The sequence below is a fragment of the Castor canadensis genome, chromosome 7 (genome assembly GCF_047511655.1).
Source record: "Castor canadensis chromosome 7, mCasCan1.hap1v2, whole genome shotgun sequence".
NCBI lineage: Eukaryota > Metazoa > Chordata > Mammalia > Rodentia > Castoridae > Castor > Castor canadensis.
Window position 1 is genome coordinate 58,740,287 of NC_133392.1, and position 107,920 is coordinate 58,848,206.

Below are 107,920 nucleotides of genomic sequence, written 5' to 3' on the forward strand. Positions count from 1 at the left end.
TTTGGTTTGGGAATCTCACGATGTAGCCAGGCAGGATTCGAACCCTCAAACCTCCTGCCTCAGCCTCTGCACTGATTGGATTACAGGCCTGTGCCACCGTGTCAACTGCTATAATACCTTTTTAAGATGAGAGCCAACGCTAAGGATAACGTCTGTTTGTAGTAATTAAAAATATTTTCTTCAAAACATGTGTGGTAAATAGCTTTGGCACCTTCTACGGTGTTTTAGATGAATCTAAACAAATTTGCTCCTGTTTCAAAGGTCGTATGTACTATAAAAGAAAGATATTTCTCTCTCCCTTCCAACCCTTCTATTATTAGCTGCTAACCAATTCTTCTCCCTCATTGAGAAAAACAGGAACCATCTGAAGAGATGTGCTACATCCTCCAATACTAAGTCTACAAAACCACAAGCACCATGTCCCATATTCTCTGCCTTTGCTCCTATTACAATGCTCCTCAAAAGCTAATTTCTCCTCTTCTGGACTGAATCCCTTTCTTGTCCCACCTTCTTAAGGAATGTGCTCCTTCATGGTCACTTCATGTACTGCATTATCACCACTTCTCTAATAATCAGTACAAAAATGTGTCACATGACCTCTACCTAAAAAATGTCCAGCAGAACCATATGCAGTGGGTGGCTCAAGCCTGTTATCCTAGCTACTTGGCAAACTGAAATTGGGAGGATCACAGTTCAAGGCCAACCCAGGCAAAAGAAATTCAAGAGACCCCCCCCCAATCTCAACCTATAGCTGGAGGTGGTGGCATGCACTTGTCATGCCAGGGAGGTGGAAGGCTGAGTTTGGGAGGACTGCAATTCCAAGCCTGTGTAGGCAAAGAAGTTCCTGAGACCCCAACTCAATGGAAAAAGCTGGGCATGGGAGTACATGCCTGTCATCCTAGCTACAGTGGGAAGCATAAAATAGGAGGGTCCTCTGTCCAGGCCAACCTGGGCAAAAAGCAAGACCCTATCTCCAAAATAACCAGAGCAAAAAGGACTGGAGGCATGGCTTAAGTGATAGAGTACCTAGCAAGCATGAAACCTTGAGTTTAAATCCCATACTGCCAAATAAAAGGAAATAATTAATTAATTAATTAATTAAATATCTTAAACAGGGGTTGGGAATGTAGCTCAGTGGTAGAATGCATTTAGCATGTGCAAGGTCCTGGGTTCAATTTCCAACAACAAAAAAGCAAATAAATAAAAAGATCAAGCAAACAAACAAAAACACTGTCTTCAGCCTACAGCTCCCTTCCATTACAACTCCAGTCCACTATCACCATATTTTCACCTCTCATTTACGCCGTAACCCACCCATGTGATATCTGACTCCTTCACTCCCACAAGGGCCACGTTTAAGTCTACCAGCAACCTCCTAGTGACCAAATCCACAGTCACCTTAGAGGATCTCCAGTCCCATGGCTTTTGAGTAGGATTTTTCCTAATGCCCAGATTTGGAGAATAAGTTCAAAAAGGAAAAAAGTGAAATCATCTATGTAATTAGCATGCTAAGAAATTCCCAAAATTTGAAGACAGACACCTCACTCAAGGCTTTCTTTTAGTAAGCCCTTTTAGGAAGTTAAGAGCTGCATGCTCTCCTCTCCTATTCATTCCCAGCTCCAACACTATAAAGGAAAAGTTAGTGGGCCTTGTTAAGAGACCTAAACCAACTACTTCCTTTCCTCTGGAAGATACCAGAGCAAAAGTGATTTAAAAAAAATAATTAATCTTGCCCCTTCCCTATTCCAAGACCTTCAAAAGGACATCAGGTCAGTGCTGGGGGAAAGGGAAATGAGATTTTAATTGCAATAAAACAGAAATATTAACCTGGACCAGACCAGTCTTTAAAGAACTGAAAATGGGGCTAAAAGTGGGCTTCAAGTGGTAGAGCACCTGCCTAGCAAATGCAAGGCCCTGAGTTCAGCCTCCAATACAGCCCAAAAAAAGAACAGAAAATGGCAGGAGCCCATCCACTGTATCATGAAGAAATGAAAAAGAACATGCAGCAGAGCAAAATGAAATGCAGTGCTTGAAGAAAACAAACTAGCTCATTCAGTAAATCAGTTGTATAATTGAACCATATGTTGATTCCCAAGTTTGTACTCTAAACAAGACCTCTCTTACAAGCCCCAGAGGGATACATACAACTATCTTCCCCATTTAGATAGCTAAAATACATTTCAAAGTTAACACGTCTCCTACAAAAAAGATTCTTGATTTTGCCTCTCAAACTTATTTCCCTATGTCATTTATATCCCAGTAAAGTATTTGTTACCATCACCCATTTGCTTAAGCAAATACCAGGAGTCATCCTTCATTTGCTATTTTCTGTTACTATCATCAACAATTTCCATTGATTCTATTCCAAAACTTATCATTGATATGTGCATTTTCTCTATCACCCTTACCCCAACTATTCAATATCTATAATCCTTTCTTTACATGGCTCCTAAATGATCTTTCAGAGCACAGCTAAGCAAATGTTATTCTCCTGCTTAAAATTACCCCTTAACTTCCTATCACTCACACAAAAATTCCACATTCTGTGCCAAATCAACAAGGCCCTTACACCTTACCTCATAGTACTCTCATTGTCTCCAGTTACATTTCCTGTTCATAAAATACCCAACCATATTCCCATAGGACCATTGCACTTGCTATTCCTCTGCCTGAAACCATTTGCTCCCATGTATTTAGATGTCTGATGCAATCTCATTCTTCATATAATCATTTATCCTCTCAGAGAGCTATTTCCTGATTAATTTATTTACTTTGTCCAGTCACATTACAACCTTTCAGATTTTTTGTTTGTTTGTTTACATTTTCTGTAAACAATAGAAAAATGGAACAAAAACTAGGATTAGTGGCAGTGTCCATAACTTCATGTTATATGCAAGTTGACTGTATTACAAATAAAGCATCAGTAGCTATGAGAATTCAGAGGAAGGGGAGAGCTATAGGAGGAGAGGTTAATCAAGGAAAATTTCCTGGATAAACTTACATTTGTCTAGATGCGGCCATGAAAGATGTCACACCAAAAGAGTGTTGTTTTATTAATTTTATTTCTCAGATATCCTTCAGATCCATACCTAATCTCCATCTTTGCAACATTTACATATTAACATTTGCTATAACAATATTTACATCTCACTTGCTGTCTTTATATGTTATATTTACTATCTAACTTCACCCCCTCCCATCACATTTTATGTAATCCAAATATAGCATTTAGGTATTTAGGTGCTAGCCATGCTATATGTAATGCTAAAATCTTTACATTTAAATTTAACTATTTCAGATCAAAGTGCTAGAGTTTACACCCTCACTTTATTGTCCTGGTAATAACAGGACAGCTAAAATGAATGTTTTTCTCCTTTACAACTTTTTTTTTTTTTTTGGCAGTACTGGGTTTGAACTCAGAGCCTCACTCTTGCTAGGCAAGTACTTTTATTACTTGAGTTACTCCACCAGTCCTGTTTTTCTCATTTAATTTTTGCAAGGTGCCAAATGCCAACTTTGGCAGCCCATCTTGCTAGTAGTCAATAACCTTAACAAGCACAGTAATTATAGTCAATCATGTCTGCTTTAGTTCATCGATTACTTTATTATTTCTTTTTCAGCTTGCAAATGAAAATTCCCAGTATACACCTTCCCAGTGACATTTTTCATTAACCACCCTATCAATCCCTTGAATATATTAATAATCCAGAGTATCTTGTACTGATGGTTCTCAAATAACTTACTCATGCAATTTTTAAATTCTCAAAGATATGGAACATCTAGAATAAAAGTAACATTTACTATCATTGTAACTTCTTATTTCAAATTACTTAAACAGGAATATATAATACTACTCCTAAAAGATTAACATACTCAATTTTTATACAGATTTTAAAATAATAAAAAAGTTGTCCTATCTTGTAATTCTAACTTCAAAAGTCTTATCTCCTTTTTCTGAGCAAACGAAGATAGTAGATTTTCTGGTTGTGCAAATGTAAAGCAAGCCTAACCTAAATGTGATAAAGGAAATGATCCAGGTGTTTCATACAGAGAAATTTATGAGTTATGTCTCTGCAGAGTTTTATTGTTTCTTAAAGGAACTGTTTGTTTTCCCTATGTGAATTTACAAAGTCCTCAAACCCATCATAACTTACACCCTCTTTATAAAACAAATATTTTTCAATGGTCCTCTTTAACATTCTGAAGTGAAATTCATAGTTACTAACTACATACTGAATATCTATATTGAGTCATTCAAATATATCTTATGTATGTCTTCTCTATATAAGAATATGTATATGTGTAAATTATGTATTTACATTTCATTATGCAAATACTCAAGCACACTTACACTGGAAGACAATAAAACTGTTTTCCCCTGATACAAGAATCACTGTGAATATGACAGCAGTGAAGGTAGAGAGATTGATAAGGGTGTTTTGTATTATCAACAAATACCACAAACAGTATTACAGTAGTGATGTGATTATTCTGAAATGGTGAATAACTCTTGAGACAATAGAGAACAAAATAAAAACAATCTTCCTTTGATATACCCAAGTGACACATTCCTAAACACTCGGGGTATATTAAAACTAAGAAAAAAAATTTTGTGTTCATAAATAAAATCATATAAGGGTGCTAGACTTAGAAAATTATAAGCAAAACATAGAGGAATATCCACTGAAATATTTGAAAGTTACATGGGATGTGGACAATTCTCCATTTTAGTGAAAGTTCCACACTTACCAAACCCTCTATGCTGCATTGGCTTGACAAAGATTCTTTACTGGACAAACTTATACACAGTTTCTGAACCTTCTCCCTGGCCCATCTGAGTGCTTCTTTATAAAATCCAGTTTTAGCAAAGAGCCTAACTAAAGTCAATTTAGCAAGATCCACCAGTAGCCCCAGATATCTGATAATCCTCAAAATCTGATCAGGTTCCTTATTTCCTGCTATATCCAGGTAATGTCTGATCTTCAGCAAAAATTCTGTTAAGTTGCTTTAACTAGAATTCCTCTTATCCCTTTTGAGTCCTCCTGTTCTTGGCTATAAATTCCTACTTGCTCATGCTGCATTAGGAGTTGAGCCCAATCTCTCTTCTCTACTATAATATCCCATTGTAGAGGTCTCTACACCTATTGCAATAGTACAAAATAAACTCTTTAGCATGCTTTAACAAGTATCACTAAGTAATTTTTTCTTCAACAATCTGCAGCCAATTACATGCCAGTTATACACTGATACTACTGTGACAATCAAAGCTATGATAGACTATTGCATGTTTACAAGAACCCCGAGGCTGAAATGAAAAAGGAAAGGGGGGGGAGAATAAGAGAAGGGTGAAGAAGAGGAAAAGGAAGAGAGATGCGGAAAAGGGAGGGAGAAAAAAAGAGGATGAATTCTATAAAAGGCTATAACTGTACTGGCACAGCACAACCTAGAATGAACTATTAAAGTATCAAATGTGGTATTAAAAGAATAATTCAGATTCCTAGGAAATTCACTAAGATAGCTGTGCAGTTCTCTGGGGAGAGGCTTTTTTTTTTTTTTTTTTTTGTCTTTTCTTTTTTGGTGCTGGGATCAAACCCAGGGCCTCACGCATGCTAGGCAAGCGCTATACCACCGAGCTACATCCCAGCCCTGTGCAGTTGTCCGGAGAAGAGGAAGTAGTGGGCAGTACCCATAAAACCAGGCCATATCCTATGATCCTTTCTCCCAAAGAGAATGGATATCCCCATTGTTATTTATTCTGAAGAAGGACTGATTATAGCACGGGGAAGCCAGGCTTTTAGCCAAAAAGAAGGAAAAGTTCTTTTTTTCTCTGAAGTCACATGGTTTGGGAACCTAGAATCCAGAATTAAAAGACAAGTTAGTGAGTATCCCACAGTGGAGAGGCAAGATGACATGTTCATAAGAGTAACAGATGGAAACAAGTTCAAGGAACACTTTTCAATGATGCCTTGAAAATGGCCCAGAACTTGAACCAGAGGGTACTGAGCCAGTTACAGTTGTAAGCTTTTATCTGTGTTGTCTTTTCTTTATCCTGCCTCTTTCTATAAGCTCTAGCTAAAATGCTATCCCATAATTGCTGGGCATGATGGTTCACATGTATAATCCACGCACTCTGGAGGATAAGGTGGGAGAACTTGAGAATTCAAAGCCAGCCTGGTCTACATAGCCAGACCCCATCCAAAAAGAAAAGCTATGCCATGAAAATTAAAGAAAAAGCCTGTGACCTGGCTGGGATGGAATGGTAGCCTGGAGACCAGGACAGGAACAGTGGTATAGCAGCAGGACAAGTACTACACAACAAAAAATACAATGGACCTCTTCCTGAGCACAACTGAGAAAGCTCTAGGATGATTTGGAAATAGCCAAAAAACACTTCAAGGAGGTAGCTCAGGCATTTAGTCGAAACTTCAGCATTGGAATCCATGCATTTAAAAGAGTATGTGGCTTTATTTTATAAACCAAATGTTGAGTCTCAGACATTTGAATTATACATAGTTAAGTCTTCAATAAGTGGCAGCTATTTTTAAAGCTAACTTCTTAGTAAGTGTTATTTACTAAATGAATATGGTATCCTAGGCAGGCTCTGCATCAATATTGGCAGGAGCAGGTGGAAGACAGAGAAGGGAGCAAGCAAGAATAGAGCTAGGAGAACTCACCAAATTAGGTAACCCCCAAGCAACAGCAGCCCAATCAAAGTGGCTTGAGGGGTCAGAGGATATGGCAAACTTGTATTTACTTAGGACCAGTTATGATGTCCAGAGATGGACAGTCTAGTGAGTGGAGCAGCAGGAGTCTCCTAACAACGTTACACTGTGTTAGGTTGTGGTGATGCCCTGGATGGTTTGTCTGGAAACTGGCAAGACTTAGGCAAGGAATCAGAACCCCAGCCAAGTTCATTGAGCAGAAGCACAGTCACCTAAATTGAACAACGGTAGAGAGTTCAGAAAGGAGGCTGTGATTCAAACGCCAGGTCTGGCACTAAAATTCTAGATCCTTGGGAACTGGGTCTGGCTGAGGCTGCACATTGCAAACCTTAGAATGTCCACAGGTGAAAAAGGTTGAGATAGGCCTTTTTTCATAATGCAGCTTTAGTCCTTCTCAAGTAATCCATACAAATGCTTATCATGTCCTGAGTTGTAAGATCCCTTTTCATATATCCTTAAGAGAAAATAACTAACTATAGCTAAACAGCTAGAGAATCAGAACCTTTTCTACAAAGTGCCTGGATATGAACGATCCTTGTTTGCATGTGCAGTGTTTTTACGTAAAAGTTTAATGCTTTATTATTAAAATAATTCATATTATCAAATAGGAGTATTAGTACTTCTCATGCATAAAGCAGGAACTTATGTTTCAGAAATTATGCATAGCAACAAGCTATTGAGATTTTTTAGGCATTCTAAACAATGACCTAATTAATACCACTGATTCAAAAATAAGGAAAATCTCAGTCACTTAAAAAAACAGGCCATGACATAATACCCTTTCAAATTCTGATTACTGATTGTGAATATAAGTAAAACTTCTGTCAGTAGTCTTAATGATTTCTTCTTCTTTATACACAAAACCATTATTTTACCTTAGAAAATAGTACAAACACTAAGAATTTTTTTTTAAATTTAAGACTGGCTTTGTAGCTCTGGCTGGCCCCCAACTCAGGATCTCCCTGCCACTTTCTCCTGAATGCTGAGATCACAGACGTGTACGACCAAGACCCACTTAATAATCAAAAGTTTTTAACTCAGTATTGGGGTTTATACCTAGGAGAATTTCACAAGACTCAGGCTATCCACTATCTTGAAGACTGTTCAGAGAAAAAGACTGATAAGGAAGATGAGTGCGGTGTTTAAAGGGGTCTGGTCTGGTAGGCCTAAGCAAGCTTTAGTTTTTTCCTAGTGGTGAGGCAAAGCATGAATCAGATGTTGTGTAGTTTTTTGCTATCCTCCTTGCTCTCCTTGAATTCTTACAGATACCTAAAAGAAATCAAATGCACAAACAATTCACAGCTGTCAGCCAATGACTTCATAGCTTCATAAATTAAGTTTATATTTCCAAACTGCCAATATTAAATATTCACTGAATAAATGAACATATTCACTCACATATTTTAAATTTTGATAAACATGGTTAAAAACCTCCTCTCTGAGTTTATTACGACAAAGACATGTGGCATAACCCAGAGTTTCACTTGGGAAGAATAAGGAGAATAAGTACATTTGTCCCCAGAAGTTTTCCATTCCGCCGATAAGCAATTCAAATCCCTCAACACTCATGATATAGTTAATAGTAGCTTCATTGCAAATAAATGATTTTTAGTCCACCTTTTAATTAATCAAATATCATCTGTATCAGATGATTCTGGTGCCCTACCCATATCTGCTTAGCTTCACTCCGATTCCACTCACAATTGGGGAAGACAATTCCTGGAGGCTGTAACGCCCTCACATGGTCAGAGTGGCACCTCACATCTTTTATTGTCTTCCGTGGGGCTTCTCCAAAGCCACAGAAGTTAGGGAGAAATAATGGCCACAATCAGTAGGAGTGAAGAGGTGGTAGATAATTGCTCTTTCGGTTGACCCTTACGTAGAGAATTTTAAGAGTCTATACAATCCTCAGTGGGTTCTAGGTAGCACTAAGCCCCAAGTGAGCTTATCAATGACCTTGATAATACCAGCTTATGCTGTATTAACCTTTCTCCCTTTCCTTACTTTGCTCAGGCGCTCACTGATGCTCCCTGTGTTGCAGTTCAAATAATCTACCTATACACAGGCTCTTGTTTTCAAGGAGAATCCATGCTTAAACTGTACCTGGAGTGGGTCTGGAAAGCAAAGCCACCTATGTTAGTTAATTCATTAACATTCAACTCACAGCCAGTAGCACTCATGTCTGAACTAAGCTTATCTAACACAAATATTACATCTAGCACATTACAGCCTCCTTGTGCTTAAATGAATACTAGATAGCACTTCAGCACTACACTTGGGAGCCATTTTAAACAGTAAAATCACCATGAAAAAGTAGAAAAACTGGCTGGATATGATGATACACCTGTAATCCTAACATTCAGGAGGCTGAGGAAGGAGGATCATGAGTTCCAGGCCAGCCTGGCTACATAGCAAGACACCGTCACAAAATAATTAATTAATTAATTAAAATAAAAGACCAGGCGCTGGTGGCTCACCCTGTAATCCTAGCTACTTGGGAGGCTGAGATCAAGTGAATCGTGGTTCTAAGCCAGCCTGGGCAAATAGTTCACGAGACCCCATCTCTAAAATAACCAGAGCAAAAGAGGCTGGAGGCATGGCTCAAGTAGTAGAGCACCTGCTTTGCAAGCACACAGCTCTGGGTTCATTTTCTAAATGTTTTTATAGAATGTTAAAAAAAAAAAAAAGACAAATCAAGCTGGGGATGTAGCTCAGTAGTAGAGCTTTTGCCTACCATGTTTAAGGCTCTGGGTTTGATCCCTAGCAAAAAAAAAGAAAAAGGCAGAGAAAAATGCAAAAAGCATGGAGACAGAGCATGACCTTGTTTAACAGGCTTGTCCAGAAATTCTGTGCTTGTCTGTGAATGACTCTGAAAGAAACGCAAGCATGAATTTTGGGCTTGCAAACAAATTTTAGAAAGCAGCTAAATATGCAAATATGGAGTATATGAATAATGAGGAATAAATGTTCATGCCTGTCTCCAAAACCTTGTTTCATTGGTCTATGTGTAATACTAAGACTTTTTACTGCTTAATATCTAGTATAAGGTCCCTCCTTCCCTTTGCTCTTCATTTTTAAAACTGACTTAGCTATTCTTTCCTTCCTTCCTCCCTTCCCTTCTTTCTTTTGTAATGCTGGGGATTGAGCCCAGGGCCTCACAAATGCTAAACAAGCACTCTACCATTGAGCCACACTCCCAGCATAATTTAGGTATTCTTGTACCTTTCTTATTCCATATACATTTTAGAATAAATTCATTGAATTCCTCAAGAAATCCAAATGTACTTTTAATTGGAACTTCAATTAATGTATATATTAAGGGGAAATTGACATATTTTTATTAAATAGTCCCATCCTACATGAGATATCCCTCCATTTATTCAACTAAACTCCTCTTAGAGTTTCAAAGTTTCTACCATATAGTCTTTGTACATGCCAAGATACTTAAGGGTTATTGCTATACTGTGAATGAAATTTCTTGTTATATTTTCTAGTTGGTCATAATGGGTAGAGAGAAATGCTATTAATTTTTGTAAGCTGATCTTACATTTGGCAATCTTAGAAAACTTTCCTTAGTTTTACATTTCCAAAGTCATCCACAAATGACTGCAGTGCTCCTTTTACAACCCTTCCTGGAGCCTTCAGTCTTACTGAAACACCCTGCTCAACTTGTTTCCTTTCTTCAAGGTCTAGCTCAAACATTATCTTCTTTATCAAATCCCACCTGGCTTCATACACAACCACCACTCCTCTTTGTTCTTCAAGTTCAGTGCCAAGTTAAACGTGCCACCCACATAATGAAATGCTTTCCCAGCTGGTGCAGAGAATCTCCACTTCACGTTAAACGGAGAAATGAGGAGGGCCCCCGGGGCCGCCAGTGGCCGGTGCCCATACAGCTTGGGAAGACGCGGACCAGGTGAGCTTCGCAGTACCGCGGTAGCCCCACAGACAAGCCTGGGCCAGAGCAGCATAGCCCCCTGGACAGACTGACCTCCACCCGGGAAAAAAAAAGAGAAACTGAGTAATAAGCAATAAGAACAGTTAAGACACGCTGGAAAGAGGGTGGGGCACCCTGAGCGCTGAAGATTGGGGGAAGGGAATCCTTCCCGGGACTGTAAATAAACAAGCCAGGTGGGCCGGAGCGCCTCTGGCGGGAGCGGGGCGCATGCCCAGCAACCAGGAGTGGGGAAGCTTGTGAGAGGAGGGAAGACCCACTTCCCACGGAACTGTAAACAAACATGGCGGCCAGCAGGAGCAGCAGCACTGCCCAGTAAGCAGGAGCAGGAAAGCTTCTGAAAGTGGCAGTGGGAGGAAAACTTCAGAGGAGAGGGGGGAAGACCCACCTCTCACATGAACTGTAAATAAACACGCAGGCCTGACAACGCGGGGCAGTGTCACCTTTCCCAGTGCTTGGAAAGGGGAAAGACTGTAGCAGAGGCTCCCGCACAGGAGAACTCTGAGCAAACAAAGCCTGTGTGACCAGGTGAGTGCTAGCTCACCCCAGAGATCTGCATAAATAACACCGCCAGCTACAGGCTGAGAGCAGCAGGCAGGCAAGCCACAGTTGCAGATACCACTCTCAGAACTGTCTCCAGACACTTTTTTTTCTTTTTCTCCCTAGCTTTGATGAGAGAACAACCGAATTACACCTGCAAGCTGAAAACTTACTGAAACTGTATTGCATTTGAACTTGGGACACTTGGTGGGGCTTTTTGTGTGTGTGTGTGTGTGTGTGTGTGTGTGTGCGTGTGTGTGTGTGTGAGTGTGTAGTTTTGTTCTACTTTATGCATCCCCTTTGATGAGACAACTACAGAACAACATCTGAGGCACCAACTCCAGGACTGGAGATTGAGATGGACACCCAAATTATTAAGACTGAAACTGCATTGCATATAAACTTGGAAGTTTTTTGGTTTGTTTTTTTTTTTTTAATTTTCTATTTTCCATTTTATTTTAATTCATTTTTAAATATAGATATTACTTTCATTTACTTATTTTTTATTTTTTTATCTTTGATTTTCAATCCTCTCTCTGTCTCTCTAATGTCTGTTCAGCTTACTGTCAATTAGTACACTAATGCTCCCTGTTTATACCTTTGAAACTCTCTTGCCTGATACCTTGTTCTGCTTTCTCCTTCTTGTCTGTATATTTGTTTTCCCCTTTTCTTTAACTTCTTGCTTTCTATCTCAGCTCACTCTTCCATTCTAAATATTACCATTGTTATTATTACAAGCTAGAAAATACTTAATTACACACAGTACAGGGACAGTAACAACACCAAGGACAATGATGGGAAGACAGAAAAAACAGGGAAACCAGTTTCCCCACAGCAAAAAATTAGTACAGGAACCAGAGGGGAATGAAGAGAACAGAAACTCAGATCCAGACTCCAACAAAATGAAGATAAACTATGCCAAAGGACCCAATGAAGCCCACAAAATAATTTAAAAGAAGACATACTACAAGTACTCAATGAGAATTTTATAGAGATGATACTGGATAGGGTCAACCAAAATGTACAGGAGACACTCAAGAAATTCCAAGACAATAAAAATAGAGAATTTGAAAAAGCAAAAGAAGAAATAAAGGAAACCATAGAAGCACTGTATAAACACCAAAGTGAAACAAAGAACAAAATGAATAAATGGATAAATGAACTCAGGACAAAAATAGACTACATTAAAAAAGAAAACTGCCAGGATATGGAAAACCTCAGAAAAAAGAACAAAACAGAACTGCAAAACAAAACGGAAGGCCAATCCAGCAGAATAGAACAAACAGAAGACAGAATCTCAGAACTTGAAGATGAAATGGTAATTAAAGGAAAAACCGAAGAACTATTAACTAAACAACTCAAGACCTGTGAAAAGAAAATGCAAGAACTCACTGACTCCATCAAAAGACCAAACTTGAGAATCATGGGCATCGAAGAAGGAGAAGAGGTGCAAGCGAAGGGAATGCATAATATATTCAACAAAATAATAACGGAAAATTTCCCAAATCTAGAGAAAGATATTCCCATACAAATGCAAGAGGCCTCCAGGACACCAAACAGACCAGATCAAAATACAACTACTCCACAACATATCATCATTAAAACAACAAGTTCAGAAACTAAGGAAAGAATATTGAAGGCTGTAAGAGAGAAAAAACAAGTAACATACAAAGGTAAACCCATCAAAATCACAGCAGACTTCTCAACAGAAACATTAAAAGCAAGAAGAGCGTGGGGTGAGATCTTCCGGGCACTGAATGAAAATAACTTCAACCCCAGGATACTCTACCCAGCAAAGCTATCATTCAAAATAGATGGAGCAATAAAAGTCTTCCATGATAAGCAGAAACTAAAACAATATGTGACCACAAAGCCACCATTACAAAAGATTCTGCAAGGGATCCTGCACACAGAAAGTGACACCCAACTTAACCATGAAAAGGCAGGCAGCACCAAACCACAGGATAAGAAAAAGCAAGACAGTAAAGAGTAACATCAAGTTAGGTACACACAATCAAACCTTCAAACAACTAAGACAACTAAATGGCAGGAATCACCACATACCTATCAGTACTAACGCTTAATGTTAATGGACTTAATTCACCCATCAAAAGACACCGTTTGACAAAATGGATTAAAAAAGAAGATCCAACAATTTGTTGCTTACAGGAGACTCATCTCACCGACAGACATAAGCATATGCTTAGGATGAAAGGCTGGAAGAAGATTTACCAAGCCAATGGCCCCCGAAAACAAGCAGGAGTAGCAATACTTATCTCTGACAAAGTAGACTTCAAACCTACATTGATCAAACGAGATAAAGAAGGACATTCCATACTAATAAAAGGGGAAATAGACCAAAAGGAAATAATAATCATCAATCTGTACGCACCCAATGTCAACACACCCAATTTCATCAAACATACCCTGAAAGACCTAAAAGCATATATAAACGCCAACACAGTGATTGTGGGAGACTTTAACACTCCATTATCATCAATAGATAGGTCATCCAAACAAAAACTCAATAAAGAAATCCAAGATCTAAAATACGCAATAGATCAAGTGGACCTAGTAGATGTCTACAGAACATTTCATCCAACCTCTACACAATATACATTCTTCTCAGCAGCCCATGGAACCTTCTCCAAAATAGATCATATCCTAGGGCACAAAGCAAGCCTCAGCAAATATAAGAAAATAGAAATTATACCGTGCATACTATCTGACCACAATGCAGTAAAAGTAGAACTCAACAACAAAAGTAAAGACAAAAAATATGCAACCAGCTGGAAACTAAATAACTCATTACTTAATGAAGAATGGATCATCGATGCAATAAAAGAGGAAATTAAAAAGTTCCTGGAAGTCAATGAAAATGAAAACACAACCTACCGGAACCTATGGGACACAGCTAAGGCAGTCCTGAGAGGAAAGTTTATAGCCATGAGTGCATATATTAAAAAGATTGAAAGATCCCAAATCAATGACCTTATGATACATCTCAAACTCCTAGAAAAACAAGAACAAGCAAATCCCAAAACAACTAGAAGGAGAGAAATAATAAAAATAAGAGCTGAAATCAACAAAATAGAAATCAAAAAAACCATACAAAGAATTAATGAAACAAAAAGTTGGTTCTTTGAAAAAATAAACAACATCGATAGACCCCTGGCAAACCTGACTAAAATGAGGAGAGAAAAAACCCAAATTAGTAGAATTAGGAATGCAAAAGGGGAGATAACAACAAACACCATGGAAGTCCAGGAAATCATCAGAGACTACTTTGAAAACCTATATTCAAATAAATTTGAAAATCTAAAAGAAATGGACAGATTTCTAGATACATATGATCATCCAAAACTGAACCAAGAGGAAATTAATCACCTGAATAGACCTATAACACAAAATGAAATTGAAGCAGCAATCAAGAGTCTCCCCAAAAAGAAAATTCCAGGACCTGATGGATTCTCTGCTGAATTCTTCTTTAAAGAAGAACTGATACCAACCCTCCTTAAACTGTTCCACAAAATAGAGAAGGAAAACTGCCAAACACATTTTATGAAGCCAGTATTACACTTATCCCAAAACCAGGCAAAGACACCTCCAAAAAGGAGAACTATAGGCCAATCTCCTTAATGAACACTGATGCAAAAATCCTCAACAAAATAATGGCAAACCGAATTCAGCAACACATCAAAAAGATTATTCACCATGACCAAGTAGGTTCATCCCAGGGATGCAGGGGTGGTTCAACATATGAAAATCAATAAACGTAATAAACCACATTAACAGAAGCAAAGACAAAAACCACTTGATCATCTCAATAGATGCAGAAAAAGCCTTTGATAAGATCCAACATCATTTCATGATAAAAGCTCTAAGAAAACTAGGAATAGAAGGAAAGTACCTCAACATTATAAAAGCTATATATGACAAACCTACAGCCAGCATTATACTTAACGGAGAAAAACTGAAACCTTTCCCTCTAAAATCAGGAACCAGACAAGGATGCCCACTATCCCCACTCCTATTCAACATAGTACTGGAATTCCTAGCCAGAGCAATTAGGCAAGAAGAAGGAATAAAAGGAATACAAATAGGTAAAGAAACTGTCAAAATATCCCTATTTGCAGATGACATGATCCTATACCTTAAAGACCCAAAAAACTCTACTCAGAAGCTTCTAGACATCATCAATAGCTATAGCAAGGTAGCAGGATATAAAATCAACATAGAAAAATCATTAGCATTTCTATACACTAACAATGAGCAAACTGAAAAAGAATGTATGAAAACAATTCCATTTACAATAGCCTCAAAAAAAATCAAATACCTAGGTGTAAACCTAACAAAAGATGTGAAAGACCTCTACAAGGAAAACTATACACTTCTGAAGAAAGAGATTGAGGAAGACTATAGAAAGTGGAGAGATCTCCCATGCTCATGGATTGGTAGAATCAACATAGTAAAAATGTCGATACTCCCAAAAGTAATCTACATGTTTAATGCAATTCCCATCAAAATTTCAATGACATTCATTAAAGAAATTGAAAAATCTACTGTTAAATTTATATGGAAACACAAGAGGCCACGAATAGCCAAGGCAATACTCAGTCAAAAGAACAATGCAGGAGGTATCACAATACCTGACTTCAAACTATATTACAAAGCAATAACAATAAAAACAGCATGGTACTGGCACAAAAACAGACATGAAGACCAGTGGAACAGAATAGAGGATCCAGATATGAAGCCACACAACTATAAGCAACTTATCTTTGACAAAGGAGCTAAAAATATACGATGGAGAAATAACAGCCTCTTCAACAAAAACTGCTGGGAAAACTGGTTAGCAGTCTGCAAAAAACTGAAACTAGATCCATGTATATCACCAAGATTAACCAAAATTACCAAGATTAACTCAAAATGGATCAAGGATCTCAATATCAGACCCCAAACTCTTAAGTTGATACAAGAAAGAGTAGGAAATACTCTGGAGTTAGTAGGTATAGGTAAGAACTTTCTCAATGAAACCCCAGCAGCACTGCAACTAAGAGATGGCATAGATAAATGGGACCTCATAAAACTAAAAAGCTTCTGTGCATCAAAAGAAATGGTCTCTAAACTGAAGAGAACACCCACAGAGTGGGAGAAAATATTTGCCAATTACACATCAGACAAAGGACTGATAACCAGAATATACAGGGAACTTAAAAAACTAAATTCTCCCAAAACTAATGAACCAATAAAGAAATGGGCACGTGAACTAAACAGAACTTTCTCAAAAGAAGAAATTCAAATGGCCAGAAAACACATGAAAAAATGCTCACCATCTCTAGCAATAAAGGAAATGCAAATTAAAACCACACTAAGATTCCACCTCACCCCTGTTAGAATAGCCATCATCAGCAACACCAACAACAACAGGTGTTGGCGAGGATGCGGGGAAAAAGGAACCCTCTTACACTGTTGGTGGGAATGTAGACTAGTACAACCACTCTGGAAAAAAATTTGGAGCCTACTTAAAAAGCTGGACATCGATCTACCATTTGATCCAGCAATACCACTCTTGGGGATATACCCAAAAGACTGTTACTCCAGAGGCACCTGCACACCCATGTTTATTGCAGCACTATTCACAATAGCCAAGTTATGGAAACAGCCAAGATGCCCCAGCACTGACGAATGGATTAAGAAAATGTGGTATCTATACACAGTGGAATTTTATGCAGCCATGAAGAAGAACGAAATGTTATCATTCGCTGGTAAATGGATGGAATTGGAGAACATCATTCTGAGTGAGGTTAGCCTGGCTCAAAAAACCAAAAATCGTATGTTCTCCCTCATATGTGGACATTAGATCAAGGGCAAACACAACAAGGGGATTGGACTATGAGCACATGATAAAAGCGAGAGCACACAAGGGAGGGGTGAGGATAGGTAAGACACCTAAAAAACTAGCTAGCATTTGTTGCCCTTAACGCAGAGAAACTAAAGCAGATACCTTAAAGCAACTGAGGCCAATAGGAAAAGGGGAACAGGTACTAGAGAAAGGTTAGATCAAAAAGAATTAACCTAGAAGGTAACACCCACGCACAGGAAATCAATGTGAGTCAATGCCCTGTATAGCTATCCTTATCTCAACCAGCAAAAACCCTTGTTCCTTCCTATTATTGCTTATACTCTCTCTACAACAAAATTAGAAATAAGGGCAAAATAGTTTCTGGTGGGTATTGAGGGGGGGAGATAGGGAGGGGGCGGAGTGGGTGGTAAGGGAGGGGGTGGGGGCAGGGGGGAGAAATGAACCAAGCCTTGTATGCACATACGAATAATAAAAGAAAAAAAAAAAAGAAATGCTTTCTACCTGCATCTATGAATGCATTGCATGGAAATTACTTGTTTACATATTTTTCCACAATGAAAATGAACTCTAACATACCTAAACTCAGATTTATGCTTGTAGAATGGTACCTAACACATAATACTCACGTGCATATTAATGGTTAAGTAAATGAGTAAATTGAGTTGGCCAAAATGTGACACACTGCTCATAGCAAATAGGCAGAACAAACGAGCATTAATACAATTTCATATACAAGTAACTCATGTTAAAAAAGATTTGAGTTTCCACTTCTGCATTTACTTCCTATGGAGCAAGATGGCAGAGGAGCGGGAACCCATGCTGCAGCTACCTCCTGCAACTGCTGCAACTGGCTGGAAGGACCTATGGAGGGCTTCCCAGAAACAACCACTCCAGAGCCCCCTTCTGCTGAGTCTCAGAGGGACCTGCTGGGACACCAAGAAAAAAATCAACATCTTGCTAAAGGCTGTGGGCAACACCCCTATAATGAAAACGAAGAAGTGGGCTGCAGAGCTAACCCGAACCATCCAAGGACTCAATGACTTTGTCATGGGCACCAGATGTCACAGGGGGATCCACAGATGCGCTAATGGGTTCTTGGTCTCTGAACACTCTTTAAGACTAAGAGGCTGAGCACCAGAGTTACAGGAAAGAAATTTTATTGATAGAGAAAGGTTGAGCAGAGAAATGCACAGTTGGGTCCAGAAACCAGCTGCCCCAGAGGCTGGAGTGGAGAGATTTTAGATAGATAGATAGATAGATAGATAGATAGATAGATAGATAGATAGATAGATAGATAGATAGATATAGCTTCCATCCTAACCTAAAGAACAGTTCGTAGTAGAATCCTATAGGTCCATTCTTGGCACGAGGGGGCTTCCCATACCTTCTGGTCCTCTGGCCAAGCTGGTTCCTCCACTTCTCCCAGGTTGTGGGGGCTTCCCTATTCCTAAAGTGTCATTGGCAGATTTATGTTATGGTACTGTACAACTTCATCAAAAAGTTCCTTAAACTCATAGCCTTGGAACAGTTGTTCATTTATATGAATCAGTTCTTTGCTCCTTCCCCAGATCAGGAGGTCAGAACCTTCTATGAGTGTTCTGGCAGTGATGGTAAATTGGTTCTGCATTACGGCAAATCTCAGGTCTAGGGATGAACCGCAGAAAAACAACTTGAAATGACTGTTGACAGAGGAAACAGCTCTGAACAGACTTATGGACATGAACTCAGCATGTATCTGTTAAGCCTCCTTCTGCACAAGGACACATCCACAGATTAAATGTTCTCACAGAAACGTGACTTGTACTAATACAGAAGTCATGGTGAAGGCTGGCGTTGGAGTGTGTCCTTGCATCTGCCCATTACTGCTCCTGTTTTAGATCTGCCTCTAAAGTTCAAAGAGGCTGAAACACATAAATGTATTCCCCATGCTCAAAATGACTGAAATTGTTTACTTGTAGAATTGGCACTCTATTGATTACTTTCATGCTAAAACTTAATTTACTACAGGGTTGTTTTTGTTTTTGTTTTGTTTTGTTTTGATGGTGCAGTGCTGAATCTTTATCTTACTCAGTGAACTTCAGTTTTTTTAGGGACATGAGATGTTTACATTGTATCCACTCTGTTACTTTTGTAAAACCAAGTTGCTTTGACCTAGTGGCTAAATACTTCCATGGTCCAGTAGAGGGCAGCCCAGATGGCAGAAAGGCTTTAGCAGTTTGGTTTTACATCTTTGCCAGGTGATAATAGAAGGTTGTTGCTGCTGATTTCTAACTAACGTGTCGTCAGGAAAACAGGCTTGTTGGCAAAAAGGAGCACTTTTAGAGAATATGCCTGGTTTGCATTGAATTATGTTGGGAAACAAGTAATTTTACAATTCTGTGCAAATGAGTTATGCAGCTCTTCTCAGTTTTGTCACCTTAAGATTCTTAAGTCCCAGTGTACCATGACTCACTTTTTCATACTATGTCACGAAAACTTGCTGAGGAAACCCAAAAGCAGCATTGTTTCATAAAGTGTTTTCCAAATTGAAAGCACTCAAATAATAACTGAAAAATAACCTTGGATTTTCCTATGCGTTTTGTGTTGCTACTAAAAGAGTGACGTTTTTACTGGCGTTGGTGGTCATTGCTTGAAATGAAGTTGAACTCTTTTTTTTTTGCTTCTGTAATATATTTGTTATGCCATTTTTTAAAAGCATTTAATAGGAGCCAGATATGATGGTGCACACCTGTAATTCCAACACTTGGGAGGCTAAGGCAGTAGGATTTTGAGTTCAAGACCAGCCTGGGCTACCATAGCAAGACCCTGTCTCAAAAAACAAAAAGGTTTCCAATAAATTGAATGGAATGTCCAAGCAGGATCTAAGATGTGTACTAGAATTCCAAGTATTTATTTTCAAAGGTAATGGTGTAACCTGATTTTGCCAGGGGATGTGGACTACACTTACATCTCTTCAATCTCAGAATGTGCTCTATGGCAGCCTATGTTAGCCTGAGGAGATTCTAAGTAATAACTCAGTCAGAAAGCACTTTTCAGTTCTCACTTGCTGCCCAAGAATGTGAATTCTTGATTTCCCCTTCTATCAGTGCCCCTTTCTAGTAAATTAAACAGCTAATAGTTATGAGTGGAATAGTATTCACAGGCTGAATTATAAAAAATTGTAAGATTACAAAAGAAAGTTGTATCTGTGTTGAAAGCTGGCAAGTGTGAATTTCTGGATCAAATAAGTTAGATATGGGGAAAAAAATCTTGTCTCTGGTTTTATACACTTACAGTTTACAAAGGAATGAATATATTTTTCGATATTTAACAAGCAGCTGCTTGTTTCTGATAATAGAATATTTACTCCCTCAACACAATCAAAAAACTTGAATTTGAATTTGTAACATCAACTTAATTATTCTTTTTGACCTAAATAACCTATTAGCTTATTAAATCCAAGGTTTACTAAATATGTAATTAAAAAAAAGATTTCTTGAATTCAATAAACACATGCAGAAAATCTGCAAAATGTATACTAAATAAAAATAAAGACCAGTCATGCTTCCTTTTTCTCAAGTTATGATGCTTAAGAATTATGCAAGTTCACAGGCTAATCAGTCCCAAAATAACTTCTTTAATTGCTTAAAAATGGTCTCCAATTCCTGCCTTTACAAGCTTCAAGAATAAGGCCTGAAAAAGAATGTGAAAACAGTCAACAGGAAGAAGCAAATCAAAAATGACTAGAACCCAGGTGTGGTGATATGTGCCTGTAAGCTCAGACCTTGAGAAGCTAAGGCAGGGAGATCCAGTCCAGCCTAGACATAATAAAACACTGTCTCAAAAAGAAGGGGTGGAGGATGGTGGCTAAGGGATAGACCAGAGAATAAAACACAGAGCAGTAAAGGGTCAAAAATTGAGAAGACACGTATAGACCGGAGATATCAGAAAGAAAAGGTATAAAATAAAAAACACAAGTAATAATATTTATTTATATCATTCTAATATGTTGTTATATTTTTAAGATCCCCCTACAGCCTGTTTTACAGTTTTACCAAATTCATCTATGCCTCATTGACAATGCAGAAAGATATTAGTAAGTACACAAGGATAACACAGCATGCAAAGGAAGGGTTCCTTCATCTTTCCTACTAATTTTTCGAATGCAATTTCAGCAAAAACATAGGAGGCCACCCAACTAGCATCTAGCACTGAGGTTCTCAACTGAGCGAACTAGCAAGCATGGTTCCTGCATCAGAACCACCTGGAGAATTTGTTAAAACATTGCTGGACCCCACCTTTGAATTTCAAATTCAGAGGACTCTGCATTTCTAACAAGTTCCCATGTGATACTAATACTGCTGGTACGAGAAACACACTGAGATGCTCTGGTCTAAAAATGACATTTAATTCTTACTATACGTATTTGTATGTATATGTTAACATATATAATTCTTTTTTATTTACATATTGCTTTATTATCTAATTTATTGCCTAATGATTACAGCTGTGTGAGAATTTACAAAACTCCATGGTTACCTGATTACCATGTAGTATTTTATCCCACACTAAAAAAAAAAAAGAAAGAAAGAAAACTGAAGAGGAGACTGCAGGAGGTCCCACAAGGTGATAATTAGACAGGGAAACACTTCTCCTTCCCAGAGAGACATCTCCACCTTCAGGCAATTTTTTTTAAAGGCTATAAGGCAATTTTCAACCTGACCCACAGGACCACCGGCTTCCGGGTCCTGCTGCATGCCCCCATGCAGCCTTTCTCTTCTCTTCTCTTCTCTACAGATAAAATCTTTCTGACCTCTGCTGCTCGAGTCCACCTCTGCTTTCAACCACAGAGCAGACCAAAAACCCCAACACCCAGAAATTCCTGCTTGCCATCTGTGTATCATCTGGTGACCATGAAGGGATACTTCTTCACCTTAGGTGAGTACAGATTGCACCAAACTGAAGGGGACTGCCTAGGAAGTGGCAGTGATCATCTGGCACTCTGATGGAGTCTGTCCTCCAGGAGAGCCCCACCAACACAGTTTAGCTACAGTGGATCTCTCAGGGAGACAAAAAAGCTACCTTATCAAGAGTCCTGTCCACACCTCCACAGGGGTCCTCCCTCTGGCCATACAAGCCCTCTGATTACCAGTCCCTCACTGATAGAGTTGTTTTTAAATTGCAAGTCTTCAGCTGGTAGAGAAGAACCAGGTACCTGGGTCACAAGGCAAACAGGCAAAGCTAGACGAACAGGCAAAAAATTGATCAGGGTCACTCAGGCCAGGTGGCTGTAGCCGGATGTACCTAAATGTCTTCCCCCATGACCTTAGCCATAGGTGGCAGTATCAGAAGAGTATGGGAGAGAGGGACGCCCTCTCACACATAGAGGATCTCCTCACCTGGAGAGGCCTAGGTAAAAGGAGAAAAACTCTGTTAAGATGATCAATTTCTCCTTGTTTCCCTTTTTAGATGGGAAATAAAGCTTCCAGGACTCCCCACCCTTGCCTGCTTACTAAAACATTGCAAAGACCTTGATCCAGAAATTCTTCAACGAAAGTGACTAAAGTTTTACTGCACCCAGGCCTGGCCACAATATTCTCTGGGAGATGGGGGAAAATGGCCAGAAGGAGGGAGCATTAATTATACTACCATTCTTCAATTAGATATGTTCTGTAAAAAAGAGGGAAAGTGGACTGAAGTCCCATATATTCAGCTTTTCTTTTTCCTAAGGGACCACCCAAAATGGCTGAGCAAATGAAGACTAGATACCCAGATCATGGTGACCCTTTACAAAAAGCCCCCAAACTCCCTTGAGGAACCAGAACCTAAAAAACCATCTAATGCCCAAGAGCCCCCAACAATGTCAAAGGGGGTCTCCCCTGTGACAGAAATCAAATCTCCAGGGGCGCCACAGGGGCTATATCCCACTCTGAGGAGATTGGTTGATGCCCCATCAGCTCCCCCTCTACCCCCTTACCCAGCTACCTTACACCCTGACATTGTCCCACAGGACTCCACCCCTCCAGTTAATTCCTGGAGGGGATAGGGCTCACGTCCTTTTTAGATTAAGTGAATTTAAAGAAATAAAAACAGATTTAGGAAATTACACAGAAAACCCAGATCAGTACATCCAGGCATTCAGAGAAGTCAGCCAAAACTGTGAACTGAGTTGGAAGGATGTAATGCTATTGTTATCTCAGACTCTTACTTCTCTCGAGAAACAGTGAGTAGTAGATCAGGCAGCTGCAGCTGGGGATGATTATCACTTAGATAAATGTGGCCCTACAGGCCTATCTCAGACCAGGCCTTAGAGGAAGGAGAAGAGGAGGGGAAGAAAGACAGAGACACTGGATACCTAAAAGAGAATCCCAATTCCCAATTCCCACAGGAGATCAGGCAGTGCCTAGGTATGATCCTATGTGGGACCCTAAAAGTGACAAGGATGAATGGACCCATAACAACTTCATCCACTGCATTCTTGAGGGTCTAAGGAGAGCCAAGATTAAACCCCTTAACTACTCCCAAGTCACAGCTGTACAGCAAGTACCCTTAGAAACCCCAGTAGCTTTCCTACAGAGACTTAAGGATGCTTTACAAAAGGATGCTTTACAACATTGTACTGGAGTCACAGGAGGAGGAGATCATCCTAAAAGATAAATTTCTAACACAGTCAGCCCCAGACATTTGTACAAAGCTTCAAAAGCTGGTGGGTGAAGGGATCAGAGCTCTAGACCAAGTGGTCCATGTAGCCATATCCGTATACTGTAATAAGGACTTAGAAAAAGAAAAGAAGGACCTGGAGAGGGAAAAGAGAAAGGATAAATGGCAGGAGGCTCTGATTGCAGTGCTCAGAGAGGTTCCCCCAGGACAGAGTCCAAACCCGAGAACATGTTTTCAATGTGGACAGGCAGGCCATTTTAGGAGGGAGTGCCCTCAGAGGAAGCCACCTCTGGGACCCTGCCCCATTTGCCGGGGAAATCATTGGAAGGCACACTGTCCCCTGTTCCCAGGGGTACCAAGACCAGAGTTTCCCACCCAATGACAGATCCCAGGACCTCCCATCCAGGCTCCTGTGACCACCATAAAAGCAGAGGCGCCCTGGGCGATATTTACTATTGAAAAGCACAAGTTCAGCCTCCTTATCGATACTGGAGCCAGCATTTCAGCTATTCCTTTCTCTCCCAGACCCAGGTCCTCCAAGAAAATTACTGTTCGGGGCTTATCAGGCCAGCTCCTAAAGCATTGTTTCACTCAACCTCTAGCCTGCTCTTATGAGATTTCCACTTCTGTTACTCTTTTTTAATTGTCCCAGAAACCCCAACTCCTCTGTGAGGGTGAGATTTTCTATATAAATTAGGGGTACAGCTCCTTTTACCCCCAGGGAAGTACTTTTGCTTGCCTCTGATAGAGGAACAAGTAGACTTTATGGTGTGGACGGATGGACATACCATGGGATAAGCACAGACAGGCACAAACAGTGGTCCCAGTCCTAATTCATCTAAAGGACCCTTCTTGGTTTCCTCATCATAAACAATATCCTTTAAGGCTGGAAGTTAAGAAGGGACTAATTCCCATAATCAAAGATGTAGAGAGACAGGGACTGCTAATAGAATGCTTCACCCCATGTAATACTCCTATTGTCAGTGTCAGGAAAGGACCTAACAAATGGAGGCGAGTCCAAAATCTCCACCTGATCAATGAAGCAGTAGTGACTCTTCACCCTGTAGTTCCAAATCCCTATATGCTTTTAGCCCAAACACCCCAGGTACTGCTTACTACTCTGTCCTGGACTTAAAGGACACCTTCTTTTGCATTCCCTTACACCCTAAAAGTCAACCTATCTCTGTCTTTGAGGACCCCACACAAAAGGCTGAACAGGTCACCTGGACTGTCTTCCCCCAGGGATTCAGAGACAGCCCCATCTCTTTGGGTTGGCTCTAACCCAAGACTTGGCAGAGTGGCAATACCACAAGCTACTCTGCTACAATATGTAGATGACCTCCTCCTCTATGGACTGACTAAGCCTGTCATTTCACAAGCCACTGAATCGTTACTAAACTTCCTAGCAGATAGATGTTATAAAATCTAAAAAGAAAAAGCTCAATTGTGTCAGTCTAGGGTTACATATTTAGGTCTTGTCCTACAGAAAAAAATGAGGGCTCTAGGAGAAGTTAGGATCTATCCAATCCTGATGTTCCTCTACCTAAGACTCTCAAACAATTGAGGGCCTTTTGGGGGGTGACAGGATACTGTAGAATTTGGATCCTGGGATATGCAGACTTAGCCTGGCCCTTACATCAGATCCTTAAGGAAGCACAGAAGGATCCCCAGCCTTTTACTGAATGGGATGATGAGTCAATAAATGCATTCCACCAGTTTAAAAAAGCCCTTATGACAGTTCCAGCCCTGGGTCTCTCAGTATAGGACAAGTTTCAATTATATTTCTATAAAAAGGGAGGACTGGCCCTATGAGTGGCGACTCAGCTCTGGGGCATCACTCCCCAGTCAGTGGGCTACTTAAGTAAAGCATTAGATCAGGTAGCCAAGGGATGGCCAGGATGTCTTCAAGCAGTCGCTGCAATTAGCCTTCTAGTGCCTGAAGCTCAAAAATTTGTCCTAAACCAACCCCTGACAGTTTATACCCCACACAACCTAGGGGAAAATTTAAACTCAAAAGGGCAGATACTCTAATAACAGTTTTAGGGATAACAGCACTGATTATAGCACTAGCTGGAATAAGTTATGGGGTGACTGCCAATCATGTAACTGCAAAAAATTTAACCAAAGTAGTAGAGGGCATCTCAGACCACATAGGCTTTGCCATTAAGGACATGCAAAGGTCTTTGTCATCCCTTGCCTGTATGGTCACAGACCACCTCCTGGCCCTAGATTTTCTTTTGGCTAAACAAGGAGTGGTATGTGCCATCGCCAACACTTGCACATATATAAACACTTCGGGCATTGTAGTGAAACATGCAGACTACATTCTCCAACAGGCCAACTGGCTCAGAGAACTGTCCCTTGAAACTCAGATATCCACACAGGTATGGGACCAAATAAAATCCTGGCTCCCCTCCAGGACATAGTTCCTACCCTACCTGGGGGCCTATAGTTGCCATTATTCTCTTACTTGTGTTTGGGCTTTGCATTTTAAACTTACCTGTCAAGTTTGTTTCCTCTCACCTACAATGCATCAAACTCCAGATGCTCCTGATGAAGATGAAAATGACCTACTATTGCCATCCTCTTGATAACCCCTCTCTGGTCAGCCCTGATCCTGCAGGCCCCTTCATTGCCCCTGTCAGCAGGAAGCAGTCACTGAATACACTTCAACTTACCTATTTCTAACAGTAGTTAGGGTGATCATTGAGAGAGGGAACTTGAAGGGCGGACTGCAGGAGGTCCCAAAAGGTGATAATTAGACAAGGAGACATTTCTCCTTCCCAGGAAACATCTGTTTGCACGAGAGAGACATCTCCACCCTCAGGCAATTAAAAAAAAAAAAAGGCAATTTCCAACCAGACCCATGGGACCACTGCTTTCTGTCCTGCGGCATGCCCCCATGCAGCCTCCCTCTTCTCTTCTCTATGAATAAAATCTTTCTGACCTCTGCTGCTTGAGTCCACCTCTGCTTTCAACCTCAGAGCGGACCAAAAATCCCAACACCTGAAAATTCCTGCATGTCATCTGTGTTTCAAAGCCATCTGTATATTTGATTGAAAGGAGACAAGTCTGACTTCACTACTGCCCACAGCTAAGGAAAGCTGGTGAGGGTCAGCTTTCTACAGGAAATGTTCCCACCTCTGAAGCTTCCTTACTAGTTTCTAAACTTCACATAGAAAATAAACAAACAGCTTTTAATAAGAAAAACAGGAATTTGAAGCTGATCTAATGTTTAAATTAGAGTTTAAATTTTAAACTATTTAAATCTTGAAAGAATTTTAGGGAAAATATTCTTTAAAATGTTTAAAAGCAATCTCTGGCCCTTTTCCTACTCTTCTTTCTCATTGTCTCCAAGGAGGTACCAGAAAGTATTTTTCAGGTAACTCCACCCACTTTAATTCCCAGTCAAAGGAGACTTCATCAATGAGTGATAATGACTCATCCTACAGAACATGACAAACAAATGGCAGCACAATGTGATGGTGAAGTACAGAAACATTTCTAGATATTTTCCCCTATTTAGCAAATGCACCATTTCTTTTTGTTTGTTGTTTGTTGTTGTTGTTTTTAAGACAAGGTCTCACTATGTGGCTAAGACTAGCCCAGAACTCACAGTCCTCCTGCCTCAGCCTTTGCAGTGCTGAGATTACAAATGCACACCACTACGCCAGATTTCAATGAACTGATGTCATTTTTCTACTCTCTAACCTGCATTTTCAAAGTTTCTAAATATCCCCAAGCAAAAACAATAAAAAAGGTTAATCTAATTTTTTTAATTCTATGTCAGTTCTAATTTAATTTCTACATTGCTAGATTCAAAAAATACAATAGACAGGAAGGACATTAATGTCCTTTTGTGATTTTCTAATAAGAAAACTATAAACTGTGTACTATGTAATTTTGAAGAAACTACATGGTCAAAATATAATAAATCATTTCCAGAGTTACTGACATATTAAGATCAAATTCTGAACCCAACTTACAAATTTATGTTCTAAGAATCATTATCAAGACTTAGCAATCGTCTCAGGTGATTAAAACATTTTAGAACTAGATAGAAGAGGTGGTTGCACAACATTGTAAATAAACAGAATGTGACAAATTGTTTACATTAAAATTGCAAATTTTACTGTTTGTGGTTATGTCAATTTCGCTTCAGATCAGCAAAAAATGGCAAGACAACTTTTATAGCTTACAAGTAATTTTAAGATTCTTGCCCCAATAAAGGAAATGCAAATTAAAACCACGCTAAGATTCTACCTCACCCCTGTTAGAATAGCCATCATCAGCAACACCACCAACAACAGGTGTTGGCAAGGATGTGGGGAAAAAGGAACCCTCTTACACTGTTGGTGGGAATGTAGACTAGTACAACCACTCCGGAAAAAAATTGGAGGCTACTTAAAAAGCTAGACATCGATCTACCATTTGATCCAGTAATACCACTCTTGGGGATATACCCAAAAGACTGTGACACAGGTTACTCCAGAGGCACCTGCACACCCATGTTTATTGTGGCGCTATTCACAATAGCCAAGTTATGGAAACAGCCAAGATGCCCCACCACTGACGAATGGATTAAGCAAATGTGGTATCTATACACAATGGAATTCTATGCAGCCATGAAGAAGAACAAATTATCATTCGCTGGTAAATGGATGGAATTGGAGAACATCATTCTGAGTGAGGTTAGCCTGGCCCAAAAGACCAAAAATCGTATGATCGCCCTCATATGTGGACATTAGATCAAGGGCAAACACAACAAGGGGATTGGACTATGAGCACATGATAAAAGCGAGAACACACAAGGAAGGGGTGAGGATAGGTAAGACACCTAAAAAACTAGCTAGCATTTGTTGCCCTTAACGCAGAGAAACTAAAGCAGATACCTTAAAAGCAACTGAGGCCAATAGGAAAAGGGGAACAGGTACTAGAGAAAAGGTTAGATCAAAAAGAATTAACCTAAAAGGTAACACCCATGCACAGGAAATCAATGTGAGTCAATGCCCTGTATAGCTATCCTTATCTCAACCAGCAAAAACCCTTGTTCCTTCCTATTATTGCTTATACTCTCTCTACAACAAAATTAGAAATAAGGGCAAAATAGTTTCTGCTGGGTATTGGTGGGGTGGGGGAAGAGGGAGGGGGCGGAGTGGGTGGTAAGGGAGGGGGTGGGGGCAGGGGGGAGAAATGAACCAAGCATATTATTCATATGCACATATGAATAATAAAAGAAAAATGAGAAAAAAAAAAAGATTCTTGCCCCAAAAAAATTTAAGAGAAAAATGTTTGATTTCCTAATGTATAGGTCAGAGGGCAATAACCCTGAATAATCTTGAATTCTAAGCCCACAGAAGCATTTCACTTGACTGGCATCCTGCACCCACTGGATCTTATTTACTCTCCCTCTTCTCATGGAGGGGCAGTCCCAGTCTGACTTCCTACATGTGATTCTAAGGAATAATCTCAGAAATTTCCAAGTAAAACTATATTTACTAGGGCTAAACAGCAGAGAGGCAAACAGGTTACTTTTATTCCCTCAGATTCAGATGGCTTTGTGCCAGGCCCCTGGGGCTCATGCCTATGCAAATAATTTGAGAGACCCTATCCCAAAAATATCCAACACATACAAAAAAAAAAAAAAAACCACAGGGCAGGTGGAGTGGCTCAAATGGTAGAGTGCCAGCCTAGCAAGTATGAAGCCCTGAGATCAAACTCCAGTACCTTCAAAAAAAAGAAAAAAGATTCAGATGGTTTTGCATCTTTCTTAATACATACAAAGTTAAACCCTCATTGGACCTTTCCTTGGCAGTTTTTTTTTAAAGCATGGTAAGACCTCTGGTTAAACTCTACTTAAGCCTACATTTTTTTTTTTTACTCAGTCACATGATACCAGAATAAAGGCATTTTCAGATGTGTAAAGTTTAAAATTTTTTTTACCAGGTATGGTAGTCCATACCTATAATCACAGCACTCAGGAGGTTAAGGCAGGAGGAGCTTGAGTTCAAAGCCAGCCTGAGCTACATATGAAATCCTGTCTCAAATATAAATAAATAAATCCCTCTGTGTGCCCTTTCTGAAGAAGCTATTGCACTACATGCTCCCCTAAACTGAGAGCAAACCATGAAAGAGGAAGAATTACAGGAGAGAATTGAAGGGAGATCCTGTTACTTCTTAAACAGTAGGCTTAAGAGCAACTAGTCCAGACTGAAGGAAAAAAAGACAGAAGGCTCAACAAGGGACATCTGGATGAATGGGAAAGGGAGGGAGGGAGAGAAGGAAAAGGCCCAGCCAAGCCTCACACCCATGATCCTCTTGCCTCAGCCTCCTGGTTGCTAGGATTATAGGTATGTACCACCATGCCCGGTTTTTATTAAACAACTGTTTTATCATTAGATTAAAAAATAAGCCTCAATGGAAACAATATTTATGGATTTCTATAATATCAATTGTTGGAATATATTTGAAAATCAATCAAGAGTACTAAGGTATGCAAAACAATTTAAACAGAAAATACTTAAATTAGAACATGTTTAAGGGTACATAGACATTTATTCACATAAATTAAAATCTTATTTTGACATCTGAACGGCACATAGTCTTGGGAAAAAGTATCATAAAATCGCAAAAATCACCAGGTATAGTGGTGCACTCTATAATCCCAGCTGCTTGGGAGGAAAAGGTAAGAGATCACAGTCAGAGACCAGACCAGGAAAAATCAAGAGACCCTATCCAAAAGCAAACTAAAGCAAAAGGGCTGGGGCATGGCTCAAGTGGTAAAGCACTAGCACAAGGCCCTGACTTCAAACCCAGTACCACCAAAGAAATCCTCAAAAATCATAATTTTTATAATCACTGCTGAGCTTATCTTCTCAAACAGTAAAAACTTGTGTTACTAGTCTCACCCAACCTGAGAAGCTGTTCTTACATGTTCTAAACACTTCTGATTCTTCTTGCTCGTTGTCGAAGTTTAAAAGAATGAGGAATAAAGCAAAAGTCAAGACTATAGAGGAACAGGAAGCAGATACCACTGGTGTGAACATAAACTCAGAAAACATATCTGAAAGGCAATTTGGCAACAGTCATGAAATCCTTCTAAATTTGAAGCCAACCCCAGACAAATAGCTCCATGAGACCCTATCTCAAAAAAAAAAAATCACAAAAAAGTGCTAGTGGAGTGGCTCAGGTGAAGGCTCTGAGTTCAAACCCTAGTACTGCAAAAATATATATATATTTTTTGTATATATAAAATTTTGTATATATAAAAAAGTATATTTTATATATGTACTTATATATGTATATATAATTCTATATATATATAAATGTATATTTTATATATAATTCTGTATATATAAAAATTATATATTTTATATATACTTATATATGTATGTATAAATATATATATATATATATATATACTTTTGATCAGATATTGTGCATTTAGGAGTTTGTCCTTAGGAAATGCCATACGAGTATTTAAAGTACTTACAGGAGGCAAGCAACATCACTTATAACCAAAAAATTTACATACAATCTAAACATACTACAACATGGAATTTAAAAAAAAAACCTGTAATTCCTAAGTGGAAATTAAAATGACCATTTAGCTAACTAAACATACACATACCAACATGGAAACATCAGAGAAAATGTGGGGGCGGGGGGACAATTTTTTTAAGTACACGGTATTCCAACAAGGGGATTGGACTTTGATCACATGATAAATGGAGAACACACAAGGAAGGTATGAAGATAGGTAAGACACCCAAAAAACTAGATAGCATTTGTTGCCCTCAACGCAGAGAAACTAAAGCAGATACTTTAAAGCAACTGAGGCCAATAGGAGAAGGGGACCAGGAACTAGAGAAAAGGTTAGTTCAAGAAGAATTAACCTAGAAGGTAACACACATGTACAGGAAAGCAAGGCGAGTCAACTCCCTGTATAGCTATCCTTATCTCAACTAGCAAAAACCCTTGGTCCTTCCTATTATTGCTTATACTCTCTCTTCAACAAAATTAGAGATAAGGGCAAAATAGTTTCTACCTGGTAGCGAGGGGTTGGGGAGGTAAGGGAGGGAGGGGGGAGTAAAGGAGGGGGGAAAGGGGGGAGAAATGACCCAAACATTGTATGCACATATGAATATAAGAAAAAAAAAGTACACGGTGTTCCTACAAGTAATGTGCGTCACTTTTTAAAGACAATTTTCCCAGATATTGTGACACAACAGATTAGAGCAAAGCATGGAAATAAACTCTAACGCACACCCCTATTGTGCGCGAGCCAGGCACTGTCTGGAGAAGCTCTATACAAGTGCTCTGCATAGCACCCTTTGACAAAGGCGCATGTGTTAATACATAGCTTGACTCCAACAAAGAGCACGATACAAAATAGGAAGACGATGAAAGGTGAATCTGCAGTTTGAAGGAGGAAGAATGGAGATAAAAGAACAGGAGAATGAAAGATCATACATCTACTCAACGGGCTTCTAATAACTCCATTAGTAATTATTATTACTAATAATAATTATTATTGTAATAACTCCAGTAGCAGAAAGAAATAGAGAACATGACATAGTTTTAAGTTACATTAATCAATGCTAAACGACAGAAGACCCAGCTCACAACTGAGCTTAAGTAGACATTTCTCCAAAGAAGAAATACTAGTGGTCAATAAGCAAATCAAAACTCCAAGGCGATACCACTTCACATCTACTAAGATGGTTATAATTTTTTTAATTGTTAGCCAGGATGTGGGGAAACTGGAAGCCTCATACATTGGTGGGAATATGAAATGATGCAGCTGCTGTGGAAAACAGTTTGGCAGTTCCTCAAAAAGCTAAACACAGAATTACTGTATGACCTAGCAGTTCTATTCCTGGCTACATACCCAAGAGAACCTCTGAAAATAGATGTTCAAGACTTGTACATGAATTTATAGCAGCAGTATGCACATTAGTCAAAAATCTGAACAATTCAAAGATGAGTGAATAAATGAAATATTATTTCATGATAATGAAATATTATTCAGTCATGAAAATAAATGAAGTAATACAATGTTCCTAGTAGCAATATTCACAATTGACAAAGGCTGGAAGTAAGCCATGGCCATCATCACATGAATGGATAAACAAAATGTGGTATATACAAACAATGAAACATTATTTGGCCAAAAGAGAAATTCTTAAGTACACTACAACACAAACACTGTGCTAAGTGAAATACACCAATACAAAAGGATAAATATGTACCTACAGAGACAGAAAGTAGAAATTATTAGGGGCTAGGGGCAGGAGTTATTGTTCATTGGGAATAAAGTTTTTGTTTGGGATTATTAAAAAGTTCTGGAAATGGACAGTGATGATGGTTGTACAACACTATAAATGCACTCAACGCCCCTTAATTGTACACTTAAAAACAGTTAAAATAGGGACTGAGGGTATAGCTCAGTGATAGAACATTAGCCTAATATGTATTGCCCAGCATCTCAGGAAAAAAAGAGCTAAACTGTTACATTTTATGTTATGCATATTTTACCAAATATCTTATTTTTGTCTTGTTCTGTGTTTTTTTTATCTTTCTCTTTTTTTTTTCTTTTGAAACAGGGTCTCACTATGTAATCCAGGCTGACCTTGAATTCTTGTTCCTCCTTCCTCCACCTACAAAGTGCTGAAATTACAGACCCAATTTGTCCTACGATTTATAATTCTTCTTACTGTTGTATTAAATGTCTGACTTCTTTTGAGCTGTTGTTTTTATATATAAACTCCAGTAAAACCATAAAACTAGGAGCCCTTGGGCTCTTTTTTTCTTTTACACTTTTGTTAGTACATATTAGTTGTTCCAGGGGTTTCATTATGACATTTCCATATATGCTTACAATGTACCTTGGTTAGATTCCTCCTCCCATCTTTCTTAAAACACTCAACAGGTTTCATTGCTCTGCTTTCATACACGTATGCCAAACACATTACCACATTCATCCTCCTTTATTCTCTCCATTCACCTCCCTGTCCCAAACAGAACCTGTTTTATGTTCCTGCCCTTCATTATTTTAAGTGTATATTAACTGTTAAAAGGGTCGCAGACAACCTGACTCAAGACCAGAGCCAGTGGTCCCCATCCTAGGTAAGCATTCCATGTGACTGATTCTTACAGAAGTCATAGAGTTTTGCTCCCTAAAGCTTTTATTTAAAGTCAGTACATGGCCTACAGCTCTCACTAAATTCCTTCACTAATGTGATCGAAAATGAAAAACGTGCTCTTTCCTTTCTTCTCGTTGGCCGTCTGAACGCAATTTGGGTCACCAGCAGCTCTATTGGAGTCACCCGCGAAAATTCGGCCAGGGATCTCGCTCTTGCCGCGTCTTACCGACTCAACATGTGCCGGCAGTGTTTCCGTCAGTACGCGAAGGACATCGGCTTCATTAAGTTGGACTTAATGAAGTGATCTTCCTTGAATGAATTATCCAAGACCATACCACTCAATGAAAGACCATATTTGTATATAAAATAAAAATTTTTTAAATCTTTAAAAAGAAAAGAAAAAACGTTAACTTTCTTATTAGCAAAACAGGGAGGGGCCTATGTACTCCTAAACTCTGCCTATTATAACAGCATATATTAATTGTACAAAGTAATAGGTTTATTATGACATTTCCATATATTCATATAATGAACTATGATCATTTTCACCTCCCCATTACCCTCTCTTTCCAATCTCCCCCAAAACTCCACCTGCTGTATTGGTAAACACCTCAAGACATGCAGAAATTAATATTAGGGTGATATATAAGAAAGCCAAATAGCTATATAAATATAAAAGGGACCTATGGAAGGCTTATGACAGTGCTGTCTAATTTCACCTGGCTTCTACCTTTGGGGAACATTGGTCACCATTATCCTACTTGACTTGATTTTTGGTTTTTGGCCTCTGTTTATTTATATGCTTATAAAGTTTGTGTCTTCAACTAGTACCAGCTCACACTGAAGTTCACATGTGGTTTTCAATCCATTCTAGATTAAGAGCCTACACCTGCAATCTTTTCCCCATTAGATCAGACTTCAAGAGACTTCTATAACCTTCAAGGATAAATAGAACCAATGCCCATATATCAGCTTGAAGTAGCTATAGAAGATAGCTACTTCCCTCTCAGGAGGGAAGGAAGTAAACAGGGACACTCAACTGCTACAAGAGACAAACAGAAACCAATTCTCAGGCTTTAACTCATATCCTGTAAAAGTAAAAATATGTCTATTCCCTCCCTTGTTGACAATGTATAGAATGTACCCTTTCCTATCCTTCTCTATCCTTTCTTCATCCTACTCTTTATCCTATCTTATCCCAAGGACAAAAACCTGCCAGGTGCAGGGTAACACCATGGTATCTCCAAAAATGAACTGGCCACTGACCTGTATATTACATGAGAAAAAAATTTTTTAAAACATGAAGAAACTTCTAAAAAAGAATTGTCAGCTGCATAACTAGTAGAAAATTACCAGACTTCAAACCACCCCAGCAAATCACGAAAGAGCCTATTCCTTCCTCTGATTTGGGGTGGTCTGAATCTCCCGTAATCAATGATGTTCCCTTCTCCTTGTCTTCCTTTTCCTTTTCATTAAAGCTTTTGCCAGAAAGTTTGTGCTCTACATCTCAGCTTTTGTTCTTTTATAATTATTGAAATGGAAGTCCCCTCGAATTCCGTATCAGACTTTGAACAGAGGACCCAGTCAACTCATAACCACACGCTTGACCTACAGAAACTGTACAATAATAAACTTGTATTGTTTTAAGTCACTAAATTTATGGCAATTTCTTATACAGCAACAGAAAACTAGTACAAATCACTTGCCTACTCCTTGGCCAGTGAAGGATGGGATACCTTGATTAATAGCCGAAGTAAAGTTTCATCCAATGAGGGATGGGTGGTCCTCCTAAGAGCAACTGAGGTGTTATTTTCATTTAGGAGGATCGATGCTGGAATAGGAAGAACAAAAATTATCTACCACAAAATATTCTCTATCTAGTATCTCATATGCCTTTAACATTCAACTCAACTTGGCTGGATTTTTTTACTGCCATGTATCCACTTCTTGATTTACATGGCACTGTGCCAGACCAACAAAGAGCACAAATGCAGAAAAGTCTAGTGAGGACACTAGGCTAACATTCCAAGTTGTAGCCCTCATCTGCCACTTATTTAGCTATGTGACCTTGGGCAAACAATTCACGGGTCACAGCTTCCTGTGTATAAATTATGGGATTTGACCAGCTTTTTTAAATGTTTCTTCCAGTTTTAAACTTCTAAGACTTTATAAAATGTCCCTCAAAAACCCACCAAAAGAATTTAAAATAAATTTATTTTTTTAAATGTCATACTACTCCCAACCACATACCCACCCCTCCCAATATTCTGCCTCTGAAAGTGGCACCAAAAAAGATTTTCTGAGAAAGCCATAAGATACTGCCTTCTGCACACAAATTAGCTTATTAAAAACATGATAAGGGGAGTGCACATACGGGAGGCATGGGGATAGGCAAGAAACCCAAAACATGATAGTATCTGATGTCCCCACTGCAGAGGAACTATTACAGAAACCTTAAAGTGACAGAGGTCAATACGAGAAGGGGATCAGGAGCTAGTGAAAAGGTCAGTTAGAAATGAATCAACTTGGGATGTAACACATTTGTACATGGAAGCAATGCTAGGAATCTCTCTGTATAGCTATCCTTATCTCAACTAGCTAAAACCCTTGTCTTTCTTATTTTTGCTTGTATCTTCTCTTCAACAAAATTAGAGATAAGGGCAGAACAGATTTTGCCTGGAAGCGAGGCGGGGTGTGGGGGAGAGGGAGGAGGCAGGGGGTACGGGGTAGAAATGGCCCAAACAATGTATGCACATATGAACAAACAAATTTAAAAAAAACACCATATAAAGAGCAGAAACGAGGGAGGCAGAGGCAACCAAAATCACCAGGGAACCCTTACAAACTAAACTCTGTATGGTTGCAAACCAATGTTTTATAATATTGCCATGACATGTATTGCTTATAACCATGTTAGACTATATATATATATATATATATAAAATATCTTTTTCCCTAATTTGCCACTTACTGCATTAAACGGCAATGCTAAAATCCTAAGGTTGAAGCCAAAAGAAAACATTTAGAAATTCATTTTGGGGGGATCTGTAGTAATTTTAAATTCTTGGCTCATTTCAGCAACAAGATCAACCAGCAATAAAAAAGCAATCTCATTTTAAATCCTAAATTAACTCAAACAAGCTGAAAAGTAAACGTTACAGCTATTTCACTTTTGAAATGTAATTTCAAGCACAATTGTGCTCACCAATTTAGGGTTTTGTTTGCTTGTTTGTTTTTGGGTTTTTTCTTGAGACTAGATCTCACTATGTATCCAGACTGGCCCTGAACTCACTTACACAGCCCACGTTGACCTCCAACTCCCCATCCTCTTGCTTCTGCCTTTCAAGTGCTGGATTACAGGTTGTGCCACCAAAAACCCCTCACGCATTAGCTTTACAATAGATTCTCTCCCTCTGCAGTCTTTCTTTTTTTTTTTTTTTTTTTTTTCATCTTTGCCAGCATTTATTGTTGTTTGTTTTCTTTTTTTTTTTTTTTTTTTCATTTTTCTTTTATTATTCATATGTGCATACAAGGCTTGGTTCATTTCTCCCCCCTGCCCCCACCCCCTCCCTTACCACCCACTCCACCCCCTCCCGCTCCCCCCCTCAATACCCAGCAGAAACTATTTTGCCCTTATCTCCAATTTTGTTGTAGAGAGAGTATAAGCAATAATAGGAAGGAACAAGGGGTTTTGCTGGTTGAGATAAGGATAGCTATACAGGGCATTGACTCACATTGATTTCCTGTGTGTGGGTGTTACCTTCTAGGTTAATTCTTTTTGATCTAACCTTTTCTCTAGTTCCTGGTCCCCTTTTCCTATTGGCCTCAGTTGCTTTAAGGTATCTGCTTTAGTTTCTCTGCGTTAAGGGCAACAAATGCTAGCTAGTTTTTTAGGTGTCTTACCTATCCTCACCCCTCCCTTGTGTGCTCTCGCTTTTATCATGTGCTCATAGTCCAATCCCCTTGTTGTGTTTGCCCTTGATCTAATGTCCACATATGAGAGAGAACATACGATTTTTGGTCTTTTGAGCCAGGCTAACCTCACTCAGAATGATGTTCTCCAATTCCATCCATTTACCAGCGAATGATAACATTTCGTTCTTCTTCATGGCTGCATAAAATTCCATTGTGTATAGATACCACATTTTCTTAATCCATTCGTCAGTGCTGGGACATCTTGGCTGTTTCCATAACTTGGCTATTGTGAATAGTGCCGCAATAAACATGGATGTGCAGGTGCCTCTGGAGTAACAGTCTTTTGGGTATATCCCCAAGAGTGGTATTGCTGGATCAAATGGTAGATCGATGTCCATCTTTTTAAGTAGCCTCCAAATTTTTTTCCAGAGTGGTTGTACTAGTTTACATTCCCACCAACAGTGTAAAAGGGTTCCTTTTTCCCCACATCCTCGCCAACACCTGTTGTTGGTGGTGTTGCTGATGATGGCTATTCTAACAGGGGTGAGGTGGAATCTTAGTGTGGTTTTAATTTGCATTTCCTTTATTGCTAGAGATGGTGAGCATTTTTTCATGTGTTTTCTGGCCATTTGAATTTCTTCTTTTGAGAAAGTTCTGTTTAGTTCACATGCCCATTTCTTTATTGGTTCATTAGTTTTGGGAGAATTTAGTTTTTTAAGTTCCCTGTATATTCTGGTTATCAGTCCTTTGTCTGATGTATAATTGGCAAATATTTTCTCCCACTCTGTGGGTGTTCTCTTCAGTTTAGAGACCATTTCTTTTGATGAACAGAAGCTTTTTAGTTTTATGAGGTCCCATTTATCTATGCTATCTCTTAGTTGCTGTGCTGCTGGGGTTTCATTGAGAAAGTTTTTACCTATACCTACTAACTCCAGAGTATTTCCTACTCTTTCTTGTATCAACTTAAGAGTTTGGGGTCTGATATTAAGATCCTTGATCCATTTTGAGTTAATCTTGGTATAGGGTGATATACATGGATCTAGTTTCAGTTTTTTGCAGACTGCTAACCAGTTTTCCCAGCAGTTTTTGTTGAAGAGGCTGCTATTTCTCCATCGTATATTTTTAGCTCCTTTGTCAAAGATAAGTTGCTCATAGTTGTGTGGCTTCATATCTGGATCCTCTATTCTGTTCCACTGGTCTTCATGTCTGTTTTTGTGCCAGTACCATCTGCAGTCTTTCTTTCCTCAACAAAAAAATTACTGAAACCGTTCATTGAAGAATTTTAATCATCATTTCCTATTTCTCTCATTCTTTTAACCAAATGAAAGCCTTTTTTCTTTTTCTCCTTTTTCTCTTGTACGGCCCATGCTGTCCTGGAACTCAAGATCCTCCTCCCTCAGCCTCCTGAGTGTTGGGGATTACAGCTATGCCCTGCCACCCCAGGTTAAATGAAAAAAATTCTTAAAAGGGGAAGGGGAGGTTAAAGAGAAAGATCTTTCGGTAAACACTGCCTTCGTTCAACTGCATAGAAGGAAGAAGATAAGGGAAGAAAAAGGTGCAGATATAATTCATAAAATGGTGAGATTACATTCAAAATTATCTCCGGGCACATGTAGAATCTAAGAATCGTATTTCTTTTTCATGTCTATTAGGGAAAATACCAGTGAATTTCATGTACAGGATAAAACTTATGCTTGGGAATGTTGGAAACAACTTTGCTCCCATGCAGTAGCCATATAGGAAATGGAACCACTCCTGAAGCTCCGCCAAATTAAAAAAGCCAAACAAAAAAAAAAAACCCTAAAAGAATAATCTTAAACTAGATGAAATTTATCCTTGCAGTTCTCAAGTATTCTGCTCCCCTTACACAATAAACGGGTTTAGACACTTGGCAGCGTGGTGTGGAAAAATCAAACTTCACAAGCTATCAAGGTCACTTCACACGGGGTCAGGTAGCGCCCCCTAGCCTGCAGATGGGAGGGCGGCGACGCTTCCGGGAACACTGGGAATTTAAACGTGCGAAACGGCGCGGGCAGGCGCTGCGCATGCGCACTGGCACTTCAGCGCGCCCTTCCCCACGCCACCCCCGCGAGCCAGCCTCGGCGCGCAGAGGTCGGAGGGGCGCGGACCCCGGGCCCGAGGGCAGCGTCGGACTTTAACCCGGGATGGCAATGGCTTGTCAGGCGCGCGGACCTAGTGCGCGGAACTTCTCATCTTTCCTGAGAGGAAGTGGGAGGTGGGCAGCGTCCCGGCTCCTCACACTTCCCGCCCCAGACTCCAGAAACGCCGACGTTTTCGGGAACGCGGGCCCGCTATACAGGGTGCCACAGATCTGTGTTTCACAACAACCTCGGAGACACAGTGGCAAAGCGGGAGGGCAAAAACCAGATCAGCGAGCAGAAACCAGGTTAAGGTGTGATTTTCAGAGCTAAACGAAGGGAAGGGCTTCTAAGACCTGAATGCACTCCTACTTAAGGGGGTTTCTATTATTTTTTTTCCGTATCCACGCTGAAGTTTCTGCGACTCAGTTCTTAACTCCCAGCCGCCGCTCGCGGAGAAGCCCTGACGGCGGTTGCAGGCCTGGCGCGAGCGCAGTGGTTGCTACACTAAAGTGTCTCCGCCTTCCCCTTTTCTCCGTGGCAGCGATGGCCGAGTGGTTAAGGCGTTGGACTTGAAATCCAATGGGGTCTCCCCGCGCAGGTTCGAACCCTGCTCGCTGCGGAAGTGGGTGGTTCTCTTTTTACGCTTTCTTTAGCCACTTTCAAACAATCATCCTTATTCTTCTGCCTTCGTGTCTTCTACCCGCAGGTCAAATGAGGCACCTGTGGAGTGGTTTATATGCCTAATGGCCAATAAATACCAGTGCTGCAAACATGCACTGCTTATACCAAGGGGAGAAGTCTCCCTCTGCTCTGAAAGACAAAATGGACGTTTTAGGATCTTGGTGTTCAATGTGAAGGGCAAGTTCATAAAATAGAAATAAAATGAATGTAATTATTGGTGAAAGTTTCCAGGCTTTCACAGCTAGAGAGCTATGGCCACTAAAACTAGGCAAAGCTACACTGTCCTTCCTTCCATCTCAAATCACCTCCGAAGCTTCCCCGCAGCCTCCGACAGGTATGTGGAGTGGGACACTGAATCCCTTCTTCTTTCTTTTTTTCTTTCTTTCGTCTTTTCTTTTCTTTCTTTCTTTCCCTTCTTTCTTTCCCTTCCTTCCCTCCCTCCCTCCTTCCTTTATTCCTTCCTTCTTTCTTTTTTTGGATTAAAGTTCTACCTGTAAAGCATGATGGATGCACACACGTGTCTGAGTTTTGAGATGGGGTCTTTCTGTGTCTCACGGAAGAGGCCCTTGATGCTGAGGCCTTCCAGGGCTGACTTAGGATGGAGTAGGATGTAGTATTGCATGATTGCATTTGTGTTAAGACAATTCACTTCTACACCCATCTGTGTGGAGAAAAGGCTGAGGATGAGAATGGAGGTTGGAGAAATGCTCTAAGATGTTAGCAGATGTCTGAGAGTGAACACTGAGGGGGTTTTAATCCTCTTACTAGATACCTTTTGCTTAACCCAGTTTTCTAAAATGTTGGTATTGACCAGGTATTGTGTTGTAAGAAGAAAATTCATTGTGAGGTCAGAATTTGGGACCCTGCACACCCTCTTCGCCTCACTATGTCCCTTCCACCCCAAGCTTCCCAGGCTTTCTCCTATGGTTCCTGGACACCTCAAGGAGAGGCATGGTTTTCTGTGGTGTCTGAAGTGGATTCCACCCACCCAGCCTTCTGTGACAGCCTTCTGCATGTCTCTCAAAGGTCCATAGATTGAATTCTTGGTCCCCATGGTAGTGCTATTGGAAGGTGGTGGGACCTGACCTTTGGGAGGGCGGGCCTTGTGGGAGATCCTTAAGTCATTGCAGGTGTGCCATGGAAGGGATTGTGGGAACTCTGCCCTTCCTCTGTCTCTTGCTTCTTGGTTCACCAGGTGAGTGGATTGTTCCCCATACTCTCAGGGCCATTGCTATCTGGCACACCCACCAGAGGCCCAGGGCAATGAGCCCACCCAGCCTTCAACCAGAATCGCCAGAACCATGAGCTCAAATAAACCTTTTCTCTTTTTAAGTTAATTGTTTCCAGTGTTTTTGTTTCAGTGACAGAAACTGACTAATGCACAGCCCCATCCCATTTGAGACTTGGCTGGACTTACACACTCACCACATATCCTCTCTGTCCAATCCCCACCCATTCTGCCTCCGTCCCTGTCACTGATAAGTGACCACATTCAGTTCCAAGCTGGTCTCCTTGTGTCACTCAGGATCAGCTGCGAATTACAGAAAACCCATCTCTAGTGGCTTAAACACATAGAAGTTTGTCTCAAAAAGCCTGGGAGATAAATACCATCCCTGGATCCGTGAGACTAAATTAGTATAAAACTTATTTTAATTTAAAAGTTTAAAATTTTGGACTCTGATATTAAGATATTAATATAGGGAAAACAACAACAAAGGAAAAGATCAAAAATTATAAATTCAAATTACCATCAAAAAGGCAAATGTATATTACACAACTAGTAATCAATTTTGTTTTATTTTTATTTATTTTGGCAATACTGAGGTTTTGAATTCAGGCCTCTGCTCTACCACTTGAGCCACATACCCCCAACCCTTTTTGTTTCAGCTATTTTTTTCAGATAGAGCCTCTTGTTTTTGCCCAGGCCAGCCTCGGTCTGCAATCTTCCTACCTCTACTTCCCAAGTACCTGGAATTACAGGCACAAGCCACAGCACCCAACCTTATTTTATTTTTAAATTTGATTTATTTTTGGTGCTGGGGATTCAATCCAGAGCCTCATGCATGTTAAGCACACACTGAGCTACACCCCCACCCAATTTTGTTTTTCATGGTACTCTATCAGCTGTAAAAGCTAGCTTCATTTGACAACTCTAAATGTTTTCTTAGTAAATTATATTTTATTGTTTTGAGTAGTTATTTCAAGGAAATAAATAATATTTCAAGTAATCACTGGGAAAGAAGGAAGGAGGGGAGGGGAAGGAGAAGGAAGAAGGGAAAAAGAAAGATTAAAGAAATCTGGGAATAGGAAATTTTCAGTAGGAACAGGGAGCAGGGTTTCTTCCATCTTTGTGCTTTGCCATAATAGTTACCTAAATCTCATCCCCTTCTTGTGCCTCATAGTTCCAACATGGTTGCTCTACCTCCAGATCTCTACGTTCAGTCAGAAAAGGGAAAGGCAAGATCTTTCAGTTTGTCTCATTAACCAAACTACATAACATGGCTACCATTATCTTAAGAAATCCTAGGAAGTGTTTTTAACTGGGTGTATTGCTACCCAAACAGAAATTGGAATTCCATTGGTTAAGAAGGTACATGTTTCTTCTGAATGGACAAATGGCTTGTGTCTGCCATACTTAGGTAACAGAAAAATCAAGTTGTAACAGGGTCTTCAGTATGTTGCCGGCCTGTGTCCAGAGTTCTTGCCTCCATAGGCCAAAGAATTGGCTAGTGAGACAGTGGATTGACTCATGAGACAACAAGGTCACACACAAAGTAGGATTTATTAGAGAGAAAGGAAAAGCTGCCCCTGGAGACGGACAGGGAGCAGGGAAAATCGGTAGCTCCCTGTTGTTTACATAGAGGGGTTTTTATTTGGTCCTTTTTGTTGGGGAGGGGAGTCAGGAGTCAGGAGTGGAGTGGTCTTTTAACATATCCCTGTAGGAGCATATACACAGTCCTGTGAAAGCCTCCTGTTTATCCGCCTTGTGGCATTTTCGAGGCATCCCCAGGGGGCCATGATTTGTGAAACCGCATGTCCCTTTACAGCATGTAGGCTCACAGTGCTGTCATGAGGGATGGGGGAACTGGCTTATTTTTGTCTTCTGATCCCCCAGACCCAACAAGTATAAGTCGCCTGCCTGCCTTCCAGGTTTCCTTCCTTTCTCTTCCTCCTTTTGAGTTATTGGCAAGCTTCCCAGCATAGCGCACTGGAGCTTGCCTTTGGACATTTACGTGTGCAGCTGCCTGGAATCTTTCTTCCTTATTTTCACTCTTGTCCCTTCGGTGGAAAAGGACGGCTGCCCAGATTTGAAACCTCTTTCTATTTAGAGAACTTGCTCTCTCTGAACCTAGCTATGAAAAAGTCACATACTTGCTTTCCCACCCTCTCGTTCAGATACACCCCTAGCATGTGACCCAGGACCCGCCAATCAGATATGTCCCTCCCCCAGAAAGCAGGTAGGGTGGGACTCCACCCTGGAGATGGGCAGAAGCAATTTGGAGAAGTTTCTCTCCTGAGTTCTACTCCCACACTAGCCAACCTGTGCCTGCCCTTGGAGCCACCTTTTCCTGACCAGGCCTCTCACCCAGACTGCTAAGCAGCAGTGCCAGGGCTGCATCTGGGGTTTCCACTTGATCAGCAGCAGGATAGTGGTGCCTGCACCAGTCTGGCTCTGTAACATCACTCTGCTGTGATCTTAAACTCTGCCTAGCCTGACTTCCTCTGGCTTTTCATTTCCTTTCCTGGCAACTCCACAGGCTTTTCGATATCTCCTTCCAGTAAGTTTCTGCTTAAATCAATCCCAATTTTTTTTCTTCCAAATACCAGATATTAATTCCCTCTTTTCCCATCATGTTAGGAAACTCATATTCTTTTTTCAAGTGTTGCTCCTGCAAGCTCATAAGCTGACTCCAAAGCCCCTTTTTGTTCCCTACCCTCCTTCCCTGTCACAGCAAGGGTCACATTGCACAATGTCTGCCTATCTGCCTCTGCTACAGTTGACTATCCCCACACCCATGTGGAAACTTAATCATCATTGTGAAGAAGGAAGGAGGGAATTTTATGTGGCTTTGATACTTGGAATGGGACCTTTGGGAGGTAATTAAGATTACATGAGGCCATGAGGATGGGGCCCTAGTCCAAGGAGGCTTTGGCTTCATAAGAAAAGGAAAGAACTCCACTACGTCATTCAAGCCTGGGGACTCTACAGAGTCCCCACCAGCAGAAAGGACCTCCCCAGATGCAGCCCTCCAATTTTGAACTTTCAGCCTTCAGAACCATGATCTGAATAAACCTTGTTTCCTTACAAATTACCCAGTTTGTGGTATTCAGTTATAGCAACAGAAACAGGCTAAAGCCTCTTTTCCCACTAGATGGTAAATTTCCTGAGAATGTAAAAAGGGACTTTATCTTGTATTCCTGCCTGGCACAGAAAGCTACTCAAATTTTGATGACAAATGAGTAAATACATGAGCCAGCACACATATCCACATTCTACCCCTAGAATGCCCCCCAAAATGGGCAGGAATATTCAACATACTACTCCTTTTTTAAAATAAAATGGTGTAAGAGTGTCCTCCTTTTTTGAAAGTGACGAATCTTTGCCTTGGTATGAGCTCATTTAATATACAGTATCTTCTAACTAGAATAGTTTTCATTTAAAAGAGAGTAAAAGACAACAGTCTATATATACACCTCCTGCCCTTCACATTGCTTTACCTTTCCTCATTTTTTCCCCTTGCCTTCTTTTTCTTCCTTTCTCCTGTCTTCTTGCACTCAAAGGTCAGGTTGAGCCAAGAAGCAAGTTTGTGAAGATCTTTGTCTCTGCAGGTCAACCCCACTTTTATCTAAGAGCAGTTCACTTTCTGCCCCACTTCCATGCAACTTGGGTGTCACCTATCTCTGTAGTAAGCCAAGGAAAAACCCACATATCTCTGAGGGTGGGGACAATGAGGGAGAGGTTCTGTAGTTGCACTCCTCTTCTTAAAGGAAATGATTTCACTTCTCTTTCCACATTTCTTCCCCTTCTGACCCCCACCCATCAACAACCATTCTGTGAATCCATCCCTGGGAGCGAGTTTTTTCCTGACCCAAACCTCACATTGTGCACACAGTCTGAGAATTTTTCTTCTACAAGACCCATTTTTTTCCCCTTTTTCATGGTACAAGGCAATTCAGACCCGTTCCTGTACAGCCATCAAAGAAACATCTTCAGAAGGCATAGGGAGTTATAATATACTATTAAGGTTTCCTTCCCAACATTTCTCTACTTCCTTTAGTAGAAGATAATCCCTGCAACTTCCCAATTAGAGTTCAGTGTTACAGCATAAATAGACTGAACTGAGTATTTTGCAAATTGTAATCAGTTAATCCATAAACAAATACCAAACTCCCGTTCCTTTCTATATCCGGGTTCTTCTCAATGTTCCTCATTCCTGCTTGTGACATCTCCAGCCATGGCGCAGAACACACCCACTAGGAGCCATCCTGATACTTCCCTATCCATTTTCTCATTCCCTGTCCAAGCCCAGTGCCACTGAGTTCACCCCTAAATATGCTGAGACTCCATTTGTTCTGTACCTATCACTACCCCCCCCAGTCTAAATCTACACCACTTCTCATCTCAGCTACTTCTCAGCCTACTAATTGTCTTCTCCATCCGCTCTTCTCCCCGCTCTTCATCTTTAAAAATGCACTTTGATCTCCTAACCTTTCCCTTGAAAACTCTTCTGCGATTTCCCATGTGCTCTTATAATAATGACTAGAATAACTAGCATGACCCCACAGCTCCCCATGCTCCTACATGGCACAGTCCTGGCCTCTCCCCTCATCCTGTGGTCAACTGCATTGTCCTTCTTTTACTTCCTGGAAGAGACCAAGTTCTTTCCCACCTTAGGAATTTTACACATGTGCCAATGTCATCCTCCTTATCAAACTGGTCAGGCCCTTTCTTCTGTGATTTCATACAATTTTAGTCTTTATCTTCACAACACTTACCATACTTAGTGTCATTTGTTATACAAATGTTTGCCCTTCTCCCTCTGTGTGTGTGCATGTGTGCAGATGTATAACCTCTGAATCCCCTAATCTGGTACTTAGTGAACCTTCAATAAATAATTTTGTTTAATGAATTTTGTGACTATGAGGGTCAGAAAGCAAAAGATCCCAGAATACCTGAAGGAGAAGAGGTGGAGTCTCCAAGGAAGGATGGTAAACTCTGTTTCCTTCAACTTTGGAGGATAAAGCAAAATCTCCTGAAGACATTTGTGCCCTGACTCCATAGATCAGCAGGAATATTGCAGCAGAGCTACCAGATGGATTGCAGTGCTGTTCAGCATGATTTATGAAGCTGTTACTGTGTTTTAACACTCCGTGTTCATCGTAAAGGAATTTCATCTCCAGAGGTTTCATTAACAGAGGCACTGTTGGGCTGTGGAAAAGGATGCATGCAGCTTGTCCTCCAAGTCTCCGCTGGAGGGGACGCTCAGCTCTGGAGGTCTTGTTCCCCACTGTGCCCAACTGACCCCAGTTGTCCTCAAGGACATCTGGTCTCAGGGCATCTGTACCTACTAGAATGCAAATGACTAATGGCATTCCCTAAGACTCTGTCTTGCACAGGGTCAGAGAAACAGAAGCTCTGGACCTAGGGTTTTGGGGTAAAACAAATGACCTGTTCCAGCTGAAGCATTGGAGAAAACAGAGAAATCTCAGCTCGTGTTCCAGCAACTCATTTCCTTCCTTCTAAACCTGCATGAAATTGCTCAGTCCAGTTCACCCTAGTTCCCAGACCAGATGGTACAGAAAATGAGTTATTTCTACTTCTTTCCCACATTCCCAAATGCCCACTCATCAGCCTTCTATCTGAGGGTCAAGTATAAACATGGTGGACTTAGATTTACCTGGGTGGCTTTGCTTGGTGCCAGGCTGCCAGGGGAGCCATGCGTGGGCGAGGCCAGGTCTCCATTGGTATCTCAGGCCATTGTCCAGTAGCAGAGAGTGTGGCTCACTGGCTTTATGCTCTGGATGCTGTCTGCTTCCTGAGGTCAGGGATGGAGAAGTGGCTGAGATTGGCTGATGGGGCCCAGCTCCAGCCTGCTGGGGAGGAAATGAGAGCCCCTTTGTTCTCTTCATTTTGACCCTAATCAAACCTCTGCATCACGTTTGCCTGCAAAGACTCTTAGGAAATCTATTTCCTTCCCAAACACATCTGTTTAAGACAAGATTCTCAGACCAAGTAGATCTCACTGCCTCAGAATGAATAGACCATAATTTATTTAACCAAATCCTTTTTAATGACCATGAACATTATTTCCAATCTTTTTTTTTTAACAATTATAAGTCAGTTTATTAAACTTATTAAAATAGTTGACTTAGGCATCTGCAATGGTGACTTCGACCTCCACTCCTGGCTCAATACTGATGGAAGTAATCTGTTTAACAATTTCAGAAGGGCTGTGCAAGTCAATGAGTCGCTTGTGGATTCTCATTTGGAACCGGTCCCACGTCTTAGAACCTTCACCACAAGGTGTCTTTCTTGTAGTAATTCTCAAAGTCTTGGTCAGCATTTCATTTTAAAAAAAAAAAGAAGAAGAAGAAGAAAGAAAGAAAACACTTGTTAACAAGAAGATGTTCCAGTAGTAATTTCTGTGACCTCAGCCTCTGGCCACTCAAATCCCTCTGGGTGTGGTACTCACTGCCTGTGGCTCATGAAGGAGACAGCAAAGACTAGAGCTACACAGAATGCAGGTTTAGAGCCTTCCCTGTAAAGTGAAAAGTGTCATGATAAAGCAAAGCAGTGGAGGTAGCCCGTGAGACCCACTCAATACTGCTGCTGCTTGCAAAACCTTTCAGGGATGAGATGGATAACGCTATGAAATTTTTTCAGTACCTTCGTGTATATCATGCACAGTCTAGACACCTTTGCAAGATTGACTTGAAGATGGGTTCATTTTAGAAACTTATTTACCTCAAAAATGCAGGCAAAGAGGCTCACAAATGCTATTATCTATTTCTTTTCCTGTTCCTGCTTTTGCCACAAAAATTAGCCAATATATCATTCAGATCTATTCATGATAATATGGTCTTGGTTTACAATCATTCGGGCTTGAAAAATGACCACCCTGCAGGCAGATTGATGCTGCCTGAGCCGCTCATTTCTACCACGTGTTCACACGTCAGCACTTCCTTCAAGTGGTGTGTCTTGATGAATTATTTTTTTTTTTTACCCCGCACTTCTTTTTAAGCTTCATTTAAAAAGTAATAATAACCCTCTGACCATTGTTCTCAAAATTGTCTGTAAAACCCAATGTGCTACTGTTTAGGCTGTAGGTTCACCTCTCAATTATTTAGTTGCTCTTTTTCTATTATCTACTAATATTACTACAGCATTTGAGGACTTCTCATTGGAGGAAAGATTTGACTATTGGGGAAAAGAGAGATTTTCACTTTTCCAGGTAAACCCTCCACAAAGCCATAACATTTTCCAGTCATGACTCTTCTAGTCTGCAGTGGCACAGATTCTGAGGGAAGCAGTACACGATGTTGTTTTATTGTTGTTCTTGCCTTGTTAATTGTTCTTGAGACAGGTTCTCACTATGTTGTCCAGGCTGGTCTTGAACTTGTGAGTTCAAGTGATCCTCCTGCCTCAGCCTCCTGAATAGCTAGGAATGCCACCACACCTGGCTAATTTTTTTTCTTTCTTTCTTTTTTTTTTTTTTTTTTTTTTTTGTCTTTTCTGTTTAGTTGCTGGGGATTGAATCTAGAGCCTCATACATGCTAGGCAAGCACTCTGCCAGTGAGCTACATCTCAGCTCTCCTCTTTTTAAAAATGATAAAAGTATCAGGCTAGAGTGCTTACCTTGCATACACAAGGCCCTGGGTTCAATCCCCAGCTCTATAAAAAAAAATTTAATTGATAACTGTACCAAATTGCTTATATGAGTAACAGAAGACACACTCCAGTCAGAATAATCATATACAAATTTAATGAAGAGACTATTTAGGAGAATATAAAGAAGTCACAAGAAACAACTAAGCTGTCACTACTCCTAAGGGGGAAAGGAACAGACACCAGAAGAAGGACTGTCCCAGAGAAGCAGTGACCTCCCTTCAGGGACACAACTGGGGCAAGGTGGTCCAGCAGGGAGGAAGCTCTCACTCATCTTCCTCCCTTGCTCTCTAGCTGGGCCTCTCCATTGGCCAAAGGTCAGTAGTCTTCCTCTGCAGCTGAAAACAGGGGCACAGAGTGGGTCCAGAGAGATAAATATTTCCTTTGTGTCCTCTATTCATAAAGTTTAACATGTATGGTTATATTACTGTATCTCATAAATAGGCACAATTATTAAATGTAAATTAAAACTGTTTTACATATAATTAAACATTAAATCATTGACTATTTTAAGCATACAGTGTTGCAAACATTTTTATTACATTTCATGAGCCCTTTGCCTTCATGATCATGATTTTGAACAGTATATAGCAGGCAGTGCAGTGGCTGCATCAAGTTTAAGAACTCAGTGTTGCACACTTTGGCTACTCCTTTCTTTTATCTTTTATTTGCTATGTAGCTAGCAAACAAAAAAGCTATCTTTGAAAAAAAAAAGATAAAAGCTTTTTGTGATAGAAGCTTTTTTCCATTTTTGTGTTATTTGTTTAGGATCTATATCTCCAAAACCAGAATATTGAAGAAAAAGATCTGAACCTTTTCATGGTTCTTAATATTATAATCCTAAATTACATTGCTAAAGAATTGTGCCAATGCACAATGTCACCAGCAATGCATAAGAAAGCTGGGACCATGGAGCCCTCACCTACATTGTGTCTGGTCACAAACAGAATTTTCTTTTTCTTTTCTAATATACCACGTAAGTATTTCATGGTTGCTTAATTTGCTTTTCTTTGGTCACCAGTCGAGTTTCTATGTTTTACCATATGTTTTATTGCTAGTTGTGTTGCTATTCAATTGCTGAATTTCTACTGTATCAGTTATTGGTCCTCAAAGCTACTGCTGAAATTGATTCCCAGAGAATCCTTTCTGAAAACACTTGCATACTGTGATGGTAAAGACAGTGATTTCAAAGGAATGAGGCTGATAAATTTCAAATTCTGAAGGTTTGGGAGCCTTAATATCTACTTTTTGGCAAGTTTATAACTCTATCAGATTGCAAGATTTAACTACCCTTTCCCTGTAACTCTTCCTGCCCCTGCTCCAGCACTTAAAATAATTGGTTCTCTATGGGAGTATCACATTGAAATGCCCATGTACTATCAATGTAAGCTAACTAAAAAGAAAATTTAAAAAAAAATAACTAGGATAAAATTGAAGGACTGGGCTTGTGGCTCAAATGGTAGAGTGTCTGCCTAGTAACATGAGCGCTGAGTTCAAACTCCAGTACCACAAAAACTAAACACAGGGTGCATGATGATAACAGTAATAATTTTATGATACTTTCTCTTCCTCATTGGCCATGTGATGGGTCAATGTTGGGACAGACTGACTGATTGTGAGATCCATGTGTGTTTGTTATGGTCTCAACTATCACTCTTTTTTCTCTCACCCTGTCTCACAGGGGATTTGTGGGAGTATCTTCCTTGATCAGCCTGGCTGCAAGGCTGTGGAAGATTCTTTTTATATCTGAGTTTCTCAAACATTAAAAGAATCAAATAGGAGAGCTTAGTAAGAACACAGTCCTCGGGGTTCACCTTTGGAAATCATGATTCAGTAGATACAAATGAACCCAGGAATCTACGAATTTTTAAGTGTTTGGTTGTAGTGGTGTCCATTGACCTGCACGTTGGAAGACACTGTTATAGATCCTTGGAGTAGGAAGTATATCTACACTTTGAAAATCCTCAAGGCACGGGCAGAAATGAGGCTGGGAGGGAGGTGTAATTCTTGAACACCTACTCCCTTTGCCTGGCATCTCAATGGCCCAAGCAACCTACAGAATTACTAAATCGGTGTGGATTTTCTTCATGCCACCTGAGTTTTGAGTCTCTGCAGTCACAGAGACACTAGCAAGTGCTTTCTGAGTGGACCCTTCTGCTACTACTAGCCCAATGCTACCATCTTGTGGCTGTCAAAGGAAAGGTAACCCAATTTTTTTTTTCAGACGTCTGTGTGACTATATTGTCATTTTCTCCATCAATTTTTAATCTTGGTAGAACCTACTTTAGAGAATTTTGAAAGAATACAAAAATATTCTCAGAGAGTTATAAAAAATAATTTATATCTTAAAAATCATCTTGTAAAAAATGGCCTAGCTTTTTGTATGACAAGTTCACTAAAATGCTAAAATCGTGATGTATCACTCTGCTAAAATCATAAATATCAATTACACATTTTTCATGTGGGAACTTGGCATCCTGAAATTCTCCCTTTTCCAGAAATGGAATCACTCCTTGGGAAATATCTTAGTGGATGGTCTGCAGAAACCAGTCTGCTCATTTGTCTTCAGAGTTTCAACTGTACTTGCACGTCAGAGAAAAAACTACACCCTTTGTAGTGTGTCACTTTCTTGCTTCTTCTTTGAAACCACTTGTAAAGTTTAACTTTTGCCACTACAAATCAGAAAACTTCACACACACAAACACACACACACAATCTCAAGCACCTGAGTTGTCTTCAGTTCGGAGCATTATACCAAACATATCACCAATGTCAGGGGAGAGAGATGGAGGTCCCCATGCCCAAGTAGAGGAGATGGGCCACTCAGAGACCGGTCTCTAAGTAGAAGGAACATGGAACAGCAGTACCTGGCAGAACCCAAAGTAGAGAGTTAAAACAGACAAACACAAATAACTTCCTCTCTAGCCCTCTGAAGAGAATTTTTACTGTGTGTTTGTATAGCTTTACCCAAATTGTGCCAGGCTACTTTTGTTGTATGTTGTACATGAGGCCAGGCGTTCAGCAAAGGGATCAGTGATGGACAGGACCGTTGTCTCAAGGCGTTCAACATGTTAAGCCAAATCATGCCTGCCCAAGGAGAGGATCCTTCCTCATCTCTTCCTAGCTCTGGTGGTGACCATCAGTCCCTGGTGTTCAGGGATTGCTGCTGAATCACTTCATCTCTGCCTCTGGAGCCACTCTGCCAGCCCTTTTTTTTGTGATGGTTTTTTTGTTTTTTGGGTTTTTTGTTTTTTGAGATAGGGTCTCTCGAACTATTTGCCTGGGCTGACGTTCAACCATAATTCTCCTGATCTCTACCTCCTGAGTAGCTTTAGGATTACAGCCACTGGTGCTGAGCCAAATTCCCCCTTCTTATAGCGATAGCTGTCATGGATTAGAGTCCTTGCTAATAACTTCATCTTACCTTGATTACTTCTGAAAAGATTGTGTTTCCAAAGAAAGTCATCCTCAGAAGTGCAGAGTAATGAGAAGGGGTAGATTTTCAACACATCTTTTATGGGGGACAAAATTCAACCAATAATGTGAATAATTTGAAACATAATACATAAGAAACATACAGAAACAGAGTCTCGTATAATGACTCTATTATCTCATGTACACACCTAGCAAGCTTAATAATCCTCAAGTTTCTGCCAATCTTGTTACATCTGTACACCCATTCACTTCCCCTCCCTGCATGTATTATTTCAAAGCAAATTCCAGACTTCATATCCTGAAATATCTGATGCATCTGTAAAGATAAAGACTATTTTTACATGACCCCAAAACATGAGCAACTCTGAAATGTTCAATAATATCTGATCAGTGTCTGAATTTGAATTTCCAGTTGTCTTGGTTTCTTAACTGTTTGGACCAGGACACACATAAGCTCCTTGAAGTCATTGATTTTTATTCACCTTCCTAGGAGATGTGTTATCAATGCAAGCACCCTTTCTCCCTCTGGTTAGTTGGGCATCGGGTAGTTTTCCTCACTGAAACTGAGTGTAGGAGTAGGAGTTGGAAGATTGCTGAAATGCTCCAAGCAACCAGAATTTAAAGTGAATGGGAGAAGATCGTGGCAGGAGGGAAGGAGAGAAGTGTGGAGACAGCAGGCAGAGGTGAAGAGAGGAGCCAAGAGGAAGGTCGCAGATCCAGGGACCACCAGGCCATGGTGAGAGAAGCTGGAGAGATGGGAATGAGGAAGACGTAGCTGACAGAATTTTAAGAACAAGAGTTCTGACAAGCAACTTTACATTCCCTATTCATTTGCCACCCAGAAAAATTTTCTATTTCCAAGCAGTCAAGCTTTCCAAGTTTTGGGTTGGTTTGATTTTGGGGGTTTGGGGCGAGACTGGGGTTTGAACTCAGAGCTTCACTCTTGCAAAGCAGGCACTCTGTCACTTGAGCCACACCTTCAGTCCATTTTGCTCTGTTTTTTTTGAAGATAGGGTCTCACAAACTATTTGCCCGGACTGGCCTCCAACCACAATCCTTCTGATCTCAGCCTCCCGAGTAGTGAGGACTACAGATATGAGCCAGAAACTAATTCCCAGCTCTTTTATAACAACCCTTATCAAAAATTAACCAAGGTCTCAGGGAATTACATTAATTCCTCCCAAGCTCCTAAGATAACCTAACTACCTTCCACTAGTTTCACATCTTAAAGGTTCCATCCCCCACAGTGGGGACTAAGCTTTCAACACATGATGAACATTTGAGGACAAACTACAGCATGGTTCATCCTCTGTCCCAAGTCCCACCTCAGACCCTGGCAGAGAGAGACATTCAGTATTGGTTATTGACAGAAGAAAAATTAAAGGAGGAGAAGAAAGCAAATATAGGACCAAAAGAAGAAAAACAAGAAGAAATAGAGGCAAGAAGGAAGATCAATCAACAAGGCAAACAATTGACGTTGGTGAGGCAGAACCAGACAGTTTAATTGCCAGATTGCAACACCAAGATCAAATCAGTCCTTCCAAAGCGTTTCCTTGGCTGGCACAGCATTTTTAAATTTTGATTTAGTGATCAAAAAAATTATTTTTTCAGTGCTAAGAATCAAAAGGTCTCACACATACTAAGCAAGCACTCTATCACTGAGCTATATCTCTAGGGTCAAAATTTTAAGAATCACACAAAAATCCAGATTTCTAGCTTCTTAAACAAAAATAAAACAATATTGCAACTATCTGACCTGCCCTGGCCTACCCTCCTCCATGATTTCCCAAGTTATCACAGTCCTCACCGCTCCCTACTGTGGCCCTGCATGGAGGTTGAGTATCATTGGCCACTTTTCATTGTGTGTGTGCTCTTGATTCTTTCTGAATTGGCCTCCTTCACTCATTGATTTCATCTGCCTGACACTTGTGAACATTAGAGTGTGTCAGCCTTGTCCCAGCCAATCCACCCCACCCAGATGCTCTTGACTATAAAAAGAAAGGGGGGGTGGTATTACTCTAGAGCTGTTACTCTCTCTGAGATAACAGAAGTTTTCCGTTATCTGCACTGTCCCATATGATAATTACTAGCCCCAAGTGACTTCGAAGTACTTGAAATGTAAGTGTGAATAATGAGCTGTATTTCTAATTTTATTTAATTTTCATTAATTTAATTTTAATAGTCCATGTGATTGTTGGTTACTAGGTTAGAAATGCATTTTTAGGGCAATGCTTCTCAAGATTTAACATACATAGAAATAGCTAGGGATCTTGTTCAAATACAAGTTACAATCTAGAAGAAAGAGTGGGGCCCAAGACGCTGAGTTCCAGGTGATACTGGTGATGTTGGGCTCGGGTCACACCTTGCTGAGCGAGGGTCTAGGCGAATACTGCTCACACTTTAGCACACATGAGAATCCCCTGGAGAAGGTGTTAAACTGGTCCTGGGCCTCATTCCCCAGGTCCTGATGCAGGAGGTCTGCGGTGCATTTGTAAACAGCACCTAGTGAGGCCAAAGCACCAGCCTACAGAATGGAAAACAGAGTTTTAATCACTAATTATTCTTTCTCAGTTACTATTCGCCTCAGTTCACTTGGGCTCCTACAACAAAATACCACAGACTGGGTAATTTATAAACAACAGAAATGTATTTCTCACTTTTCTGGAAGTTCAAGATGAAGCACCGCAGGCGTGGTGTCTGGTAGGGCTGGGTCTCAGCCTCCAGAGGGGAGAACACCATGACCTCATATGGTGGACAGAACAGGAGGTCAAGAGCTTGAACTGCCTCTGAAGCCTCTTTAAGAAGGTCTGGTGATGTAACCTCTCTCAAAAGGCCCCGCCTCTTAACACTACCACAATGAAGATTAAATTTCAACTTGAATTGTGAGGAAACACCACATTCAACCATAGCACTACTAACAGTTAATGTCCTACATAAAGGGAGTTACTGTCCCCATGTACAGATGAAGAAACTGAGGCACAGGGAGGTTAATGAACTTGCCTAAGGCAAGATCCCTTGTCCCCAAGCTGCATGCATGGAGGGAAGGACACCTTTCTTCCCGCTGGCAGGTGCGCATGCTCGGCGGCAGCAGCAGGGGGCGCCCCACGTACCTCTATAGACAATGTCTCAGGGGACCACAGCGCCCTGACTTTTTGACTGGCTTAGGATCCTAAGTGGAGGGTACCCTGAGATCACTAAGGGCCCCAGAAATAACTGGTAGCACGGAAGGGAAAGAAACATCAACCCCATAGTTCTCATCCTTAGCTGCACATTAGGAGTGGTTAAGTCCCTACCTAGACCTGGCACAGCAGAACTTCTATGGGCAGTGGGGTGGGCTCAGATGTAGGAAAAGCAAAACGTTTTTCTGGCCTCCTCTCTTACACAGCAATTTTCACCTCTGATCTCCAAAAGGTGGGAGATTTCTTCCAATCAGCAGCCAGTCAATTCTCCAGCAGATTTTCCAGCCTGATGTTCTCTAACTCAAGTACAGTCTGAGGTGATCTATCTGGAGACGGTATCAGACCCTACAAGTTGAGGGATCAGTACCACAAGACTATCTTCCACTTCAGATGCCCATGGAAAGCCCCAGGTTGTGCCCTGTGGTTCTGAGTGACTGCTATAAACCACAGCTGCTATAACCTTCTCTTCAGGTTTGGATAATTTGCTGGAAATCAGGGAACCCCTTTACTAATGTTTATGCATTTATTATAAAGATATTACAAAAGCTACAAATGAACAGCCAGATGAAACAGATAAGTAGGATGAGGCATGTGAAAAGGGGCACAAAGTTTCCACACTCTCTCTGGCCATACACCCCTCCAGAAACCTCCCCAAACCTTTCCTTTTGGGGTTTTGTCCTTTTATGGAGGACTATTGTGTAGACATCAGTGATTACACCATTGACCACTGGTTATCCCCAGACATTGGGGGTAGAGCTGAAAGCCCCAGCCCTTCTCTTGCCTTTGTCTTTCTGTGACCTGCCTCCTGTCCTGAAGCTACCTAGAGGCCTCCAGCCACCAGTCATTACCATGCACAAAAGGCGCTTTACTTCCAAAGTTCCAAGAATTTGGGGAATTGTAAGTCAGGAAACAAGGATGAAAACCAAATATATATTTCACAATATCACAGGTGGGAACCAGGGTTTTCATGTTCCCTAGGTGATTCTAAAGTTGAGAACAAATGTTGTTTAAAAAGAATATTAAAAATTTGTTTTCCATGCTATTGTGGGTTTTAGAATGTAATAAAAGCTACAAATTCTTCAAGAAAATGAGGCTAGTTGCAAGGTTCAAATAAGAAATGCAAGGAAATTCTTTGGAAACTGTTAAAAGCAAGAGTTACTGTTAGTATTATTATTAGATCCTGTTTTAGAGCCGATGTCAATGTCTAATGAGCTGGAAATATTTAATATAGAAATTCACCATTGTCTTCAGAGGAGTGACGCTATCAAGAAAAACATCAAACTCAGCTGAAGGTGAAAAGACAATTGAGGTGTTTCAGGCTGGTATATACACACCTTTCAATTGTAATCTCTCCCCCGTCTCTGCTTTTTATTTAAAAGAACAGTAAGACAGGAAAGGTTATCAGCAAGAAATGATGGCGAGACATATCCTCTCTCTATGCCTTCTCCATTCTTGATAATCCTCTACTTTAATTTATGGCTTTCACATTCCTCCCTAGTTCCTACACTGATCTGGCTTTTAGCCAAGGTTGTAAACTAGCAGCCCTAAGAGGTCTATCCTCATCCCAGATCCTGTGTTCTGCAAAGGGGAGATCTGTTTATCTATCCATGGGTAGAAGAAACTGGATCAGAGGACTCAAGAAATTTGCCCTGAATCCCACAGTAAATTAGAGCCAGAAAAAGATCCAGTTCTCTGTAAACCTAGCAGAAATCCCACAATCAGTACAAGAAATAATCAGAACAAAACATAAAAACATTGGAAGAAACAAAAGAATGGAGTGGGGTGGGGAGAAAGAACAAGCTGCCTGATGCAAAACGTCCCCAAACATGAGGGGAGATGACAGACAGCCAAGAGTAATGATACCGAAGACAGAGCCACATTGATGCATATCACAAAACCTGAAACTGAAGGGAATTGAAGCCTTTCCTTGGGAGGCATTTCATCATTTTCTCAATAATTGCATCAGTTTTATAATTTCTTCCATCGCTGACTCCCCAGAAGTCCCAGTATCTCTTATCTGATGTAGAGGTGGCAGGTAACGGTGTTTGCCTTCCAGGAAATTAAAGACCCCCTCAATGACTGCATTAGTCATCCACACTTGTTGCTGTGACTGAGCTTACAATTAGCATCAGATCTGGGCAGGGGAAAGATACGAAAATTCATAAGCAGGAAACAATCATATCTTCTCCTTATCTAGCTCTCACTTTATAAGAAATACCTGCGAAGTCTTTTTTGTGTGTGCATTTCTAATGTTTTCCATCACGGGACATATTTTGACAGGCTGGAAGATGTCCACAGGGGTACTGGAAACTATTTTGGATTCGTAGGAAATCATGAACTCCATCTAGCTTTCTGAGTTGCTCTATTGAGCTGCCCTTTACTTAAAAGAACAAAAATGTTTCAGGATTGTATTTCAACATTTCAGGACACCCAGAAGGCAAGTAACTGTAGCACTGAAAAAAAGGCTCTGTTCTCTCTCCTTGGAAGGTGCTAGAAGTGTGTACTCTGGTTTTATTACTGCTTTATCTGTTGGGCACTTTTTCACACTAGGGGTTAGGGAGGAGCTGGGCACATTGTTCTGTAAGCATGGTGCTTCAGACTGAGCCACGCAACAAAGTCTAGCCTAGAGTGGGAAAAACTAAAGGCAAGAATACTAATGGACAAGCGCTGGTTCCTGAGTTTTTCAAGCTAATGGCCCAAAGGTCTCTGAAACCTGCCAAACTGTTGGCAATAATGGCGCCGATAGGTTTCAGTTCTTACTGACCCTTAAGCTTCTGTTCTCCAGGGTCACGGTCCTGCCTCCCAGGGTCACAGTACTGCCTTAAGTCTAGCTTGAATCCTCCTTCTGCCCCAACCTCCAATCAGCATGAACCATAAGATCCTAACCAACCAGATCATGCTGAGTGCCACTGAGGGGTATTTAAGCCCCTGCCCCTCTCTCTCTCCCTCTCTTGGCTCTCTCTGCTCTCTCCCTCTCCCACCCGGCAATAAAAAATCTCTTGGCCAGATCACTTCTCTCCACGTGGTCACTTTTGGGGCCTATATTTCCTTACACAAACTGTCTTTGTTTGCTTAAGAATATAGTAACAAAATTTTAAATGTACACATGTAACTCTTTGACTCATGAAATCCAAGGCTAGGTATTTACCCTACAGGCATACCTCACATATATGTCTATATTTTGTACAAAGCTATTTGTTAGAGTATAATTTGTAGTTACAAAACAAAAAAAACCCAAAAAAAGATAAACAGTGGGACATAGGTGATGCACATCTGTAATTCCAGCACTCAGAAGGCTAAGACAAGAGGAACATGAGTTCAAGGCCAGACTGTGCTACATAGTGAGACCCTGTCTCAAAAAACAATGTACATATGTATGTAAATGGAAAAATGAGACCTGTTGAAACTATTCCAAGAGTGGGTGGAAGGAAGATAAAAGAGAATGATGGAGGGGTGAATTCAACTGTAAATGTCACAGTGTACCCCCAGTACAATAATAATAATAATAATAATAATAAAACTTTTTAAAAAAAAAGATAATAAATAGCCTGGCCTGGCACCAGTGGCTCACACCTGTAATCGTAGATACTCAGGAGGCAGAGATCAGGAGGATCTAAGTTTGAAGCCAGCCTGGGCAAACAGTTCATGAGACTCTATCATAAAAAAAAAAAAAAAAAATCACAAAAAAGGGCAGGTGGGGGGCTGGTGGAGTGGCTCAAGTGGTTGAGCGCCTGCCTAGCAAGCTTGAGGTCCTGAGTTCAAACCCCAGTACCACCAAAAAAAAAAAAAAAAAAAAAAAAGGGCAGGTGGAGTGTCTCAAGGTGTAGGCTCTGAGTGCAAACCCCATACCACAATAAATAAAATAAATAGCCTAAAGAGGCATTAACAGAGGATAAGTTCAATAAACTATGCTTCATCCACACAATGGAATCCTATACAGCAGATAAAAAAGATTAAAGTAGCACTTACATACTTCAGGAAAATCTCCAAGCTGTATTAGCTTAATAAATGTAGGCAACACAGCAGTGGATATAATATGCTACTGCGGCGAGATAGGTAAGGTCACTGGGAAACTTAAAAAACTTTATATATATATATATTTTATATATATATATATCACAAATTAAGCCAGGCTCAGGAATTAAACAGAACCAAGAAGTAAAACTGAAAAAAATCACTGAGAACAGCAAGCCTTCCTTCCATCAACCCCCACTCCCTTCCCCAAACTTCTTTTAGATGTTAAAAACTCCATTTTGTCTCTCTGCTTGGGACCTTAACAAAATGATGAAGGGTCACCAAGTGATTTGACCAGATTTGTAGGTAAGGGTTCCAGCGCAGAAAGCATAAATACACCAGGGACAAGGGAGGTCATCCATTTTGAGCCTCTCTGCTTCCACTCCCCCACTCCACCCCACCATGTCAGGAGGTGCGCCTTTCTCCCTTTCTCTTTCTCCCTGCTTTCCTAAATAAACCCTTGCTGAACATAATTTCTGAAAAATATTCTGAAACTGAGGGAAAACCAAAATGAACCCTCTAACCTCACTTGCTTTTGAGTCGGCTTCAAAAACCACCAATTTTGGAGGTCACACAGTTGAGCAATACATTATTAGTCTCCCACTAGCTTTGACTAAGACCTCTGACCTGTGGGTCACAATGATCCCAGTTGCCTAGGTTATTTGCAGGGACTTGAAGGCCACTTTGTCAAATCACCTGCTCTTCATTTGGATCTGTGCAAGTCTCCTATGGGTCACCTTTGCTGTGACAGAACCTAAAACTCCACCTTCAGGTCACGCTAACACCGTGATTTTCTGAGCTAGAGTCCCATGAAGAGGAACACAGTTTGCTCATGGGAGCCCAGACCACAAATTGCTTCACCTCCAGTCACTTTTCCCACAGTTTACATCACCCAGGCTGCTTTTATTCTTTTTTCTTTTCTTTCGTTTCCCTTTCTTTTTCTCATTAACTAAGGAAACTTGACTCTAAAATTGTTTTTCTTCTTAACTGTTTATTTCTCCAAAAAGTACAAAATAAACACAGACTACACATGACCATTAAGAATTCCAACCTGGGCTGGGGGAATGGCTCAAGTGGTAGAGTACCTACCTAGCAAGCATGAGGCCCTGAGTTCAAAACCTAGTACCCTCCAAAAAAAAAAAAGAATTCCAATCTAATGTAGTTCTGCTACCTAACAGACCTGTTTTCATAGTTAGAACACAATTTATAAATTTCTCACTCATTTATATAATAAATCTTATAAAAAATACATAACTTTTTCAAATAAATCATAGCCTTTTAAATTTGCAATTATTAAAGTAGAAATAATTATTCAAATTGTTTTGAAAACACAATGGAAGGGCTGGGAGCAAGACTCAAGTGGTAGGGCCTTGAAAGGCCTTGAAAGTACAAGGTCCCAAGTTCAAACCCCAGTACTGCCAAAAAGAAAAATAAATTAGTTGAATTAAAAATGCATATTGGGAAAATTATTTATTTCACTCCATGAAATTTAGACAAGTAATTTTACATTTTATTTTAAGACAACAGTCAGAAAACATTTCTGTACATCTGATACTAATAAGGATCATGATATATAGGTGAAATATTTAAACATGCAGACTCACTTTTAATGGATTTCTATAAATAACATTAACAGGAAAACACATATAACACAACTTAGTTGGATCTAAAAGCTTTAATGCATTTAAATATTGAAGGAAACTAATATCCTGAACACTTTTTCACTTAAAAAACACATTGTGGGGAGGGCAGATAGCAGGGTGTACACAAGGTCCTGGGTTTGATCCCCAGCAAAAAGCAAAACAAAAAATACATTGTAAGAATAGGCTCAAAGATGATGGAGGAATTAATCACACTCAACAATTCACAAACATGACGTTTTTTTGTTTTTTTTTTGAGACAAGGTCTCACCATGCAGCCCGAACTGCCTCAGCTTCCCAAGTGCTGGGATTACAGCCTGCACCAACATGTCCAGCTCAAACATGGCATTTTTAAGATGTGAACAAGGACAATGTGTTAGCAGCACAGGCAACAGGGCGGGAACTCTTCATATCTCGTAGTTTCTGAACTTCCTGAGGAGTTCTGAAGGAGCATCCCCAGACCAGCGGAAACGGAGGTGCCCATAATTCACGTCTGAGAAGTCTTTAGAAAAGAGAAACAATTTAAAATCAGAGGTAGGAAGAGAAAAGTCCAGACTACAAAGTAAAACAGCTCAGGGATAAGATTTCACTGCAATAAGTGAAAACAGAAAAAGATCAACTTAAGCACACTATGAAATTTGTATGAACAGGAATTATACTTTATGTAGAAGAACCTCACTTACTTAAATACTTAAAAATTATTCTCTCCGCTGGCAGGTACTTTACCAATTTACCTGTTAAGAAATTGGAAATTATTTTCACACAGCTTTCAAAAACTTTTTTCTAAAAGTAAAAGGTAAAGGTCAATGGTAAAGATCTCTAAAAATACTAGTAGTTTAATTTCATGGTAATAAGATTTTTCTAAATTACAGTAGACAGCATTACTAAAAACTAAAGAAAAGTCATTGTCCTTTTCTACTGGGAGAAGTATACATTGGAAAGACTCTTCAGGAAGGCAATTTGGAATTATTTATCAAACTTACTAACTTGCATAAGCCTTTAATTCAGTAATTCTACTTCTGGAAAATCATCCTAAGGAAATAAAAATGGATATGCCCAAGGGTTTAACTCTAAAAATTTTACAATGATGCCATTTATAAATGTTTTAATCAAGAAACAACCTAAATCTTCAGCAACAGAAAGCTGATTAAAAGACTTTGAGCTGGGTGCTAGTGGCTCACGGCTATAATCCTAGCTACTTGGGAGGCATAGCTCAGAAGGACTGCAGTTCAAAGCCAGCCCAGGGCAAATAATTCATGAGACCCTCTCTCAAAAAATACCCAACACAACACACACACACACAAAAGGGCTGATGGAATGGGTCAGGAGGCAGAGACCCCGCCTAGCAAGCATGAGACCCTAAGTTCAAACCCCCAAAGTTTTATGTGTATGCTGGGGGTTGAACCCAGGCCCTCACGCCTAAGTACTCTCTGTAACACTGAGCCCCAACAATTTTTAATATTTACTATCATAGAAAAATGGTCGTGGACTATTACCAAATGACAGATAATTAGAAAACACTTTTTATAGTATGATGCCTTTCCTAAATTAATTATTTACATGGTATTTACATAAACATTTTTAAAAAGCTAAAAGGAAGCCCACCGTGATGGTGCACATTTATAATCTCACCACTTAGGAGCCTGAGGCAGGAAGATTGTGAGTTTGAGGCCAGCCTAGGGTACAGAGAGAGATTCTGTCTCAAAAAAGAAAAAATCTAAATGGAAACACACCAAAATGTTAACTGTAGTTATCCTTGGATAGTTGCAATAGATGTAATTTTCATTTCTTGTATTATTTTTATCTGGACAATCTTATTTTTCTTCAATAAAAAAAGCATGCTTTATAGCCAGCTGTGGTAGCCCACACATGTAATCTCAGCACTAGGGAGGCTGAGGCAGGAGAATCATGAGTTTGAGGATAGCCCAGACTACAAAGTGAGACTCTATCTCCAAACAAACAAACAAAAGCATGCTTTATGTCTTTCTTTATGTTCATAATATTGCCAATGGGAAAAACCAATTATAGAATAATATGTAAAACAGGCTTCCATTGATATGTAAAAATGGTACCTAAATATCTAGCCAGGAAAAAAATACACAGAATAATTTAGTGTTTATTTCAGGAAAACAGGACTTCCCACTTTTTTTTTCAAATTATCAGAGAAAACAATTCCAAAAACATTCTATTTAAGGGAAAAAGGAAATTATTTCTGACAGTGTAACTGAAACTTACTTAGGATTACCCTTGCAGCTTTAGGTATACTAATATAAATGAAAATAAACCAAAATATCAATTATTGGTATTTTCTGGATAATAAGATTACAAATTGTTATTTTTTTCTTACATTTCTACAGCAAATATGTGTCATTTTTGTAGTTTTTAAAAAGATGTAGTTCCTAGGAATAGAAGGAATGTACCTCAACAGAAAAAAGGCTATATATGACAAACCTATAGCTAGCATCATACTAAATGGGGAAAAACTGAAATCATTTTCCCTAAAGTCAGGAACAAGACAAAGGTACCCATGCTCTCCACTCCTATTCAACACAGTCTTGGAATTCCTAGCCAGAGCAAGAAGGCAGGAAGAAGAAATAAAAGGAATACAAACAGGTAAAGAAGAAGTCAAACCATCCCTGTTCACAGATGACATGATCCTATACCTCAAGGAACCAAAAAACTCCACCAAAAAAATTCCTAGACACCACCATAAACAGCTTCAGCAAAGTAGCAGGATTCAAAATCAATTTACAAAAATCAGTAGCCTCTCCATATACCAACAATGAACAGACTGAGAAAGAATATAGGAAAACAATTCCATTTACAATAGCCTCAAAAAAAATCAAATACTTAGGAATAAACTTAACAAATGATATAAATGACCTCTACAAGGAGAAATATAAACATCTGAAGAAAGAGATCGAAGAAGACTACAGAAGGTGGAAAAATCTCCCATGCTCATGGATTAGCAGAATCAACATAGTAAAAATGGCTATACTACCAAAAGCAATCTACATGTTCAACACAATCCCCATCAAAACCCCAATGACATTCATCACAGAGATTGAAAAATCTACCCTAAAGTTCATTTGGAAACACAAGAAACTGAGAATAGCCAAGGCAATACTCAGCAAAAAAAAACAACTCTGGAGGTGTCATAATACCCACCTTCAAACTACACTACAGAACCATTGCAATAAAAACAGCATGGTAATGGCACAAAAACAGACATGAAGACCAGTGGAACAGAACAGAGGACCTGGATATGAATTCACGCAGCTACGCTCACCTAATTTTGACAAAGGTAGAGAAAAGACAGCCTCTTCAACAAATGTTGCTGGGAAAACTGGATATCTGCCTGCAGAAAACTGAAACTAGATCTATGTTTGCCACTCTGTACACATATCAACTCAAAGTGGATTAAGGACCTTAATGTCAGACCTGAAACCTTGAGGCTAGTACAAGAAAAAGCAAGGAATACTCTGGAAGCAGTAGGCATAGGCAAGGACTTCCTCAGTAGAACACAAGTGGCTCAGCAACTAAGAGAAATGATGGACAAATGGCAGTATATGAAATTAAAAAGCTTCTGTACAACAAAAGGTATGGTCTCTAAATTGAAGAGGCCACCTACAGAATGGGATAAAATCTTTGCCAGTTATACATCAGACCAGGGACTGATAACCAGAATATACAGAGAGCTCAAGAAACTAAACTCCCTCCAAATCAATGACCCAATAAAGAAATGGGCAACTGAATTAAACAGAACTTTTTCAAAGGAAGAAATCCAAATGACTAAAAAACACACGAGAAAATGCTTACCCTTCCTGCCCATAAAGGAAATGCAAATCAAAACCACACTAAGATTCCACCTCACCCCTGTTAGAATAGCCATCATCAAAAACACCACCACCAACATGTGTTAGTGAGGATGTGGGGAAAAAGGAACCCTCATACACTGCTGGTGGGATTGTAAGCTGGTACAAACACTTTGGAAAACAATATGGAGGTTCCTTAAAAAACTAAACACAGATCTGCCCATATGATCCAGCAATCCCACTCTTGGGGATATACCCAAAGGAACGTGACTCAGGTTACTCCACAGGCACCTGGACACCCATGTTTATTGCAGCACTATTCACAATAGCCAAGCTATGTATACAGCCAAGATGCCCCACTACTGACGAATGGATCAAGAAAATGTGGTATTTATACACAATGGAATTTTACTCAGCCACAAAGAATGAAATTTTGTCATTCACAGGTAAATGGATGGAACTAGAGAACATCATCTTAAGTGAAGTCAGCCAGGCTCAGAAGGCCAAAAATCGCATGTTCTCTCTCATATTTGGATTACAGACCTACAACAAATGCAGCAATATTATGGGACACAGGTCACACTAAGGGGAGACTACACACAGGAGGGATAGGGCAAGGGAAGGAAACCAAAACCTTGAATGAGGCTGATATGCTCACTGTACAGGAATGAATATAGAAATCGTAAACTGACTGGCCACCATAGGAAGGGGTCTAGGGAGGAGTGAAGAGGACTGGAAGAGGTGAATCAATTCAGCTTGTAATACACATATGCAGGGGAATAACACAAGGAAACTCCCTATGTAGCTGTCTTTATCTCAAACTAGTAAAAATGCCATGTTTCTCTTATTATCTTTTATGTTTTTTTCTTCTACAAAATTGGAGGAACAGTAGAGCAGAACAGGTTCTTCCCAGTGGGGGAAGCACAGGTGGGAGGGGGAGGCGGCAGGGAAAGGGATAGGAGGATGAATATGATACAAATAATGTACACATGTATGTAAATATGAAAATGATACCTGTTGAAACTGTGCCAAAAATCAGGGGAAGGGGGATGAAAGAGAGCAGTGGAGGGGTGAATTAAAATATAATATATTTTATACATTGTAAGAACCTTTTAAATGCTACAATGTACCTCCACTCAGCACAACAATAATTTTTTTAAAAAAGATGTAGTTTCGGGTTTGAGCTACCTTAGAAATAGATACATAGAAGAATTTGAATCAAAGTCAATAATTTGGGAGGTGCTTGGCACCGGCAGGTGAATAAGAAAGGAAACCAAAATCGTAAGGGGGTCGTTATCAAACAAGTTACCACCCTGAATGACTAGATTTTGATCACACTGGGAATCCTAGGAAATCATATAAAGTTAGAGCTATCCTATATCAATAGGGTAGGAGCTGAGTGAGAAACAGCCTCCCCCTCCCAATGATGGCTGTCTGATGGCTCCCTCCAAAGGACTTTTACTCCCTGGCACTTCCTGTTGGCAAGCAGGCTCCACTGCCTGAGAAAACCCCTGGCAATGTCTCAGCAGGTAGGTGCCCATAGGGTGTGGTGCACACCAACAGCTACATGAAAAGTTTTTAGTTGTTATTCCAGGATGTTACATAAAACTGTTTGATGCTAGAACTGTCCTTATCAGAAGGCCTACTTAATACATATTTAAAAAGAAAGTAAAAGCAATATTGCTTTGCACACCAGTTTTTGGATGGCCACATCCAAAATCCACCTTTACTGGCTGCAATGAAGAGTCAGAATGTGTACTATTTGGGGCCGCTCATCACAGGAGAGGCTCATAAGGCAAACTCCAACTTTAGTATCAAGCACTGCTCATAGAAATTAACAAAGAGAAAATAACATGTAAGAAGCCACTGAGGGCTTGATAAAGCTGACGTGAATAAAGTTTCTTCAATACTGATACTGTAAAATTTTACACTGCAATGATGACATCATAAATAATCACGCAACTGCACTTTGATTACCAGACTCCAGCTTTAAAGCGCTACTCAGAAGAGCCAATAATCTCTTAAAGAGCATTAAGGAAAAAAACTGGGAAATACAGGCTTTGGCAGAATTTCATAATGCTTCTCCAACAACAGCTTCTCAAAGAGTAGAAGAGGGGTGAACATAACAAAGTCCCTTCTATGCATGGATGGAAATACCACGATGAACCCCTTTGCACAGGAGATGCACTTTTAAAAAAAATAGAACAGGCAATGATCCTCACTGCCTTCATCCTTCTTAAACCACAGTAACACATGCACTTTACAGTGTGAGGACATCGAAACTGGCTTCACGGCCTGGCAGAGTGGTTCAAGTGGTAGAACACCTGTCTAGTAAGCATGAGGCCCTGAGTTCAAACTGTAGAACTGCAAAAGCAAAAAAAATTGCAATTCAATTTGTCCTGAGTAAATGATGATACCTCTGCACTCTGAAATATTATCAGCGGTTAAGAAGAATGAATTCAGCCAGGTGCCTGTGGCTCACAGTAATCCTAGCTTCTCAGGAGGCAGGAGTCAGGAGGATCGAAGTTCAAAGCCAGCCCAGGCAAATAGTTCTCAAGACCCTATCTCAAAAAACCCTTCACAAAAATTTGTCTTTGTGAAGGTTGCTTGGGATGAAAAGGATAGTGCAGCTTCAGCAGTGTTGAACTGTGTGTTTAAAAATGTGAATTACTGTTCTTGTATACTGTAATTGATTACACGGGCTGGGGGGGTGTCAAAGAACTTGACAGGTTGTGTTGATGCTCTTAGTTGAGTCTTGAAAAGTAAATATTAACGCTACAGAAATGCATGAGTTTCAATATATTTTTTGTCTTTGTTTGCATTGTATAACTTTAATGAGTGAGTTTAAAACTATTTAATTTCTTAGAAAAATAGCACCATTTGGAAAAAACCTGGTGTTATGAAGAACGTAAATGCACTGTTTTTATTTTTATTTTATATAATTTAAATTTAAATTGACTTTCCCACTGTCTTTAAGTTGAAACTGTTAAGCTGAATAAAAACTTAAGCTGCAAATTGAAAACTTTGCTATATAACAAGGAACATATAAATGTTTACAAACGGCTTAAAGGTTTGCATGTGCAGTGTGCATTTATAACAAACTTCTAATTGCACAGAACCCATGCCAGCTCAGAGTTTAGGTGTATGCATTTACTCAGTTGAGCGTCTTTAGAATAACTACTGCACAAATTGACAATAGGTCATTCTCTCTTTCTTTTTTTTGTGCCTCCTTTCTTTTTCTCCCCTTCTTCCTTACCCTCCCTTTTCTGCCCCCCCCCCCACTCATGAAAAGATTCTATGGACTGAAAAAGCCCCAGGCTGAAAGGACTGGACTGCCTTGATTGACAGGGGAAGGGGTTAGTAGACCATGTGTGTCGGCAGCAGAGGCTGCAGCCCAGTGTACGGCTTGATGACCTGCACGCGGGCGAAAGCGTTTTGCACAGTGTTTGTTTTCCTGTCTTGCACTTACAAATAAGGTCTATGGGAGGAGCATGGAGGACATTTGCTGGTTTCCTTCTTTTAAAATTGTTTTTGTTTAAGATTTGATCGCCTTAACTACTGTAAACAGCCTATTTTTGTGCTTAAGATACTGAATGGAAAACTCCATTGTGTGTTGCTGGACTGTTTTGGAAATATTTGGTCAAACGTGTGTTAATTTGGCTGTAATTGCATTTAAAGCAAACAAACAAACAAAAAAGCTGTGAAAAATGGCCTTGGAGCATTGTCTTTAGTTACTTGAAGAGTTTCTAGTTTTTTTTTTTTTTAAATACAGTTTATGTTAAATAATTTGTATTAATTTAGAGAAGACAATCAATGTCTGTGAGAAAACGGACTTTCTTTTGGATTTTCTTTTTGTGGTCGTTGTGAGTGATTGCTTTTTCCTTTACTTAGTTTCACATTCTTCCTTTGTTCGAAAACTTAGACTGACAACTAGCTTTGACAATCACAGTCTGTTTTATTTTCCTGAGGGGAATAACTTATAATGCTGTTTAGTTTTGTACTATTGGTGTGTTGGTGAATTTTTAAACTGTGTGCTAACTGCAATAAATTATATGAACTGAGAAAAAAAAAAAAAAAATTGGGCTGGTGGAGTGGCTAAAGGTGAAGGCCCTAAACTCAAGTCCCAGTACCTCAAAATAAAAAAAAAAAAAAAAGAATGAATTCACGGCCAGGTATGGGGGGCTCACACTTGGATTCCCAGCACTCAAGAACTCAGGAGGCTAAGGCAGGTAGATCGGGAGTTTGAGGCCAGCCTGGACTACATGGTGAGACCCTGTCTCAAACAAAAAATAGATAGAAAGAAAGGGCTGGTGGAGTGGCTCAAGTGGTAGAGCACCTGCCTAGCAAGCATGAGACCCTGAGGAATATAAGGACCTATGGAGAAGGCCACAATAATAAGAACTAGGGCTGAAACTATGCTGACCATGTGTCTGGTACTAATCTAAATATTTTATATACATTAAGTTATTTATTCCTCAAGAAAACCTTTCAAGAGAGACATATTTTAACTGTCACATAGCTAAGAAAACTCAAACACTGAGGGGTTAACTAACTGGCCCAGGCCACACAATTCATCAGTGGAAAGCTGAGAACTGACTCTGTCCTCTTGACCTTTCTGTAACATAAAGGCATGTTATTTTTAAAGCTCTCATAAGGTCGCACACACTTACATAGGCTCGCATTAGCACAGGGAACGGTGTGGAGGGAGACACAGGAACATTCACATTGATTACTTCAGGAAACAGAAGAGGAGGAGGATGGTAGGCTGGGGTAGACACCAAGTTACTGTCTATCTATCATTCTCTGAATTTTTTAATAAGTTCCTATTACTTGATTTTTTTAAATACCAAAATAACGATTTTTTTAAAAAGAAAATTTCATAGAATCCTTGCGAGAGGCTCAGGTAGGGCCTCAGAGTTGTACCTGAGTTTCTTAAATGTCCAACCCCCTTTCCCCCAGTCGCAGTAGGCATAACTGAAACAGGAAGGCCAGGGTTCAGGAAGCACAGAACAGAATATTCTGGGACTGAAAGAAGAGACATTTGGGTGTTTGCCTCTGTGTGTGCACACATATCGGGGGGGTGGGGGTGTTTGTATGTGTTTGCTTAAAACCCTGTTTTGTGAAATTCGGGCTTCTTCTTTGATCAAGTTTTTTATGTTATAACCATATCCAGCAGCAAGGCTGACACAGCAGATGTGCTGACTTACAGAAATTTCTTTGGTAACCAGCAGAGACGCCTGAATCAAACTCTAAAAATCCTCAATCCCAGCAAATAGGTAGTACGCAAAAGTTCTGCCCAAAGAGACAATTGAAGTAAGTATTTTTGGAAAAACTGTCATTCATCACAAACTATTTAATGATCTTTTTTATTCAAGTATTCAAGGATGTTCAGGAATCTTCTTAAAGGCTAAACTGCCAAGCACCACTGGTGGCTCACACCTGTAATCTACCTGCTTGAGAGGATGAAATCGGGAGGATCAAGGTTCAGCCAACACAGGCAAATAGTTTGGAAGACCCTATCTCCAAAATAATCAGAGCAAAATGGACTGGAGGTGTGGCTCAAGTGGGAGAGCACCTATTTTGCCAGCCTGAAACCCTGAGTCCTACCAAAAAAAAAAAAAAGACACTGAGAAGTACCTCAGGTTTTCCCTTTGAAGGAATGTATGTATCTTCTACTTTCTTTGTCAATATGAAGTATCTTCTAAGATGCTAAATTCATCCTTAAATTGGCACAACTGTGCAGGCTGGAAAAGGCTAAGGACAAATGCAGTATAAACCACACTCTTTAGTTTCAGCCCCTCTGTGCTCTGTGACATGACTTACTTGGTGAATCTAGATTTTGTGGGGAGACTGACTTCTCCAAGGACTCCGATTGTTTTTGATTCATTTTCTCTGTGGTTGAATCCAGATTCTCTTTCTTTATTTCTCTTTGCTCATTCCATTCCTCATTTTTCATCCTGTTGGTATGAGTCTGGTCAGATTCTTCCAGCATCAGGTCTTTTTTACCTCTGACAGTCCAGTGCATTGACTAAATTAATTAAAAGCAGACACAGAAATGTTAAATCAGTATTCTATGGTTTTCTATATTTAAAGTTCAATGTGTTTAACACCTGGCCCATTATTACAGAGCTGGTCAACAGAATGCTAGACCTGACTATTAACCAGAGGCTTCAATTAATCCAGATATTAATCCAAATACTAGTTAATTAATCACTCATTTGGAAGTCTGATATTACAAGAAGTAATATCATGATACAGAGCTAAGGCACCACTATTAGGAGAGTTCAAAGAATGAGATGACCCATTCATGTGTATGTGTGTGTGTGTGTGTGTGTGTGTGTATATATATATATATATATATATATATATATGTCTGTATATATGTGTGTGTGTATATATATATATATCAAATCATTGAAAACATGTGTACAAGGAAAAAACTTGCATTCAAAGTAGACAATAACATTTAGGAAAACACCCAAATGTTCACTAACTAATGAATGGATTCTTTTAATGTGATATATACATAAAATGAAGTATTATTTAGTTATAAAAAAGGAATAAAGTACTAATATGTGCTACAACATGAATAAACCCTGAAAACATACTAAGTGAAAAAAACAGATTAAAAAAGGTCACATATGGGGCTGGAGGCATGGCTCAAGTGGTAGAAGGCTTGCAATCCTAGCTATCCTAGCTACCTGGAAAGCAGAGATTGAGAGGATCAGTTCAACCCAGAGCAAAAAGTTCTTGAGACCCCTTCTCAACCAATAAAAGCTGAGCATGATGGGACATGCCTGACATCTCAGCTATACAAGAAGCATAAATAGGAAGATCATGGTCCAGGCCAGTCTGGGCATAAAAGCTAGACGTCATTTGAAAAATAACTAAAGCAAAAAGGATTGGTGGGCTCAAGGGCTGGGAGTCAAGGAAAGCAGAGAATTATCACAAATGGATTTCATTTCCGGGTGATGAAATAGATCTATAACCAGAGAGTGGCAATGACTCAACAACATTGCAAATATAATTAAGGCTGCTAAATTGTACACTTTTAAAATGATTAAAATGATACACATTTTATGCGTACTTTACCACGAAAATCAAAGAGAATAAGGCTGTATGCCTTGAGTCATGGCAAAGATCAAATTATTACGTCTACTGCCATTGTAACTACTTGTTCCAGTTTAATTGTGCTGGATTACATTTCCAACACAATCTCCAATGTGATAGTGTTGAAAAATGGGACCATTAAGAGGTGTTAGGCAGAGCCATTGTGAATGGATTAATATCTTTATCATGGAAATCACAGAAGTGGGTTCATTTTAAAAGTGAGTTCAGGCCCATTCTTGCTCTCTCATGTTCCCTTGCCTTTCTACCTTCTACCACAGGATGATGAAACATGACCTCTCCAGATGCAGAGCCCATGATCTCCAGCTTCCTTGCCTCCAGATCCATGTGAAATAAATCCTTGGTCTTCATAAATTACCCAGTCTCAGATATTCTAGTAGTAGAATATGGCATGAAATGGACAAAGACACCGTTATTGTCACAATGACTGTGACCTCCCTCCCAGCAATGATCAGTGCATACTTGACAAATATCAGAATTCTGGATTATACACTTTCATAAAACTCATGATAAAGCAAGAATTCATCCATCTTTACTATGAAGAGTGGTCCTTATTTTAAGTGGATGCACTTTAGGAGAATTTTTTGAAGTCCAGTTAGCTTCAGATGACAAGACCTTTATACATTTCCATTTATTTTCTTAAAAGGATGATGTAAGTGAGTAGTATATATTACAGGGAAAGTCTCTGGAAGAAAACACAAGAAATGACAATGGTGGCTATTTCTGGAATAGGGAAGTAGACCTAGGATCTGAAGTAAGGATGCACTGGTTTGGTTTTTTTTAACAACAGTGTATCTTATTGTACTATTTTTTATTTTTAGCAATAGTATAATTTTATTACATTTCTCATTTATAATTTAAAAATTCAGGATCTGTACATCAACAATGTTAGTCATTGTGTCCATTGACTTTTGGTGTAACTTTTATACAAAAGGAATCAAACCTTTTAAAACTAATCCTAGAATTATGCCCAACAGGATTGGTGCTGGTTCTTTTCTTAGTGATTTCATTGTGTGATGTGTCTGCCTGCTAATGGTAGAGGGACGAGGAAAAGGGATGAAATAGAAATGGGTGTTGTAATAGAAAAGTCTAGAAAGGTCAGGGTACTGAGAAACAAAACAATGAGACAGATGTATTTTGTGCATACCTTTTTTTATCTTTTTCATTTTCTTTCCTATATATACATATTCCCTACTAAAACTTTTAAAGCTGGGGGCTAGGGATGGGACTCAGCAATAGAGCACTTGCCTGACACGTGTGAGGCCTCGTGTTTGGTCCCTAACGTGACATAAAAGAATAAGATAGATGGTTTACAGGTAAAATACCAAGGCAAAGCCACACAGAAGAGACAAGCAATGAAGGACAAGAATGTAAAACAGGTTATGTTAATGGGGGTAAAAGCAGGAGGGGAGGACAGATGAAGAAGATGAAGGAGGGTGAATATGGTTAAGATACTTTCTATACATGTATGAATATGGAATGTTCAAACCTGTCAAAGTTGCTTGAAGAAGGGAAATGGGGGAAGGCGGAGAATAATGGAGGGGATGAACCAAACCAGGGTACACTATATTTATACATAAAAGTGTCACAACAAAACCCCTGTATAACTATCATATAGTCATAAAAAAATTTTAAAAAAAGAAAAAGATGGATATATTCAAATATAGACATATAAATATATGCAGATACATACAATGTGAATATAGACACAAATATACATACATAGACTGGAGAACAACATAGCCAATCTTAAAACCCTAAGCATACTCAAGTGCTGTGCCCTAACCAAATCAAACAAGTCACTTACTCCACCTTCCATGCAACTTCTCCAACTACACACAAGCATCCACCTGAACCCTTTCCTCAGATGGATCCAATCTGAGGCTAATCGTCCCAATTACCCCAAGATCCAAGCCACCCCAAAGAGCAGTCATCAACATTATTCAATGTACTCACCTCTCACATTAATAAGGGAAAATTGGAAGGAAATGCACCAAAAAGTTAACTGTGATTATGCCTCCACAGCAGGATTATAAAGTGAGGGTGGTATTTTTCAAATTTACTATAATAATATTACATATATATATATGGATAAAACACATATAAAGAAAAATGCATTTTAGCCAGACATGGTGGCACATACCTGTAATCTCAGCACTCGGGAGGCTGAGGCAGTTTCAGACCACCCTGAGCTAAGTAGTGAGACTGGGTCACACACACAAAAAAAAAAGGAGAAAAAAAGTAGATTTCAAGAATTAGATGTAGTAATGATTACAAAAATGTATAAGGAGGGAGTTTCTGCATGCCAACAATATGGGTGTCAGAATGGCCACAAAGTAAACACTTCAAACCATTTGCTAAACTGTAAATGCAAGTGTTCTCCGTAGGTTTTACTCCAAAATAAAAATGTTCATTTTTAAAAGAGGCAATTGGGGGTTGAGGGCATAAATCAAGAGATAGAGCCCCTGCTTAATATGAGGCCCTGAGTTCAAACCCCAGTACCACCAAAAAAGAAAAAAGAAAGAAAGAAGCATCAGCCTCTGGCTTTTGTCTGGTTGGTTTGGGCTTCTTGTGTTGCTTTATTTGTTTGTACATGCTCAGAATTAGAAAAGGCTGGCCAGTGCTTCCTCTGTAGGGGGGAGGATATTGGGAAGATTAGTGAAAAACTAAGAGTAGAAATTTAAGATTTCAGTGTGCACAGAGCTGAAAATATGAACTGTAAATGTTGCACGTTGGTCAGGTGGCTTGTACATGGTGCGTCTCTCTTGAAATCAAAGTGCCAAACTATGGTCTGCCTTAGACAGATACTGAGGATTAATGACTCATAATAAATCTTTGAAAGCGCTCAGTGAGAAGACATCCTGAGATAGCAGTCTTACTCATTCATCACCTTTATGAGTAAATTAAAACAAACTATTTTATCATCAGACTCCTATATCTGCTGATCCCAATTACAGAAATATGCAAAAGAAAAATCCAAACTGCAGCTAACCTTGTAGATAGGTGTTTTTGTGCCTTGTAGTTCAATCAAAGGATGGATACAAGAGTGGTGCTAGGCAGCCTGGTATGTTGGGATGCAGTTGGATACCCTGCAAACTGATCACTTCTGCTTTCACAGAGTGTAATTCTCAGTAACACTGGGGGATTAGCTGCCCAGAACATTTAACATCAAGTGAATCTATTTTCATAGATTCATTCCAACAGAATAAGCATCAATAGGGCTGGGGGGTAGCTCAGTGGTAGAGCACTTGCCTAGCATATGTGAGACCCTGGGTTGGAACCCCAGCACCCCAAAAAAAAAAAAAAAAAAAAAAGAATGAATGACAGGCTGCTGATGATAGAGACTAAGAAGGAGATTAGGAAAAGGAGAATCTGTTTAGCCAAACAACAATTCCACAAGGCAAAAAGTCAGCACGTGCCTGAAGCAAAAACTAAACCAGCTTCAAAGGCCACTAATCCTAAAATCTGTGAGACTGGCGTGTGGTTGTTCTTCCTTCACAATGAACTCATTTACCACTTTCCTTAATAGACTTTTCCACCCTCTCTAAGAAATCACTTTCTTACATGCTGGAGCTATACCAAATTGACTGGTTATTTTTATTCTAGAGCACCAGGAGTGAATTTTTCACATGCCTAGGTGATTGATTTCTGACCTGCTTTTGGATAATGTCCACTTAAAACAGATTGCCTTTTGAACAGGCCCAGAAGGTATTGAATTGCACATTGCTTCCCATCTGGCTAAAGAAATAGTAATCGTACAGGCATAGTAGGAAGCTTCTCTGGTCCTATGTGGCCAACTGGAGTCACCCCAAAGACACTTCACCCAGCTGAAAACCCAGAAACAATCAAAAGACAAATAGGTCCATGTGGACTGACAGGGAAGCCCCAAAAAGCCCTCCCAGAAATAATGTGTCAAATAACCAATTCACTAAAAACGTGTTTCTATTTGCTTTCTATAAAATTGGTGGCAATTAATGTGGCATGGGACATTTTTAACAGCTCATGAGAATTTTTCTCAGAGCTTTATGGTGACTGTGGCTTCACTATAACCACTTTCCAGCAGCCTTCTTCAAGCCATTCTGCCATCTATTTTGGAGCTATCCAGAGAACCAGCTATACCCTGCAGGACAAAAATGAACTTCTCTAGATTCTTTGTGCTAAAAAAGGTCTCTGTTTGCAAGTTATCCCAGGATCCCAAAAGCCTGGATTACTGAAATTCTCGTCCCACATTTCTTTCTTTATAAAATCAATTGCCACATGTATAAATTTAAATTTCTAACATATTCAATGACCTAGATAAATTTCTAATACATTTTTACAAATGAAACTATCAAGAGAAATTTCTAAGAAAGGAAAAAAGATAAGTAGCTAATGAAATGACAGAGACTTGGTATGGGAAAAAAATATATCAGTTAGCGCTTCATAAATTAGTGTCACCCTGAAGTTATTGGCTTATGTAAGGGATTTTCCCGAAGGACAGTCCTGAGGTGATCCTGTGTGATGCCACAAAACAACGTGTGATTTATCCTGTCTTGTAGGTATGAAGACTAATATTGCTTTCAACCAATGCTTTTCCTTCCAGAGGGATTATACTGCTTAAATAAAAAAGCAAAAATACAAGATTAATGATGTAAAGGAAAGAGATTTTATGAGATTTAACACTCTAGAAACATGCAGGCAGGCAAATATGCAGATGTGTCTTACACACATATCACCTCAAATTCAAATTCTAATGTTATAACCATTTGATCATCACAAAGGCATATGTAATATAAATAATCCCCAAATCCTAGCTTTTCTACAAAAGGATAGAAATAATCTATCAGAAGATGGGCAATACTAGGTATGATCATTGTTACTGATTTCTCCAGACTATGAATGTAAAAGGATAAACAAATGAAATAACTCAAAGAAAAGGAATTCGTTCCAGCACTTGGGAGGCTGATGTGGGAGGATCACCTCCTATCTCACCAGTCTGGGGCAACATAGTGAGGCCCTGGCTCAGAAAAAAAGGTAACAGATAGAAGTGAGAATCTCACAAGCAGAAGTCACTTTTAGGATTAAAACAGAAAGTAAAGAAAGCTACAGAAAGACTACTGAATGATACACGAATCAGGTGAAACTTAGAATGGGAGATTCAAAGTCCACTGAGGAAGAGAAGCGAATGGAAGTTAGAAACCACCAGTTTTCATCCAAACAAAGAGGACTGTGAGAAAAAAAAAAAATCACTGCTGATTTAAAAGCAGAGAGATATGAATCTAATCATTTTGTACCACTAATAAAAAACAAATCCGAAACCAAGTGCTAGCCCCTCACACTACTGTAATTTTGCTGACAAGAAAAATAAAGCATCGAGTCAGATCCAAAATTGAATTATTATATGACTTCAGACAGTTCATAGTTAAGCTAAACTCAAATGGAGACAGGAAATTAGTAATAAATGGAAAGACACTGACAAGATAAATTAAAGTAAGGATTTGGAGAACAGTTTTTTAATAATCCACAGCTAACTTGATATAGGCTGAAAATTCAGTGACAGGAGCCGGGCACTAGTGGTTCACACCTGTAATCCTAACTACTTGGGAGGCTGAGATTGTTAGGATTTCGGTTCAAGGCCAGCCACAGCAAAAAGTTCATAAGACCCTATCTTCAAATTAACTAGAACAAAATGGGCTGCAGGTGAGGGTCAAGTGGTAGAGTGCCTGCTTTGCAAGTGCAAAGCCCTGAGTTCAAACCTCAGTCCCATAAAACAAAACAAACAAAAAAAAGTTAAGTGACAGAGTTGAGTAGATCATTTTTAAAAAATGAGCTATGAATCAGAAGGAATTCAAATAGCAAGGGTCACTAATTCTATTGTAGTTACACTGTGTCATGTGTAGGAGGCTGGAAATAGGATTAGGCAGAGTTAGAACAATGTGAGTTAGCTAGCTAGTGTCAACAAGAAATGTTGCATATACACAGTGTAAAAGCAAAGAATCTTATTTCTGAATATATGAAGAGAAGTCATTATTTTTGAAAGATTCCCTCTACCTATTTTTTGCACATATACAAATATGGCTAGTCCCGCTTAAATAATTAACCCACCTTAAGCAAATCCATTTCTTTCTAAAGTGAGATGAAGAAAGCAGTTTACATTCTCCACAGATGGCTTTAACCATATACTCTCAGAGTTTTCCATTGGTCTCCCCATGATTTCAAGGACGCTCCCTCAGTACTACAGGCCTTTTATCAACAACTTCAAGTCTTCCTAAAGAAAATACTATGACAAGGGAGATTGAAATGTAACCCCAGAGGGCTGAAGTTTAAGACATGTGAATCACTTTATAGACCAATTCTAACAAGTGTCCTTGAAAACTTACCTGTAAAGGCATTTCTGTATTCAAGGTCATATAAAAGTGTCCCTATGGAACCAATCCAGGTAATGAAATCATGCCTACAATAACAGAACCCTTTAAAATTACATTTCTCTATAGCATATAAAGATAAATATAAATGGAACAAATATAGCATAGTGAATTAGTCATTTCTTTTTGGTAGTAATGGGATTGGACCCAGGGCCTGGCACATACTAAGCACATGCCTGACAGTGAGCCACACCTCCAGCCCTGCCAGTGATAGTCTTGATATGTACTTTTTTTAATGTCATGAAAAAAGATAACACAATGGTTTAACAATTCCAACAATCGTTTGTCCAAAACATATGATAGGAATGATTTACAGCTTTCTTTAATTAATTGGTTCCTGTTTTTCATAGACATATAAGTGTTGAGAAAAAGGGAAAGATGAGGAAAAATGAATTTGCAATGGTCCAAAATTCAGTTATAAGAGCAACTTGAGGATCACATTTATTAGAAATGAGGTGTAAGTGATAACAGGGAGTGTGTCCACTTAGCCAAAGAAATTAAAATTGTAGTCATGGGCTTTTCTGGGACTGATTTTTTGCCTCTGTTCTCAATTTCCTCTCATAGGATGTTGTGAGCACTAAGTTATACCCAGACTCTACCAATTTCTTCTTGGTCTTCTCCATCCTGTTGCCTACTGAGTCGCTAAACTACTAAATGAGTCTAGTCCGTGAGAAGCCTGAACCTCACAAATTCTCAGCATGCTCAGACAGAAACCCACCGTTTTCACTGAGTCAGCCAAAGCGTCCCACTGCTGGAATGGCAGTGATATCTGGCTCCTCCGCCAGTGATCATAGCGAGCTCTGCTCTTTTCATTGGTCAGAATCTCCTTTGCCTTCTGAAGTTTCTGGAAAGTCTCCACTGGAAAACAAATCAAGAGATGAGCACTTGCTCTTGGAGAGGTTATTTTAAACTCCAAAACTATGAAACCAATCTCATTAGATACATGATTGCCATTTACTACTATGTAGCATTGGGCCAGTTTACCTAGTCAAGTTTTAGCTTCCTCATTTGTAAAGTGCACCATAAAGATGAGTGAGAGCCTCATGGAAGGTGCCTGACACAGTGTATCCACTCACTTTCCTGGCCTCCATTGATGTGTCAAGTGCTGATGACACCAATGCAAATCGCAGATGTTATTAGTGGGAAAGATAAGAGGGTACAAAATTCAATTTTGCTCACAAGGAAGAAAACTATCTTTTCTATTGCTAGTTGTGAGGGAGAGTAGTGATCAGACGAGATGGACAATATAAATGAGGACTCTAAGTCAGGAAGAAACTTGGTGATTTGGAAGTTGAAATTGCCTATGTGACTGGAGCATCCAGAGCCAGAGTAAGAATTGAGAGTGATGGGATGCACAGTGGACAAAGGCCGGTCATCCAGGGCCTTGAATGTCATACTAAAGATTCTGGTCTCTGTACAGTCATTAACGTTATGGGAAGCTATGGGGAAGCTTTGAATATAGTAACTAACATGGCAGGCACTCAGTAAGTGGTAGCTTTTTCACTGACCTATTCAGCTGGATGGCATGCAATGGAATCCTTTCATGGTTGTATTGGAAACTTTTGCAAAGTCTCTTCTGCCACCCGCCCCCAGTGAAGCTAAAACTTTCTGTAAAGCAGGATATAAGATGAATATATAACAATCAACCGAGTAGTGAACAATCTGAAAATGAAATTAAGGAAAAATTCCATTTCATAATAACATCAAAAAGAATAAAATACTTAGGAAAATTTTTAACAAAGAATTGCAGGGTAAGAGTGTCTGCCTAGCAAGCATGAAACCCTGAGTTCAAACCCAGCATCACTGGAGAAGGAGCAGGAGAAAAGCAAGACATACACTGAAAACTGCACGATACCATTGAAAGAAATTAAACAAGACCTAATTAAATAGAAAGACACTCCTGTTTCTGGATTAGAAGACTTAATATTGCTAAAATGATAATATTCCCCTAACTCATCTACAGATTTGACATAACTCTACCAAAATCCTAGCTGCCTTTTGTGCAGAAATTGACAAGCTGGTCCTAACATCCTAAAATATGCAAGTGCAAGGGACTCACAATAGCCAAAACAACCTTGAGAAATAAGAACAAAGTTGGACGTCTCACATTTCTTAATTCTAAATTTTACAGATAGTAATGAGAACAATATGGCACTGATGTAAGTATAGACATATAGATAAGTGGAACAGAATTGAGTATCCAGAAATAAATTTAACATTTACAGTTAGTTGATTTTTGACAAGAGTGCCAAGATAATTCAATTGGGAAAAAAAGAGTGTTTTCAGTAAATGGAGCTGAACAGCTGGATATCCATATATAAAAAAATGAATTTGGATCCCTACTCACACCATACACAAAAATTAACTCAAAATGGGTCACAGCCCAACGCATGTATTATAGCAGCCAGGTGTCTTTGTGCTTTCCGATCACAATAATATACTACCTGTAAATACATTTTTCTATTTTATATTTTTTTGTAATTTTTTGGCATTTTGTTTCATTGGTGTGCTGTATTTTCCTTGCCCTCACTCTTTTAAGAACAAAAAGAAAAAAAGAAAAGGAAAAGAGCAAAAAAAAAAGGGTCACAGATCAAAATTTAAGAAAACGTATGAGAGTAAATCTTTGTGACCTTGGATTGACACCAAAAGGACAAAAGTAAACATAGAGAACTGAACTATATAAAAATTAACTTTGAGGCTGGAAGTAAAGTTCAAGTGGGAGAGTGCTTGCCTAGCAAGCATGAGGCCCTGGGTTCAATCCTCAGTATGGCCAAAAGAAAAATTAAAAGTTCTGCGCTGCAAAAAGTAACATCAAGAAAGTGAATAGAATGGTAGTAAACGCGTGTAATTCCAGCTACTTAGGAGGCAGAGGCAGGAGGCTCATGAGTTCAAAGCCAGCTTGAGATTATAAAGAAAAAAAAAAAAGGCTGTGGAGCATGGCTCAAGTGGTACAACATTTGCTTAGCATCCCAAGGCTCTGGGTTCCCCGCCAGAAGAAAAGTAAACAAAAAAAAGAAAGAAAATGAAAACACAGCCCATGGAATGAGGGAAAAATTGCAAAACATAGATCTGATACTGATATCTAAAATTTACAATGAACTCTTACAACTCAATAAGAAGTCAACCCAATCACAAAATGAGCAAAAGGCATGCACATTTCTCCAAAGAACACACACAGATAGCTAACGAGTACACAGAAAGATTCTCAGTCATATTAGTGTTCAGGGAGCTAAAAAGCCAAACCACAGTGAAGCATCACTCATACCCACTAGGCTGACTTAAATAAAAAGATAGGTAACAACAAGTGTTGCCTAGGTATATGGAGAATTGGGAAACTTCATGCATGCAGATGAAAATTTAAAACAGCATAGCCACTTTGAAAACTGGTTTAGCAATTCCTCAAAATGTTAAATAGAGTAACCACATGACCCAAAAATTTCAATCCTTGGTATGTACTGATGAAAACTGAAGACATATCTTCACATCAAAACTTACATGTAATAGGAGCATTATTCTAACAGCCAAAAGGTTAAAACATGGGCTGGAGGCCTAACTCAAGTGGCAGAGCATCTGCCTAACAAGCCTGAGTGCCCTGAGTTCAAACCCCAGTACTACCAAAAAAAAAAAAAAAGTGAAAACAACCTAAATATCCATCAGCTGAGAGAAACAAAATGTGGTATATCCACATAAAGAAATTATCATTTGGTTGTTAAAAGGAATGAAATACTGATACATACTACATCCCGGATTAAGAAACCAGTCACAGAGGGTGGGGGCGGGGGCAGGAGGGAGAAATGACCCAAACAATGTATGCACATGTGAATAAATGAATAATAAAAATAAATAAAGAAAAGAAAAGAAAAAAAAAAAGAAACCAGTCACAAAAGGCTATATATTGCATGATTCTATTTATATGAAATCTTCAAAATAGCCAAACAATAGAGACAGAAAGGGGATTAATGGTTGCCAGGGGTTGAGCAGGCAGGAATGGGAAGTGATTGTTAGTGAGTATGAGGTTTCTTCTGTGGTGACAAAATGTTCTGAAATTAGACAGTAGCAATGGTCTCACAACACTTTAAATATATTAAAAACCATTGAAATGTACACCCTAAAGGGTGAACTTTATGTGAATTAAACCTCAATAAAGATATTGTTTTTTATGATCCAGCAATCCCACTCCTGGGGATAGACCCAAAGGAATGTGACAGGTTACTCCAGAGGCACCTGCACACCCATGTTTATTGCAGCGCTGTTCACAATAGCCAAGTTATGGAAACAGCCAAGATGCCCCACTAGTGATGAATGGATCAAGAAAATGTGGTACTTGTACACAATGGAATTTTACTCAGCCATGAAGAAGAATGAAATCTTATCATTCTCAAGTAAATGAATGGAACTGGAGAACATCATTCTGAGTGAGGTTAGCCAGGCTCAGAAGACCAAAAATCATATGTTCTCCCTCATATGCGGACTTTAGATCTAGGGCAAATACAGAAATGTGGTTGGACTTGGGTCACACGCTAAGGGGAGAGCACATACGGGAGGAATGGGGATAGGTAGGAAAACCAAAACTTGGAAGTGTTTGATGTCCCCACTGCAGAGGAACTAATACAGTAACCTTAAAACAACAGAGGTCAACATGGGAAGGTGACCGGGAAGTAGTGAAGAGGTCAGGTAGAGATGAATCAATTAAGGTTGCAAATACACTTGTACATGGAAGCAATGCTAGGAATCTCTCTGTATAGCTATCCTTATCTCAACTAGAAAAAACGCTTTGTCTTTCTTATTATTGCTTATGTCTTCTCTTTAACAAAATTGGAGAAAAGGGCAGAACAGGTTCTGCCTGGAAGTGAGGGTGGGAGGGGGAGGGAGGGAGCAGGGGGCAGTGGGGAGAATGGCCCAAACAATGTAGGCACATATGAATAAATGAATAAAGAAAAAAAGGGCTGGTGGAGTGGCTCGGGGCATAGGCCCTGACTTCAAACCCCAGTACCACAAAATAAATAAATAAATAAAATTTAAAAATCTGTTCTTAAAGGTGATGGAATTTTGTGACATGATTATGATGGTAGTTACATGAATCTATGCAGATATTAAAATTCATAGAACTGTGTACCAAAGAAGTCAATTTTACTGTATGACAATTTTTAAATAAAATTATTCTAAAACTGTACATAAAATCACACGGAGGATAACTTGTGAAAGACCCACTGACATAAGTAGGAAGCACCTGTCGTAACAACAGTTACATTTACAAGCACCTAGTCTAGCTTTGTGTTAGTCCTGGAGTGGTTCATATTTCTCTTTTACAAATCTACGAATTGAACTGGGTATTATTATCATTAACTCCACTTAGTAGAATCCTTAAGGTTGAAGGAGGTTAATGCAACTTGCCCAAAGTCCCAAAGCTTCACATGTTGGAGCCATGGTTCAAATCCAAGCCCACAAGATTCTAATCTCTGTGGTCAAACTACGCTTGATGACCTTCCTGCACCATCCGTTTTCCTGCAATGCTTGTTGTCCTCTAGCCTCACATTCCCTCCAGCCCCATCATTCATCAATAAGATCGCGGGTAGAGTGTGTGCTTAGCAAGCAGAAGGCCCTGGGTTCAGTCTCTAGCAACGCTTAATTTTTTTTTTTTTTGGCAGTACTGGGGTTTGAACTCGGGGCCTCATGCTTGCTAGGCAGGTGCTGTACCACTTGAGCCACTCTGCCAGTCCTTTTTTTGTGTTGGGTATTTTTGAGATAGGGTCTTGTGAACTATTTACCCCAGTTGGCTTCAAATGGTGATCCTCCTGATCTCTGCCTCCTGAGTAGCTAGGATTACAGACATGAGTCACTGGTGCCTAGCTCCTAGCAATATTTTAAAATATTGCTCATGGCTCATGGCTATAGTCCTAGCTACTTTGGAGGCTGAAATTGGGATCATAGTTCGAGGCCACAGTGGAGTTGCCAGACCCTATCTCAATGGAAAAAAGCTGGGCATGGTGGCATACACCTGTCATCGCAATGGCAGGAAACATAAAATAGGAGGATCAGTCTAGGCCAGGCTGGCCAAAAAGCAGGATCTTATCTCCAAAAGATCTCAAAAAGGGCTGGAGGAGTGGCTCAAGCAGTACAGTGCCTTCCTACCAAGCAAAAAAATCCTGAGTTCAAACCTCAGTACCACAAAAAGAAAAAAAAATCCAGGTCATGCCCTTAAGGAACTCAGAGTATAGTAAGAAGGCAGATATATAAAATTATTCCCACACAAAATGATAAAGAACAAGACTGGTGTTTCCTGGGGAGTCAGAATGCACTTCATCAGTTTTCTACACAGCAGGGAACATGCTTGACTCTTCTCTTTCCCTCAAATCTTACTTCCAAATCATTAGCAAACCCTGTTGGCTCCATCTTCAAAATGTACCAGAGATCTAATCTTGTCATCACCTGCACTGCCACCACCCTAGTCCTAGATGTCGTCCTCTTTTGGCTGGATTATTACAATAGCTTCTTCACTAACTGCACTGCCTTGTCCTCAGTCTACATTCAACACAATTGTGATCTTCTTTTTTTAATGTCACATACTATCATTCCTCTACTTAAATATTCCAGTACCCCACCCCAATCCAATGACTTCCCATTTTTCTTAGAATAAAATCCAAAAATTCTCAACCATGGCTACTTAGGCCTCCACTCCTTCTCTCCTTTCTCTGACCTCACTTCCTTTCACTTTCCCCCACTTTACCTTGCTTCAGCCATAGTGGTTGTTCCTTGTATACACCAAGCACACTGCAGCCTCAGCACCATGGCACTTGATGTCTCTTCTGTGAACACATTCACCCCAGTCACCCACAAAGCTGTCTTCTCTCAGATATCAGCTCAAGTGCCACCTTATGGTTGGGGCCTTCTGTGAGCATGTGTATAAAAAGGCCACCCAACTCACTGGCCTGTTCCTTAGTTCACTTTTCTTCATTACTTAGTTATTTGCCTTCATTTCTCTCCTCTACCAGAATATAAACTCCATGAAGGAAGGACTTAGGGTTGGTGAAATGACTCAAGTGGTAGAGCGATTGCCTAGCAAGTGTGAGGCCCTGAGTTCAAACTCGTGTACTGCCAAAAAAGGAAGGACTTAACTGTTTTGTTCTTTGTGCATTATGGTAGGTGCTCAAGAAGAAAATAAATGAATGAATGCTTCCTGTAAGAGATGAACGAATGAACGCTTGCTGCTTTGAGCTTATATATAAAGATGGTCTTACATGCTATTCCCTCAGCTCCAAGCACCAAAGAAATGATACATATCCTCAACCTATTTCATGAATTAGAAACATTTTAACAGTATCATTGAGAAATACAACTAAAGTTACCCTGACAGACTTAAAAATACCTCATTCTGAAATACCTCTTCTAAAAGAAAAAATTTAGGACAAATATACAGTTAGTATATTTTCCACATCAATTGTGAAAACCCTGAAATACTTCTGTATTCTAATTGGCAAAAAGTGGTTGTTGCTGGTTGTAGTGGTACATGTCTATAATCCCAGCACTCGGGAGGCTGAGGCAGGAGGATCTTGAGCTTATGGCCAGCCTGGGCTACACAGTGAGACAATGAGTCAAATCAAACAAATAAAAGTGCTATTCCTGAGCCCCCATCACACAAACAAGTATCCCCAGCATCCAGAACTACAGCCTGAAGCAGCAGGGCATCTCCAGGACCTGCTCAGAACTGGACAGCATAGGTTCCTCTCAGTCTATCTTAATATCACCCCTAGAGGGAGTAGCAACTAATGGTTAAAGGGAAGACACTAAAGATGGGAATGTGACTTTACTAGGAGAGCACTTGCCTATCAAGTGCCCTGAGTTCAATCCCAAGTACAAAATAAAGTAGAAAGCATCCCCAGGGAGCAGTCCTTCCTGTTGCCCATGGAAATGGAAATGTCTCCCCTGTAGGAGTGCGATGTCATTTTTTCAAAGATGCTCCTGCCAGTTATTATTAGTGCATATTTACATTTTTATCTGTGGGTCACCTTCCCTTCACACATTACTGTCACTTCCCTTGTCAGAATTTCCAAAACAAAAGAAACCCCTTAGAATTATTCTGACATTAGTCATTCAACAACAGTGGGTAAGCAGAAAGCAAAAGAGACCTTTTCTTTCCTGTTATGTAACTTTTGCCTTGTTCTGTCCTCTTTACTACATTTAGTGAAAATGAGTTTGGGTTATATTTGTCTTTTAATGTATCCACTAATCAAATGAATCACATGAGATAAACATTTACCAGATCTGGGACGTGAGATCTCATTAAATGATGCTGGAATGCTTGGGATACTTCCCAATTTAACTCCTAGGTGTACTTTGAAAATGTAGAGATTCTTTTAAATTCGTATTTCACAACAGGATTTGTGTTATTTTAACATGTTCCTTACAATTACTCGAGAAGTAATACTAATAATATGGTGTCAGAACATACTTTGAAAATAATCTAGAGGAAAATATACCAACTGTTAATAGTGGTTCTATGGCATGAGGAAATAGGAATAGGGCTGGGATGTAGCTCAGTGATAGAGCGCTTGCCTACTATGTGTGAGGCCCTGGGTTCAATCCCAGTACCAAAAAGGGAAAGATTAAAAAAAGGCAGAGAAAGATAGGAATAGACCTTCCCTTTCAACATAATTTGTCAATTATATTTTTTTTTCTATAGGAGTGTGTTAGCTTTGCATTACTATAATGAAATATCTAAGATAATTAACTTGTAAAGGTTTAACAACCTTGTTAAACCTGTAAAAGTTTTACAACATTTATAGGTTTAAATGAGGCTGGGAACTGGATTACTAGCCTATAATCCTAGCTTCTCAGGAGGCAGAGATCAGGAGGATCACAGTTTGAAGTCAGCCCAGGCAAATACTTCTCAAGACCCTATCTCAAAAATACCCAACACAAAAAAGGGCTGGTGGAATGACTCAAGTGGTAGAGTGTCTGCCTAGCAAGTGTGAGGCCCTGAATTCAAACTCCATTACCAGCTTTAAAAAAAAAAAAAAAGTGTATTTTAGCCCACAGTTTTAGTAGCTCAGGTTGTAGAGCACATGCCTAGCCCATAGTTTTGAACGTTTCAGCCCATGATCAATTGGCCCCAATGCTTTGGGTCTGTGCCAGAGCAAAACCACTCACCTCATAGCCAGGATGCAAAAAAGAGGATGAAGAAGGGGCCAGGGTCCCACACTCCCCTTCAGACACATTCTCCCAATGACCTAAAGACCTCTCACTAGGCCCCACCTCTTAAACATCCCCCCCACCACCACCCAGTACGGCCACCCTGGAGGCCATATTAGCATAATGGCCTTTGAGGAACATTAAACATTGAAATGACACTTTGGGGCAGAGAGATTAAAGTAGGGAAACACCAAAATATTAAAAGATTTCAGTAAGCAAAGGACAAATTGCTCCCCTTCTTCAAATATCCAAATATTCAAATTTGCACATCAGTAACAAAAATACCATTTCACAGGTCCTTAATTTAGTCTGTAACCACCTGCATTCATGGCCAAAAAAGAAGTCAGTTAAGAAAGTGTTGATCTAAAAAAACTCCTTTCACACACACAGGGGCTGGAATGAGCACCAATCAGGAGGTTTTGGACTAAGTGACACAATTTTTATAGCAAAACCAGACTTGCCTACATCACACACACTAGAGAGAGGAAGGGATTTCTAAAGGCCTGAGATTTAGATTTTTTGCAAATGGAAAAGAGAAGTATCTAATGGTTACTAACAAAAAAAGAAAACTATCCCATTTTTTTACCTTGGGCTGCTACATAAAAACAAGGAAAGAAGTCTACTGAATCATTGCCAACATTCACAGTGCGCTTGCCACGTTCAGGATGCCTCACTGAATCTTCACAGAAGACCCATGAAGTGATAGACTATCAGTCTACCCACTGGGGCAGACTCAGCAGTGCAGCGCTTGCCTAGCAGGCATGAAGTCCCAAGTTCAAACCTCAGTACCGCCAAAAAGAAAAATCTACCCATTTTACCTAAGAGAATGATGAAGCTCAGAAAGGCTGCCCAATGTCGACCAGCTCTTTAGTGGGAGATGGGACCAATGTAGACAAACAAAGCTACAAGACTTCCACCTTCTATTCCTTCATGCTAACAAATCAGTGATGGTGATTTGTTGAGGCTATATTTACCAGACCAAAATGGTACAGATTCAAGTTAATTTCTCCTGCCAACTGGCTCCGTACAGGCTTGCTCTACGCCTCAATGAGTACAATTTGAAATCTGTGTGATATAGTCTCTATTTCTATCAAAAAATGTGTGATCTGGATAAATTTATAACATTTAAAAATATTTTCATTTTTTATGCTTGAGTAAACATATTCCTTCTCCAAGTGTGCAAAGAACCACTTAAGTTCTCAGAAAGTCATATTAATCCAAATTGAGTACATGGATGCTTAAACAGATTAAAAAACAATCTCCACGCAAAGGCTGAATCACGCATCATCTACAAACCTGACAAAGGAAGACACTGTACCTTTGTCTTTTAAGCAATATTTACACAGTGCAGTGTTTCTCAGAACAAGTTGCTCCAAGAAAGCCCAGGCATGAAACCCTCCATCACTATGGCAACCAGAAATGGTACTAACTGCAGGGTGATTCATCATGCATTGTTCGTCAGGGACAGAGAGACAACTCAGTTAAAGAATTACCTCGGGTAGTAGTTGCTTTTAAGGGTTTAACAATTTTTTAGAATTTTATGCTGGGATACCTATTTTAATATTAACTCTAGTCCAGAAGGGTATCTGCTGTCTCTTAAGAAATGCTGCATTCAGTCAGTCAGTCAGTCAGTCGAGACATTATGCAGAGTAGGCATCCCCTGTGAGTGAGACAGGCAGGGGTTCTGCCTGAGTTTCTACTATGACTAATAAGCAAACAGACAACAAGGAGACAGTGTGCCACCCAGTCTGTTGCCTGGCATACAGGGAGGGTGCGCTGGATAACCAGGACACACAGGACTTCCTAGAGAAGATGAGAACTGACACAAGTGCACAAGCTGGGCAAAGCAGGTCAGGGAGGTATGCAGCCCTCTAGGGGCATTCCAGGCAGAGGAAGCAGCAGCCATGGTGATCTGAGGAGTAGAAACAACAGCTCAACTTAAGGATCTAAGGTGGTTGTCAGAGGCTGAATCCTGGAGACTCTAGGCATGAAGAAAAACAGAATGGACAAACAGGGTGCATAGCATGAATGGGGCTTGTACCTAAGGGTCAGCAAAGATAAAGGATGAACTACTGCTTCTGCTTCACATGCAATGAGAGAATGTCACAAAAGCTGGTATCACTGGCTCACACCTGTAATTCTAACTACTTAGGAGGCTGAGATCAAGTGGATCGTGGTTCCAGGCCAGCTTGGACAGGGAGTTCGTGAGACCCCCATCTCAACCATTTGGGCTCAGTAAAGTATGTCTGTCATCCCAGTCATGGTGGAAAGTGTAAAATAGGAGGATCATGGTCCAGACCAGTATGGGCAAAAGTGAGACCCTATCTCCAAAATAACCACAGCAAAAAAAAAGGGCTGGAGGCATGGCTCGTACTATAGAGTGCCTGCCTCATCATCATGAAGCCCTGAGTTGAAACCCCAGTATTGCCAAAACAATCAAAACACATTATGTACATGTATGGAGAGGTCATGATGAAACCCCTATGTACAATTCAATATGCGCCAATATAAACAATGATAATACAATAGGAATGTCACAAACACAATGTAAAGCAAAAGAAGCCGTTGTAATAGAGTACATATACTGTGTGATTCCATTTATATAATATTCAAAACTAGACAAAAATAATCAATAGCAATAAAGATCAAAAAATGAAAGAGCGTGCTGTGAACAGGACATGAAAAACAGTTTCTTGGGTGCTGGAAATGTTCTACATCTTCGTCTGACATGTATGCATAAACTGATCAAGCTTGGACTGCAGATGTAGCTCAATGATAGAGCACTTGCTTAACATGTGCAAGGCCCTGGATTCAATTCCCAGCACCACAAACAAAAGAAAAGAAAATCAAGCTTACACTTTTGATTTGCTCATGCTACCTCAAACAAGCTGTGCCTTAAGAAATAGGGGAGGCTGGTGGAGTAGCTCAAGCGGTAAGAGTGCCTGCTTAGCAAACATGAGGCCCTGAGTTCAAACCCCAGTGCTACCAAAAAGAAAAAAAGGGGGAAATCTAGTGAACAAAAGTAACCGTTAACTATCTAACAAAAGATGATTACATATATACAGGGAAATGACCTGTTTATACAAATCAAAAGGAGCAATGATTTAATGGAGAAAATTACTAAAGGGCTTTAAGACAACAAAAAATGCTAGATAAATAGCAATACGGAGTTACAGACAGGTATTATTATAATATTTTCATTATAGAAAAATCACATACCTAACCAGCTATGATGGTTCATGCTTGTAATCCCAGCACTCAGGAGGCAGAGATCAGGAGGATCATATTGACACACAGTAAATGTAATGACCAAATTTAAGATATAAAAATCAAAGTATGGTACAAGGCCCAGAGGTTGATCCCTAACAACACATACACAAATTTTTTTAATTAGGGCTGGAGGGTATGACTCAAGTGGTTGTTAGCCTAGCATGTGCAAGGCCCAGGGTTCAACCCCCAGAACTGCATAAAAAAACAAACAAACAAAAAAAAGAAATAAAAGAACAGAATAAGATATAAAATATGGTGTACTAAAAAATTTTAATTAAAAGATAAAGTACAAAAAACTCCTAGACAACATAAACAGCTACAGCAAGGTGGCAGGATGCAAAATCAACTTACAAAAATCATTAGCTTTTCTATACACCAACAACGAACAAATTGAGAAAGAATATATGGAAACAATTCCATTTACAATAGCCTCAAAAAAAAATCAAATACCTAGGAGTAAACTTAGCAAAAGATGTGAGTGATCTCTACAAGGAGAACTACAAACCACTGAAGAAAGAGATCGAGGAAGACTACAGAAGGTGGAGAGATCTCCTGCTTTCATGGATTGGTAGAATCAACATAGTAAAAATGGCTATACTCCCAAAAGCAATCTACATGTTTAATGCAATTCCCATCAAAATCCCAATGACATTCATCAGAGACTGAAAAATCTACCCTAAAGTTCATTTGGAAATACAAGAGACCGTGAATAGCCAAGGCAATACTCAGCAAAAAGAGCAATGCTGGAGGTATCACAATACCCAACTTCAAACCATATTACAAAGCAATAGCAATAAAAACATTATGGTATTGGCACAAAAACAGACATGAAGACCAGTGGAGCAGAACAGAGGACCTGAATATGAATCCACACAGCTATGCCCACCTTATTTTTGACAAAGCTGCCAAAAACATATGATGGAGAAAAAGACAGCCTCTTCAACAAATGTTGCTGGGAAAAGTAGTTATCTGCCTACAGAAAACTGAGCCTAGATCCATGTTTATCACCCTATACTAGTATCAACTCAAAATGGACCAAGCAGCTTAATATCAGACCCAGAACTCTGAAGCTAGTACAGGAAAGAGCAGGGAATACTCTGGAAGCAAAAGGTATTGGCAAGGACTACCTCAATAGAACCCCAACAGCCCAGCAACTAAGAGAAAGAATGGGCAAATGTGACTACATAAAATTAAAAAGCTTCTGCACAACAAAAGAAATGGTCTCTAAACTGAAGAGACCACCCACAGAGTGGGAGAAAATATTTGTCAGCTATACATCAGACAAAGGAATATACAGGGAACTCAAAAAACTAAACTCTCCCAAAATCAATGAACCAATAAAGAAATAGGCAACTGAACTAAACAGAATTTTCTCAAAAGAAGAAATTCAAATGGCCAAAAAACACATGAAAAAATGCTCACCATCTCTAGCCATAAAGGAAATATAAACCAAAACCACGCTAAGATTCCACCTCACCCCTGTTAGAATAGCCATCATCAAAAACACCACCAACAATAGGTGTTGGTGAGGATGCAGGGAAAAGGAACCCTCTTACACTGCTGGCGAGAATGCAAGCTAGTGCAACCACTCTGGAAAACAATAGGGAGGCTTCTTAAAAATCTAAACACGTATCTGCCATATGATCCTGCAATCCCAATCCTAGGGATATACCCAAAGGAATGTGACTCAGGTTACTCCAGAGGCACCTGCACACCCATGTTTATTGCAGTGCTATTCACAATAGCCAAGTTATGGAAACAGCCAAGATGCCCCACTACTGATGAATGGATTAAGAAAATGTGGTATTTATACACAATGGAGTTTTACTCAGCCATGAAGAAGAATGAAATCTTATCATTCGCAAGTAAGTGGATGGAACTGGAAAACATCATCCTGAGTGAGGTTAGCCAGGCTCAGAAGACCAAAAATCATATGTTCTCCCTCATATGCGGACTTTAGATCAAGGGCAAAGCAGTAATGTTGTTAGACTTGAGTCACACGCTAAGGGGAGGACACATACAAGAATAGGGATAGGTAGGAAAACCAAAACTTGAAAGTGTTTGATGTCCCCACTGCAGAGGAGCTAATAAAAAAACCTTAAAATGACAGAGGTTTATATGGGAAGGTGACCAGGAAGTGGTGAAGAGGTCTGGTAGAGATGAATCAATTGGGTTGTAATACACTTGTGCATGGAAGCAATGCTAGGAATCTCTCTGTATAGCTATCCTTATCTCAACTAGCAAAAACACTTTGTCCTTCTTATTGCTTATGTCTTCTCTTCAACAAAATTAGAGAAAAGGGCAGAACAGGGTCTGCCTGTAAGCAAGGGGAGTGGGGGTCAGAGAGGAGGATGGGGGGCAGTGGGGAGAAATGGCCCAAACAATGTATGCACATGTGAATAAATGAATAAAAAAAATTTTTTTTAAATAAAGTACAGTAAAAATAAAAGTCAGCACAGGGATACACAAATGACTTGAACTGCATTAAGTTTTAAGCTGGATGGCACACACACCAACATCTGTTATAATATTCCTCCTTACTTTTTGTATATATTAAATCTTTTTTTCCATAATTGAAAAGAAGAGTCACCCTCTACAAAGTGAAACAATTAAAGGAAAGTTTTCAGGGATGCAAGCATGAAAAGACGGTGGCTCACCCATAGTGCGGCAGTGAGGACATAGGGAAGAGGGCATAGGGGAGAGACATGGAAGGCAGAGCAGCACTTGGTAACCCATCATATGTGGATGTATCAGAGAGGAAGGACACAGGTCTTTTTGTTGTTGTTATTGGTTTGTTTGGGTTTGTTTTGTTTGGGCTTTTTTGATGTTGCTATTCAGTGCTGAGGATTAAACCCACTCTGCCACTGAACTACACCTCTAGATCAAAAGATGAGGTTTCTATTGATCAACTGAATGGAAGAACGCTCTGGAGCGAGCCTTAGGACAGCAGAGAAGGAACCACAAAAGAGACAGAGCAGCCAGAGGCTGGAAGAAACCACAGTGCACATTGTCCTGGGAGCTAGGAGAGAAGAGTGTTTTGGGAAGAAAGGCATGCCCAAGAGTGCTGAAGTCCAATGCAAGCTCAGGAAAAACAATGACTAAAAAGTAACTGTGAGACCAGAAAACCAGAGAGCCCAGGGGCCACTTCTGAGAAAGGTGGGGTGGAAGTCAGAATGAGACAAATGGACAACTAGGGAAAAAGGAGGTAAGAGACATCAATTGTGGAATTCTTTTTTCAGGAAGTTTGGCTTGGAAGAGGAGCGAGACAGGGAAGGAACAAGAGAGACAGGTTGTGGAAGGATTATTGGTTTGCGTGTATTTTTTCAAGTTATAGACATAAGCATATTTAAATGAATTAACACAGTGGTGATATAGGGGAAAAAAGAGAAAAAGTAAGGCCAGGAGTGGTAGTGCATGAACTTGCCTATAATGCCAGCACTCAGAAGGCTGAGGCAGAAGGATCTTGAGTTCAAGGCCAGCTAGGTTACACAGTGAGACCCTGCCAAGATAGAAAGAAAGAGAAGGAGGGAGGGGGGAAGAAGGAAGGAAGGAAGGAAGGAAGGAAGGAAGGAAGGAAGGAAGGAAGGAAGGAAGGAAGGAAGGAAGGAAGGATAGAATAAGATATAACATATGGTATACTAAAAATTTTTAATTAAAAAATAAAATATAGTAAAACTAAAAGCCAGCATAGGGATACACAAAAGACTTCAACTACATTAAGTTTTAAGATGGATGGCACATACACCAGCCTCTGTTATAATATTCTTCGTTATTTTTTGTATATATTAAGTCTTTAAGGAAGGAAGGAGAGGGAGGGGGAGAGAGACAAAGTCACAGCTATATTCCTAGCTACTTGGGAGGATGACACTGAGAGGATCAAGGTTCGAGGCCAGCCTAGGCAAATAGTTCAACAGACCCCCATTTCCAAAATAATCAGAGCAAAATGGACTGGAGGTGTGGCTCAAGTGGTAGAATGCCTGCTTTGCAAGTGCAAAACCCACAATTCAAATCCCAGTCCACCAAAAAGAATCAAAGAAAGAAAGGATGTGGACATATTCTAGTCCCCTGAAATGAAGAAAGCATAGCAAAGTTCTCATCAAGACAAACCATGAGGTAGCACAGTACAGCAGAAAGGAAAAGTTCCCTCCTGGTCTTTCCCCTCCTACCATCCAACAGTGCAAACAATCTTTGACACTGCATGAAAGAATAATTTTGAGGATAACAGATAAAAAAAAATTCAGTGACTTATTTAAAAAAAAAATTCAGCGAATGGCTTATTGCTTCTGGATGCTATTCATTTTCTTGAGAAATAGCCATGATTAAATTGTTACCAGCTTTGGAGTTTTCAGGATGCTTGTCAGGATGACATTCCAGAGCTCTGACCTTAAATTCTGCCAGGATTTGTTCAACCTAAAACAAACAAAATAAGCATTTAAAATAAGGAGAACAACTTAAATGGCATCTCGGAAGAAGCTGGGCATCAGTCCTCCCCAACTGCTGCTAACCCAACTTTTGATTTTTATCCTTCCATTTCTAGCTTGCTTTTTTTAACTCAAAGAAATAATTTTTAACATCAAAATTCAGACAGCATAAATAAAAATTCCTGCTAATATAGTAGTATGTGTATTGCTATTTTGCTACTGTTTTTAAATGATGCCCCCCAAACCTACGAGCTCAATATATTTAAATGTCTAAAATGGTCATATAGGTTTCTTTAAAGAATATACAGAGAGATATAGATCTATCCCTTCTCTTTTTTAGGTTTGGTTTGGCTTCAGTTCTGGGAATCAAATTCTGGGTCTTGCATACTCTAGGAAGATATTCTACCACTGAGTCACTGAGCTACATCCCCAGCCTAACCCTTTTGGTTTTTATTAAAAATTTCAGGGACCGGAAGCATGGCTCAAGTGGTAGAGTGCCTGCTTTGCAAGCATGAAGCCTTCAGTTCAAACCCCAAGCCCACCAAAAAAATAAATAAATAAAAGAATTTCAGGCTAGGAACTGGTGGCTCATGCCTGTAATCCTAGTTACTCAGGAGGCAGAAATGAGGAAGATCAATGTTTGAAGCCAGCCTGGGCAAACAGTTTGTAAGACCCTATCTCAAAAATACCCAACACACAGCTGGGTGCCAGTAGCTCACACCTGTAATCTTAGCCCAGCCAACAGTTTGAGAAACCCTATCTCAAAAATATCCAACACAAAACAGGGCTGGCAGAGTGGCTCAAGTGGTAGAATGCCTGGTGTCAATTTTCAGCACCATATAAATAAATAAATAAATAGATGAGGTTTTGTTAATTAAGCAGTTGGACTTTAAATTTTTTCATCATAACCATTGTTTTATATGTCTGAGTTCTTCAGGGCAAGGGAACTATGATCAGGTTCCATATTTATTAGCCATTAGTTGATTAAAATAATTTGCTCTTATTTAAGAAATGAATTCTGGTGCTAGGTGTAATGATGAATGCCTGTAATCCTAGCACTCTGGAGGCTGAGGCAGCAGAATTGAGTTTGGAGCCAACCTGGGCTGCAAAGAGAGACCCAGTCTCAAAACAAATAAATAAATAAAATAAAAATAAAAGGGCCAGGGATGTAGCTCAGTGGTAGAGTGCTTGTCTAGAGTTCAGGAGGCCTTGGGTTCATCCTCAGCATCAGGAAGGAAGGGAGGGAGGAAGGGAGGGAGGGAGGGAGAGAGGAGAATTCTCAAGCAACTTAGCTCAAAATTGTTATTATAAGACTCACAGGGGAAAAATATCCATGACAGAAACATATTCTTATCAACTCCATACTATTCATAATCAATTCTCACAAAAAATGTCTCTTGGCTTTTACAGAATTAAACCATACCAGATAGGCATATGTATAAAACCCTAACTAATTTTATTTTCCTTGTTAGGCTTCTACTGAAAATCCCTTTGCATAACAGAAATTAGATTTCCTGTTAAGAGCTATAATTATTCTTTTTGATCTAACCTTTAGGAAATGCAAATTAAAACCACGCTAAGATTCCACCTCACCCCTGTTAGAATAGCCATCATCAGCAACACCACCAACAACAGGTGTTGGCGAGGATGCGGGGGAAAAAGGAACCCTCTTACACTGTTGGTGGGAATGTAGACTAGTACAACCACTCTGGAAAAAAAATTTGGAGGCTACTTAAAAAGCTGGACATCGATCTATCATTTGATCCAGCAATACCACTCTTGGGGATATACCCAAAAGACTGTTAGTCCAGAGGCACCTGCACACCCATGTTTATTGCGGCACTATTCACAATAGCCAAGTTATGGAAACAGCCAAGATGCCCCACCACTGACGAATGGATTAAGAAAATGTGGTATCTATACACAATGGAATTCTATGCAGCCATGAAGAAGAACGAAATGTTATCATTCGCTGGTAAATGGATGGAATTGGAGAACATCATTCTGAGTGAGGTTAGCCTGGCCCAAAAGACCAAAAATCGTATGATCTCCCTCATATGTGGACATTAGATCAAGGGCAAACACAACAAGGGGATTGGACTATGAGCACATGATAAAAGCGAGAGCACACAAGGAAGGGGTGAGGATAGGTAAGACACCTAAAAATCTAGCTAGCATTTGTTGCCCTTAACGCAGAGAAAGTAAAGCAGATACCTTAAAAGCAACTGAGGCCAATAGGAAAAGGGGAACAGGTACTAGAGAAAAGGTTAGATCAAAAAGAATTAACCTAGAAGGTTAATTCTATAGACTAATACCACAATGTTTTCTAATGGGGTATGGATTAAGAAATAAAATAGTAGCAACAAATCCTATACCTTAAAGACCCAAAAAACTCTACTCAGAAGCTTCTAGACATCATCAATAGCTATAGCAAGGTAGCAGGATATAAAATCAACATAGAAAAATCATTAGCATTTCTATACACTAACAATGAGCAAACGGAAAAAGAATGTATGAAAACAATTCCATTTACAATAGCCTCAAAAAAAATCAAATACCTAGGTGTAAACCTAACAAAAGATGTGAAAGACCTCTACAAGGAAAACTATACACTTCTGAAGAAAGAGATTGAGGAAGACTATAGAAAGTGGAGAGATCTCCCATGCTCATGGATTGGAAGAATCAGCATAGTAAAAATGTCGATACTCCCAAAAGTAATCTACATGTTTAATGCAATTCCCATCAAAATTCCAATGACATTCATTAAAGAGACTGAAAAATCTACTGTTAAATTTATATGGAAACACAAGAGGCCACGAATAGCCAAGACAATATTCAGTCAAAAGAACAATGCAGGAGGTATCACAATACCTGACTTCAAACTACATTACAAAGCAATAACAATAAAAACAGCATGGTACTGGCACAAAAACAGACATGAAGACCAGTGGAACAGAATAGAGGACCCAGATATGAAGCCACTAAACTATAAGCAACTTATCTTTGACAAAGGAGCTAAAAATATACGATGGAGAAATAGCAGCCTCTTCAACAAAAACTGCTGGGAAAACTGGTTAGCAGTCTGCAAAAAACTGAAACTAGATCCATGTATATCACCCTATACCAAGATTAACTCAAAATGGATCAAGGATCTTAATATCAGACCCCAAACTCTTAAGTTGATACAAGAAAGAGTAGGAAATACTCTGGAGTTAGTAGGTATAGGTAAGAACTTTCTCAACAAAACCCCAGCAGCACAGCAACTAAGAGATAGCATAGATAAATGGGACCTCATAAAACTAAAAAGCTTCTGTGCATCAAAAGAAATGGTCTCTAAACTGAAGAGAACACCCACAGAGTGGGAGAAAATATTTGCCAACTATACATCAGACAAAGGACTGATAACCAGAATATATAGGGAACTTAAAAAACTAAATTCTCCCAAAACTAATGAACCAATAAAGAAATGGGCACGTGAACTAAACAGAACTTTCTCAAAAGAAGAAATTCAAATGGCCAGAAAACACATGAAAAAATGCTCACCATCTCTAGCAATAAAGGAAATGCAAATTAAAACCACGCTAAGATTCCACCTCACCCCTGTTAGAATAGCCATCATCAGCAACACCACCAACAACAGGTGTTGGTGAGGATGCGGGGAAAAAGGAACCCTCTTACACTGTTGGTGGGAATGTAGACTAGTACAACCACTCTGGAAAAAAACTTGGAGGCTACTTAAAAAGCTAGACATCGATCTACCATTTGATCCAGCAATACCACTCTTGGGGATATACCCAAAAGACTGTTACTCCAGAGGCACCTGCACATCCATGTTTATTGCGGCACTATTCACAATAGCCAAGTTATGGAAACAGCCAAGATGCCCCACCACTGACGAATGGATTAAGAAAATGTGGTATCTATACACAATGGAATTCTATGCAGCCATGAAGAACGAAATGTTATCATTCGCTGGTAAATGGATGGAATTGGAGAACATCATTCTGAGTGAGGTTAGCCTGGCCCAAAAGACCAAAAATCGTATGTTCTCCCTCATATGTGGACATTAGATCAAGGACAAACACAACAAGGGGATTGGACTATGAGCACATGACAAAAGCGAGAGCACACAAGGAAGGGGTGAGGATAGGTAAGACACCTAAAAAACTAGCTAGCATTTGTTGCCCTTAATGCAGAGAAACTAAAGCAGATACCTTAAAAGCAACTGAGGCCAATAGGAAAAGGGGACCAGGAACTAGAGAAAAGATGAGATCAAAAAGAATTAACCTAGAAGGTAACACCCACGCACAGGAAATCAATGTGAGTCAATGCCCTGTATAGCTATCCTTATCTCAACCAGCAAAACCCCTTGTTCCTTCCTATTATTGCTTATACTCTCTCTACAACAAAATTAGAAATAAGGGCAAAATAGTTTCTGCTGGGTATTGGGGGGGGAGGGGGGGGAGGGGGTGGTAAGGGAGGGGGTGGGGGCAGGGGGGAGAAATGAACCAAGCCTTGTATGCACATATGAATAATAAAAGAAAAATAAAAAAAATAAAAAAAGTGTAGCACCAAACTTCATATTAAATAAAGAATGTTTATAGCTAAAAAAAAAAAAAAAAAAAGCTATAATTATTTGTGTGTTTCCTCTTCTTTGGTGCTCCCATAACCATCAGTTGATATAACCTGCTTACAGAACAAAGAAAATTGACCATAAGACTTGTTTTTAAATTTTAAAATATTAAATATTCTGGGACTGGGTATAGGTCAATACTAGAAAGTATGCTGAGCACCCACAAGGCTGAAAATGAAGATGGGAGGGAGGGAGCAAAATAAAGTAGTTTAAAGAGTATAGTAGTAAACATTTTTAAATTAACAATTTATAGTCACAAATTTCTTTGAAAAAAGTTCTAACAATACAGAATAGAGCTGGGTGCCAGTTGGTCATGTCTGTAATCCTAGCTACGCAGGAGGCAGAGATCAGAAGGATTATGGTTCGAAGTCAGCCTGGGCAAAAAAAAAACCATCACTTAAAAGAGTGACTCAAGGTGTAGACCCTGAGTTCAAGCCCCAGTACTGCAAAAAAAAAAAAAAAAAAAAAACAGAATAGCAAGTAAAGGCCCTTTTCTCCTTCTTCCCCCTTCAAAATACATGTTTTACCCATATTTATGCCAGTATCTTGGGAATTTTAAACTATATAAATGGATAAAATTATACCCATCTATCTACCAAAGATAGGAAGTTGGGAAGGATTTGTTGCTACTATTTTATTTCTTGATCCATACCCCATTAGAAAACATTCTGGTATTAGTCTATAGATGCAAATGGTAAATTCTCAGTAGGTACTAGTATGTATGACTGTTATTTCCTTAATTATATCTTCTGGGTTTTGTCAGTTTAATATTAGCTCCTATCTGTCTTTTATTACTTAACTATTTTACTATCACAAAGTTAATGGCAAATCTTCTGTAGGGCTAGCTCTGGGTAAACTGATAAAGTATGTTAGTTTATTGGGACACATTCTATTTATCTCCTGGCCTCCCCTCCCCACGTGCCCAGTGCCAAATACAGTCATGAACAGCTGAAGCCCTCTACATCAAGGTCCACTGACTCCTGCCTTCCTGGTCCAATGTTCAGTGATCTGGAAAACTGCCTATCCTGTTGGCCAGTAAACATAAGAAAAATGTTCACCTTTACTCATAATCCAATAAATCAAAACATCCTCTGGGTGATAGTGGCCATGGTACCGAGGATGCAAAGCAATGAACATTCACACTCTCCTGGTGAGGACGTAATAGGTTCAAATTTCATATATGATTTGTTCATACACTATATAAGAATATACACGCACATATGTGTATACATATATATATATAAAGCCTTTCATTTATTTCTACTCCTTGATCTAACAATTCTAATTCCAGAAATCTGTCTAAGGAAATAATCCAAGGAGAGAAAAGAATTTAAATATAAGAAGGTTCAATGAATAAAACAAATTTTAAACAAAAACCTACATATCCAATATGGAATAGCTATTAATTGTAATACAACTACAGGCTGGATTACTTTGCGGACATTAAAAACCTCATTTTCGGCTAGGGGCACTTCCCTAGCAAGCATGAGGCCCTAGGTTCAATCACACACACACACACACACAAACATGCACACAAATCATCTTATAGTAGAAAATTTTTAACAACTTGAGAAAATTTATATTTTATGAGAAATAAATAAGCTACAGTGCATATGTACAATATAAACCCACAAAGTGCCCGGCACCAGTGGCTCACACCTATAATCCTAGATATTCAGGAAGCAGAGATCAGGATCTCAGTTCGAAGCCAGCCAACCCAGGGAGTCTGATGCCAAACACATTAAAAATACCATGTAAATACATACACAAATATGCATGTGCTTATTTACATACATTCATACATACGTATAGTATATATACACAGATGGTTAACATACAGAAGTCATACTCCAAAATATTGAACATTTAGGTCAATATTTTTCTTTGTGCTTTCTTTGTACCCCACATTTCCTTAGTGAGCATAGATCATTTTAGAACTTAAATTTTAAAGCTTAAAAACTTACCTTTTCTATAGCCTATTGTGCAGAAAGTACTCCAGAGACTTACCTGATTTCCAGTTACATTAACCATCTCCAACTCTCCAACACTCCCAGCCACACAACTGTCCTTTGTCCCTCCCTCCACACATCTAAATTATGACCATCTTGGGAGACCATCAGCACCATCTCTTCTCCAAAGTCTTTAAGATATTCCTTACTTCCTGTAGTGCTTATAGACAACCACCCAGCACAGTACTTAATTCTCAGTTCTTTTCCTGGGTAAAATGTGCTTTGTCAAATGCATCCTTGCTGTCCACATGATCAACTATCCAATGAATGAGGTCATGCCACTCGGACCTAGCTAATCACAGCTGTGATGGTTTAGATTTTAAAGGAGTTACTTTTAAACAAAAACCTACATATCCAATATGGAATAGCTATTAATTGTAATACAACTACAGGCTGGATTACTTTGCGGACATTAAAAACCTCATTTTCGGCTAGGGGCACTTCCCTAGCAAGCATGAGGCCCTAGGTTCAATCACACATACACACACACACAAACATGCACACAAATCATCTTAGAGTAGTATACAGTATCTAGCTGACTGAAGTAAATTCTGATTTGAGGTGGCATACAAAATTTTTTCCCATCCATATTAGCCTACATTCCTCAGTTAGATGCCACATTCTTTATACACTTGTACCACGTGTCACTTATTTGCTTTATTTTGTTACGCTTTGCTTCTCACCCACCCCAGTCTGCCATCACTTCTAGTACTGACCCTATGGTAAGTGTTCAATCATTCCTCCATTAAAGACTGACAGATGTTCTTTAAAGAACATCACTGTAATGTGACAGCTTTCTGAAAGTGTGGTTTATTTATTAAAAGGGTGAGCTGATTTTGCTGATGGAAAATCATCTGCTGCAGAAAAGAGATGGCTGTTTCAGTAAGTGAGTTCATCTTGAACATACAGCATCAGGTCACATTTTGCCTTGTTCTTCATGTTTATTCAAGAGAATTCCAACCACACAAAGAAGAAATTGTTATTTCCATGGAATGAAAACCCGAAACAAGTGTGCCTGCACCTTAGCCTGCATCCAGTTAGCTGGTTCCAGTTAGTACCTGAGTCTCTCATGGTTGACTTGCTGCCAGAGTGTTTATGGATATTTTTTCTTTGGCTTACTTTTCTTATTCCATTCAGGAATAGAATTCTTCTGTTGTTTAAGTTTGGAATTTGATGAGATCTCTGTGGCAGAATTTGGAATCTAGAAAAGTTCCTTTATGGGCCATTGTATTTTTTTTAATGGGGTTCAGCATAATATGTAGCAGGCAGATAATGTCTGTTTCTTAAACTATTCTCAGTCCTATCTGTTTGAAATATCTAAGAAATAATCATTTAGTAATTCTAGTCTTCAACAAGTGAGTGGTTCACACTACTGTTATTCATAAAACTAAGCTTTGCTGGGAAGGAAAAGGCCTCTAGTTTCTTAAGGAGTCACTAGTCTTTATAGGAATCCTGAGTTTTATAATTGCTAACACTTGTGTAATTTTTAGTACCTTCATCATAATCATTCTTTTCTTATATACAGTCCAAATAATGAGCTGTTACTTCTTTAAAGTGTGGTCATTATGATGAATATGAAAAGAGTTTTTGCCTGTTCCAAACATTTTTTTCAATTTCTTGTGGTACAGACAAATATGTGTTACATATCAAAAACACCTGTTTCTTACAACAGGAAATGAGAAAAGGGATCTTTTACATTATAGAATTAAAACTAATTTTTCAAAAATAAGTGAGTTAATTAGTAGCCATCATTTCAATTTACTTGTTTTGAAACTGGATTTTTCTCACAGAACTCCAGATATTAGAAATATCTCTGAAATAAGTAAGAGATCATCCTATATCATCCTAGTCAAATGATAAGCAAGTAAAACATGAGCCAAGCCAGGTACCAGTGGCCCATGACTATAATCCTAGCTAGCTGGGAGGCAGAGATCAGGAGGACCTAGGTTCAAAGGCAGCCCAGGCAAACAGTTCACAAGACCCTATCTCAAAAAACCCAACACAAAAAGGACTGGCAAGTGGCTCAAGTAGTAGAGTGCCTGCCTAGCAAATATGAGGCCCTGAGTTCAAACCCCACTACTTCCACACAAAAAAAAAAAAAAAATCCACAAAAGGGTTAAACTCAATGGGTAAGTTTGAGGAGAAATAGTACAGTCTCAGATCATCTTCATCCATGATATTTTATAAAAGGAAAAAAAAAATACATCCCATGGAAACCTGGCAGGAGGCACCTGACAGATACCTCATCAACCACATGATCAAGGTCAATAGACCTATCAACATCACGGACTCCCCTGTGATGTTTCTGTGATGTTCCTTCTAAAACCACATGATCGATGCCAACTTGAAGTAATTCTACAAAATAAAAGTGTCCTGATCTCAAAGACAGAGAAGGCTGGAGACAGTGTCATATCAGAGGAAACTAAGGCAACACATCAACGAAGTGTAATAAGAGATCCTGGCTCAGACCCTAGAACAGGAAAAGGACAATAGCAAGAAAACTAATGAAATCAGATAAGACCTATAATTGAGACCAGTGACTAACTGACCCACAGGCTAAATCTGGCCTGCTACCTTTTTTTTTTTTTTAATAAAGCTTATTGGAAGGCAGACATGAAGAGCTTTCTTAAAAGGCAGAGTGAAGTAGCTGTGACAAAGACCCTAAGGCCTGCAAAGCTTAAAATATTTGCTCTCTCAGGGCCAGCAACAGGACACCTAGGTTTAAATACATAAACACACACACACACACACACACACACACACACACACACACACACTAGCTCAATTGGTAGAGCACTTGTCTAGGAAGCTCAGGATTATGGGTTCAATTCCTAGTACTGAAAAAAACATTATTTGAAAATAAAACATTGTAAAAATAACGCAGACTACAAAACAGTAAATTCAAAAGGTTCCAGGTGCACAGTATCCCTGTGCCGCCAAAACAACAGACACAACCACAACAACAACTTGCTATTCTGTGCCAAGCACTATTTAAGCACCTTATATATTGTGTCTCGTTTAATCCCCACAAGTCTATGACGTGATACTACTCATTCCCACTTACAAAATTAGGAACCCAGGTGCAGAAGAATGAGTAGTTTCCTCCAGGTCACCTAGCACCTAAATAGCAGAGTCAAGATTAGATAGCTTCTGCCTGGTAGTGAGGGGTTGGGGGGGTGGAAGGGTGGGGACGGGGTGAAGGGGGTTGAAATGACCCAAACATTGTATGCACATATGAATAAAATTTTTTAAAAAATTAGAATCCTGGCAGTATGAAGTCAATAAGAAAAATAATTACAAAAAACCCCAAATCTTTCCATTTATCAGGTCTATACCACCAATATTCAAGTCCATGAAGTCTTCGGTAGTCAAACTCAAGGGCCTTGTGCTTGCTAGGCAGGCGCTCTACCACCTGAGCCACTTCCCAACCCACATGAAGAAATTAAAGTAAGAATCTTACTCATGTCATGGAAAAATACGTACAGGAGGGCTTGGGACGCAGCTCAGTGGCAGAGCGCCTCCCTAGCATGGCAAGCCCTGGGTTCCAATCCCAGCACCAAAAAAAGAAAGAGGGAAAGGGAAGGGAGAGGGAGGGAGGGAGGAAAAGAAAAACATATGGATTTCATATATATACACACATGTATAAGTATATATGAGAAAGACTGGAGTGTAATAAGATAAAATATTTAATACTGCCCTTAGGAGATAAAATTAGAAATGATTTTTCCATAATTTAAAAAACTTCTACAACCTTTATAATTGTTTACGGGGAAACATTAAAAACATTATTTCATTATCGATCCAGTGAACCACTACAGAGCTTTTCACACTTGTTTTTCACCCTTTCAGGAAGTAATTTCTGTAACACAATTTGAGATATTGACATAAAAGGATGCCTCTTGGCTTATAATCACATAAAAGAATATATTTTAACAAAATACTTTAAAAATCACTAAATTACTGGAAAATTACAGAGGTATCATAATTAAGGCATAGCTACGTATACTATAAAACACTGCCATCCGGGGTTACATTAAAATCTCAAATGTGCATTTTTAGTATATTGTAAATTAGAACGGACGACCACTTGGTGGGGATACACATCTAGATTTCAATCAGAAGCTTCCGTTCAATCGCCATAGGGCAGACACTATTCAAGCTAAGTCCCAACATACATTTAAATCCTCCAGTTTCTTTGAGCCAAAAGTGCTTTGAAGTAATACTAGATTAGGTTTCTAGGCAATGTGACTGAAAGTTCAAGGTTAATATCGTAAACAAAACCTCGAGCTACGGATGTGAAAGAGACAGCGTTTGCAGGCTTACCGAGGAGAGCTCATCACAGCCCAGCAACGAGTAGTAATCCTCGGCGGCTTCCGACCTGTAATTCAGGATCGCGTCCATTTGGATCAGAAATCAACTTCTCGTCTCTCAAGAACAAGACCCACGGGCAGCTTCAAGTGGACAGGGAACAAACTCTCAAACCCGGACGGCAGCAGCCTGTCGCGACCGCAGAGCTGTGCGGCGCTCCCTGGTTGGCGGCGGGCGGGGGCGCGGCCGGGCACGTGCCGGGGGCGCGTGGCGGGGCTCCTGGGACCTGCAGTCTGCATTGATGAAGTGGCGTCATCTCCCCATCCCCTGTATGTTTTTTCTCTTTAGGAGACAGAAGAAAACATGAAGCAATTGCAGTAAAATGTTAGGATTTCGTAAACATGAGTCGTGAACACTTTCCTGAGTGTTTAAAATATTTTGTAATTTTTTTTTTTGGGTGAGGGCGGCTGGGGAGTATAGCTTACTGGTAGAGAACACGCCTACCTTGCCCCAAGCCCTGAGTTGGGTCTCCAGCACAAAGAGAAAAAAGAAAAGGAAAGGAAAGGGAAGGGAAAGGAAAAAGAAAAATTATAAATTTAAAACCCGTGTGACAAGACGGAAGGTGAGGCTCCAGCGGTAAAGCTCCACTTTGCAAGCATGAAGCCCTAAGTTCAAACCCCAGCTCCACCTAAATAAATAACAGTTTAGTAGTAGAAGGAAATAAACTAGGATAGCAAGTTCTCATTTGTTTGGTAACCTATTCATTCAATAAATATCTATTGAGGGCCTGTTTTTTTGCTCAAAGTCTTGATTCTTGTGAACCAAAAAAAAAAAAATTTTTTTTTTTCCTGTGCTGGGGAATAGAGCAGGCCTTACACACGCTAGGCAAGGACTATAGCACTGAGCACAGCAATCCCCAACTCCTATAGCTTTCCTTATAATGAAGGAAGACAAAATAGAGGCATGCACGGAAACAGGACCATTTAAGATAGTGTTTTGCACTACATGGAAAATAAAACAGGA

General features: G+C 39.6%; 1 protein-coding gene, 1 non-coding gene and 2 pseudogenes across 5 annotated transcripts; 3 read left to right on the forward strand and 1 right to left on the reverse strand.

Annotated features, from left to right (window-relative positions):
* Window positions 1-17,878: 17,878 nt before the first annotated feature.
* On the forward strand, window positions 17,879-18,731 carry LOC109683933 (ubiquitin-like protein ATG12 pseudogene; annotated as a pseudogene).
* Window positions 18,732-33,993: 15,262 nt separating this feature from the next.
* LOC109683932 (small ribosomal subunit protein uS14-like) lies at window positions 33,994-34,171 on the forward strand (annotated as a pseudogene).
* A 6,250-nt stretch (window positions 34,172-40,421) lies between these two features.
* Window positions 40,422-40,503, forward strand: Trnas-uga (transfer RNA serine (anticodon UGA)). Its single transcript has one exon. It is a non-coding gene; the product is annotated as a tRNA-Ser (tRNA).
* Window positions 40,504-47,882: 7,379 nt separating this feature from the next.
* Dnajc12 (DnaJ heat shock protein family (Hsp40) member C12) lies at window positions 47,883-107,141 on the reverse strand. Of its 4 annotated transcripts, none has more exons than XR_012449724.1 (6): window positions 106,913-107,139; window positions 95,858-95,936; window positions 79,786-79,925; window positions 71,359-71,563; window positions 52,877-55,411; window positions 47,883-52,319 (listed from the first exon to the last, which is right to left on the reverse strand). XR_012449724.1 is itself a non-coding variant. In XM_074078981.1 (6 exons), the coding sequence occupies exons 1-6, from the start codon at window positions 106,988-106,990 to the stop codon at window positions 62,128-62,130; spliced, it is 648 nt and encodes a 215-aa protein (XP_073935082.1). In that variant the 5' UTR covers window positions 106,991-107,140; the 3' UTR covers window positions 61,536-62,127. The 4 variants fall into 4 exon arrangements, 2 of the variants coding, with proteins under 2 accessions (XP_073935082.1, XP_020015624.1); XM_074078981.1 differs by lacking the exons at window positions 47,883-52,319; window positions 52,877-55,411 and adding exons at window positions 61,536-62,222; window positions 62,404-62,454 and having other exon boundaries at window positions 106,913-107,140; XM_020160035.2 differs by lacking the exons at window positions 47,883-52,319; window positions 52,877-55,411 and adding an exon at window positions 61,536-62,222 and having other exon boundaries at window positions 106,913-107,134.
* Between the last annotated feature and the right edge of the window lie 779 nt (window positions 107,142-107,920).

Excerpts from the sequence above, each read along its gene's own strand:
- Dnajc12 (XM_074078981.1), bottom strand. The coding sequence starts at position 106,990 with ATGGACGCGATCCTGAATTACAGGTCGGAAGCCGCCGAGGATTACTAC. Across the intron at positions 95,937-106,912 it reads GCTGTGATGAGCTCTCCTCG|GTTGAACAAATCCTGGCAGA; the intron begins GTAAGCCTGCAA and ends TGTTTGTTTTAG. Across the intron at positions 62,455-71,358 it reads ACAAAATCTAGATTCACCAA|GTAAATTGGTAAAGTACCTG; the intron begins GTAAGTCATGTC and ends ATTTCTTAACAG.